The sequence below is a fragment of the Ambystoma mexicanum genome, chromosome 10 (assembly GCF_040938575.1).
Source record: "Ambystoma mexicanum isolate Mex_15411 chromosome 10, UKY_AmexF1_1, whole genome shotgun sequence".
Taxonomy (NCBI): domain Eukaryota; kingdom Metazoa; phylum Chordata; class Amphibia; order Caudata; family Ambystomatidae; genus Ambystoma; species Ambystoma mexicanum.
Window position 1 is genome coordinate 1,677,416,725 of NC_090932.1, and position 121,896 is coordinate 1,677,538,620.

The following is a 121,896-nucleotide window of genomic DNA, read 5'->3' on the forward strand; positions in this document are numbered from 1 at the left end:
AACACCGACTCCGCGCCCACTCCGCGGGGGAATCGAGTTTTCGTAGGCATGCAGGTACGTCCACAATTGAGAGGGACAGTGTAGACCGACTGCAGGGAAACAGCAATATATTATGCACTACAGCTGAACTAGTGCAGCGCTCATAGCAGTGGAAAAATCCTGCGTGACTGGGTAAAGTGCTTCACTGGATTTTTCTTGCTGGGACACAGGTGGTTAGGTTGACACACGATGCGTCAGAAAGTCCTAATAAAGATGTCAGGATTTTTTATGGTGCCATTGCTGCTGGATACTTTGCTGTCCAAGATGGGATGATTAAGCCAATTTGTGTTCCGGAAATCAAATAACAATCAACGATACATGTGCTTTGCAAAGGAGGAATATTTAGATATCTTTGCATGACTGTGCATGACTGTGAGTTTTTCACCACAATTTAGTTTTCCGGAGCCATTTTGAATTTTTGTTGACTTTTACTCTAGTCTGAATGTTCTGTGCCGCTACCAATGGGGAGTTGGGGTCATAACTCTGTTTCTGTTTTAGAACTAGATTTTTAATCATTATGACCCTAAAAATATGTCACGCTAAAATGTGCTTTTTTTCCCTAGAAGGCACCACAATTCTGATTTTTGCAATACTGGAACTATTGATCATCCTGACAAGTTATCTGCATTCAATTTGAGGGGGGGGATAGCAAATCCAGCACTTCCTCTACAGGGTATATAGCCATGTTGCATGGGGCTGTAGATGGTACACTTATCCCCTGATTTAGTAGGGCAACGATAGTGTCCCATATCCCCTCTTCTGCCTCTCTTGATAAAGGATACTGCTTTACCCGGGGCAACACAGTGCCTGGCTTGAGTGTTTTTCAAACTGGGGTTACTCCTTGTAAGAGCCCCATATCATGGGCATTTGTTGTCCAGAGCCATTCAGGGACCTGCTCCAAGTCTGTCTCAGTGAAGGGGACGGGGCTACAAGAGCCATCAAAGGACATTGCACTTTCCGATACTGCACCATAATATCACAAGGGATAGAAATCGCTAGCACGATCTCACCAACATCTGATCGATCCTAAAAAACAAATCTGTATCAGTCACTTCTCTAAGAGATATTGTAGGGTTAATACACAACACCATGTACCACTCGCACCCTTCGAGTCAGTTCCAATTACCACAATCCTCTTAGCTGACACCACCAGACACTGTAAGTCGAGGGACAGTATTGTCCCTGCCCCCAATTCAGGGGTTACCACAGGCTGTAAAATTAAGTCTGATGGCACTTGCCAACAAGCCTTGCCAATTTGGGACACTACCTCCAGAAGCATGCTTATGCCATAAGCAAACATGTATGGGTCCATGGGAATACCGTGAACCACTGCCGCTCCCTGCTCCTCTCAACTCACCCTGGGCACCGTCTCCTCTCCTACTTCCTTCTCCATGTGTGGTCTCCCCCATTCTCTCACCTTGGCTCTTTTAACATCTACCTCACTCAGTTGGCACTCATCTCCTCCTTCTCCCCCAACTTCCAGTGTCATGCTGACGACACACAACTCTTCCTCAAACTTCCTGCTGACCCTCTTGCACCTTCCATCATCCCTGACTCCCTTTCTGCCATCCAGGCCTGGCGCACTTCCAACGATCTCTAACTCAATGCCAGCAAAACAGAGATCCTTCACATTGGGACTCCTGCCCCCAACTTCTTGCCATCAAGCTGGCCTTCATCCATGGGCTCTCCACCTGCACCCTCGACTCCTGTCTCTCCTTCCTCCCTCACACTCAGGACATTGCCAAGAAGTCCCATTTTCAGTTCTTCCTTCTAAAAGGAATTCTATGTTTCCTCACCTTCCCCCAGAAGCTGAATGTTACCAGGGCCCTGCTTCTCTCTAGGCCTGACTATTGCAATAGCCTCCTTCTGAATCTTCCTTCTTTCACTCAGCGACTTCTCCAGCTAATCCCGAATGGGGCAGCAAGACTTATCCTTGGCCTCAAACCCAGGGACTGCATCTCTCCTGCCTTAAAAAGTCTTCACTGGCTCCTGGTTGCTTCACGGACTAAATTAAAATCCCTCTATCATCCACAAGGCTGTCTAGGGCCAGGGACCACAATATCTGCAACTCTCTCTTACTAAATATTCCCCCTTTAGAGCCCTGCGCTCCTCTGGCAACAACTCTATGAGCCTCATTATGAGTTGGACGGTAAAAACAGGTCCATTACCGGCATGCCGGTAAGAGCGGGTCCGTGCTCGTATGAACCCGCTAATAGCGGGTGATTATGAGTGCACAAGCACGCGCGAGCCCCCATGCCGGTAATGGTAATACTGGCATACTGCTAAAGGCCCTTCAACCCCCCTATACCGGCATCGCGGGACACGCCCATAGCGGTACCGCCTCATACCAACCCCTAAATACCGGCATGGTAATACTGGCATGGTGATACCGTGTTCGCAAAAAACTGACCCGGAAATTACGTCATCGCGCAGGAACAGGAAATGGGCCGGCGGCCATCTTTAAAAACACAATCCATTGCCATCCTCCCCAACCACCAGTTCTTTTGTGTTGTGCTGTGGCAGAATAGAAGCAGGATGTCCAAGGCTACCAGGAAGGCGACCCCCAGGAAGTGCAAACAGCGTTTTTCAGACGCTGAGCTAAGTATGCTCGCTGACACCCTGGCCCAGCATGCGGACACCATCAGGAGCACCGACATGAAGCATGCGGCCCAGACCAAAAAGAAGGAGGTGTGGCAGGAGGTCGCACAGAGGGTGTCGGCAGTGGGAACCACCCCAAGGAGTGTGCGCGACTGTCGGAAGCGGTGGGATGACCTCCGCCTCAGGGTGAGGAAGATCCTGTCGGAGAACAGGAGGGCCGCAATGGCGACAGGCGGAGGCCCACACTCCCCAGTGAAGTTGACGGCATTGGAGGAGACAGCCAGTACCTTTATAGATCCTGAATCAATAGAGGGAATTGGAGACTAGGAGGTGGGCGCCGCATCATCCACAGAAGAAGGTGAGTGACCCATCATATCCGTGTAGGCTAAACCATGATGTGGCACAAGTGACGCGGAAGTGAGACTAGCCAAGGCAATGCATGTCCCAGGCCCACACAACATATCCAGTCAAGAATGTGTGCCACACCCTGCTACACACGCATGCCGAGTGCCAATCCCAACACAAGTGCAACATGACCCAAGCGTGCCCATGGAACTCACCAGACATCCACCATACCAATGCCATGCCACCAGCCATGCATTGATTGCCCACATGCCCCCTCAGAACACCAACTGTCACACCCCTAAAATAATTTGATGCATGAATGTATGAACATATCGCAGCGCAATGGATTATCGCTGCCATGTGACACCATCACTGATGACCTGCATCTCTTCTATCCCCCAGGCACCGATGAGGAAGATGGCATGCAGGACAGGGGTGCAAGTTCATCCACTGCACGGCAAGGGACCAGGGCCGCCGCCACCACCCAGCCCAAGAAACTGCCCAGAGCAACAGGCAGTGTGCCACACTGGGCAGTAACCCTGCAGGAAACACCTGCACCCACTGTCCAGCAGCAGCCACCCACAACAGTGGGAGGCGTTTCTATTCATGCTTCGCCAACCACCGCGGACGTTGTGGATGCAGAGGTGGAGAATGAGGGTGACATCATGTCCGGTACTTCCACCCCAAGCCCCATTACCAGCATCCCTAACCCTACAGTGGCAGAGAGCATGTACGATCCCTGCCTCCACGACTCAGACCTTGATGAGTCAGACATATGCCTCTTTGAGGAGGAGTGTGCCCTGGACGGGGGCACCACACAAGTGCCATCCACCACCCTGCCTACCATCACCCTGGTCACTAGCACTCCTGCAGCCAACGACTCCTTCGAGGCTCGCCTGTCAAGGGTTGAGGCACAACAGGAGTCGATGCTTGAACTGATGCGGCAACCAATATCAGATGGAAATGACTCCATGAGGGCCATTGCCACAGCCATCGCAGCCAACACTGCTGCTGTTGAGGCATCCACAAGTGCCATGAGGGAGTGTCTGGAGGCACTTACGCAGGCCCTGCTTGCAAACCTGCCTCATATGCAGCGCCCACGCCTTGAGGCAGGCATTTGACTGACCATCGACACCTCCACTGCCACAACCCCTTCTACCTCGGCCCAATCGAGCCCTGTGCGGATGACGCGGAGGAGTCCATGGCACCCCCGGATCCCAAAAAACCAAAGAAATAGAGTGGGCAGACAATGACATTTGAAAAATGTACGTTGGTCAAGGGACCAGTGTTTGTTGTACATATGGGGACATTTGGGGGGTTTGTAGGGTGGGTGAGGGGAGTTTACTGGGGGTTGTGAGGGGATTATGTTCACATTATCACACGTCTGGAAAATACACCCGTTGTGTGCAAGAAAATCATTGGCTGGACATACTTCTTTTTGTGCATGTACATTTAATGTGTGATGTGTACAGTGGGGCACTTCTGACAAAACAAGTGTGCATGTCCACATGCAGCCAGTGGGTCACAGGCACATTAATTTCATGGTCCCTGCGATTCAAAAGTATTCGTCAATTAGTGCTTGGCGTACAGCATAGCCATCCCATGCATCACGTAATGGCAGGGGGGCTCCTTCGCCTCCGTCTCCATCCCCTTCATCCTCACCCGGCCCATGCATGTCAATGTCAGGTGGCAGTGGTACATTCCTTTGGACGCACATGTTGTGCAGCATGACACAGGCCATGGTGATCTTTGCCACCTTCTCAGGCCTATATAGGAGTGCCCCACCAGACCTGCTCAGGCAGCGGAACCGCACCTTCAACAGGCCAAAGGTCTGCTCATTCACAACACGGGTATGAGTGTGCACACAATTGTACTCCTCTTCATGGCTGTTCTGCGGATTCCGTACAGGGGTAATTAGCCACGGCCTCAAGGAATATCTTCCATCACCTGCAAGCAGATACAGATAGGTGTGTGTCACTCTGAACTGCCACCTTCAGGGAGCACAGTCATGGCAGCAGCTATTTGGTGTGGGCATGCACATGTCCCAGTACGTGTACAAAACAGTCACCTATATGCAATGTATACTGTAAAGAGGTGCGGTACACTGGATGGGGTTCAATAGATGATGCAGGGTGTAATCATGCATGCTCTGGCAGATGTGCAGTGGTAGTGCAACAATGTTTAGCCTCCAATTCATGTGTATTCTTTACTATGCATGGTCACACTAGCCGCATTGCCACAGTTGCCATCCTATTCAGTCATGCATTGCTTGCCATCACCATGGTGCCCTGGTTGTGCCACTTACTTGTAGTCATCCATATGCATTATTTGGGATATGTGGCCCAGTAATGTGTCATGTTCCATTTGGCTAGTTCAGGTGAGGTGTGTTTAGATCTGCATGCATTCTCCAATCACTGGCTATTGCCACCCAGGTGCACTATTGCCCCCCTTTCCCACCCTGGTGAACTATCCCCCCCTTTCCCACCCGGGTACAGTAGCCCCCCCCCTTCTGCATCCGCACACATCAGTACCCCACAGCATGGCCATGGGCCTGTTGTGCAACTCACCTAGCAGCCAGGCACGTGGTCCAGCATGCGTGAGAATGGTGGTTGTGAAATGCCATGCAGCTGGCCCACTGTGTGTTGGTAGGTGCCTGTGGCCAGGAAGTGTAGCACAGACACCACCTTAAGTAGTGGGGGGGAGGGTGGCAGTGCGTATTTCTATGTGGCTGGCAATGTCATTCTGTATCATGTCCACTATGGTGGTGGTGATGGTGTCACGGTCCAACCGGTACAGGGTGTGGATCTGCTCAGGGGTTAGGTTGAATGGGCTGGGTCTGGTGTGAGGGATTGTTGGCTGTGCTGGTGGTAATTGCTGGGCCTGTCTCACCCTCCTTCTCCTCCTGTGTCTCATCTGTGCTGCCTGTTGTTGCTGCTGTAGTTTTTGTTGTTGTTGCTGTAGTTATAGCAGTATAGGCATGTCCTCCAGCGCCATGATTGCAACTGCTAGTGGTAGCATTTTGGTGTAGGAAGGGGGGTGGTGTGTAAGTGTGCTCCTTTTGTTCTGGGCCACTCAACATTGCCTATACCTGTGGGGGGATTGTGGTGTGTGGGTGTGCTCAGTTTATACTGGCACAGCCTCCATTGACTCCACCTGTGGGGATTGTGTGCACCTGTGGCAGCTGCCTTGTATCCTGCTTGCTGTTTGTGGGTGGTCCGCGATTCCTGTATGGCCGGCATCGTGCAGCCTGTGATTACTGGCTTCGCGATGCCGGTATTTGCATGTATGCGTGAGTTGGAATTACCCCCTATTACCGGCATTGCTCTCTGAAGGTGCGCTTGTACGCGTCTATGCCGCTATTACCGGCACCGTTGTTTAGTGTGCCGATAATACCGGGTTTGCGGGTCGGAATGCGACAGGACGATAAACGATGCCGGTATTACCATACCGGCCTCGTTTTTGCCTTACCGGCATACCTCGTAATGAGGCCCAATGTGTGTAAAGCGTTTAGCTAAACAGGGGGCAGGAAGTCGTCTGTTTTCCTCAGCTAGCTCCCTTCTTGTGAACAGCCTCCCCCATCGTCTTTGTCTTGTGCAGGATTTTCTTAAATTCTGGAAGCTCTTCAAAACTTTCCTCTTTACCTCCTCCTCTCCACAACTCTCCTTGGATAATCTCACAGTTGCTTGTTTTGTGTGCAGGGCTCTTAGTCATCCTCAGGGCCCTGACCTCCCACACCAAATCACCCCCAGCTTCCGTCTATCCTCAGCACTTGCCTCAACTCACCCTCTTCCCTGGAGGTCTCACTTACCCTTAATTGCACTTCACCTGTTACTCACCCATGAGCACCACACCACCTATCCCATTCCCCCTCACTTCTGCACTTGCACATTCTGAACACTCACAAGGCATAGTAGGTTTGTCCTCCCCCCACCCACTATATTTAATATTTCTTTATGTATTTAATTGTATTGTTTAATTGTTTCACATCCCCTTGTCCCCTCCCTGTTGCCCTGTGGGCGTTTTGAAACAGCATTTACCTGTATAAGCACCTAACAAGCAAACAATAAATACATACATAAATAACTATGATAATCATTGCTCTTATGGCACACATGCCTGGGGTGGCACACACTACTCCTTGGTATGTGAAGGGGATGGTCATATACAACCTGCTTTACAGGTCTCGCCCAATAAATGTATTAGAGTTCTCTCAGAATACAACAGGGGTGCACGTATCAACTTTCCTCCTATTTTGATATCCACTTCTTTTGTGTAGGGAACCATGATGACAGCCCCAGAGAAGCCCTGTATGTCAAGTTTTTCACCCGATAGTGGGGATTTCCCTCACTAAACCATGATTTAATGGCACCTGTGTCAACCATGAAGATGAATCTCTTGTTACCTATCTCAGTGCCCACCAAGGGTTCCTCGTCAGGGTGGACTGTACTGGACTGGGCATGCAAGAGTTCTCTGTGGGCTGTCCTAGACATTGTATGTGTTGGTGCCAGGGAACGTAAAAGGGTTGTTCCCCACAACACGCACACCTTGGTAGAGTATGACAGTGCGTTGGGCACCACATCATTCATTGGCAGGTTACTTCCATACATGGTGTTCTGTAGGGGCATTAGTGGTTCTGTCATCTGGGGGTTCTGACCTTGCACACTTGGGGGTCGTGGTGGTAGATTAGTTGATGTATTTCATAGGTTATGGAGGTTGGCCTCAGGGTCTGTACCTGTGGTTGGGGCTGGGGCGGTAGGCAATAGTTGTTATACGGGTTGCCTCCCATCCCCCTGCCTGATCCTACACTCCCTTGCAAAGTGACCCCATTTCCCACAGCTCCAATATTGCAAGGGTCCCATACCTACTGCCCCAGGTCCCATGCCTCCAAATCCCCCTGTCCCCCTCTGAACCCACCCTCCCGCGTTGCTGACCTCTTTGCTGCCACTCTGGGTAGCGGTACTGAGGTCCACCTCCCCACTATCCTTGTCCTCCTCCTGGCCAAAACGCTGTTATTCTCACATCTGAAGGTTCCAAGGTCTGCTCTGCCACCTACATTTGAGCATTTTATGATCCTTCCCCTTCAACTGCTATTTTTGCTAGCTTTTTCTGTACTGGTTACGCTTCCTCAGCCTTCAGCCTTTGGGCTGTTTCCTTTTCTCTCTCCTTTATTCTTTTACTATGTTGTATGATTATGGTTTGAATCTCAGCCCACAATTTCGCTTCAGTGACCACTGTTTTGTGCCTTCTGAACTTCTTTGGGCAAACCCCTTTTGATAACGAAATAAAAAAAGAGGACCTGACCGGTCCCACTGAACCCTTGAATCTACACGACACATCTCCTGAACCTTAATATTTTGCACAAGTCTTCATCGTCCCTCATAGTATACTGCACGATAGACTGCAGGTCTGGTGTGTCAGGATACGCTTGCTGCAGTGCATCCCACACCTGTGCCCTGACATTGTTAAATGGCACGGCATTGTGTGTGTGTCGTCATCTAACTTTACTCCTGGATACCCTGCTTTAACCCGCACGCCTCCAGCCTGAACCCCACAATTGCAACAAGTAAATATTTTATGTACACCACGGACAAGGGGATCCCTGCAGTCTGCATTTCAAAGGCATAGAACCACTTTCCAGCCCTGGCAGTAAGGGGTGTCAGCAGATTAATCAAGTTATTCTTATCCATTTGCGCCTGGGTGTTCTGCCTAGGCCTTTATGCAACAACGACATCTGGGTACCTGTACTCCTCCAATCTTTTTGTCCACCACTTCCCTTTTACCTTGCCTCTGCTACCAAACCTATTCCTTAACCGTGGTCCCCACAAACTTTCCACTCATGGCGTTAACTCTAGCACCAGCTGCGCATCCCCCTCATCATCCTCCATCTCATCCACAGTATCCCATTTGTCTTCCCTCAGCTCTCGATCTGGGTACCTGTCTGACCTCACTGTCCCGTATCCCGTACTTTCGCTCGCCCATCCTCACATCCCTCCTTTTCAGTGTGCATGTCCTTTATGGCCGTACCATTTAAGCTAAACAAAATGTCTCCTGCTCTTCATTCATCCAACTCACTACCCTTCTTTCCTCCCCCTCCTGTGTCACCCACAATCAAGCCAATTCTACCCGCGTAGCCTCCAATGCCACTTCGAACTCCTTCTGAACTTTACAATCCTGGGGCAGGATAGCACTCAGTGTTCATCCGTAGTGAGGTGGGGCAGTAGCCGGGGTAGGCAAGTATGTCAGGTTTGTGTATCCCGTGGCTGTGTGAGTGGTGAGTAGATAAAGCCCTGTATTTGAGAGCACAGCTTTGTTCTCCAGTGTCGTCACAGGCATTGCATCTAGGCCTACCCCTTCAGGGTTCTGCGTTGCCCCTCCATCCGGGTCCTCCACATCCTCTATCATCTTCCACAGGTCTAATATCTCCTTTCTCTTTTGAAGTTGTTTACCTTTTAGCAGCTAAAAACCAGCTCATGTGCTCTAATATACCGCTATTGTGGGTGCCCTGCTCTGGCCAGGAGTGGTGCATCCCCCATTGTGTCTCTACCACCCATTGTTTATGGTTCTTCTCTATCTTGTCTTTGTACAAGGGAAGCATGTTATACATGTACTCCAATGGCGTCCCTCCTCCCATCTTCACAATGTGGGTGCTTAAAGCCCCAACATTTACAATTATTCCCTGCGCACACTTTTATCACCAAAGTCACTACCAGTCCATCGTCCCCACCTCCCCATCACTCCCTGTGAACACTTATGCCTCCCCCTAGCCATACGTGCACACACACACACACACAAACACACAAAAAACAAGCTACCAAAACCGGCCAACCTCTGGCCTCCACCTGTTGCACAAAAAATCGTAATACACAAAAATAACAAGCTAAAACAACAACCACTACTTCATCCAAGCCCACTAATCATATGGAGCTCATATTTTTCCTTTATCTCCTTATCACAAACAAATGGCGCCATCATCTTCCCTCACTCGGAAAGGCTTCGACACTCCTGTTTTCCTCTGTAAAATCCTCTTAAAATAACAATACAACTAAATCTCACCATACCACACTCCTCCTTCACTCATACACACTGCACTCCTCCATACACCATCTCCCTCATTATCCCTCGTAAGGGGTGTACTCGTGTCTGCGTGTTCACCCAAGCTCCTCCATCACAGAGTCCCAATAATGGCCTGTACTCACCCAGTAGCCGTGCCCTGCTCCAAAAAGCAGACGGGAATTCTGTGAAAATGGCTTCTGTACAACTCTGCGGGTTGCACGCTTGGGACTGGTTGCTACAGGTGGGCGCAGCCCCTTCAGAGAGGCGACCTGGGAGCCTCTATCATTGCCAGGGTTGCTGGGATCACGTTGGGGTTACCAAATGTGGGAAAGCTCATGCCAGAAAAAATACAACCCACTAGAGAAAAAGGCTCAAGGCACCGCTTGCAAGGATAACAATTATTTTATTCCTAAAAAATAGGCGTGCATCAGCAAAGAGCTCTACTGCTGCCAAATGTTCTGCCAAAATCTGCATGAGCAGCACTTTAAGATGGTACATCACATCATCAGTGACATCATTACATGCAGTAAAAACCTGTGCGGCTGGTTGGTGAGATCCTTTAAATAGGCTGCCTGCTCCATAGGGGATGCCAGGTCATTGGTCTCAGCCCCTTCTGCTCACCTTCTTCCACGTGGGTGATGCTGCAGGTGTCATTGGTTATGAGGTGGCAGCTAATTGGCAATTATGTGAAAAATAAACAATACATCTCTATCTATGTGGCAGTGCACCTGGTGCAAGCAGACAGGGGCCTCATGGAAAAGCTGAGGTCATACTAACTCACAAACCTTGCCCAATCCCAGACAGGCCGGCATCTGTCCAAGGTTTCCCACCCCCGTTCTGGGCTGTCATTTTATCCATGCCTGCACCTCAGAGCACAAATCATGTGACCCATGAGTGAAGGCAGAGAGTCCTGCTTTCTGGTCTTTCTTGATCAATTGGATGTCTAACAGGTTTATGATCAGTGGTCTGGGGATGACTGGTACTTTGGAATTCAGGGGTCATATGGCTAGGGAATTTGGGTGCCATAACTTAAGAGTTGGGACTGGTGGGGGTCAGAGGCCCGTGCCCTCCTTCTTGTCGGATTGTATTACACAAAGGTGCTCAACTGTCCCCCCGTGGCCTTGCTGGGCACAATCCTCCGAGAACACAAAGACTGGCAACTTTTAAGACAATGAAGGGTTCATGGATCTCTATAGCTCTGGCCTTTCTAATCACTGCCCGGGATATAGCCTATTCCTTTCTTCATGTTCGCAGCCTAGGCCTGTGATGACTAATGCACTGTATTTGTGTCTTGTGTTCCAATATGACTGCTAATATCTAAGATGGTGTTTGATCCCACAAGTGCACTACGTCTATGAAGCATGTAATAATATCATTGCGTAAAGGACTTTAAACCCTTCCCCCTCCCCCTGGTCTCTTATATTGCACTTCATGGCCTTTGCCTTATTCGATACCGCTTACTCGTTCTTCTAAGGTTTTAGAGAAGGCTAAGGTGTTGTCTAAGTAGAGCACTAAGGAGTGTAACAACAGGACAGCAAATACATGACCTACAAATCATTGGAAAATGGATGGTGCGTTCGCCAACCCGAAGGGCATTACATGATATTCGTAATGACCAAATGAGATGCGAAATGCTGTTTTCCTTTCATCGCCTTATTTGGATTATCACCAAGTGATATGCTCATCTGAGATCCAATTTGGAGAAGACAGTGGCTCCTTGAACGGCCTCAAAAATGTCTTGGATGAGGGGCAGAGGATATCAGTCTTTGAGGGGGATTTTATTTAGTCCCATGTAGTCAATACAAGGTCTCAATTCTTTACAGTCTTTCTTTAGGATAAAGAATAAGGAAGCTCCAGCCGCACTCTAGGACTCGGTTATGAGACCATGATGAAAATTAGTCTGTAAGTAGGTATGCAATGCCTCCTTTTCAGGTTCCGACAATGTATACATGCAGCCAAAAGTCACTTGTGTATTGTGTAACAATCATCACCCTATGAGGTGGTAACTCTTTGAATTCCTCGTTTGATAATACATCCATGAAGCTGTGATATCATGCTGGGAGGAGATGAAGATTCAATATGGTAGCGTTTGTTGATTCAGTTTCCGGTGTGTCAATGTGTCTATATAACCCCACTGATCCTGTGGAAGACAGGAGGAAAGACAACATTCTGACCCAGAAAGAGAGTTTCAGCAGTCCAACTGATGTATGGGCTGTGCTTTCTTATTCAAGGAAATCTAATATTAATGGGTAAATGACTGTTTTTATTAGATCCAATGTTACCTTCTCAGAATGAGAAGAAACAGACATGGTGAGATGAGAAGCCTGTTCTTTAATTGGTCCCAACATTAGAGGAGTCCCATCCACACCTTCCACAGGAACCTGTATTGTTTTCTTGACTCAGGGTATGTTGTTTTGTTTGGCACATTCAGCATCCATAAAGAGTCCTGCGGCTCCATCATCTATGAGAGTAAGGTTTTGTCAGAGAAACTTAGAGTACCTTGGGGAATGACCATTGCATGCGGGTTGTGTATACAGCCCAGGGAACCTTTCAGAACAGACACATCCATAGTTCCCGTCACGGATGGGTAGAAGCGTTTCCCGAACGCTTTGGAGGGGCAAGTGGGCAGTCTTTGAGGACATGATTCTTTGACCTGCAGTACATGCATAGCCCCAATGCTCTCCTCTGATTTCTCTCATCAGGCATCAGCGGTCCTCGAGCCATTCATAGTGGCATAGGTTTTGCTTCTTCAGTTAGTCTTGATGGCTTGGGAGGGTCGATTTGTGGTTTGTCAGAGGTGAGTCAATAGGTTTGGCTCTTTTTCCTTTGCAGCGTCCTCTCCTGTAGTCTGTAATCTAATTGAAGTGAAGATATGAGGACGAGGAATTCGGGAATCCTCGCCCTTTAGGTCCTCATTTAAGGCTCTACGTAATATTGTAAGAAGTGCATCCTCTGCCCAGGCTGTTTCTGAGGCTAATTGTTTAAATTGTGTTATATAGTTCAAGACGTCCATATTGCCTTGTCGTTAATATAACACGTTTTCTTGTGCCAAAGCGACCAATTCTCATTGTCCAAACATAGCCTGTAGGTTATTGAGAAATACAGGATGTGAATCCAATAATTGGTTATTGGTGGTCACAAGTGGTGTTGCCCAAGCAAGGGCGTTTCCTGATAAATTTGAAATCATGAAGCGCACCTTAGAGCGATCTGTGGGAAAGAACGTTGTTTTTTATGGTGAATTGAACCAGGCAAGTATCTATAAACTCTTTCAGTCTTTTAGGGTTCCCATCGTACTTTCCTGCTGCCAAAGGACTTGGAGGGAGTTCTGTTTGGGGTTGTGTAACCATCTGTCTGCGCAATGTATTTTCTGTCTTCAGGTTTTGTTCTTCCACATTTAAAGATTATACAGCTGCAACCAGCTGTTGCATTTGTTCATCCATTCTTAATCAAATGTGGGTGTCACTATCTATTAGCAGTGTCTGTTTACTCACAGCTTTGTTGCTTGTTGGGCTGGTAGTTCTTGCAGCGGTAAGTTGCAGCAGTGTTTGTAGTGTAAGATGATAGAAAGGAAGTCCCAAAAGGTATTCAGAGGCTGGTCAAAGCCAGTACTCCATGTACCAAGTGGGCGGCACACTCAGGAAACCAAACCTGAATCCGGTTGAAGTGGTTGCAGGACAGAAGAATGGAGGTTTCCAAGTTGCCGGTCTGGTGAGTGATCTTCTAGGGGCAAATAGAGAGTGTCTTTGTAATGCAGCTCCAAGGAAGTATAAAGGATGAAGGTTTATCCAATGTAGGTAAGTAGATCAGTGCCTGGAATTCGATTGAAGGTAAGTAGAGACAGTAGGTTTGTAGGCAGGGCAGGGGATGAGGAAGGGTTAAAGAAACGAAAGGTAGGAAGAAGTGCCAAAAAGAGAAAAAGACGGAGAAAGGAAAGAAAGAATGGAGTGGAGCAGGAGGAGTACAGTAAGAGGTGAAGGTGAAAGGTAAGTAAGCATGAGAAAGGAAGTAAAGAATGAAGCTGCGCGACGCAGAGAGAGAGAGCAGCTCTCTGACCGCTTCGAGCCGCAAGAGGGGAGACCAGAATAGAGAGAAGAGAATGGAGTGAAACTGTAGGCAATACAAGATCAGAGAAGAAAGTAGCTAGAAGAGCAGGCGAATAGATAAGGAGAGAAAGCCAGGTAGGCAAGCGGAACGGACAAGGGACAAGAAGGGGAAACAAAAGAAGGAGCACAGAAGGCGGTAACGGGGAGAGAGGAATGGAAGGGTTGCAAGGAATAACAAGGTAGCAAAACACTAGAAGCGTAGTAGCAACACTCCAGACTCACCTAGTTACGGGCATAGTTAGAATGAAGCCGGAAGGTGCTAGCGCACCATTTTGGAAAGGAACTACACTTTTGCAGTTTGCCAATGTGGATGGCGTCTAAGAGGCGCCATCTTGGAGTGCATTTGGAATGCTCTCTCTGGTATGTCCTCCATTTGTGCTATAAGGATCGGGATGTTTCCCTAACACACGCTGAGTGTCTGCCATATTTATTATAACAAAGCAGTAATACAGAAAGGTAAATAAAATGTCTTCCAACATAAATATTGCATGTGGTTTCTACTGATCTTCAACTCTTCAGGAAGTAGTTGGTAGCCATCTTCAAGTGGCAGCGTCAGTCGCTGAATGCTTATTTGTAAACGTAGTGGTGCTGTGGTGACAATGGCTCTTAATGCTGCCTCTGAAATGTTAAGTTAGATCTGCCATGCCATTGATAAAAGAAGATACAATGTTGCAATAATTAGAAGTGACCACCACAGTGAGCTGAGCCTGTTTCATGAAATGGCGGTTGTATACGAATTGTTCGTTTTACAACTGTTCAAATTACAATTGACCTTTTCACAATGGACCGAATTGTGAAGGTCAATTGTAGCATATATGTGGGGGGAAACCCCCCACAACCCCCCACCCAACGCCAAACCCCCCAAAACCCCTATATATATATATATATATATATATATATATATATATATATATATAGGGACGTTATGGTTAAGTTGCGCTACTAAAAACCTATGAAATTCAGTAAAAAAACTTTGTTAAAGGGACGTTATGGTTAAGGTGCGCTACTAAAAACCTATGAAATTCAGTGAAAAAATGTTGTTAAAGGGACGTTATGGTTCAAAGTAAAACCGAAAAACCCCTGAAATTCGGCAGTTATGGTAAGATAAGCAACCATAACTCGCGCCGCCACCGAACACTGCTAACACTAACACCCAGGACATCAAAGATGGCATCACAAATGTCATTGATGACATCACTGATGACATCACATGTCTGACTCCCCCTTTTTTCCTTTCCTGACATATCTAGGCCACATGATTTTCTTCAGTAACAGTCAGGAACTAAAAATTGTAAATTACTATATTTGTAGACTTATCCTTCAAGTATGTTCTTAGAATAATTCCCTTATGGTCCAGTCATATCATATGAAACATATACATAGGAGAATTCACAACCTTGAAAGACAGCAATCCTTTTTGTGCATTAAAATTATCAGTAGATTTATCAGCACTTTCTGATACTTTTGATGTTTTTTTATTACTGTACTTTCCCTTGTATATGCTCATATTTTTATATGTTGTACTCACACTATTTTCCTTAGTGTCCAGACACATCATGTGATATATATAGATAGGGTAAGTAACAGCTTTGAAACAGAGCAATCATTTCCCTGCATAAAGGTAATCAGTTAGGTTATGAACACTTTCTGCTACTATTGCTGTTTCTTTTTCCTACTTCAATTCCCTTGTATATATTCATATTTGTATGTGGTGTTGTCTCTTTGTGATTTGTGTATAATAATGCAATTATGTAGTAAGTGGGTTTTATTACCTACTTATCACAAGTTTCAATGTACGCAAAACTCTAATATGAAAACAGTTATCATTTCAATATTCAACATGGCAAGCTTATGAATATTGCACCTCCATCATGTATGCTGCACACAATGCCTATGTTTCTACATGAGTACCTTAGTATACTGGATTGAAGTTAATAATAGAATACTATTTATATCAATGCATAGCTTAATGCAATGATTAGCACTTGATATTTATTCCAATAATCTTTGACACTTTTTTTATTAACATTACACTAAGAATCCCTTGTACAGACTTTTCATGAAAGGTAAATGCAGATGTGATGTCATCAGTGATGTCATCAATGACATTTGTGATGTCATCTTTGATGTCCTGGGTGTTAGTGTTAGCAGTGCACGGTGGCGGCGCGAGTTATGGTTGCTTATCTTACCATAACTGCCGAATTTCAGGGGTTTTTCGGTTTTACTTTGAACCATAAAATCCCTTTAAAAACGTTTTTTCACTGATTTCATAGGTTTTTAGTAGCGCAACTTAACCATAACGTCCCTTTAACAAAGTTTTTTTACTGAATTTCATAGGTTTTTAGTAGCGCAACTTAACCATACGTCCCTTTAACAAAGTTTTTTTACTGATTTACTGAATTTCACAGTTTTTTAGTAGCACAACTTAACAATAATAACTTTGACTTTATGTACATATAATATGGAACATGCTGAACCCTTTCTACTGAATTTGACGGTCCGCAGACATGTTTGGACAACAGTACCACCACCTAAAAACTCTGGGGGGGTATGTGTAATAGTTATATTATAACATAGGAACATTTAACAAATTCACAAAGCAGCACACATACAAAGTATATGTAGTAATACTTAAAAAATGTTACCCATATATGTAACACACTAACCATTCATGTAAATACAATATGTTTTAAAATGGAATATAGCAAAAGAAGATAAAGTGGCTTCCATCATAATTACCTCACAGACGCTCCACAACCAACAGCAAGACCAGACGTATACACTACTGATTACATATCTCACCAGACATAGTAAGTGCACTTCTTTTTACTCATATATTTATAAACTTTCTATATTAGAAAAAAAAAAATATTACTTTTTTGTTTTCTCACAGAAATGTGTAGTACTCTCGACTGGCTAGAGGAGCATTTCCCACGAGAGGAAATGTTAGAAAATAGTCCACCTAATGGTACACACTTTACTATATAAACCAATTAATAAATATTATTTTGTATACATTTAACATATATATTTTTTTTATTACAGACCATACAAAAATTCCAAGCATCTCACAACAACAATCAGAGGATATCACTCTACAGCAGATTAATAAAAAAATGGACGACCTTATGCAAAACTTTATGGATTTGAAAAACTTTGTGGAAAATTATGTGAAACCCCCAACAGCACACCATTGTCCAACCTGCACTTGTCCCCCCTCACCCTATCCCACGCAGTTAACCCCAAACCCTGTCTATGGACCAAAGCGTTTCGATGAGATTTCCTTCCCTTCTTCACCTGATCCCAGTTATCTAGAATTCCCTAATTCTCCTGTTTTTGTTTCCGTTTCTGCCCCACCTTCCAAGTCATAATTGTATATATATGTGAAATAAAGTTACTTTTCTTATATTGTGTTGTAATTACTTTCAGTTCCTTGTGATAAAACCAATGTAGGTGTCCACGGACACCGCGGTTGTTCGGAAATGTTCGTAATGAAAAGAAAATGTAACTGTCCTGAGGACACTACATCTGTCCGTAATGTTCTCATGCAAGTTGAAAATGTTCTAAGAACACTCGTAGTGTCCTGAAATGTTCGTAAATAAACGAAAATGGAGGTGTCCTTAAGAACACTATGCCTATTTGTAGTGTTCGATAGCAAGCAGAAACTGTTCTAAGAACACTTGTGGTGTCCTGAATTGTTCGTAAATAAACGAAAATGAAGGTGTGCTTGAAACGCTATGTCTGTCCGTATTGTTAGCAAATAAATTAAACTGTGCTAAGAACAAACGGCTGTCCGTAACTGTTCGTTTTACATGTGACGCACTTTTAATTAGTTCAGGACCCGAACACTGTCCGTAGAACATCAACACGCATGCGCAAAACAATGTCCGTACATTGGGTGTCCTGCGGACGACCGCTACTTTAGCGAACATGCTCACAAAACAATCATGTGACCGCGCCCACGCTCATCTCGTGCTCTAAATGCGGACACTGTTCGTGTCCCCGACCAGTTTAAAAGTACATTTCCAAGTAATCCACAATATTTCTCATTAAAAAATCACCATACCACAAATCCCACATACTAATCCTAACTTTCCACATAGTTTTTGTGACTTTTTGAACCTTTTTTGATGTTCGATCTGTCTTGCAGACGGCGCGCATGTCCACGACCTGCGCACAAGCACCCCTATATAAGACCACGCCCTAGAGCGCATTCTCATTGTGTTTCTGACTATTCCAAAGAGCACACTGCATTTTGCTGCATACTTTGCAGATTTTGAGATTTCCATCTCCAAGCCTATGACATCCATGGCTCGACTATTACCACATGGTGCTACATCTGCCTCAGCACCACCCCCAACCCCACCCCCTCCACCACCACCATTTCCCCAAGGGCCTGAAAAGGGGAACAGGAGTGAGGATACAGAGGAGGAAGAAGAGGATGACGAGAATGAGGTAGAGGAAATCCCTACTACCCGCTGTCGGCGTGAATCTTGGGTGTGGCGGTTGTTTACCGTTCATGGAAACGGTCCTAAGTCTCATGCGAACCGTGTCACCTGTAATGAGTGCAAAATGGTACTCAGTCGCGGGAAGCATGGTTCGTATAGCTTTGGGACCACTACCATGAAGCGACACCTGCGCTCATTCCACACTGGGGCCATTCGCAAGGTTGTACCTTGCGAGAAGCGTAGTAGGTTGATTGCCTCTACTTCATCCTCCGTTTCTGATCCTGTCACCACAAGGAACACCTCTGTGGGACAGCGTCTTCCTCAAGCTGCCTCACAGGCCATACAGAATTCTGATGACCCTTACCTTTCGTGGGTCACAGTTGTATGTGTGTACTGTGACACAGTACTCTGCAGGGGGGAGCGACTTCGGAGTGCTTTTGAGGCGATCGTCTCAGAGCACCAGAAGACCTGCTCACTACCCAAATAAAACCCACTCTACATCTTCCTCTCTCAGCTCGCCCTTTCTTATCCCTTTGGTTGGTGTCCCCCCCTTTACCCTCCTTTCCCTACTCTCCTAGTGTGTTGTGTATAAAAAAGAACAAAAAAAATACAAAATAACAAAAATCAAAAAAAGAATAAGACTCTTTTCAGAGCCGCCTTTCACAGTTAAAAAATAGAAATGAAGATACATAAAGCATAGCCATTTCCATTTCGTGAAAGTCCGCGGACGGTCCGCGAACAGAAAAACAATTGCATTGCTACCCTATTGAAACCAATGCACTTTTCTCTAACAGGAAGTGGTGGCTCTGAAAAGAGCCTTTGGGAGGTGTTTGAACGTAAAACATTTTAACTACGTAAGACGTACTTCAAAACGAATGCTGTATTTCTAAAAAAAGGTTGCAATGCATTTTGTACATTTCTCAGAAAAATCTGATTGCCAGCATAAGTAAGATGGACTCCATCTTTAAGAAAAATGTATATACTACGAAACAAAATATTTTCATTGTTAAAAGAGGACATGCCAAAATCTCTTAGGAGGGCACAAACAGCCTTATTAACATTACGCCTTGCTTTCTCCATTTGTGGACCACATGAGAAAGAACGAAGCCACACTTGTCTCTGCGCAATCCGTGAAAAAATTATTTTAGAGTTTGGAAACATGTCCATTATCTTCTGAAGTCCTTCTTTCATTGCAAATTGCAAAGAAATTCCAGACACATGTCCTAAACCGTTACCTCCACAATGAATTACAATTATGTCTGTATGTTCCTCTATCTTCAAAGTTGCACAGAGAGGTAGCAAGTCCAACCACTTCATTCCACGCACTCCATGCCAGCGCACTTCCACATGTGGGAATCCAAGATCTATAGATACTCCACAGCTTTCTGCATGCACCTTCAACCAATGAATCCACGAGTCTCCCAAAATCCATACAATCTGTGTTTTGAAACACTCAGCCATAGCTATCTGTTCTTCTCTCTGCAAAAACAATATCTGAGAAAACCTCTCCTAGCACAACACACTCACTAAACTTTACTGACCAATCCCTTGCTTCTTCCAATCTCATTTCCATACCTCCCCCTCCCCAAATTACCCGGATGTAATATGCGGTGTCCTAGAACTACCGCCATGTCCGCGAACGTATTGTAACATGTACAGCCCTTCTACCATTTCGATTTCACTCTCTGTGCCATTCCCTCATTGGATGTAGCTAAGCAATCACATGACCATCCACCAATCAAATCCAATAACTCTACATGTAACTGCATCATCATAGAGCAGCACTACAAATGTACAGTGTATCTCTCGGAGTACAAGTCTCATACCATTGACAACCACGATCTACGAGAAATACTATACAAATCTCCAATATTACTACTTGCAGCTTGGTCCATATCCATATACATGAACAGAAAGTACAGGTATGCATATTTTCTACACAGTACATGAACACATTTTCTAACCGACTTTTACCTTCTATAATCTGAAAAATGAATGGACGATCATTGTTTCATTGTCCTAAAATGACCTGTCACTTACAAACCTTTATATCGTTTAATTTCTTCATACACACACACACACACATGCAAATACTATTAAACTAACATTTTTGAAATAAAATATATACACGACATATAATCACACAAAATAACATACACGCTCTATGATCAAATCTCAAACAATAATATTTGTACAAACACATAATTGGTTTTAATTTTTTTCGTTTATATAAGTACTTACGTGCAAAATAGGCTATGACACATAGCTCTCACCTCACACGCTTTTGGCGGGTGTCACCCGCCTTGTAAAGGACGGACTCACTCGCCAAGCCTCCTGCATGCCCATTCATTCCAATGGGCGTCTCACCCGCCAAAAACAAAATCAGGTGATTTCACCCGCCTTTGCGACACACATGGTTGAGAGCTATGATGACAATGACTCACTATTACGTGGAAAAGCTTAGTTACAAGAATAGTGGTATACGTTGGTAGATTATGAATTCCACAAACCATAGTAAAGATATTTTCTTTCCTACTCTTAGTCATATTATAGTTTTAATGGTTTTCAGGAAGGCGCTGAGCATTTCAATTTAAAAAAATCTATGTCTAAAATGAAAACAGTGCTATATAGCAACCAAATTACTAATTTCTTTCTTTTTACAATTGCAGTGAAGCCCATTCTCCTGAATAGAAGCAGCCGATTTTGATTTACAAAGAACAACTAAGAAGCAAACTACTCATTTTTGAAAAAAAAGTAAGTAGATTGTTACCATAATATTTGATAACTCACACGCACTGTACGGCGCATTCATGGTATTTCTGTGCCCAAAAATAGAGATTCCCCCCGTCTTAAACAGTGATCTCCTGTCAGAATGGCCCTCAAATTCCTATTTTTCGGCACACAAATTACCCAACTCAGCCGCTAGAATGTAGATGTTGTAGAACAAACAACTGTTTTAATTGTATAGCTTTACCTATATTATTTATTCTTCTCCACACCACCGGCTTACTTTTTTCTGTCATCTGAACCCCAGTTTAGTAACACATTAATTGAAGAATACCCATCCCTAGTAGTTCAACTTCCCAATTCACAATCACACACCATTACATACATCTTTATCATCTTACTCAAACAATCATGCACACAACACACATGCATTGCAGAATACCCCAACCCATACCTTCTGTATTTTTTTCAACAGACGCTAAAGAATGCCCACCAAGAAGCAACTCCGTAGAAAGAGACGCAGAAGTAGAGCAAATGAAAAGAAAAGTCTCCAACATAAACACCCATCTATAGCAGAATTTGTAAAAAACATTGAAACACAACAGCTAATACAGTCATGTTGTGAAACAGAAGAAGTTTCTAGTGCAAACACTTTGCCTCCTCTATCACAAAGTAAAACAACCCAAAAAACTATTAACAGAAGGAACAAGTTACTTACCTGTAACTGTTGTTCTCCAGCATGGGTCTGGCATGGATTCACATGCTCATGAATATTCCCCGTCGTCAGGCTGGGAATCCTCGGTAAAGAAAAAACCAGTATCAGTTTCGTTTCTGATCTGTCTTTCGTAGTAGTAACCAATCACTGGTGTCTGCGTCATACTGACCACAGCCAATGACTGCCCTCTACCTAAGCCCCGCCTCTGGCAGCCATCTTCAGATTTGGAAGCACGTGAAGTGGCAGTATGACCAAGTGAAGAGCCGCAGAGGGGGTAGGCGGGAGGGTTCGCATGTGAATCCATGCCAGACCCATGCTGGAGAACAACAGTTACAGATAAGTAACTTGTTCCTTCTCCAGCATGGGGTCTGGCATGGATTCACATGCTCATGAATAAAGAATACATAGCAGTACACACATGCACAACCACGGGAGGTGGCAAAGGCTCAACATTAAGCATTACATCAAACTCAACATTAAGCAATCTTACCTCCTCACCAGGCTCACCTCAGGCGAACAGGTTGCGCAGCACTGCTTGGCCGACCCTGGACTCCTCCCTAGAATCCCGATCGACGCAGTAGAATTTCGTGAAGGTGTGCGTCGACCTCCACGTAGCAGCCCTGCATATGTCCAGCAGGGGCACACCAGATAGGAACGCCGTGGTAGCTGCGATCGCTCTGGTGGAATGGGCTCTCGGACGGCCAGGCAGCGGTCGGTTTGCCAACCGATGACAGTACATGATACAGCCGGAGAGCCATCTGGAAATGGAAGCCTTCGAGAGAGCCTTCCCCTGATTGACAGGTCCAAAGTTCACAAAGAGTTGTGATGTCTTCTGAAAACACTTTGTGCGGTCCACGTAGAACTTCAGCGCTCTAGCCACATCAAGCGAGTGCAAAGTCCTCTCAGCCGGCGACGAAGGCGACGGGAAAAACACAGGCAACACCAAGGGTTTGTTGAGGTGGAAGTCCGACGGCACCTGGGGCATGAAGGAGGGGTGCGTCCTGAGCACCACCCTCGTGTCGTGAAAAGTCAAGTATGGTGGCTTGCAAGATAGGGCCTGGATCTCTCCCACTCGTCGTGCGGAGGTGATGGCCACAAGAAACGCTGTTTTCCACGACAGGAACTTCAACGGGGCCGAGTGCAGAGGTTCGAACGGAGGTCCCATGAGCTTGGTCAGCACCACGTTGAGCTCCCACGCCGGGGCCGGAGCCTTCATCGGCGGGAACGATATGAACAGTCCCTTCATGAACTCTTTCACCAGACGATGAGACCACAAGGACGTCCGCCCCGTGGTTCTGGTGTATCGGGAGATCGCAGCAAGATGAATCTTGATGGACGCGTGTGCCAGTCCAGCCTTGGCCAGCGTCAACAGGTACGGCAGTACTTGGGGAGCCGTAATCCTTAGAGGGTTAATCTTCTGTGCGTGGCACCAGACAGAGAACCTCTTCCATTTGTGTCCGTAGCATTTAAGAGTCGAGGACGCCCTGGCCTTTGCAAGAACCTCTCTGCAGTCGGCCGGTATGTCGTATCCTCCAAACTCTAGCGCTGCAGGAGCCAGGCCTGCAAGTTCAGCGACTTCGGGTCGTGGTGGAGGATGGCGCCTCCTTCCCTGGAGAGCAGATCCGCGTCCACTGGCAGCTTGATTGACGGGGACGCTGACAAGTCCAGAAGGTCCGGGAACCATATCTGCCTCGGCCACGCAGGTGCGACGAGGATCATCCTGCACCGTGACCTCTTGAGCTGGTTGATGAGCCGGATCAGCAGTGGCAGTGGAGGGAACGCGTGTAGGAACAGGCCTTCCCAGGGGAACGAGAAAGCATCGCTGATGCTCCTCGGCTGGGGAAACCTGCTGCCGAACCTCCGGCACTTGGAGTTCGTCGCCGTCGCGAACAGGTCGATCTGGGGTGTGCCCCACCGTCGGAAGAGGCGATCCACTAGATCCTGCCGTAGTTCCCACTCGTGGCACGAGCGCAGCTCCCTGCTGAGTGAGTCGGCGATGGTGTTTTTTATCCCTGCCAGATGAAACGGCACCAGAAACATCCTTTGGGTGACGGCCCAATGCCACAGGTCCTGCGCCTCCTTGGACAGTGCTGGGGACCTGGTTCCACCCTGTTTCCTGATGTAAAACATGGTGGTGGTGTTGTCGGTGAAGATCCTCACCACCTTGCCCTTGAGGGACAGAAGGAAGGATCTGAGGGCCCAAAACACTGCACGGAGCTCCAGGACGTTGATATGGAGGGACTTCTCCGTCGGGAGCCAAAGGCCTCTCGCGTGCAGATTTTCGGTGTGCGCTCCCCACCCTTCCAGGGAGGCATCCGTGGTCACTGTCTCCTGGTGGCCTGGGGTCTGGAAGTCCATGCCCGCCGTCAGATGCGCGCGGGTGCCCCACCAGCGGATCGCTCGTCGGAAACTCTCGTCGAGTGTGATCCTCTCCTCGAAGTCGCCCGTCGTTTGGATCCAGCGCGCGTCCAGGAACTCCTGCAACAGGCGCATCCGGAGCCTGCACATGGGAATGAGGTAGATGCAAGAAGACATCATTCCGAGGAGGGACTTGATGGACCTCACCTTGGCCGTGTCAGCAACCAACATCCGCTGTACCTTGCCCAGGATGACCCTGGTCCTTTCCTCCGACGGGGAGGCCAGAAGGGACACTGTGTCGAGCTTCGCTCCCAGAAACAGTGCGTCTTGCGCGGGTACCAGGTGGGACTTGGCGTAGTTCACGGAGAATCCCAGGTCTGTGAGAAGTTGGACGGTCCTTGCCGTGTGCTCCACGGCGAGCTCCCTCGTCTTGGCTCGGATGAGCCAGTCGTCCAGGTAGGGGTAGACGTGGATCCCCTCTCGGCGCAGCTGCGCCGCCACTGGTGCAAGGCACTTGGTGAATACCCTGGGAGCCAACCGTAGACCGAAGGGAAGGACTCTGAACTGATAGTGACGCCCTTGGACCACGAACCTGAGAAATTTTCGGTGCCCCTTTAGGATGGGTGAACTTGTTCAGCCGTCGTAGGTCTAGGATGGGGCGCCATCCTCCCGTCTTCTTCTTCACGAGGAAGTATCTTGAGTAAACTCCGCAGCCCCGAAGCCTCTTTGGGACGAGTTCGATGGCGCCCTTCCTGAGCATCGCCTTTACCTCACGGAGAAGCTGAGGGACGTGAAGCTCTTTCCTGGCCACAGGGGGGACGCGCGGGCACCTTCTTTGAAACTCGAGCGCGTGGCCCTGGGCTAGGGCGTCCAGCACCCAACGGTCGGTGGAGATGGACTCCCACACGGTGACGAAGCTCGCCAGCCGGCCTCCCACCGGGGTGCTTCGGTGGGGGCCCGACCCCACGGCCGGTTCAATCCTGCTTAGACAAGGCTTTGCCGCCTTGACCTCCTTGGCGACGATGGCGGGGTCCGCCTGACTTGCCTCGTCCCCTGTAAGCTTCCTGAGACGATGAACGGGCCGCTTGACGGTAGGTGGAAAATCCGCCGCCGGAACCTTTGGAGGCACCCTTGCCTCCGCCGCTCCGAAAGGGCGACCACCGTTGCTGAAGAACCCCGAGCGCCCCCGGCCCGTCTCCGTGTCCGCTTTAATGGCTTGAAGGGAATCGTCCACTGTTTTCCCAAACAGGTTGTTCCTATCGAACGGCATGTCCAGGACTCTGGTCTGTACGTCTTGACGGAAGTCAGTAGCCTTGAGCCATCCACGCCGCCTAAGGCACACGCCGTTGCCCAACATGGCGAAATCCAGTGTCGGCGATGTCCGTCGCAATCGTGATGGTGTGGTCCGACGCCACCTCACCTTCCTGCAAGATCTCCAGGGCATCCGCCCTCTTGTCGTCCGGTAGGAAGTCCAGCAGGGGAGCCAGTTTGTACCACAGCTCCCTGTCGTAGCGGGCTACGATAGCCAAGGCGTTAGCCGCCTTAATCGTCGTCGCTGCAGACGAGATGACCCTGCGCCCCATCGTGTCCAATTTCTTTCCCTCGCCGTCCGGCGGGGAAGTCGATGTGGAGGCCGCCCCCCACCCCGCTTTCTTCCTGGCCGCCGCGGAGACGACGGAGTCCGGGGTAGGCTGTGTCCGGAGGCACAAGGGGGCCGCGTCCGGGACCCGGTACTTCTTCTCGTACCGGTCTCTTCTAGCCGGCGTCGTGGATGGGTTCTTGAGGAGGGCTAGGCCCTCATCCCAAATATCGTCCAGTAGAGGTACCGCGAGGACCGTCTTCCTCTTGGCCTCGCGCCGCTGATAAAGGAAACCTTCCTTCTTCTTCTCCTCCGGGCAGAGCTGGAAGAGCTCGGATGCCCTGGCGATCATGGAGTGAAAAGATCCAATCTCGTCGGGCGGGGAAGCCCGGGTGGGAGGAGACGACGGCAGATCCTCGTCGTACACCTCGTCGTCCGTACCCGTCGCGGCCGTGTCAGTCCCCGTATCATCCCCTCGAGTCATGGACGGGGAGGAGGGCTGAACGGGGCGCGACGGCTGAAAAGGAGGTGGAGGGTGAATCCTTCTTTTCTTAGGAGGGGGGCTGCCCGAAGGGCCTGGTTCCGGGTCACCCGCCGGGAGAGGTTTCTCCGTCGGCAACGGTAGTCTCGTCCTTATCTCTGAGCATAAGGACTGTATAGCCAACAAAATGGCCGCCGAGTTGTCTTGCGGCACTGGCAGAGGGGAATCCGACGGGCGGTCAGGGGCCCCGTCGGTACCCTCGACGATGTCGTCGTCTCCTGCGTCGGGATCCCTCCCGACGGGCTGGACTTCTTCCACGCCAACGCCGTGGCTTAAGACCTCGATCAGTTCTTCCTCAGAGGTTGAGGCCGAATCCACGACGACCTCCTGCCCCCCCTTTTTCTTCTCCGTCGGAGGTTTCACAGGGGTCCTGTGGATGGGCATAAAAGAGGACTCCCTCCGCGGTGGCAGGGAGACTCTGAGCCCCGAGGTCGCCACCACTGGTGTAGCCTCCACAGGCTGAGCCAGGGCCGCCGCGACTGTCTCGATAGAGGCCTTGGCCGGATGGATTAAGGCTTTCACCACCTTAGGTGCGCTCACCGCCTTCTCCTTGAGGGGGGGGACACTGCCTCGCTCCCCCTCCGCCTTCGAGCTCGACCGGGGCCTCTCCAGGAGCTTCGCCGAGTGCTCGGCCTTCCTCTTACCCGACCCAGAGCGTTGGCTCGTGGTTGATGGTGCCGGGGAGGGTGCGCCCTGCCTGGCGCCCGTAGAGCCCGACCGGTCGGCGCTCCCGGTGCCAGCGGACTCGCGGTGCTTGGCATTATGTTGGACCCCCGTCGCCAGGGCGTCCTCAAAGGTCTTAGAAGACCGCTCGGATTTCTTCCTCTTCTTCTCGCCGGACGGGCTCTTCCCTTCCAGCCAGTTGGCGAGACGTTGATGGCGGTCCTTCATGGTCCGCTCCGACATGTTGCCGCAAAACGCACAGTCCTTCTCCACGTGCGTCTTGTCCTCATGTAGGCAGTAAAGACAAAAGAAGTGTTCGTCTTCCTTAAAGACATTCTGCAGCTGGCATCCAGGGCAGGCCCTGAACAGCTTTCCGGGCGTCGAGCTTCCCTTCTCCTGGGCCATGACCGAGATGGGCCTGAGAAACTTCTGGAGTCCTCCAAAAGCGTAGCTCGACGAATCTTCACCCTTGAGGGGCGTGGACGAATCCGAAACGGGTCCCCGTTGATCGGATGGCGAGTCGGTGGAGCTTGAGGCTCTTGTGACCGAAAAAAACAAAGTTTTTGAGAAAAAACGTGAAAAAATAGCATTAACGCTCGAGAGCAATAGCACGAGGATCCCAACACATGAACGTGCGGTAAAAATCTGAAGATGGCTGCCAGAGGCGGGGCTTAGGTAGAGGGCAGTCATTGGCTGTGGTCAGTATGACGCAGAGACCAGTGATTGGTTACTACTACGAAAGACAGATCAGAAACGAAACTGATACTGGTTTTTTCTTTACCGAGGATTCCCAGCCTGACGACGGGGAATATTCATGAGCATGTGAATCCATGCCAGACCCCATGCTGGAGAAAATCAACTATCACTACAAATAAAACGTCTTCTATAAATCTTGATATAGTACAAAGTAAGCATACCAAGAAAAGTATACTAGCCAAAATGTTCCGTCACAAAGTCCTTCAAAATCTGATAAAAACAGGAGAGAAACCAGGTTCAACACTTTAAACCTATCGTAGGAAAGTAATCTTAGAAGTGTTGATAGACAGTGCAATTCTTCTCAAAAGAAACGTATTTATTGTTGTGGTAAACACAATTAAACCACTAACAAAACTAATAACTAAATTTCAAAAAAGACTTCTCAATAAACGAAATGTGAACAGAAATAACTTCTTAAATATCTGTGGAGGTGAATGGAGTCACACTACAAGCACAGAACCATACTTTAATGAAGAAGCGTACAAACAAAAGCAAACAAATACAATTGCCATACATAGCAGTGGTCGAGGTTATGAAAAGGTTAATAATACCATAATGGAACAAGAAGTACTCCTTACAAAAATATGCCCTGAAAACTTAGATTTACCCCTCCATTCGACTGAATCAGAACATCTAATTTACACATGGCCATGCACGTCAATGTGTAGCATTCCCAAAAAAATGTTCAAATCTTTACTCCTATTCCTCAATCAATATGTGAAAAGCAAACACAAAATCAAAATTAAAAAACTGCAAAGTATGGATGCTTGTCCAGTACGCAAGCACACAGGACTGCAAGGACATTCATTGGCCTGCATATCAGGAGCTACTTGCAAAACAACCTTCCATGATATCAAAAGGATATCAACACATCATGCAAGTATAAGAAATCTAGTTTATAAACTGTATTATGCAAAAAGTCCTGCTTTAGCACTAGCCAATTTAAATAACATTCTTCTACATGGTACACCAAAAGACCTACTAGAAGAAATCGAGTATATACAGAAAAAATATTTTGGAAATAAAACCCACTTACAAGATGAATTAGCTGTCAACCAACTTCGTAACAAATCTGCATATGGCAACCTTTCACTAAACACATACAAAAAAGAAATATTAAAATTTCAAAGCACTTCAGATGAAGTACCAAACCACGTGTGTGTATGTTGCCGCAGAACGTGTTATAAAAGTAACACAAAAACTATAGACCTTTCATACAAAATAGAAGACAATGAAGATTCTAAATGGTTTGAATTAGCTCTCTACCTTATAGCAGAAAACAAATACAAAATAACTGACCCCATAATACTTTGCAGTTACTGCACTACCAAACTTGACAACAACCAAACTCCTTCACGTGCTATCACAAATAACTTGGAATTACATCCACTACCAAAACTCCTTCAACAACTTAATTTATATGAGTGCATCATAATTCAAACAGTTCATCCATTTCAAGCAATAATACGCCTTCAACCAAAAACTGCAAAATTACCTCCCTCTGAATTAGTGAAAGGTATTCGTGGAAAAGTAGTGTATTTACCATTAGATCTAAAAGAAAATGTGCACACTCTAGGAGTGCAACATACAATGCAACAATCTTTAATTATCTTGGTAAATGGAGTACCTACAAAAAACAAATAAAATTGGCAACAACTGGTAGATTTACATAAAGTTAGAGAAGCCCTGCAATATCTCAAAGAGAATAATGATTACTACAAAGAAATTAATATTGAAGAAAACGTGAAAGATACAACTGAAATAATTCAAGATACACAAGAAACTGGTCAATTTGAGCTCCTAGATCCTGCTACAATAGCAAACACTTTAGACCATTATACAATTCACCCATTGCACTCTAATGACACCATAGAAGATGCACTGGAAACGTACCAAATGCGTCAAACAAAAGGATCACCAATCAGCATATGGGAAAAAAGTATAGAAGCACGTGCTTTTCCTCAACTATTTCCTACTGGCAAAGGAGGAAGATACGATGATAGACCTGTTCAAATATCAGCATCAGAATATCGCTCATTACGAATGTATTCTGAAGATCTCAGATTTCGACAAAATGTGGAATACATATTCCACCTACTCTTTGAAAGTGAACTAGCAACTTCATGTTACGGAGTTGCACACATATTAAAATCAGGATCACACTTTCAAAATATGACAGCCACACAATTATTACAAAAAGTTCAACAAAAAGATGAGGTTTTACAGGTAAATCTTACAAATCTATTAGCAAATATGCAAGGTACTAAAGAGTACTGGTTTCGACGCCATGGAGATGTACGTTGTATGATCAGAAACCTTGGCCCACCCACTTGGTTTGTTACATTAAGTTGCGCAGAATATGCATGGGAAGATTTACATGCTTTCCTACGCATATCAAACGAAAACAAAACAAACATAGATATACTAACACCTGGAGAACTTTGTTCTCAGGATCCTGTTAATGTTTCTAGATATTTTCACCATCGCTTCATTGCTATCCTACATTTTATTTGTAATAAAACTGTTCCTCCCCTTGGAGAAGTGCAACACTTCTTTTGGAGAAAAGAATACCAAGCCAGAGGAGCGCCACATGTCCACATGCTTTTATGGATTAAAGATGCTCCTAAATTTGGTCAAGACAGTGATGCCACTGTTTTACAGTTTATTGAAAAATATGTCACTTGTGAAATTCCGTCAGAATCCACAAATAGTGATCTTCATGCAAAAATCTTACAATTCCAAAGACACAAATGTGGCAAATATTGTCGTCGCAAATACAAAAACAGAGGGAAATACTACACCAAATGCCGATTTGGTTTCCCTAGACCAGTTACAAATACAGGTCAAGTGAACAACCTCATGTCTTCAGTTAGACATTGGGCCTCATTACAACCTTGGCGGAGGACCATGGTGCTATTAGCACCATGGTCCATGCCGCTAAGGTTGCAATTCCGCCATGGTGGATGGCGGAATTACCACCCCATTCCAAGGTGAGTGGGGCGGCAATTCCCCATTCACCAATGGCCCCTTCCCCATTTCCATTTTTGTCCCATAGGGCATAATGGGAATGGGGAAAGGCGATAATTACGGCACCGTGAATTACGGTGCCGTAATTATCGCCAAGGTCCCTTTGCGGCATGTATTTTAACGCCTGCAAAAAGCAGGCGTTAAACACCCATCCTGCAAAGGGAACCTTGTAATCAGGCGTTAAGGGTCGTCGCCGTTTACGGCGCCGTAAACCCCTTAACGCCTGAGTCGGAATGAGGCCCATAGTGTTAAAGGTAAGTCACCTAAAAATACATATTGCATAAAAAGAAAAGAAGAAGAAAAATATATCAATGATTACAATGCAATCATTGCCCACTTGTGGAATGCAAACATAGATGTGCAGTACATTGCAGACAATTCTACTGCAGTTGCACAATGTCACAGCATACTTAACCAAATCAGAAAAGACAGAGCTCCAAGACCTCTGGAATGACCTGTCATCAGATAAAACAGTGTCTCAGAAATGATAAAGCTTGGGCATAAAAATGCTGTCCCATAGAGAATGTGGATCCTATGAAGCAGCTGATCGATTAACTGGTACTGCATTGTATGGTAAATCTGCAAATATAGTATGGCTAAGTCTTGGTCCAGCTAAATCTAGAAAAAGAGTTCTAAAATCATATGAAGATATAGAAACAATAGCCAAACATGATCCCAACAGCCAAGACATTTTAAAAAACAATTTATTGGACACATACTACCCAAACAGGAGTACCACTTTGGAAACCATGTGTCTATACCACATAGCCCAAAACTACACATACAAAAATAATATAAAACCTGATGAGCAAAACCGTAAATACAAAGTGACAAACTGTGATGGCAGCTTAGTAACTCACCAAACCAAATTTAATTAATCATATCAAATTGTCATTAAAGACTCCTCAACATAAAGAAATATATTACATGTCCCTGCTACAACTCTTCAAACCATGGAGAAAAGAAGAAGAAATACTAGATACCTATGACTCATATGAAGACGCTTTCAAAGCAAATGAAAGCACTATAACGGATGTAAACTTTGCACAGTACAAAACAATGTTGCACAATGAACAGCAACACGAAGAGGAACTCCAGGCCCAACTAGATAAGGACACTCCTGACAGTAGTCAACCTTCTGTCACAGGAAGCCAAGAACCACTGGGAGAACCACTAATAACAAATGAGGCAGAATTAGCTATGATAGAAGTAGAAAACACCATGTGTCACTATGAAGATAAAGAAGACTTAACTACACTACAATCAAAACTAAACAAAGAGCAACGTAGCATTTTTCAAGAAATAACAAAAGAAATTGCACATGGTGTGCAAAATGAAAACAAAGAATGCACCTGCCAAAATTACAAACCTATACTATTGTATGTCAGTGGTGAAGCTGGTTCTGGCAAAACATTCCTAATCAAAATCATCAGTAAGTTCCTTCAACAATTGACAAACAACAAACTGTCAGCTGTTGTCACGCGGCCCCCACAGGTTTAGCTGCCTACAACATAGGTGGTGTCACTTTACACCGATTACTACTCCTGCCAGTAGAACACCAAAACAAGTTAGATTATTACAAACTTTCTGCAGAAGCTGCAATGGAAGTATGCAGAGTATTGAAACAAATGAAAATGCTACTAATAGATGAAGTGAGCATGGTGTCCAACCTAATGTTATCTTTGATTCACCTCAGATTACAAGAAGTACACAAGACAAACTATGAAGAGCTCTTTGCAGGAAAACACATCATTGTTTTCGGAGATCTTCTTCAATTGACACCTGTAAAAGGTGAGCCTATTTTTAAAACAATAGGACACAAACTCTGCCGTAAAACTGTTGGCATCATTGGAAATGTCAACCTTTGGCAACATTTCCAATACGGAGAATTAACAGAAAACATGCGCCAATCTGCAGATCTCACTTATGGCAACATCTTAAAAAGTATCGGAGTTGGTATACTTTCTAGAGAAGCAGAAGCAATATTGAAAACCTGGCACATTCATTCACTTTATGGTGATAATGCATGTGCTACAGATGGTATGGAACAATTAGCCCACAAAAATGTCAATTGTATGGCCTTAATGCCAACTCTTGCAAGCTGTTTCAAATTCAATGAAATAATGTTAAGCAAAGAAATGCAACCAATTATTGAAATTAGCGCCACAGACAAACTAGATGTACATGGAATGACACTACCCATGTGTGACCAAGCCACAACAAGACTAAATAGTTTAGAAAAATCAATCTCACACAGCAGGCTTGGAAATGATATTAAAATTATCCTTAAATTGCAGAGTAATGCTTAAACGTAGCCTTGACGTGGACCAAGGACAAGTTAATGGAGCACTGGGTACAGTTGTTGGCTTTCAAACATACCCACGTAACAACAAAATTCAGTTTGTCAATATTCTCTTTGACAAACTTTCAGAAGTAAAAAGAATAGGACGCTCAACAGCTCGATTCCTTCTCTTCAAAGACATGTATGTACGCAGAGAACAATTTTCTCTAACTCTTGCATACGCAGTCACCATTCATAAATCACAAGGTCTTACTCTAGACAAAGCAATGATAGACATTGCTAACACAGTCTTTAAAGAAGGCATGAGCTACGTAGCACTGTCACGCCTATGTACAATTGACGGTCTATTTCTAATAAACTTTGATGCAAGTAAAGTAAACGCTGATATTCCTTGCATTTTAGAATACAATAGACTTCGTTCACTATACACCCCCCATCTACAAACATATCCTGTTCCACAAAAAGGAAAATGTTCTAAAAGAAAACTAAATCAAACAGAAATGCAACAGGATGTCACTGCAAATCTTTCAAAGAGACTAAAAGAAACTAAAACTTCATCAAGTACCAAAAGCAAAAAAGAACCAATTAGGGAAAGTAAACCAAGTACTTCGTCAAAGAAGGAAGACAAACTAAAAAAAAATCACTCAGATACAGAACTACCTGGTCCATTTAAACTTATAAATGAAATAGGTGTAAGTTGCTACGCAAATGTACCAATCAATATTCTATTTCAAATACCAGCAATTGTTGACAACATTTACTTACACTTTAGAGACCCATTGTGTATGCAAATGTTAGTACTTCATAGAAACGTAAAAAACAATCCTGACACCCCGTATACTGTTCATGGAGTAAGACAAGAATTGGACTACTGTGCTGGAATGGTGAAATTCACTATAAACTCACAGGAAGATCCACAAGAATTTCTAATGTACTTACTATTAGTACTGGAAAACAAAAACATACCTATAAATGAAATCTTCCAGATTTCATACATGTGGAAACATACATGCACTCTCTGCAACAATGTGACACAAGAACAAATCCCCAATGAGCGCTTTGTCTATATATCAATACCTAATTGTGAATCCGTTCCATTTCAGCAACTTGTGCAAAATGCAAACCACGGTAGATTATGTTCTACCTGCAATTCGGATAATTGCTCCACATTACTAATACAAACACATAGTAAATACGTAATAGTAATGCTTCTACGTTACAATTCAGATGGTACGAAAAACAACTGCAAGCTGATTGGATTCACACATGGTCAAATATCACTTGGTGGAAAAACCTTCACAACAATAGGTATAATCTACCACACAGGAGCCACAACCAACTCAGGGCACTACACTGCATATATGAAAAAAAATGTGGATGGTTTGAATGTAATGATAGTACCATTACCCTAAAGCAGAGATTACCAGCTAATCTTACAAATGCGTATTTAATGTTCTTAAAACCAAAATTTGATAACTGAACTGTACTTAAACCTTAAGTACACTTGTAGTAAAAAAATATAAACTGTCACACATAATATATCTAACTGCCCAAAGATTCTACAACAACTAATCAGATAAATTAATACCACTCAAATAGAGCAAAAAATAGACAGTTAGAATACGCCTACTGGTATCTAACTGGGCCAAAATTTTACAATATCTAAACAAATACCTAATATCTTACTGCTCACAAAAACTGGAACAATCCAATGCATAAAGCATTAGGCAGAAAGAACAAGTAAACGCGGAAAACAAATAAATAAACTGTAGCATAACAGAAAAAGGTTTTTTTTTTTAATCCAACATGGATTTTTTTTCTCCCACAGACCCAATGATTTTAGCAACAAACACAGAAACTTTGCAAATTGCACAGTACTCTGGTTTGTAATCTACTAAATATGAGGGTCAATAAAAAGAAGAAAATGTTGATTGTACAATGTAATAAGTCATTATAAAATACTAATACTAACATGCTATTTTCTTTTATTACAGAAATGAACAAGAAAAATATGGACTCCCGTTACTAAACCAAATAGTACGTATAACAAGATAAATACAACCATTGCAGCATATCACACCCATACAAGCTTATAACATTGTTCCTTATAAATTAGTTTTTGACCCAAAGTTAAAAGCCACTATGGGTGCGATATGCTGCGGTAGTTGTGGCCAGGGCATACACTCTTGGGTGCATGGCCAAATGGCCATGCTCCCAACATTCTATACCCTGGCCACAACCACTGCAGCATATCACACCCATAGATGCAAGCATTGCAACCATTTTTATGTCCGCGGACAGAGGGAAGGTCCTAGGACACATTCAACTTGCCAGAGGACAATACAAACAGCGTTCTCAGGACACCCCCATTTTCTTTATGTACGAACATTTCAGGACACCGCGATTGTTCTTAAAACATTTTCACCATGCCAACGAACAATACAGACAACGTCTCCAGGACACCCCCTGCAAACATTCCAAGACCCCATGAGTGTTCTTAGAACACTTTCAAGTTGACACTGAATCCATTCTGTTTATTTACGAACATTCCAGAACAGCCGTGTTGTCCGCAGACAAATCGAACACAACAAAAGCGTCTAGCACATAAATAAAATACAACTTTGAACCTATCTCATACTCCCCCATCCTCCTCAAAGACTTCTACACACCAACACACTCTACTAAACACACATTTTGAACAAACTTTCACCGCGCTGTCTGCGGACGTCCGCAAATGCAAGATGGCGGCCGCGACAGAAAATATGACGCGCATCACGCACCATGCCGCCCAATCAGCGAACACGTCGGATGTCCGCGGACATGACGCAAGCTGCTGGGCCAATCGGGGTGCTGTCCGCGGAGCGAACAGGGAAGTCCGTCCGCGAAGAGAACACAGATATCACAAAATTTTTTGCCTTACATTTTGGTCATTTTTAAAAAAAACTACTGGACGTATTTACACCAAATTTGCAAAAGCACGCTTTCAGGACCAGGCCACCGCTCCTGCCGCAAATTTGGTGTAAATCCGTCCAGTGGTTCGGGCTGTAGCCGTGCGCAAAGTTTTTTCCCATTCAGTCTATGGGAAAAAACAAAAGTTTTGGGACCCCCCCTATAAATTTTCCCCCCCTGGACGAATCCTCACCAAAATTTGCAAAATAATTCATAGTGGGCCATATACTTTTTTTGCAAAGTTTGGTGAGGATTCGTCCGGGGGAGCGAAGTTATAAGCCACCCAAAAAGTGCTCTTCCTATGGAAACACCAACTTAACCATAACTACATGGACGCTACTGCGTCCATCTAATATATATATATATATATATATATATATATAGTCAATTGTGAAAAGGTCAATTGTAATTCGAACAGTTGTAAACGAACAATTTGGGTAATACCGAAATGGCAGTACACATTTCTGATATGATTTCTTATGAGAATGTTGGCACGCGTTGGTGAAAAGCGTGGGTGCTGCCCTGCAAAGTAAAACAAACCTGCTGATAATACTGTGCTAATAGGATGGAGAAATAATCTGTTGTTACTGCCATCACCATCAAACCTAAACCCCACTTTAGACACTCTTGACAACTTTTTTAGTGCCCTGCTAAATAATAGAGAGTTTGCATTATTCACCCATCACCCTGATAAATTGAAAAATAAACTAAACTATTTACAAGGACAAGGGATATTGCTGATGAGCTCTCACCTAAGATAATGGCCCTCATTATATGTAAGATGGTAAATCGGATGGTAATTCCACCGGACGAAGCTACCGCTAACGCCATTGTGTCTGGCGGAATTACAGCTATATTGCAACAAACTGCACGCACTTCAAAACACTACAACAACAAAACAACAAAACAAACCACACATTGGCCCTCATTACAAGTTTGCCGGCAAACTACGGTTCTGCGGGCGGAAGCCGTTCCACCCGCCAGGTGAGTCCTGGCGGGCAGTATGCAACCCCCCCCGCAGAGTTTCACAGAAGCACCGAAACTGTTGCTCACAGTGCCGTTGCTTCCGTCCTCCCCATTCCGAAGGAGTCCTATGGGACTCCACGGTAATGGGGATCAACATAATTGCCGGTGCCAGATTTACTGGACCAGCTGGGCTGTAGTGCCCTGGTTATTCCGGCAAGTCCGGTGCCAGTAAATCACTATGGGTCCGGCGGCAGCCTGCCAGGGTTACCAGCAAGGCTACCGCCAGAATTGTAATGAGCCCCATTGTCTTGACCAACATCACATGGCAAATACCAACCGAAAAACACAGATACGCTCATTGAATGGAGTCACTGAACTGAAGCTGCCAACCTCACATCACAGTTCTCTTGCTCTTTTTTCCTGCTCAGTCCTACTAACTCACCCACCTCCCTCCTTGCTTTACAGATCCTCCAGAGTGCCAAGAGACGACGCAGGTGGCAACAGTGCACAGTATAAGAATCTTTAACATAACAACTTGGCAGGAGCGTGCGCACTCCACCAGTGGTAACGGTAATTCCGCCTGCCGTAAATGGATTCCTACCAGTAATTCCATTCAGAATCGACAGAATTACTGTTACCGCCAGAATATTCTGCGCTACTTCCAACGGCAGAATTATTGCCAGCAGAACGGGAAGCTCGCCGATGGCCATCTTGAAAAATCCACTCCACTCAAAATCGCCTTTAAGGGATTAGCATCCAACGCCAAAACACAACCCAAACATGTCTCAGTCAAAGGTGCATCAAAGAAACCCAAATTTCACTGAGCAGGAGCTCACTGTGCTGGCAGAGGAGGTGGGGGCCCATGCAGAGGAGCTGCATGGGCCACACCACTGCAAGACATCCTCCCAGTGCAAGAATGCCATTTGGACAGAAATAAGGGACAAGGTGGCAGTCGCGGGTAATGTCCCACAGGCCTGTGATGACATAAGGAAGCGCTGGAATGACCTAAAATCCAGGGTGCGGATGCTCGTCTCCAACTGTCGTAGGGACACAGGGGCCAAAGATGGAGGAACTGTGGCCCCACTGCAGCTCACACCGTGGGAGTAGAGGGCGAAGAGCATCGTCCACATGGAGGGCCTGGAGGGCCTGGGTACGGCGGAGGCGGGAGCCAGCAGCCAGGAAGACCCTGGTGAGTACATGAGTGAATCATGGGCCACATGCACAACTACAATGAAATGGCAACAGGCACATTTGCAGTCACCAAGTAGAGGTTCACCCAGCCAATGAAGAAGCAACACATAAAAACATCTCGGGACAGTACATCATTGGGCATGGTAGGTGTGAACCCCCTAAAAGGCACACCATTCACAAGGAGGTGGCCCTCATGTAGGACATACCCAAGAACCATGGGGCAGTAAGTATTTTATCTGCCTGACTCCCTCTGAGTTCTACAGGGCACCAGGCCCCCCCACCCAGTCCACTCCCCTCTTGCACTTAGCATGTGGACCCTCACCCCCTGCACCCATGCAATCCCTAGCACTTGCCCTCCTGGCCTCCCCATAGCACTCGCCTAGCCCCTGTGGCCCTCTCGCCCCCTTCCAGCACCCCTTTCACTTGCATTCTCTCCTCTTTAGCCTGCACTTCACTTCCCAAACTAGCATTTCGCACATAGCGGCAAGCCCACTCCCCCAACCCCCTCCCTTGCACTTCTTGTTACTGCACTTGCACGATCCGAATGTCACAAGGCCTAGTAGGACCGTCATTGTTATCTTTCTCCCTGGTTTCCCCCTTTTTTGTCTTGTGGCGCCTTGAAACAGCATTTGTTGTATAGGCGCCTTACACATATCCAATAAATAAAAAACATGATTTACCATCACAGCACTTGTATGTAGAGTCATTTGCTATGGGGGGGAGGGACATATGCATTGTCATGTCACACCATGCACTGTAAGGAAGGCATGGTATCAAACAGTAAGACAGACACAAGTTGGGCCATCCAAGCTTGGATGCTCAGGTAGATTTTGTTCAGTAATTTGGGATCTGTGTCGAAGTTCCCTATGATTGGGAGGAGTATTTTGGTGTCGTCAGCATAGTTAGTGTATGTGACGCCCAGTTTGTCAAGGAGGTCAAATAGAGGCTTGGTGAATGTGTTCTATTTGTTGAAGGAGTTGTTTGGCTGCTCAATTTGGGAGCTTGTCATTTCATTTCTAGAGCAGGACTTTTTGCAATGTATAATCTATGGACAAGGTTTTACATTACTGAAGTGTCAGTTGCATCCATTTTTATATGATGAAAGGTGCTTTTAAAAGCAGTTCCTGAAATGTAGGCTAATAAATATCCTTGTAATCCAGTGTGGATGTGCAATGGGCAGGAGTCCACGGTTTATAAAGTTTTTTTAATTCTACTTTTGTCTTTTAGTTTAACATACTGATTATGGAATTGTCGTGAACATTTGAAAGACCTTTGGCACTGTAAGGAAGGCATGGTATCAAACAGTGACGACGGACACAAGTGATCACAGTTCTAGGGTGTTTATTGACCTTCAATCGGGTTTGAAAAACACCTATTTAATCCTAAATCTCAAGCTACGATCATCAAATAATAATAACACAGTCCTAGTCGAGTCTGTCAAAATAAAAGGGCCTATACTAATAAACCTATTGCCAATCCTTACATCTAAATACAAATAATGTAATCCACATAGTGTGGGAAACAATGTTATGCAAAAGAAAAGTGTACAAGAAAAGATATGTCAGGATATTCAAGCCATCAGCTTCACTTACCCGCATTTTCAGCACGGGACTAGGCAGCACACTCCAGCTTAGCACAGTCTCAGGCTTCTCTAGCACGAGGATGCAGTTCAAATCTCAGTGTCCGGGCCTTCTGTGTCAAAGTCTCTTATTTCAGAGGGCCTGATGTGACAAACACACATTCAAAAGTTCCTTTCTCCTCAGGAGTCTCATGTACAACTTTCTTGGGTGATTTTCGATTCACCCCGGGCCCCCCTCTGCCGGGCGCAGACCCACTTTAACACAAAACCTTCAATTGGTCTCCCTCTGCCGGGTTCGGATCAAATCCATGTATTTTTCCAAACTTTCTCTACTTCATCGAAATCGAAGACTTTCGACTGTGCGCAGGATTTTACTTGACCCATTGCAGGACCACTTTGTAACGCTCACCTGAATCCCTCGGAGGCGCAGGTCTGGGCTGGGGGTTCTCGGAGTCTTCTAGGGTCACGCGCAGGCCTCGAATGCCACCCTGGAAAGGCCCTTTCCTCACTGAGATCTTGATCTGAAGGGTGAGGTGTCTGCAATTATGAGAGCAAGGGGTTAATATGGATATATAAGCCTGACTGGGTAAGCTGCCTCCCCTTCCTGGTACTCCCAAGTAGTTCGTAGGCTAAATGTGCTCACCTTATGTAGGTGAAAGCGGAGCTCTCCATCCTGCGTCTGTGCAGGGGCGCCGAAGCCAGTTACTTCACTGGTTAATTGTCCAGCCTCTTGGTTGCAGAGGATGAAGATTTGGAGCTAGGCCGTTGTTAGCAGCACGAACGGCGGTTGCTTGAATATGGAGGTCCGGAGAGCGATGGAATGGCGAAGGTATTGCAGGCAAGTAAGTAGAAAATGTCAATTCGAAGTTAAAAGCACTTCTTAATGTCTTTTTTCCTTTTTCAGGTCGCAGAAGCAGCTGGGTAGAAAAATGGATGTCGAGGAATGCACCGAGGAGTGAGAAAGATGAGCGCTGCCCAAAACACGTGCGTATAGATGGAGTTTTGTATTTCTTAATGTTTTGCAGATGCGAGTAGCAGCGTCGGCGTCGGCGGAGGCGAGAAGAATGCAGCGCAGGTAAGGAAAGTTTCACGGAGGTTTACTAACCAATGTCTTTGCTTCCACAGGGTGCCGGAAAAAATGCCGGAAAAAATGGAAAGCTGCAGCCCGTGGCTTGAGATGCACCGATGGACTGGGTAAGTGCTGCGCTGGTTTTTATCTCGTGCTAACCTGGTGTTCTTTTCCCTTTTCAGATGCTGCTGAAGACGAAGATGGTTTTTCGGAAGGTAAGATTGCGGATTTTTCTTCCCCAGATGCAGAAGTTGAAGATTCTCTGGAGCTGACATGGTGAGCGTCCTGCTGCTATTGCAGAATAACGTGAAGCACGTTGCTCTGATCGGGCGTGGTTTAAATAGCTTACTGGAGTGCTTAGGTGTCTCCTTCCACAGCAGCCTCGCCCAGGTAAGTCCCAGCTTCCAGAATAGTTCCAGTATCCAGTCCCAGGGAGTGGTGCTGGCCACACCCAGAGGTAAAGTAGTTCCAGCCATGGATGGATGAGGATTTCATCCTGCAGGTGAGTGAGCAGCATGGTCTGCAGCAGGTAGGTCCACCCAAGCACCATTCCTTACATCATGAGCCCGGCACGTCCTGTTCCGGGACTGAGTCCCCTTATGAGATTGGCGCCACTGGCGCCAGGACAAGGTCCATAAGGCCCCTGTGGGAGCCGATGGGTGCCTGGAAATGAAGTTGTGACCCAGCTTCCGAGGCAGTTGGGCTAAACCTGACTCCTTGGAGGCTGCGGTCATGACACACTTCGATTCACATTTATTCATTCTCTTTCAATTGCTCTCCCTCTGCTGGGCTCAGATCCAACTTTATCTACTTTATCACTTATCAGCTGGATACCTTACAGAAACCTTTGATTGAGCACCCAGGCGGTGCCGGACTACTCTGTCAAAGGTATTATAGCTTGCTTTAAAGTTCAATCAATTATTAGCAGTTCTACTCCACTTGCAACACTTATCACAAGCATTTTTTAACAATGCTTGTTCCAGCGCTCGCCATACAATGTTGCTGCTTGCAGCCTTGGCTTCAACACAGACCGGTCTTGTGGCGTTCTCCCTAATGCTGCGGCTGTGTTAATTTCATCGACGCTGCTTTGTTTTTGGTGCCAAGGACAGTACCACGGCAGATGGCACTTCTTCTCGCCTTGATTATTGACACAGGAGGGCCCCGAGTACGTACTTCACACAATGCAGGATTCGTCAGCCTTGTTTCCTGGTCTTAGGCTTTCTATTCCCGAGGTTTTGTGAAAGTAACAGTTCCTTATCGAAAAGGTCAAGGGAACTTCCCTCCTTGCGACCCCCTTCTGTTTTGCCGTCCTTCTTCTCTCGTTAAACTGCCATCTTGGAACTGCTGTTTCCTCGTGTGCTTTGCCTTGCTCTGAGTGTGCTCTCGTGCTCTGCATTTTATCCATGTGAGAAGTGTATCGGAGGTCAGGTGTGTGTGTGATGGTCAGTAATTGCCTGACCTTGCCTGACCATTGTATTGGGCCACGTCAGGTATACTGCTCAGGTGTTAGTCTGTTTTCTCTCATAGTGGGCTGTCTGTGAAAAAGTGTTTGTGTTGTAAAGGGACGTGGGGCTGAGTTCTTAAATATCCTACCTGGAAGGATGGGGTAAAGGTGTTACAAGGAAGGGGATACCGCGTCTCACCATTCGGTGTCCCACTACCACTCCCTGAAGAGCCCTCACCCAGGTGATCCTCCTGCACTGGTCCACTCCCAGGAACTGGATCCAAAACAATGGGCATGCCCTGGCCACCTGGATGACAGATCCCTGGGGACTAGTAGGTGAGACACCTTCACGTTTCTCACAGCACACAGCTCATGGGCAGCACTCGTCGCTTTCATAGCCTGTGATAGGCATGCTGGAATGCATGTTGGCTGTATTGGTCCTGTCTGTTGCTATCATGCATGTGCCCTGATGGGTGATCAGTTGCAACTGTGCAGGTTAGTGGTTTCTGCGTTCCTTCCATTAGGCTCACGTAAAGGGTTAATGAAGTACATGGCATTACCTTCTGCCAGTGTTGCATTGTCTTTGTGCAGTGTTGCAATGTCACATTTGATGTGTAGGGGTGTGTTCAATTGCATTGTGGTTCCTGCAGTCCTGTGTGTGTGTATTGCTTTCCTTTTGGGGCAATAGGCATTGCCGACATACTACTGCATTGCCCAGCATGTCCTGGTCCTGGTCCGGTGAGTTGGTATTGTGCTGGGGGAGAGGGCCGGTCCTGCAGGTACAGAGCCTTGACAGGGCATGCGTTGGTCAGTTGTGGTAATGTCCCCCCATTCACATTGCGTTTCACTGGGGCTGCGAGGTCAGTTTGTGTGATGGTACTTGTACTCACCCAGTACTCATGTCCGTTGCCCCCTGTGCTGCTCTATTTATGCAGGCAGTACAGGGTGTTGAACTGCTTGTCAGGAAAGGTCCTGGGTGAGGGTCTGACCCAGAGTATGGGCGCTTGCCTTGCATGGCGTCTCCTCCTAATCTCTGCGCCCTGTTCCCTGTGCCGCTGTTCCAGCCTGTGCAGCTCAATGTGGAGCAGGAGCGGCTGCATGTCCGAGTCCAGAACAGCTTGTGGCAACATGGTGTTGGAAAGTGTGTTTGGGAAAGGCGTGGGCCTTATGCACTCCTCCTGAGTGGACTGGATGCACCTGTGATTTGATTTCCATCACCTTTATGCATTTACCTCCACCTTTTAGGTAGAGGTAACTGCACCACATTTCCAGTTATTTTCAGTGGTAATTCTGCAGTGTTTCCACTTATAATACCGTGGAAATACCATTTCTGGTTCTGGTGATAAATCTCTGGTAATTCTGCTGGTAGTAATTCCGCCAGTGAAGTTACTGACAAGTGCATGATTCGGCAGAGTGGTAAAAGTGACGGTAATTCCGATACCGCCACTTTTTTCACTTGCCAACAAACTCATAATGAGGCCCATTTGTCTGGACTGTTTCCATGGTGTCCTGGTAAACGACAAAGAGTGTGCACTGTTTACCCTTCGTCCTGGTAAGTTGTAGCAACAGCACACCATTTACCAGGACAATGGGCACTGCTGACAAACGTCCTCCCACACCTTCTCCGAGCTACTTTAATGTCGCCCTGGCAGTGATGGTGACGCTAGTAGAACGTGTGCATTATTGAGCCACCGTTCTGGCAAATCGTACATATTTTGCACTATTCAGCCGTCATCCTGGCAAATAGGAGTAATTATGCACAATGTACACTTCACCCCGAACTATAGCAACATTTACCCTTTCTCCTTGCAAAGAGACTATCCTGGGGCTGCCTCCAGCACATCCTGGGGGCAGTGTTTCAGGCTCTGGGCTTGTGCATACTAGTAAATAACGGGTCTCTGAGGAAGCAGTCCCGCCTCTGAGCGTGTCCTGGGGTGCAGTGTTTCATGCTCTGCGCGTGTGTACATTAGATTGCATACTGGCACTCTGAGGCTGCGGTGCCTCCTCCCAGGCTCTGGGTCTGTGCATTACAGTAAATAACGGGGCTCAGAGGACGTGGCGTCGTGCGGTGAATGCGGAACAGTCTCTTCTTGCAAGCATGCTTGAATCCCATGCATTGATGGAATGACCACAGGCAATGTGCCAGCTGCTTGGCAAGGGCCTCCTTGAAGAACGGTATGCGGGTCACCCATCCCAGGTGGCCTTGATGTCTTTACAGGTCTTATTCTTTTGTGCCACTCTGCCACTGTTGATTCAATTTCCCATTTCCCTCCATCCCAGATGTTAACCTGCTCTGACTGTCACGGTGTGTTTCTGCACATATATCATTGTGATACATTGATATGAAACTAATTTAGCAATAATAATATCATGCGGTAGACAGTTTTTATTTCATTAATCCTCAAATGTGTTCCTTCATTGAAGTGTTAGAGCACGTGCTTAGAGTGGGGTAGGCTGAAGATGAGGGTCCCTAATGCCTAGGAAGCAGTAGAGAGGATGCTCAGGGCTATAGGGCTATTGGAGCGTGAAAGAGGCGAGGGAATGGAAGTCTCACCCAGGCATGATGTGGCAGGGCATCCGTACAGAACGTCGGAAAAATGACGAATGGAGAAATGATCGCCTTTTTTTTGCGAATATAGGGGTGGGTTGGGGTACGGGAAACAGTTGAGGTGGGGGTGAGGGCGCGGGTTGTTAGGGAGAATTCTCCAGAATGGCTAATTTCCCTCACCTACTGAGCTTTGCTGGACTCTTTGACATTGACTCTTTTTAAATTTACAGACCCGGTACAAACTATCTTACATAGAGTTTTGGAAAGGGTTAATAAGTATCCCTTTTTGTCTGTTTCAAGTGGAACATTATTTCGTTCCCCTTTCTTTAGGATTTGGCTGGTGGCAGTGGCATCTACCCTATTTTTCCCACTGCGGTCTATTTTAAAAGCCTTGGTACTGTTTTAGTTAAGTTAGTAGCCTTGAACTTAAACCCGCTGGTCCCCATTTACTTTTATTTGGTTCCGGCTGGGTTTATTCGCCATTTCTTTTTGTAAAGGTCTTTCTCGTGTTTTTCTCTGCGCGCCAAACCAGGTTTGGTTCCTTTGCGCGCCCTCCTTAGGCACCTGAATGTCTGAGGGGGACAAAATGTGAGGGAGGGGTTTGAGACTCCCTGCACAGGGTCTCCTTGGAGACCCATGTCACACTCTGTATGATTGGCTGTGGTGACTGTCCCGGCGGGACAGCCACCCTGCTGTGTGATTGACAGCCAGGCTGTGTGAATGGGGGAAAACTGCATAAAAAACAGGTCTCTGGGACTGAGAAGGCAGAGTCGCCACTGGATCGAGAGAACCAAAGAGAAGCTGACAGAAGAGGACCTCTACCACGACTGAACCTCCCGGTGAAGCCCTGCTGCGGGTCCGAATCTCCAAACTTTTACGACAGGGAAGATCTGCAAGGAATCTTCTCCCATTGAGCTGGTGGGGCCAACCAGTTTGCCAAACTACAAGCCAGGCCTCCCTCCTCTGGTCGAATTTGCTGTGCACAGCAACAGTGAATCGGATAGCCAGGAGGACTGGACCCTGCTTGGGTTTTAAGGAGCGCACCTTTTATTCGTTGCTTTGCTCTGCTGCTGGTTTCTTCCCTGGTCATTGCAGGACGCTCCAGTCTTCCTACTTCTTGTCAGTCCGACAGTCGCTTCAGGAGCCGTGAGCCTGTAGGACCTGCCAGGAAGTCCGCCTCAGCTACAGCCTTCTTCTTCATTTAAGGTACTGTTCAAACCCCGTTGTTCGTTCCGTCCGACCGCGGTGAAAGTGTTTGAAATCTTTTGCCAATCCGAGGGCTTGTCCTTCTCTATTCTTTAAAGTAACTTTTTGTCTGAGCAACTTCCTTCTGAACTCTTGGCAAAGACTTAACTGTGAACTACCCTGAACTGAGTGATCCTCTGCAGAGACTTTGGTCCATTGACTTTGGCCGCCCAGGCCTCTTGATTGGATTTCCTCACTGTAGTTACTTTTTCTAGATTACCCTGCTTACTTACTTGTTGGTGCTGCTCAACCTTTGTCTAACCTTGTCTTTCCCTCCCTTTTAAATTTCTGGGGTGCCATTTTGCTCACACTTCATTTTGAGCTTAACTTGTCCAGAATCTATTGGGTTAGGGTGTAGTATATTAAGAGTGTGATTTGTCTACTGCTTTACTTTGGTGAATTGTTTTACAACTGATGTGTAAATACATGTATATTCTTTTACTCAGAAACCTTGAGTCAGTGTTTGCTTGAACCATAGTCATTGCTGTCCTTTGTGCAACTTCTGATACTGCTCACTTTACTCTTGAGATAGGTCTGGCTGCTCAGCCATCGCTACCACTTTACTGTGTAGTACAGGCTTGTATCAAAGGTGAATTTGTACTGTCACTTGTAGTCTTAATTGTGTGTGGTGTTCCCAAAGGGTACGGCATAGGATTCTGCCTAACACTGGTGTACAGCGGTGAGGATCAAGTATAGTGATTATACTTAGAGTGCTGCTATTACCTTGGGTCAACTAACCACAAGGCTAAACATCACTAAAAAGCAATATTAATCATGTCTGATATGGAAAGCTACAGTCAGGAGACGCTCCTTAGTTACACTGTGGATTATCTGAAAAATCTGTCTAGAGATAGGAATCTCTCTGTGAAAGGCAAAAAGTCAGAGTTGATTGAAAGGTTGTTAGAGAAACAAAGGGCCTCATTCCGAGTTGGGCGCAAAGGGATTACCGGCACTGGTAAGGACACCAGTGCCGGTAATCCCTTTGCACCCTATTCCGAGGTCCCTTAGCGGGTCCCTCCTTTAATGCCTCGTCTGACCAGGCGTTGTGGACGGGACCCGTTAAGGGACTTCGGAGCTAATAACGGTACCGTAATTTGCGGTACCATTATTAGCTACTTCCCCATTCCCATTGAGCCCTATGGGGGCTCAAATGGCAATGGTTTGGTGAATGGGGACTTACCAGTCCCGCCAAGGTCGGACTGGACTGGTAGCGCCATGACTACCACCATACTCAGAATGAGGCCTAAAGTCTGGAGGGTGGGTCTGAAATACCTGACCCTCCAGCAAATGTGGAAAATGATGAGGGTGATAATGTGTCAGTTATTGATGAGGCAGATGTGTCTCACAATGTAGGCCTCACTGCTCCTCTACCTGCTCAACAGCCTCAACCTTTGTCCACTGGGACCCCTACAGGGCATACACTCAGTCCTGAATTCATTGCTGTAGAAAAGATTAGGCTTGAATTGGAATTTAAACGGTTAAATGCTCAAACTGAACAAAAGCATCAAGAACTTAAGCTCAGAGAAATAGAGATGAACCCTGCCTTAGAAATGAAAAAGTTGTCTTTGGAAAATGCTTCTCTCCCAGAGTCTTCTAGGTCTTCCAGTCCTAAGAGAATCCGGATGCCTAAAGAAATTGTTGGTCTGTATGAAGCTAAGCTTAATATTTTGGATTGGTTGGCAATGTTTGAATATATCCATGGGATTCAAGACATTTCAGGGAATCAGTTGCTTCCTTGGCTCTTCTCTAGGCTCCCCACTGTTGCATCTGATGTGATGGAGTTGGGGGAAGTGGATAGGATGGATTATGAGTGCGTGAAGCTAGCCTTAATTGCTAGATTTGGGAAGACCCCTTCCCAGTACCTTAAGAGGTTTAGGACCCTCAAAAAGCATGATGGTACCCATTGGGCTACCTGGGTATGTGAATGTTTGAAGAACAGATGGTTGGGTTAAGGGTTACAGAGTAAACACTTATGAAGGAATGAGAAATCTTGTTATGTTGGAGTCAATTTATGATGCCTGCTCTCCTGAGCTCAGACAGCACTTGGCTGATTCAAAGGAGATAGATCCCAAGAAGTTAGCTAAGGCTGCTGACTTGTGGGTTGCCAACAGGGCTACTCACAAGGATTCTGGGGCAACTCAGAAGAAGGATGAGGGAAAGCAGCCAAAGAAAGATAAAAGAGAATTCAAATACCCCCAATCCAAAAGAGGGCCCCAAACAAAACAATAAGGGTAAGCCACAAGGGAAACCAAATCAGGCTAGTGTACCATCTGGACCCAAACCAGATGGAGGTCATCAAAACGTTTGGGAAATGTTATGTTTGTGGGTCAACTGACCTTGTGAAAGGGGATCCCAGATGTAAGGGTAAACCTTCAGGGGTCCACACTGTCTCCTTACTCTTCTCCCGAGAGGAAGAAGTACCTATGGCAAGTGGAAACTTTCACCTACTGGCTGATGAACCCATGAGAGTCTCAGATAGTGTTTTAGTGTCCCTAGGTTTGTGGGAACAACAGCATTTAGATGTCTATAATTCCATCCCAGATAATACTAAAGAGTATTATAAAGATAGTGTTCTTGTGAAGGGCCAGGAGACTCCTGCCATCAGAGACACTGGAGCCATCATAACTGTGGTTGATGAATCATTTTTCAAGGTGGAGGATGTTGCTAAGGCACCCAAACGCCTAACCAAGTTAGCTGGAGGCCCTGTGCAAATGCTTCCCCAGTTACCAGCTCTCATCCAGTGTAATGATATGACTGTCAAGATACCTGTTAGTGTACAGAGTGAAGTGCCTGGTAGAGTCCTGTTGGGTAATGAACTGAAAACTCTTGGAGTTGTGTTAGTACCCCCAGGCCTCCCAGTAAAAGGAAACAGAAGCTCACTAGGCCTGCAAGGGAAAGGACCTTGAGCGGCTCTCCAGAGGAGTTGGTAGAGGAAACTATCACTCCCAGTCCACAGGAGTTGCTCACTGCTATTTCTGGAAAGTAAGAGGCAAAGAGGAAACCCAAGATCTCAAATAAAAAGACAGATAGTGTCCCTGTGCTACCAACTAGGACATCCCCAAGATTGTCCAAAGTCACACCTGTGATTCCTCTACCTGCTGAGGCAGAGTGTGAGGAGCAATCCTCTGTGGTTGATCCAGTTTATGAAGAGTCAGATCTGGAAGAAGACATTGTTTTAGTTGGAGATCTCAACCCTGTTGACCATCCTGAGCTGCAGTCTTTACTGGCAGAAGGTGGGCCCAATAGGGCAGACTTCAGCAGAGGACAAAGAGAGTGTCCTATTCTTGAAGGTCTTCACCTACAGGCAGCTTCTCAGCTTGATGGGCAAGAGCTTGGGAAGCATAGGTTACACTGGGAAGATGGCCTCTTCTACAGTGAACCAACTGAGTCTATCCCTGGGTACTGCAAAAAACGTGTAGCGCCCCTAGCAAACAGACTCCAGTTCCTACAGTTGGCCCATGAGATACCTCTGGCTGGTCATTTGAGTTTCAAAAAGACAAAGGAAAGGCTCTCCTTATACTTCTACTGGCCTAAGATGGGTTCTGAAGTTGACAAATTCTGTAGGAGCTGCCACACTTGCCAAACCTCTGGCAAGAGTGGAGCCAAGAATGTGGCACCCCTGGTGCCTCTCCCACTGGTGGGAGTTCTTTTTGAGAGGATGGACATCAACATTGTTGGTCCCCTTGACCCTCCCACATCATCAGGGAGCAGGTTTATCCTGTTTGTAGTAGACCATGCTACTAGGTACCCTGAAGCAATACCTATGAGACTGTTACGGCTCAGGCTGTGGCTAAGGCTCTACTTGGTATTTTTACCAGAGTAGGGTTTCCTAAGGAAGTGATATCCGACAGGGGATCCAATTTTATGTCCCACTACATGCAAGCCATTTGGAAAAACTGTGGTATCACAAGTTCTCTACAGCCTACCATCCACAGACAAATGGACTGGTAGAGAGGTTTAATCATACTATGAAGAGCATGGTAGGTGCTTTAGAGGAACCCCTTAAAAGAAAGTGGGACCTTCTATGCCTTCTCTTTGCTTATAGAGAAGTCCCTAAGGAGGGAGTTGGTTACAGTCCCTTTGAACTTCTCTATGGCCATCCAGTCAGAGGTCCATGGGCCCTGATTAAGGAGGGGTTGGAGAGTGCTCCTTCCCCCAAGCCAGTCAGAGTGACTGACTATGTGATAGGTCTCCGGAGGAGAATGTCACACATGATGGCAGAAGCTAGTGATAACTTAAAAGCAGGTCAGTCTCTGGTCAAACATTTGCATGATCAGAAGGCCAGCATGGTTGAGTTTACTCAAGACCAGCTTGTACTAGGTATGGTGCCAACAAGGCAGAGGGCCTTGCAGGACAAATGGATAGGACCCTTCAAGGTTGTGGGCAAACTTGGAGAGGTGAACTATTTGGTGGATTTAGGCAGACCTAAGGAGGCTCCCAGAGTCTTTCACACCAACCGTTTGAAGGCATATGTCTTGAGACCAGAAGTGGGAGCTTTGCTTCTAGCTTGAGCTCAAGAGGAGGAAGAGAGTGAACCTCTACCTAACCTTCTCAGAGGCCATCCTTTAGATGAGAACGTTGAAGGAGTTAATCTCTCTTCCAATCTGACATCTGAACAGCAGGATGAGTGCAAGTTTCTGTTGAATCAGTTTGCCTCCTTGCTTTCACTTTCACCAGGCTTGACCTCTTGGGGCCAGCATGATATTCTCACTGGGGATTGTTTAGCTGTGAAAAACAGAGGTTACAGAATGTCAGAACATGTGAGATCCCACATAAAGGAAGAGGTCAACAAGATGCTTGATCTAAGCGTTATAGAGCCCTCTACAAGTCCAAGGTCTAGTCCAGTTGTTCTAGTACCAAAGGCAGGATCCAAGGAGTTGAGGTTTTGTCTGGACTATAGATCTCTAAATGCAGTCACTAAGACTGATGCCCATCCTTTGCCAAGGACAGATGATGAACTGGTGGATAAACTTGGTGCAGCCAAGTACCTCAGTACATTAGACCTAACGTCAGGCTATTGGCAAATAGCCCTGACAGACCATGCCAAGGAGAAAACTGCATTTTCAACCCCAGCAGGCCTCTACCAGTTTAAGGTTATGCCTTTTGGGTTAAAGAATGCACCTGCTACATTCCAAAGGATGGTCAATGAAGTTCTGAATGGGATGAAGGACTTCTGCATGGCATACTTGGATGACATTGCAGTGTTCATCCCTACTTGGAAAGAACATGTTGATCACTTAGGATATGCTTTGCAGGCTCTTGAGCAGGCCCATCTGACCATAAAGGCAGGCAAATGTCAAATTGGTCAGATTAAAGTGGTCTACCTTGGTCATGAGGTAGGAGGAGGTGAAATATGGCCATTGTCTAGCAAAGTACAAGCTGTACTAAACTGGGCCACCCCTACTACTCAAACCCAAGTGAGAGCCTTCCTAGGTCTCACTAGGTACTACAGGAATTTAATTGAGAACTGTGGGTCCATAGCTTCTCCTTTGACTGTAATCTCCTCTCCAAAATTCCCTAAAAAGGTTAGATGGAATGAGGAGTGCACTCAAAGCCTTTGAAAACCTGAAGAAAGCCCTTTTTCAAGCTCCAGTCCTAAGAGCTCCTGATTACCACCAACCCTTCACTGTGCAGATGCATCCAATACAGGTATAGGTGCAGTCCTTAGTCAACTGGATGAGAAAGGTAGGGAGCACCCCATTTGCTTCATCAGTAGGAAACTGAAGGAACCAGAAACAAGGTGGGCAACCATAGAGCGTGAGTGTTTTGCCATTGTGTGGTCTCTGAAGAGGTTTAGACCATACTTGTATGGATCTACTTTTGTGATTCAGACAGACCACCAACCCTTGAGATGGTTAATGCAGATCAAAGGGGAAAACCCACAACCTCTAAGATGGTCAATCTGCCTGGAATGGTTTGCTTTCACAATTGAACACAGGTCAGGATGTCACCACCAAAATGCTGATGGTCTCTCTAGGATGCTTATAACTGACTAGAGTGAAGAGATTCATCCAGGAGTGGATTAAATCCTCCTGTGCCTTAGTCTGGGGGGGGGGGAAGAGTGTTAGGGAGGATTCTCCAGAATGACTAATTTCCCTTACCTACTGAGTCCCTCAGCAGCTTTGCTGGATTTCTAGGATGTATTTTTTGCACCTGGTAAGAGTGTGAGCCTTTTTTCCCACTCTTACATGTGTATTGCTGTATGTGTTTAACATTTTTATGTGTTCATGGACTGTGGAGCCTCACCTACTCCACAGGCATCATCTTTTTACTGTGTGCCACACAGCACCTTTAGTTCAGTGACACAGGGTTGTCTTTTTAGACTTCCCAACCCAGACTCCATTTTCTGGGACTGATTACTGTCTCCCAGAACATGTAAAGTTGCCATTGACTTTATTAGTCTTTTTAAATTCACAGACCCAGTACAAACTATCTTACATAGAGTTCTGGAAAGGGTTAATAGTTATCCCTTTTTGTCTGTTTCTCGTGGAACACTATTTCGTACCCCTTTCTTTAAGATTTGGCTGGTGGCAGTGGTATCTACCCTATTTTTCGTACCGCGGTCGGTCTATTTAAATAGCCTTGGTACTGTTTTAGGCTAAGTTAGTAGCCTCGAACTTAAACCCGCTGGACCCCATTTACTTTTATTTGGTTCTGGCTGGGTTTATTCGAAATTTCTTTTTGTAAAGGTCTTTCTCATGTTTTACTCTGCACGCTAAACCAGGTTTGGTTCCTTTGTTCGCCGTCCTTTGGCGGGCTTCTGCACAGAAGCCCTCCTTAGGCGCCTGAATGTTTGAGGGGGACAGGATGTGAGGGAGGGGTTTGAGACTCCCTGCACAGGGTCTCCTTGAAGACCCATGTCGCACTCCATATGATTGGCTGTGGTGACTGTCCCGCCGGGACAGCCACCCTGCTGTGTGATTGACAGCCAGGCTGTGTGAATGGGGGAAAACTGCATAAAAAGCAGGTCTCTGGGACTAAGAAGGCAGAGTCGCCACTGGATCGAGAGAACCGAAGAGAAGCTGACAGAAGAGGACCTCTACCACGACTGAACCTCCCGGTGAAGCCCTGCTGCGGGTCCGAATCTCCAAACTTCGACGACAGGGAAGATCTGCAAGGAATCTTCTACTCTTGAGCTGGTGGGGCCAACCAGTTTGCCAAACTACAAGCCAGGCCTCCCTCCTCTGGTTGAATTTGCTGTGCACAGCTACAGTGAACCGGATAGCCAGGAGGACCGGACTCTGCTTGGGTTTTAAGGAGCGCACCTTTCATTCGTTGCTTTGCCCTGCTGCTGGTTTCTTCCCTGGGCAGTGCAGGAGCCTCCAGTCTTCCTACTTCGTGTCAGTCCGACAGTCGCTTCCGGAACCGTGAGCCTGCAGGACCTGCCAGGAACGTCCGCCTCAGCTACAGCCTTCTTCTTCATTTAAGGTACTTTTCAAACCCGCAGTGAAAGTGTTTAAAACCTTTCGCCAATCCAAGGGCTTGTCCTCCTCTATTCTTTAAAGTAACTTTTTCTAGATTGCCCTGCTTACTTACTTGTTGGTACTGCTGAACTTTTGACTAACCTTGTCTTTCCCTCCCTTTTAAATTGCTGGAGTGCCATTTTGCTCACACTTCATTTTGAGCTTAACTTGTCCAGAATCTATTGGGTTAGGGATTAGTATATTAAGAGTGCGATTTTTCTTTGCTGAATTGTTTTACAACTGATGTGTAAATAAATGTATATTCTTTTACTCAGAAACCTTGAGTCAGTGTTTGTTTGAACCATAGTAATTACTGTCCTTTGTGTAACTATTGGTACTGCTCACTTTACTCTTGAGATAAGTCTGGCTGCTCAGCCATCGCTACAACTTTACTGTGCCGCACAGGCTTGTATCAAAGGTGAATTTTTACTGTCTCTTGTAGTCTTAACTGTGTGTGGTGTGCCCAAAGGGTACTTCATATGATTCTGCCTAACAGGGGTCACCTCCTGCAATTTAACAACAAAAATGTGCGATATTTTCTCCAGTCGAAATTCCAACGTACATCCTGTGGCAGAGCTTGCCCAGCTCTCCTTGGTGAGTGCCCAGTGTGAACACGTCTCAAAGGGCAGCTTGGAAGGCAACCTTTTCTTAGGGCGTTTGAGCTTCTATTCTAAACTGGCAGCTTGACTAGAAACAGTGAGAAGGGCTGAGGAGGAACATGTGCCTATTGGTGGTTAGAGCCTGCATTCTACATTTTCTAATTGTCTAAAGAGAAGAAAATATGCTCTAATATTTCTTATAAAAGCCAATATTTCTTGCCATGTTTCATTTTCTTTATTTTTATTACCCTGGCTCCATATCTAAGGAAACACCCATTGAGAGACTTCTGATGTAAAGTTCTGAGTCTGAAGTTGAACTTGCTCCCTACAACGGAGGTGTTGGCGATTACGAGGAATATTCAGAAGGGCATGAGAGTATTTGTAATATGGTGGAATGATATAATTTGTGATGTCATCGTTGATGTTCTGGGTGTTAGTCTTAGCAGTGCACGGTGGTGGCACGAGTAATAGTTGCTTAGCTGACCGCCATTTCTGGGGGTTTTGGTTTTACTTGCAACCATAACGTCCCTTTTACAACGTCTTTTACTGAATTTCATAGGGTTTTGTAAGTGCAACTTAACCATTACATCTCTTTAAAAAAAAATGTTCACTTAAAAAAATATATATACATACATATACATAATGAAAAAACTTTGCTAAAAGAGATGTTATGGTTACAATGTAAAATCGAAAAAACCCAAGTAATTTGCCAGTTATGGTAAACTATGTTACCATGACTTGTGTCACCACCATGCACTGTTAAGACTAACACCAACGTCATCAAAGATGACATCACATATCCAGGGTGGTTGTTTTTGTTCAGTGACAGTGAGCATTTTCAGCAGATGACCGGGTGTGGTCATGCTGCATTTGGAAACATACACACACTCTAAAGGTGCTCTTATGTACACCATAATCGTGTGCTCTGTTGTTCATTTACTTTCTTTACGGTTTGGTCTGAGCTCATGGCGCACATATATGGGACAATAAGCAGGCCCCAGACAGATCATGGGCCTCGTTATAGGTTTGCCGGTCCGGGAACGATGGGGACCCGGTACCGTAGTTCCCGGACTGGCAAACTACGAGTTGTGCTCGCGGTTGCCTTTCTGCCCACCAGGTCGGACCTGGCGGGCAGAAAGGCACCCGCGAACACAGCATGTCGGATGCACCGGCACTGTTATAAACGGTGCTGTGCATCCGACCTCCCCATTCCCATTCAGCCCTATGGGGCCGATTGGGGAGCATCTTTTTTCCGGCTCCCACAAATGGACAATTACCTGGTCCGACAGGGCCGTGATGACCCGGTAATTGCCCATTCGCGGGCGCCGTAAAAAAAATGACACCGGCGTCAACCATGCCTGTATTACAGGCACGGCTAACTCCAATGTCATAACGAGGCCCCACATATTTTTTGTACATGATGATAAACTCAAATCAAAGTGTTTTTGTCTGGTCATGGTGTTTGTTTCTCTGTCTATGCCTTACATGTATATGCATACATGCTTTCCATGCATATTGTTTGTACTGACAGATGTGTGTAGCAATTTTTGTTTTGTGCTCTTAACTTCAAGTTTAACATTGTCAAGATTCTGATACAATTTCAACCTATGATTCTACTGACCAATATTATCAGATTAAAAATACTTTATTTGTAGGGTTTATAGTGCAGCCTTTGTGTAGGTATTATTACATTACTTGATTAACAATAAAACTTCAATACAATGTTTACATTTCAATAAGTACATTTTGAAATGCATGCAGTAGTTCATGATACACCTCTCAGTCACACTTCATATGTTTCTATGATGTGATATGATATTTTATTTGTATCGTGCTTCACACTTGTACACAAGTTTTTCAGAGCGCGACAAGGCCAGAGAAGGGCGCAAGGGGTGCAACAACAATCTTACTAGGCCCAGTGACATATAGAACGCGCAAGGGAAAGGGGAAAAGTGAGTAGAAGGCAGAAAGTGGAAAGTGCGGAGCAGAGGCGAACAGATAAATAATAATAAATAGAATAGATAGATAATAGAGGCAATAAACAGTGCTAGTGCAGCCAGCAGGTGGCAAGTGCTGTGTTTACGGCAGCAGACTGGGTAAGTCTGATAAGTGCAGAAAAAGAAGAAAATGGGGGTTAGGGGGGGACTGAGTGGGTACAGATACAGTCCCCATTGCAGGAGGTGGCCAGGAGGCAGTCTAGGAGGGTGGCAGGGTGAGCAGGTACCTGGGCCCAGGGAACAGAGGGTGGCCAGGTGCACAGTGCCAAGAGATAGCAGATCAGCAAGGGAAAGAGAGGGCGAAGGCAGAAGCGAAGAGCAAGGTCTTGAGGTGCTTCCGGAACCGGAGATGGTTCTCCTCAAGTTTTAGATTGGCAGGGAGGCTGTTCCAGAGGGAGGTCCCACCCGAAGACAGATCTACCCTCAGCTCGTTTCTTTGAAAAACGACTGACCCTGAGGGAGTTAGAAGTAGAGGAGCGAAGAGCTCATGAGGGGAGGTGTTTGCAGAGAGATAGCTGAAGGTATTTTGCAATTCTAGCAACTCTATAAACAGAATCCCTTCTAGGGACTTTCTATCAGAATTGTTTCATATGTGATGTCATCAGTGATGTCATCTTTGATGTTGGTGTTAGTCTTAGTAGTGCAAGTTATGGTTTCATAGCTTACCATAACTGTCAAATTTCTTGGGTTTTTCGATTTTACCTTGTCACCATAACGTCTCTTTAACAATGTTTTTTCACTGAATTTCATAGGTTTTTACCAATGCACCCTATTTTCCTGCAACTTCCTCATTTGTCCTTTCAAACCCTACATCTAGAAACCATTCTACGCTGCCATGCATTAAATCCACAATATGTCCACAGACGTACCTGTACCTGGGTTGCATCAATGCCCTTGCTTCAGCTAACACCATTGAGGCCCTAGGCTTTACAGAATGTATCCTGAGCCTTACCCACAACATAGGCCAAATCCTAGATTGCCTAGCTGAACAAAACTGTAACATCGCAATCGTCTCAAATATGCAATGCCCCTTGGTCAGATCACATCATCATCTCATGTAGCATCCCTATTGAGATTCAACCTCACTCCACACCTGCCCTTGTTAAATGCTCTCACTGGCGTTCAAGTCACTTCCAGTGATCCATCCACAATGGCGGATACCTACAATCTCTACCTAACGTGCGCTATTGACACCATTGCTCCTTTGGGGATACACAAAGTTAAACCACTGGTCCATCTCAATTTGTGGTTCAGTCCATCCGTATACTAAGAAACGGGCAGCTGAAATCTCATGGAAGAATAATCCGACAGCATCTAACAAGCAATCTTACTGCTTTAACTAAAGACTACAAACTAGCCATACTTGATGCAAAAAGTTCCACGTTTAATGCCTGAATTGACAAGGCTAACTCATCCACCGGAGAGCTTTTTGCTATACTACGGGAATAAGAATCCCCAGTTCCTCCAGCAACTGCTCTGAAGACAACACCTGGTGCACAAGCATATGATCTACCTTACTTGACAAATGATCTTCCCTCCAAAAAAAGATCTTGATAAAATAAACAGATCATACTAGTTGCCTTGCCAGATTTTAAACCCCATTCCTCCCAACATAATATTCACCTTTTCGACTTCAAACCTGTCCGAGAATCTGAGGTAATCAAAATCATCAAAGGCCTCAAACCCTCCAGATGCCGAGAAGACATTTGCCCTGCCCCAGTTATCAAAGATTGTGCGGAAGCCCTTGCACCTTTCATTTCCTCACACATCAACTCTTCATTGTCCTCAAGTTCATTTCCAGCGAACCTAGAAGATGCTTGGGTCCTAGTATTATCAATAATAAGCTATGTTAGATCCTAAAATTCCTACTAACTACTGCCCTATCACAACCGTTCCATTCCTCCTTAAAATTCTGGACCGAGCAGCATACTTACAGATTCAGACACACCTGGAATCCAACAACCTCTTGGGCTTGCACCAATCAGGGTTCCCTCCAGGACATGGCACTGAATCAGCACTCCTTGACTTAAAGACTCAATTGGACGAGTTTAAAGATGCTGCTAAAAAGGCTCTCTTCCTACTGCTGGACCTTTCAGCTGCTTTCGATCTGGTTGACCGTCAAATCCTTTGCGATCATCTCTCCTCAGCAGCCACTTCTCCATGGAGGCACCTACTTGGATCTCATCCTTCCTTTCTAACAGAACAATGAGAGTATTCTCACGCTATGCTTCCGCCCAGCCAGCCCTAGTCACATGTGGCGTCCCTCAAGTGTCCTGCATCTCACCCACTCTTTACAAAGTATTCACGAAGCCACTCTTTAAACTTCGTGACTCTCAGGGTATCTCCTACACTAACTACGCAGACGGTATCCAGATCCTTTTACCCATCACAGGTGACTACACTACTGACACTAACACCTTAGGCGCAGTCTATCATACCATCACTCACATTGCTGTTACAATGATATGACTGAGCTGCTCCTGGTCTTCTCGCAATCCAAGTCAAAGAAATTAACAGACTAAAAATCCTTCTTTATTGACGGCATCACTATCCCAGTCGCTCAGGAAGTCAAAACCCTTGGGTCTACTTGGACTCCAATTTGTCTCTAACCAAGCAAATAAATGCAATTGCTTCTTCAGCAGCATACACTATTGTAGAGGAGGAGCCAAGTACCCCCACCTCAACCGCCCCGCCCATATTACCTATAGATTGGAAGCCAGAGTATGTGACATACACGGAGCAGTTGACACAACAAAGGGCAGAGTATGAAAACCGTGCAGTACCTTTGAGAATACCGATACCTAGGAGAATACTAGAAGCAAGATTCCCCTTGAGGAAACCATACCTGCACACGAGGAAATATGATGGTCGTTTAAATGAGATTCCTGAAGAAGCAGAGCAAATGAACGGTACAGGAGAATGGTGACGTCATGCGGAGCTGAACTGATGTGCCTAAGAGATGCAGAGCCCAGAGAATGCAGATATTCTATAAGGCATTGTGATGTGGAAGCAGTAGCGGCCGCCCTGGATCACGGGAGAAAGGAGAGGGTTGCGGAAGAGATCAGCCGGGTGCCAATGCTCGCCCTTTAAGGGAAAGGAAAACAGGAAAAAGACTACAGATCCCAGGATACCCCACGGAATACAGCAGCAGAGAGGGGGCCCACCGATGGGAAAAGAAAGGAAACTAAGGAAAGGGAAAACCGGGGTTCCTTATCGTATCAGACCCACCAGAACAGACACGAAGTACAGGGTTAACCCACAGCGGGCGGAGCAGGGAGGAGGTGGGGAATCAGGGTCAGGTGTGATAAAACCGTTGCTGGAAACACCCGAGGCTGATTATGGGGGAGAAGCGGGGCAAGGGTTAAAAACAACTCCAAGAGACTCAGACAGGGTCTTCTCTTGCAGGAACAGCAAATGGTGATGGGTGCCGCACCCGATTGGAGTGAGACCAGCGGAGAGTACGAGTGGGCTTACTAGGAAGAAACGGAAAACCCACAGATTGACGCCGTACCAGGTCTGAGGCTCAAGACAGCATTCCATAGAAGAAAAGCGGCAACCGGAGGAAAAGTATTACGAGGTGTGAATTGTTGACAATTGCTATTTTATTTTATTTCGTTGGCTCGGCAGGCAAGCAGGTTGAGGGGTGAAAGCCTATACGCGCCGGGGAGATATAAGAGACCGTTTGGGACTTGTAAAAGCATTACCGCTGAATTGCACGTAAAGCAAGTCGCAGCACCAATGCCGGTGAGGTGAAAGCAACCGTCATCAGTTTGTCTGAATTCAATAACCTGTGAAGTGTTAGTTGTGAAAATAAACAACTTTGAAAGAAAAACCTCGTTTGTCTCCGGCTGACTACTTAACAGTGGCGGCAGCGGTGGGATTTAAGACGAACGCAACTCCCCATCAGCATGGAAGCCGTGCTAAAAGCACTGGCTGAAGGCCAAGAGCAGCTGCAACAGTTAGTGCAAGTACAAGGGTATCAAGCGCAAGCAGATCGACAGGCCCTACAACAGGCTCTGCAAGTGTAAACAGCAGCTCAGGAACAGGGCAGAGAAGCATTGAGGATTCTGGGTGAATCCGTGGTGACACAACAAGCACATCCGGCCATTCCACCTACCGTACTTCAAAAATACCAGGCGGGGGTTGACCCCAGTTATTTCTTTGTAAACTTTGAAAGAATAGCCTGAGCAGCACAATGGCCACCGGACCGATGGGCTTTCTTTTTGGCGCCCCTGCAGCACAAGAAAACACAAGGAAACATTTTCTTCCCACTTAGTGAGTGAACATTATCTTCTCTTTTATTGTAAACATTTACTATAGAAATTTTTATAAATGTATCATACTTTTTGGATAACTAAAAGTGGCCATTCTGTTTTTACATACGAATGGCAAGCACACTTGAGTGGCTGGAGCAGTACTTCGCCAAAGATAATATCGCTGGTGAAGAATGTATTAGTGGTAAATACAGTCATACATATTACAATGCACTGAAATAATGCAAGTTAAACATATATTTTTCAAATATAACTTTCTCATATATCTTATACTTCACAAAGTACAACTAGAAGAAATCCAGTAGAAAATTCACGAGGAACCTATTGTACATAACAACCAAGAAGAAGAAGCTCTTCAAAATCAAATGACCAAATGATGTACACAAATGACTGCACTAACAAGTCAAGTAACAGAACCATCCAAATATGTCAAGAATCATGTGATACGCAATATTGATCTTCTCTGCCCCACGTGTCCCTGAACAATGCCCCAATCCTTCCCGGAGCATTTTTATAATAATCATCATGATGACATTTCTATCCCCAATTCACCCAATCATAATAACTTACCACCTCCAAATTCCCACATTTTTGTTTTGCGCTCTGATTCCCCATCTCTTTCTTAAAGTATGTCAATGTAAATTTTGTGTGCGTGTGTGCGTGTATATATATATGCCAGATATATATATATATATATATAACATGGCCACGCTAGTGGCCATGTAGTTATGGTTAAATTGGTGTTTCCATAGGAAGAGCACTTTTTGGGCGGTTTATAACTTCGCTCCCCCTGGACGAATCCTCACCAAACTTTGCAGAAAAGGTATATGGCCCACTCTGAATTTATCTGCAAAGTTTGGTGAGGATTCGTCCATGGGGCGCAAAGTTATAGGGGAGTCCCAAAACTTTTTTTTCTTCCCATAGACTGAATGGGAAAACATTTTTGCTCGCGCCTACAGCCCAAACCACTGGACGGATTTTCACCAAATTTGGACCAGGAACAGCGGCTTGGTCCCGAAAGCGTGCTTTTCTAAATTTGGTGAAAATCCGTCCAGTAGTTTTTTTTTAAAATGACCAAAAATTAGGTAAAAAATTAGTGATATCTGTGTTCGGTCCGCGGACACACTTCCCTGTTCGCTCCGCGGACAGTGTCCTGATTGGCCGAGTGGCTTACGTCATGTCCGCGGACATATGGCGTGTTCGCTGATTGGGCGGTGTTAAGCATGAAGCGTGTCAGATTTTCGGTAGCGCCCGCCATCTTGGATTCGCGGACGTCCGCGGACAGCGCGGTGAAAGTTTGTTCGAAATCTGTATTTAGTAGAGTGTGTTGTTGTGTGGGAGTGCTTGGGGAGGATGGGAGGTTTTGAGATAGGTTAAATGGTGTGCTTTTTTATGTGGTGGACGTTCTTTTTGTGTTCGATTTGTCTGCGGACATCGCGGGTGTTCTGAAATGTTCTAAATAAACTGAATGGGTGGTGTTCTGAGAACTCAATGTGTCCGTTTTGTTCTCAAGTAAGCTGAAACTGTTCCAAGAACACTCGCGGTGTCCTGAAATGTTCGCAAATAAACAAAATGGGGGTGTTCTGAGGACGCTGTCCGTATTGTTCTGTGGCAAGCTGAATGTGTTCTAAGAACTCTCGCGATGTCCTGAAATGTTCGTAGAGGGTGTCCTGAAGACGCTGTCCGTATTGTTCTCTGGCAAGTTGAAAGTGTTCTAAGAACTCCCGCGGTGTCCTGAAATGTTCAGAAATAAACAAATTGGGGGTGTTTGTATTGTTCATTGTCAAGTTGAAAGTGTTCTAAGAACTCTCGCGGTGTCTGGAATGTTCACAAATAAACAAAATGGGGGTGTGTTTTAAGAACTCACACGGTGTCCTCAAATGTTCGTAGGGGTGCCCTGAACACGCTGTCCGTATTGTTCTGTGGCAAGCTGAATGTGTTCTAAGAACTCTTGCGGTGTCCTGGAATGTTCGCAAATAAACAAAAAGGGGGTGTTCTGAGAACGCTGTCCGTATTGTTCGTTGTCAAGTTGAAAGTGTTCTAAGAACTCTCACGGTGTCCTGAAATGTTCGTAGGGGGTGTCTTGAAGATGCTGTCCGTATTGTTCTGTGGCAAGCTGAATGTGTTCTAAGAACTCTTGCGGTGTCCTGGAATGTTCGCAAATAAACAAAATGGGGGTGTTCTGAGAACGCTGTCCGTATTGTTCGTTGTCAAGTTGAAAGTGTTCTAAGAACTCTCACGGTGTCCTGAAATGTTCGTAGGGGGTGTCTTGAAGATGCTGTCCGTATTGTTCTGTGGCAAGCTGAATGTGTTCTAAGAACTCTCGCGGTGTCCTGAAATGTTCGCAAATATACAAAATTTTGGTGTTCTGAGGACGCTGTCTGTATTGTTCGTTGTCAAATTTAAAGTGTTCTAAGAACTCTCGCAGTGTTCTGAAATGTTCGTAGAGGGTGTCCTGAAGACGCTGTTCGTATTGTTCGCTGGTAAATTGAAAGTGTTCTAAGAACACTGGTAATGTCCGCGGACATTAAAAGTTTCCATAGGCCATAGTTGAAATGTTTGAGTGTATGGGTGTGATGTGCTGCCGTGGTTGTGGCCAGGGCATAGAGTGTTGGGTGCATGACCAGATGGTCATGCACCCAACACTCTATGCCCTGGCCACAACCACCACAGCATATCACAGTTATAGTTGCTTATAACGTTGGGTCAAAAACAAATTTATAAGGAACAAAGTTATAAGATATTATGGGTGTGATATGCTGCAATGGTTGTGGTTATGGCATAGAGTGTATAATATACTTACTGTTTGGTTTAGTAACTGGAGTACATGTATTACTTGTTGATTTCTGTGATAAAAGAAAATAGCATGTTAGTATTAGTATTTTGTAATGACTTATTACATTGTATAATCAAAATGTTTTTTTTTTTTGGACCCTCATATTTACTAGATTACAAACCAGAGTACTGTGCAATTTGCTCAGCTTCTGTGTTTGTTGTTAAAATCATTGGGCCATTGGGAGAAAAATAAAATCCATATTGGATTAAAAAAAAAACTTTTTCTGTTATGCTACAGTTTATTTGTTTGTTTTCAGTGTTCACTTGTTGCTTCTGGCTAATGGTTTATACATTGGGTTGTTGCATTTTTTGGATATTATAAAATGTTGGAGCAGTTAGATACCAGTAGGCGTATTCTAACTGTTATTTTTTGCTCTAATTTAGTGGCATTTATTTATCTGATTAGTTGTTGTAGAATCTTTGGGCAGTTATATAGCTTTTGGAATATTGTAACAGTTTATATTTTTTTACTACAAGTTTAGTTAAGGATTAAGAACAATTTATTTATCAAATTTTGGTTTTAAGAACATTAAATAAGTGTTTGTAAGATTTGCTGGTAATCTCTGCTTGAGAGTAATGGTACTATCATTACATTCAAACCATCCACATTTCTTTTTTATATATGCAGTGTAGTGACCTGCATTGGTTGTGGCTCCTGCGTGGTAGATTATACCTATTGTTGTGAATGTTTTTTTGCCAAGTGATATTTGACAATGTGTGAATCCAGTCAGCTTGCAGTTGTTTTGGTACCATCTGCATTGTAATGTAGAAACATTAGTATTACATATTTACTATGTGTTTGTATTACTAATGTGGAGCGAATATCTGAATTGCAGGTAGAACATAATCTACCATAGTTTGCATTTTGTACAAGTTGCTGAAATGGAATGGATTCACAATTAGGTATTGATATATATACGAAGCGTTCATTGGGGATTTCTTCTTGTGTCACATTGTTGCAGAGAGTTCATGTATGTTTCCACATGTATGAAATCTGAAAGATTTAATTTATAGGTATGTTTTTGTTTTCTAGTTCTTGTAGTAAGTACATTAGAAATTCTTGTGGATCTTCCTGTGAGTTTATAGTGAATTTAACCATTCCAGCACAGTAGTCCAATTCTTGTCTTATTCCATAAACACTATGTGTTATCAGGATTGTTTGCTGCATTTCTGTGAAGTACTAACATTTGCAAACACAATTGGTCTGTACTGTGTAAGTAAATGTTGTCAATAATTGGTGGTAATTGAAATATAATATTCATTGCTACATTTGTGTAGCAACTTACACCAACTATATTTGAGAGTTTAAATGGACCAGATAGTCCTGTATCTGACTGCTTTTTTTGGAGTTTGACGTCCTTCTTTGAAGAAGTACCTGGTTTATTTTCCCTAATTGATTCTTTTTTGCTTGTGGTATTTGATGAAGTATTAGTTTCTTTTATTCTCTTTGGAGGATTTGCATTGACATCCTGTTGCATTTCTGTTTGATTTATTTTTCTTTTATAATGTTTTACTTTTTGTGGAACAGAATATGTGTTTAGATGGGGGGTGTATAGTGAGCGAAGTCTATTGTATTCTAGAATGGAAGGAATATCAGCGTTTACTTTACTTGCATCAAAGTTGATTAGAATTAGTCCGTCAAGTGTACGTAAGCGTGATAGTTCTACGTAGCTCATGCCTTCTTTAAAGACTGTGTTACCAATATCTGTCATTGCTTTGTCTAGGGTAAGACCTTGTGATTTATGAATTGTGACTGTGCATGCAAGAGTTAGAGAAAATTGTTCTCTGCGTACATACATGTCTTTGAAGAGAAGGAATCGAGCTGTTGAGCGTCCTATCCTTTTTTTGTTGTGCCAGGAGAGAGTTTCTCAGATACTCCTTTTGTTGAGAGAACAACAGATAGCTATGGCTGTGTGTTTCAGAAAACAGATTGTTTGGATTTTGGGAGATTCATGGATACATTGGTTGAAGGTGCATGCAGAAAGCTGTGGAGTAGCTGTAGATCTTGGATTTCCACATGTGGAAGTACACTGGCATGGAGTATGTGGAATTAAGTGGTTGGACTCGCTACCTCTTTGTGCTACTTTGGAGACAGAGCAACATCCAGACATAATTGCAATTCATTGTGGAGGGAATAGTTTAGGACATGTGTCTGGAATTTCTTTGCAATTTTCTATGAAGGAAGGACTTGGGAAGGTCATGGACATGTTTCCTAATTCTCAAGTAATATTTTACGGATTGCACAGAGACAAATGTGGCTTCGTCCTTCTTCATTTGGTCCACGAATGGAAAAAGCAAGGCGCAATGTTAATAAGGCTGTTTGTGCGTTTCTAAGAGATTTTGGCATGTCCTATTCTCATAATGAAAATATTATGTTTCGTAGTACATACATTTTTTGCAGAGATGGAGTCCATTTTACTTATGCTGGCAATCAGATTTTTTTGACAAATATACAAAATGCATTACAACCTTTTTTTAGATTTGCAGCATCTATTTTGAAGTAGGTGTTAAGTATTTATAATTTTTGACATACAAACACCTCCCAAAGGCTCTTTTAAGAGCCACCACCTTCCTACCAGAGAAAATTGCAATGGTTATGATAGGGTACCAACCCAATTTTTTTGATGTCCGTGAACTGTCCGCGGACTTCTCAAAAATACAAAAGGCCCTGCTTCATTTATTTTCGCTTCTATTTTTTAACTGTGAAAGGCGGCTCTGAAAAGAGCCTTATTTTTGTTTTTTTGATTTTTGTAATTTTATATTTTTTTTTGTTTTTTAGACACAACACACTAGGAGAGGAGGGGAAAGGAGGGTAAAGGGGGGCGGGGGGCACCAGCCACAGGGATAAGAAAGGGCGAGCTGAGAGAGGAAGATGTAGAGTGGGTTTTATTTGGGTAGTGAGCAGGTCTTCTCGTGCTCTGAGACGATAGTCTCAAAAGCATTCCGAAGTCGCTCCCCCCTGCAGAGTACTGTGTCACAGTACATACATACAACTGTGACCCTCGAAAGGTAAGGGTCATCAGAATTCTTTATGGCCTGTGACGCAGCTTGAGGAAGACGCTGTCCCACAGAGGTGGTCCTTGTGGTGATAGGATCAGAAACAGAGGATGAAGTAGAGGAAATCAACCTACTACGTTCTTCGCAAGGTACAACCTTGCGAATAGCCCCAGAGTGAAATGACCTCAGGTGTTGCTTCATGGTCGTGGTCGTGGTCCCAAAGCTGTACGAACCGTATTTCCCGCGACTGAGTATCATTTTGCACTCATTGCAGATAACACAGTTCGCACAAGCCTTAGGACCATTCCCATAAATGGAAAATAACCGGCACACCCAAGACTCGCGTCTAGTACGGGTAGTAGGGATTTCCTCTACCTCATTCTCGTCATCCTCTTCTTCCTCCTCTGCATCCTCACTCCTGTTCCCCTCTTCAGGCCCTTGGTAAGGTGGTGGTGGTGGAGGGGATGAGGGTGGTGCTGAAGCAGGTGCAGCACCAGGTGGCAGTTCTGCAGCCAGGGATGCCATCTCGATGCTGTAATCAGCAAGTTGCACGAGAAATAGCTGTGCTCTGAAGAATAGCCAGAAACGCAATGAGAATAAGCTCTAGGGCATGGTCTTTTACAGGGGTGCTTTTACGCGGTTTGCGGACATGCGCGCTGTCCGCGGACAGATCGAACACAAAAAAGGGTTCAAAAAGTTTCAAAAGATATGTAGAAACTCAGGATTACTATGTGGGACTTGTGCCATGATGAGTTTTTATGGAAAAATATTGTGGATTACTCAAAAATGTACTTTTAATTTGTTCGGGGCCATGAACAGTGTCCGCATTCAGAACACGCGATCAGCATGGGCGCGGTCACATGATCGCTTCGCGAACATGTTCGTGAAAGAAGTGGCTGTCCGCAGGACACCAAATGCACAGACATTGGTTTGCACATGCGTGTTGATGTTCTATGGACAGTGTTCGGGTCCTGAATTAATTAAAAGTGCGTCACACATCAAACAAACATTTCTGGACATCGCGTGTGTTCTAGAACAGTTTAAACTTGCTAGCGAACACTATGGACAGATATAGTGTTCTTTAGGACACCTCCATTTTTGTTTAATTACGAACATTTCAAGACACCAATTGGGTTCTTAGAACAGTTTCAACTTGCTAGCGAACAGTACGGACAGGTATAGTGTTCTTTAGGACACTTCCATTTTCGTTTGATTACGAACTTTTCAGGACATCAATTGTGTTCTTCGAACAGTTTAACTTGCTAGCGAACATTACGGACATGTATAGTGTTCTTTAGGACACCTCCACTTTTGTTTAATTATGAACATTTCAGGACACCAATTGGGTTCTTATAACAGTTTCAACTTGCTAGCGACCAGTACGGACATGTATAGTGTTCTTCAGGACACCTCCACTTTTGTTTATTTACGAACATTTCAGAACACCTGTGCTGTCCGCTGACATCTACATTGTTTTAAAAAAAATAAAAAATGGGAACTAATTACAACACAATATACAAATTTAACTTTATTTCACGTATATTAATAATTTATGACAGAGACGGTGAGGCAGAAACAGAAACAAAAACAGGAGAATTAGGGGTTTCAACATGATTGGAATCAGGTGAAGAAGGGATGGAAGTCTCATCAAAGCGTTTTGGATTATGGAGAGGGTTTGGGGATAATTGACTGGGATATGGTGAGGGGGGACAAGTAGATGTGGGACAATGCTATGAGGTTTTTGTTTTTAAAATGATCCTCAACAAAAGTTTTCAAATTATTAAAATTGCTCAATAATAAATCAATTTTTTCTTTTAAGCTGTCAAGCGTGTTTTCCATAACATTTCCTTCAGATATATTTTCTATTTTGGTATGCTCTGTACAAAAACAAATATATATGTTAAATATATATAAAATAAAAGTGTGTACCATTAGCTTCACTATTTTCTGACATTTCGTCATGTGTGAAGTGCTCCTCTAGCCATTCCAGAGTACTAGACATTTCTGTGAAAAAAAAAAAATATATATAATAATTTTTTTTATCTAATACAGAAAGTTTATAAAGATATGAGTAAAATGATGTACACTTACTATTTCAGGTAAGATATGTACTGAGTACTCTGTAGGTCTAGTCTTGGCCTTAGTTGTGGAGTGTCTGTGAGGTAATTATGTTGGAAGCCAATTTATCTTCTCTTGGTATATTCCATTTTAGAACATATTGGCCCTCATTACAACCTCGGCGCTATTAGCACCATGGTTGGTGCCGGTGTTGTAACGAGTCCGCCATGGTGGAATGGGGAAATACCGCCCCATTCCAAGGTTGGCAGGGCGGTATTTCCCCATGGCCCTTCCCCATTCCCATTTTCGCCCCATAGGGCTCAATGGGACTGGTGAAGGCGCAAATTGCGGTACCGTAATTAGCACTGAGGTCCCCTTGCGGCACCCTACTTTAACGGCTGGTAAAACCAGCCGTTAAGGTCGGGTTCTGCAAAGAGACCTCGTAATCAGGCGTTAAGGGTTTAACGGCGCCAACAACTTTTATTTACGGCACCGTTAAACCCTTAATGCCAGGGTCGTAATGACCCCCATTGTATTTAAATGAATGGTTAGTGTGGTACATATATGGGTTACATTTCTTATGTATTACTACATATAATATGTATGTGTACTACTTTGTGAATTTTTTAAATGTTATCATGTTGTAATATAACAATTAAACATACCCCCCCCCAGACTTATTAGGTAGTGGTACTGTTGTCCGAACATGTCCGCGGACATCAAAAAAGTTTGCGGACATCACATTCAGTAGAAGTGGTTAAGCATGTTCCATATTACATGTACATAAAGTCAAAGTTAGTATTGTTAAGCTTTGCTACTAAAAACCTATGAAATTCAGTGAAAAAACTTTGTTAAAGGGACATTATGGTTAAGTTGTGCTACTAAAAACCTATGAAATTCAGTGAAAAAACTTTGTTAAAGGGACGTTATGGTTAAGTTGCGCTATTAAAAACCTATGAAATTCAGTGAAAAAACTTTGTTAAAGGGACGTTAGGGTTAAGTTGCGCTACTAAAAACCTATGAAATTCAGTGAAAAAATGTTGTTAAAGGGACGTTATGGTTCCAAGTAAAACCGAAAAACCCTTGAAATTCGCCAGTTATGGTAAGCTAAGCAACCATAACTCGGGCCACCACCGTGCACTGCTAAGCCTAACACCCAGGACATCAAAGATGACAACACAAATGTCATTGATGACATCACTGATGACATCACATGTGCATTTACCTTTCATGAAAAGTCTGTACAAGGGATTCTTAGTGTAATGTTAATAAAAAAAGTGTCAAGGATTATTGGAATAAATATCAAGTGCTAATCAGTGCATTAAGCTATGCATTGATATAAATAGCATTCTATTATTAACTTCAATCCAGTATACTAAGGTACTCATGTAGAAACATAGGCATTGTGTGCAGCATACATGATGAAGATGTAATATTCATAAACCTGCCATGTTGAATAGTGAAATTATCACTGTTTCCATATTAGAGTTTTGTGTACCATAACGTCCCTTTAACAAAAAATGTTCACTGAATATATATATATATATATGTTTAAAAAAAGGGTGGCCCTGAAAGCTGACCACATGGTATTGGATAAAAACCTGTTGCTTAACTCTAGCAGAATTTGACAAACAAACTAAAACCAGGGCAATTGGTTGCGCTAAAACCCCAGTGTATTTAATTAAATCACCAGTGCATGTTTACATATATAATGTCAGTACATACAAATATACATGGACTTACTGAGGATGTAGATAGTACAGGAGTATGCACTCCAAGTTCACCATGCGTTCCGTCCCCAAACTGGGACTTAGTCAGGTGCAATCAGTTTCAAAAGGTTGGGCTTGCTTTAATATAGCCACATGGGATTGTTTATCTTGTTAGTCTCTATTGCTAAACAACGATCATGTGATCATGGAAATATGGTCTTCCACACTGTTAAAGTGGCGGCCATTCTGGAATAGCTATGTTCTATACAAATACATTGTAAATCTGTATTTAAACCCATATGCTTGCGTTTAAATAACACGCGGCTCAAGTATACTCAATCCCAATGTAAATTTCATAATTATTTTGCCCAAAGATAAGTGAAATACAAAATGACTATAGTCATAAATTCAGTATTGCGGGTGCTGGTGATCTGCAACGAGAAAGCACTCGTAGTTTAACTTTGTTCAATTATGCTGTGCTAACGGGAACTGCAGTTCCCAAGAGCACTTGCAGCCTTTATTTAGAAACGTCAGGCGCGTCAGCGCCGGTGCTTCAGAGTCAAGCCGGTCTGCACCAGTCCTCGCCGTTGTCGGCGTGAGGCCTAGATACTCTGCTCATTTTATCCTGACGCGGCTGCACATCGCTAAAGAAGAGATGGGGTACTTAAAGAATGTCAAACTTGTAACAGAAATCGAAAGGTTAACACGCTTGAGCAAGGTATAGCAATATGTGCAATCTGTACAAACAGAATGGTGTGACTTATTATCTGTAAACAGCTCTACACAAATAGAAAAATGTTCAACTGAACAATTACTGATATTGACTGAGGGGGAACAAGCAGCTCAGATGGAGAATAAAGAAGTGGGATTTAAATGTTCTGCGGATTTAATAATTACCAAAGTTAAACCGTAAAAGGAAGCAAGGAGGGTGGAGGTACAGGCAAATGATACTAAAGGAGAGAAGACAAAAAAAGGGGTAATTAGCAGCCCAGAGATACAATTGAGTCTGCTCAATACTAGATCGTTAAATAAACATGCACACTGCATACATGACTACATTATTGAGGAAAACCTCGATATTCTTCGCATTACAGAAACATGGCTACAGGAGCCATGTGGTCCCACTATTGACCTAGCAGTCCCTGATGGATTTACAATTTACTGCAAAAACAGAGAGCAAGGGCTTAGAGGTGGGGGTCGCAATTATTGCAAGAGATAACATAAATTTCTTTCCATCACCCATTGTATGTCAAGGATGCGAAATCCTTCTCCTCAAACACACCCGAAAATAGCTGCATTAAGATTATTGTAGTATATAGACCTCTGTCATTAATATCTGACTTCAATGATGAAATCATCGAATTGGTAAATAACCTTAAGGGCCCTCACACAGGATATTAATAGATTGATAGGAAATATCAATGATAAAAAAAAGCCTTGATGCTCGAGAAAGGTTTAAATGCCATTGACTGCACAGTTGTCAACAAAGAACCCACCTTGTGAAAGGCAATCAATTGGATTGGGTGGTAACCTGCAATTTAGACATCACACTACGAGATACTTTACCCTGCCTACTGTCAGACCACTACAAAGTGGAACTGGTAATGACAACGGAAAAACTAATGCCTAAAAGGAAAAACAAACATAAAAGGAGATCCACTAGAATTATTTTTTTTTAATTACACCAGAATTGCTTGAGCAATGTGTAAGTAACATTATGTCAAATACGTGAGAGAGCGACTCTTGTGATAATTTAGTACACACTTATAACACACATATACAAGAGTTGGTTGATCAGAACGCACCTATGAGAGACAAACTTGTAAGGGCCAATATAAACTATAAGAAATGGTTTACCCCAGAGACAATTAGGTTAAAAAGAGACAAGAGAAGATTGGAGAGCAGGTGAATAAAACAACCTTTAGAAGCTAATACGATGAAATGGAAGGAGCTAGTGAAACAGTACAAAGTAAACATCAAGGAATCAAAGAAAAACTACTTTGACGATCAATTATCATCAGCTTCTAACTCTACTAACAAATTGTTTCAGATCTTGAAGTCAATAGAAAAGCCAAAAGTCCTGTACCCCCGTTTCAACCATCTCAAAAAGACTGCGAAGTGGTGCAGGAATCTTTTAGTAACAAAATTCAGAAGGCCAGAGAGACGATAAGTGCGACCCAGGTGAGTCTGCCTGACCAACAAAACGTAACATAAATTCACCAATCGCAGAAAGAGACAAATACATTTATTTTCAGCCCTATCAGCACAGAAGACATGAAAACACTTCTATCTAGTATGACACAGAAATCCTGCACAGAGAACATTTTGCCAACTAAATTGATCCTCGAAAATAAGGAAATTTTTTGCCCGTTTCCCACAAGAATGGTGAATGTATCCTTTAGAGACAATAAGATCACAGAGATTAGCAAAACGGTTACGGTCACACCTTTGGTAAAAAGAACAGGTTTGGACCAGAAGGACCCAGGCAATCTCCGCCCGATAACAAATTGCAACTTTCAATTGAAAGTCATGGATAAGGTGGCAGCACTGCAGTTATAATCATTTGTAGAAAATAAAGACCTCCTTCATAAACAACAATCAGGGTTCGGAAGTTCTCACAGTACTGCAACGGCGCTGTTAGACCTCCAATCATACATGCTCAGTATCCTGGACAAGGGTTAAGTGGGCAAGTTGATGTTGTTGGATCTAACAACTGCTTTCGATCTGCTGGACCATCTACAGCTCCAATGGGCCTTAGAGCATTCAGGTAACTGTTCTAAAGAAGCCATCGGCTGGGTGATATTGTTCTTATCGTATCGTAGACCTATAATCCACTTGGAGGGAACACTTTCTGACTCAATTCCCATCAATTGTGGGGTACCACAGAGGGCTATTGTATCCCCACTGTTGTTCAATCTGTACCTGAGGTGTCTCTGCACAATGCTAGAGGAATTCAGGGCTTATTTTACCAACTTTGCGGATGACACTCAGCTGGTGGTAGAACTGAGTGGGTGTTACGACACCGATAGCAGCAGGGTGACACACTTGTATAACGTCATAGAGGCCTGGATGAAAGACAATTGGATGTGTCTGAATGGGTGCAAAACCAGACTGATGATCTTTGGGTCATATCAGGCACGGGCTATGGTACAGGAGGAATACACATCTTTTAAAATAAAAAACTCCCTCATCTACATATCGGAAAAAGTTAAAACATTGGGGATTTATTTGGAGGCATCATCTGGCACAGACGCGCACGTTAATAACCTAAATCGAAATTGCCAGTACTATCTGAGGTTGTTAAGATATATCAGACTGTATTTGAGCGGAAAGAACAGCTCTACCATCGCAAGGGCCACCATTCTCTCCATGCTGGATTACGGGAATGGACTCCAGCTAGGAGCCTGTAAAGGCTGCATAAGTAGGTGCCAAACTATTCAGAACAATGCTGTAAGAATTGTTAGACAGAAGGGATCATATGACAGCCGACAGGAAAGTCTTGCACTTGCTAGCACTAGAAGACAGGATCACATTTAAAACGATGACCCTGGTACATCAATGTCTATATGGACAGGCACCTGCCTATCTGAGGGAATGGATTGTTCCTTATACCCCGAGTCGTTCCTTAAGATCAGGGGCACATGGACAAATTGCATGCATTACAGCTAAAAAAGCGAACGGATTAGGAAGATCCTTCCCTGTGAGAGCAGCCCAGACCTGGAACGGCCTGCCGAGTAAACTCCGACTAGAGGAGAACTACATGATTTTCAGAATAAATGTAAAAAAACACTATTTTGAAATAAACCTAGTTATGACACGTACTGTCTAATTGTATTTTATGTGTCTAAATGCACGCGCCCTGAGGCCTGCAGGCTGTTTGACGCGATATAAATAAATAAAATAAATAATGTAATAATAAACATATTTAATAGGTAGTGAACCTCCGGGACTAGTAGAGGCTACTACAATGAGGTTGCAGCCTCAAAGTGAATGAGGGGAGAGTGGGAAATGGTAGGTGTGTTGGGTGGGGGGAGAAAGGAAAGAGAACAGAAGTTTAAGAATAAGCAGCAGTCATGTTGCCCAAACATGAGTTATGTAACTCATGTTGTTACTCTTTCCCATAGAAGTAAAAACATAATTCCAGATGTATGGAACATGCTTGCCTATATTTATAGTAGCGGTTGTGTCCCCATGTCATTCTCTGACAAACCAGTTTATCCATTGTTCTGGTCGGCAGATTAGGGAAAATGGGAGGTACAAAAGCACATTCACAGATTTATTTCCTTTTGTGAATGTAAAGAGTGTAGGAAATTTAATCCACCTAAGCGCTAGTTATCAAGGAATATACAAGCTAACTCCTTGATTATACACTGTAACTTAACAGTGACCTAAACAGTCATGGCAAAGGACTTGGAGGCGAAACGGGTGGCTGCAGCCTCCGTGCTCTTTATAGGGGAACCAATGGCATCTGGACCAGCTGGATTAAAAGTACAACAGAAAATGGATAGACTGGAGACATTAAAGAAACGAGAAATTACCAAATGGTATTGATCACATATTTGGAGATGAAATGAGGTTTAAGAATATTAACTATAACAACGAATGAAGAAATTGACCAGGAATTAATTCAAGAATGGACAGACCATACAAACATTTGTTCATTAGCCAAATTTGGCAAATTTGATCAATGTGGCCATATTGATCAAATTTGCCAAATCAGGATAGGAGCAAACTCATTGTGGAAATAGAAAAATTGGAAGCTCAACTTTATAATTCACCTGAAGGTGATGACTGCACAAGAAAAATCAACAGGATGGAAGAAAATACTGAGAGATATATGAAGGAGAAATCAGATTAAGGTAACAACAGAAATTCCACCGGGGGAAAAAAGGATTATGAAAAGGGACGTATCTACACATTTGCAAGAAGATTTGACCAACCAATTAAAGAACAGTTACTAAAAACTAAAAGTGGCATTGATAAATTAGATATTAGAGATACACAAGACTCAGCTCCCTCCTCATCATAAATAGAAATTTCGGACCCAGATACCAGAACCGCCAAACTGAATTGTTTAGACGAGTTCCGGGTCTTACGTCTGGACACTATGGCAGAAATAAAACCAAGAGGACGCCCACCCCTAAGAGGGAGAGGAGGCAAAACAAGCCAACGAGGAGGGGGGGGAGCAAACCCATGAACAACATTGGGACAAAGTATGGCAACACGTTCGAACAGAGGACAGAAGAACACATCAAAAGGACAAGGGAGCAAGAATTAGAGGTCAAGATCTTCAATGTGTCAGATAGGCACCTTACCCCTATGGAGCTACACACGCTGAAATTAGGTCTCTCCTTGTACCCAGATCAAACATTTGACTTTGTCCAAACAAGAATTGACTTGTCCATATTTCTCCAGAAGTTAAAATTTAAAAAGTTTTTTCTACATAAAGAGAAAGAAAATAGAGAAACCTTGGAAATATTGAAACCTAATCCTCTAACTGTGAAGGACTTGAAAGCATTAATCTCTCTTGAATCATTGTGAGAACCTACGTTTACTGAACTGGAAGAGTTAGAAAATAAAGAACTACTCAACAGGTTTCTCATAGAAACAGACCTTCCACTGGAAAGTGGTCTTAAACTGAAATCAACTTTTTGTCCAAATATTAATGTGACTAAAATTGTTGTATTTGAAGCTGTGGTGATGAAAGATCTTAACAAACTGAAAACTAAACAGAAAATCCTGTCAACAATTTGTCACTGGAACAAATGGAGATATTAGACAATCTGCTCAATGATGAAAGCATCATTATTAGACAGGCAGACAAAGGAGGAGGATTGGTAATATGGGGTAGAGAACTTTACATACAAGAAGCAATGCAACAATTGGAGGACAATGAATGTTATGAAGTCTGCGAAATGGAACTATTTGAACAAACCAAAATTGAATGTGATGAAATCTTGAGGAATTTGAACTATCTGAATATTATTGACTGGGAAGAAATGATGTTTCTGAAAAATCACCATCCGACAACTCCCATTCTATACTTTGCCCCAAAAATACATAAACATTTTTTATCAGTCCTCCTGGATGGCCTATAGTCTTGTCGATGGGGTCTCTTTTGCAGAATACTTCCAAATATATTGACAGCTTCCTTCAACCTTTTGTCAAAGATCTAAAGCTCCTATATCAGAGATACTGGAGACATATTGGACAAAACAAAAGATCTGTTATGGGCCGATGATTGTATTCTGGTGTCTTTAGATGTTACATCGTTACACCAGCATCAAACATCATAATGGACTCAATGCATGTAAATACTTCTTGAACACCAAATCTATTATCTATAAACATCATAATGAAATGATTTTGACTATGCAAAAATTCTGTCTTGAGCATAACATCTTTCTTTTTGAAGACCACATCTATAGGCAAAAATGTGGCAGAGCGATGGGATCGGCATGGCACCAACCTATGCTAATCTATATATGGGTTGGTGGGAAATGACAATTGCATGGGCTGTACAGTATGACAACTATACAGCACAGATCATTTGCTGATATTGATTAATTGATGATCTCTTTATTGTTTGGAAGGGGTCAATTGACTCTTTGGATCAATATATTGAACTTAAGAATAACAATGATCTGAATTTAGATCTAACTAACGAAAAATAAAGAAGATCATATTTCTAGATGTAACAATGTTCCCTGACAATGGGCTCCTACAGAGCAAATTATTCAGAAAACCCACTGCCTCCAATTCAGTGCTACATGCAACCTGTCACCAGCCCAAAAAAATCTGATCAAAAGCATACCCTATGGGGAATTGATAAGAGTGAAACAAAACTGTTCAGACAGGATGACTTTAAAAAAGAATCAATTAAGATCAAGGCCCGATTTAAAGCACAAGGCTATAATGACAAACACATAAGAAGTTCTTTGAAAAGAACTAACAAATTGTAAAGAAACAAACTATTGACCAACAAGAAGAAAGATGAGGATAAAAACAAAATGGAAACAAAATTCATTACATCCTTTTCAGACAGAGCAAGAGATGTGAGAAATGTCCTTGACAAACATTGCCCTATATTACAATCAGACAAGGATCTGAAAAAATATGTAGGAGGACATCCACAAATGACATTTTGCAAAGCCGAATACCTGAAAGGTCTTATAGAACCCAGTGACTCCTACAAAGCCAAGAAAGATACCTGGTTGGGGGTTAGAAGTTTAAGTATGGCAAACCGAAACAACATAGATGGTATATCAAGCATCAAATCATATGCACAACGAGATTTGTAGTTTATGGCATCAGATGTCCTTGTGACATGTTAGATAAAGGGGAGTAGAGTCAGCGGCTACCCAGGCCAAAGGCGTGACAGTGGGTCACAATACTCCTTGCAGGAGAGCTAGGAGCATTGTCAATGTTAAGTTATTATGAATGTAAACAATACATGGAATAGTTTGTCACTAATTATTTATTACTAACCCACCGATATGCAGACTATAAATGTACTTCAGTATGGATATATTATGTGCCACGGCACATAAAGAATTCTGTAAATATGTCTTCTTGTCAAAATAAATCTTCCTGTTTTTTGTACCTTACGGTGATCTCGTTTTCAAGCTAGTATTCTCCTAGCTCTCCTGCAAGGAGTATTGTGACCCCCTGTCACGCCTTTGGCCTGGGTAGCCGCTGACTCTACTCCCCTTTATCTCTGTACCTCTCAACCCTCTAGAGTCAGGCCCCCAACAAAAAAGAGGGTTCCCCCCATTTTTTCTTCCTTTCCTTGTGACATGTTATACATAGGCGCTACAATTTGTCCGCTCAAATGAAGAATTGTACAACATGTTTGATTAAAAACAAAGATGCAAACTACCCTCTGGCTGTGCATTTTGAGGAGAAGCAGAACAGTAATCCTAACCTTCTGAAATTCATTGGTATTGCTCATATTCCCGAACATAGAAGAAAGGGAAGTACAGAAAGATATCTTAGGCAACTAGAATCTAAATGAATCATCGGAGTCGGAACTTTGAAACCAGCAGGACATAATGCAGATGAAGAAATGACAGTACATCTGCTAGAGAACTAAACAAATGTTAAACCATTGCTTGTATTATATTCAAATCCATCTGTTAGAGCCGAACTGAGAATCCTGAACAATTCTGTATCAATACACAGTCTGCAATTCACCCACTGGGGCATTATTCCATATCTGAATTATGTTTTTACATCTATGGGAAAGAGTAACAACATGAGTTACATAACTCATATTTGGGCAACATGACTTCTGCTTATTCTTAAAATTCTGTTCTCGTTTCGTTCTCCCACCCCACACACCTACACTTTTCCACTCTCCCCTCATTCTCTTTGAGGCTGCAACATCATTTAGTAGCCTCTACTAGTCCAGGAGCTTTACTACCTATTAAATATGTGTATTAACACATTATTTATGACCATATTAATTTTTGAATTTCACATATCTATAGGTGAAATAATTATGAAATCTACAATGGGATTGAGTAGACTTGAGCCATGTGTTATTTAAACGCAAGCATACGGGTTTAAATACATATTTACAATGTATTTTATAGAACATAGCTTTTCCCGAAATGGCCGCCACTTTAACAGCGTGGAAGACCATATTTCCATGATCACATGATCATGGTTTAACAATAGAGACTAACAAGATAGACAATCCCATGTGGCTATAAAAAAGCAAGCCCACACTTTTGAAACTGATTGCACCTGACGAAGTCCCAGTTTGGGGACGGAACGCATGGTGAACTTGGAGTGCATACTCCTGTATTATCTACATCCTCAGTAAGTCCATGGGCCTCATTACACGGATGGCGGTAGGGATTTACCGGTACCGGTAAAATACCGGTACCGGTAAATCCTTACCGCCTTACTACGAGGTCCCTTTGCGGGTTGGGGGATTTAACGCCTGCTTTCTGCAGGTGTTAAAATCCAACCTGCTAAGGGACCTCGGAGCTAATTACGGCACCGCAAAATTGCGGTGCCGTAATTAGCGCCTTCCCCAATCCCATAGAGCCCTATAGGGCAGAAATGGGAATGGGGAAGGGCAATGGTGGAAGGGGGATTTACCGCCCCTCCAACCTTGGAATGGGGCGGTAAATCCGCTTTCCGCCAAGGCAGTGCCGGTATTTTACCGGCATGAGCCATGGCGCTAATAGCGCCATGGCTCACCGCCTACCGTGTAATGAGGCCCCATGTCTGTTTGTATGTAGTGATATTATATATGTAAACATGCACTGGTGATTTAATTAAATACACAAGTGTTTTAGCGCAACTGAGTGCCCTAGTTTTTGTTTGTCAAATTCTGCTGGTGTCTTTGTGACAAAGAAACGCTGACTAGAGTTAAGCAACATGTTTTTTTCCAACATATATTTGAAATCCCTTTCAGTGGCGCTCAGTCTGCTTAAGCGGGTGCTTGTAAAGGTCATGGGAGACCAAATATTATGCAAACATTGCTGGGTAGAAAGAAGAAAGTGACTAAATAAATTACACCAACTCTTCCACACAGCCAAAAGTTACAAGCACTCAATCCCAGAAATAGTGCTAAAATAAAACATTTATTTAAGATTGCCATGGAGAGTTGAATTAGATGAATTCAGTTATAGCCCACTTGGGCGGGACAGTCAGTATATGTATTCACTAACAAAAACATTGTTAAAGGGACGTTATGGTTAAGTTGCACTAGCAAAAACCTATGAAATTCAATGGAATAACGTTCTTACAGGGATATTATGGTTATAGGTAAAACCGAGAAAAAAAAAAACGAAATTCGACAGTTATGCTAAGCTAAGCAACCATAACTCCTGCCAGCAGTGTGCACTGCAAGGACTAACACCCATGACATCAAAGATGCCATCACAAATCTCATTCATGACATCACATGTGCCTGCAGTTTTCATAGAAAGCCTCCACAAGGGATTGTTATTGTAATGGTGGCAGAAAACGATCAAAGGTTATTGGAAGAACTATCATGAGATAAGTAGGTCATGGAGGAATGCATTGCTATACACACCATTGTATTACACACTTTGCTGTACAAGAAGCAACTCATGTGCAAACGTGGCCATTGTCTGCACCATGCCTCATGCAAGTGTAACCTTCAAAATCTTCCCATGTTACATAGTCAAATCATGAATGTATTTGTTTTAGAGTTTCGGGTACTGTAAAACATGTAAGAAGTAGCTACCATTGACTTTATAACTACATAACGTGTTAAATGTCGCATTAATTTGAGTTATCTGCTGCTTGCCTTTCCATTACCCGTGAAACAGACACATTGTGTCTGCACTTAGCAGTGTCACGGAAAGTATCAAGAGGTTGCCTGCGGGTTGTACAGTTGAAGAAAACATGTAAGTGCAGGTGGGACAGTTTGTAGTAAGTCTTCAAAATGGCACCTTTGTCACGCACATACTAGTGCATGCAAAGGCAAGTAAGGAAAACAGCAGAATAGGCAGAGCGCAAAGAATCTTAGTGGTGGTTAGAAAAGCACTGTAGCTGCATGGGTCGCACAGAATAAATGGCTTCCTGCTCCCTGTAATAAAGCTCTGTTTCGCATTGTTGTAAACATTCTTGTAATCCACAATCTATGCATCTCGTGAATGCTACCCCTAACACTAATGGCGTAGCATAAAGTGTTTGTGCTGCATGTGACGACAAATGAAATGAAAGCACAAGGTACCAGTGGGCAGGCTACCGCCCTTCCAGCAATTACTTAGGGTGCTTTCATGTACAGCATTTGCCACATCTGCTACGGGCAACAAAAGGGGCACTCCTGTAGGGCAGCGGGGCTGTAAAACAACCTTTCCAAACCATATGCCGCGCTACAGACCCTTAGGGCATTGTACTGTGCATGTACTGCAACGTGCTACTGTAGAGAGGGAAGGTACTTGGAAGTGCGTGACAAGGGTCCTTACGGGAGCATTACAATGACTGGTGCCTAGGTAGGTGAGGGCCACCCAATAATTCCGTCTCTTGGCACGACCCCTATAGTATGCATGCAGGTGCATGCAGGTGCTACCCCTTCTTTACGGACCTTTCCTGCCGTTCCTTCTGTGGCATGTGTGAGAAGACCATAATAAATGGAAATGAGCTGGGAAAGTAAAAAAAGGAAATGAAGCTAGCACCTTTTGCAAATCAACAATGGAATTGCCAATGAACGCACGCAGGGCGGGAGACCAGGCAGTGTGCTAAACACTGTAGTGAAATCCCGTTAGAAAGGTGATCTATGTACAAAGAGGTTGCTTTACGTGTTGCAGAGAGTTTTCAAAAGTGTCAGTGCGCAACACTTACTACAAAACATTTTCACTACTTTCAAGAAGGGCACCAAGCCAATTTGGATAGGGTGTGCTGAAATCGTGATGGCAGGCATAGTAAGATGAATGTTATAGCTGGGGGAAAGTATTCCTGCTGTGAAACGTCATAATCCCATGGATGAAGTATGCCAGTTGTACATTTCGATCAAAGGCACACATACATTTCTTTGCAATGTACCGCGTTGTCTGCATTTACGGGCCAAATAGAAAATGGCGCTGCCACATCAGTGGCTGCATAATGCGATAGAAACCTATGCAAGAGATCGGAAACAAAGGCATGCACTGGGCAAGTGCCTCCTTGATCGCAAATGGCACTGAAACTTGTGTAACATGCTGTGCAGTTTTCCCTGCAGAATGAACAACAATATCGGCATGATTGCATGTCACCAAAGTGTCACACAGAGAAACCAAAATCAGTACTCCATAGCACTACACATGCACATGATACATTGCAAAATGACCAGCCACTGCACAGTGTTTTCCATTCACTTTTAGTCAACCTATGTTGGAATCCCCTAAAACCTGCACACTGTGCCTCGTGAAACGCACAGCCATAACTGCACCCTTTGCATTTCTGTCGACAAATACACCGTGTAGCACAGTCTGTCCGTACACACCACACCCACAAACTTTATTGCCCAATCCCGTAGCCTCTGCATGCCCATTTCTATGGCTGTCATCTGCAAAAGGGGTGTATGTAACACGTGCCACCCTGCAACTATTGCGACATTCACAGACTTTTTGTGCTGTGCGTGCGCGGGAGTGGGGGCATAACTTTCAACCAGGGGAGCGGACGTCGTTAGTTGGGGTGGCTCTTAAAAGAGCCTTTGTGGTCTTTGTTTTTTTTTAAAGGTGTTTCCCAACAAACACCTTTTTTTGCGGTTTTCATAGGTAAATTTGTGTTTTCAACAAATAGGGTCTTCAGTGCAGTGTGTAGATTGCGAAACAAAATTTAATTGCCACTGGTCAACAAAGTCATGCCATTTGCCTTGAAAAGGTGTATGTTTCCCGAACCAATGTTCATTCTCACAGGAGAACATCCCAGCAGCACTCAAGAAGTCACACATGCTTCTGTTGATGGTACCCCTTCCGTCCTCTGGCTGGAGACAGGAATCATTGGAATACTTCCACACTATTCTCGGGGGTATACATGAGAAAAGCACCTTGGCAGTAGGAAGAATACGCTGCACTGCTTTCATCATAATCTCCAGTTGACGGTACACACAGGAACAAAGCATGTAACCCAAAAAGAAGGCTCCAAAGTGCATGATCACAATATGTGCAGTTGCCGAAGAGGCCATGCATTGACATTCTATAAGCAGTCCGCCAAAACAACATGGTTTGACACTGCACCACAAAGCATCCACTCCCTCCAAACCAAAATTGCCAGAAAAGCCTTATTGGAGGGCATACATGCACAGATATTCCACAAAGGCATCACCCACGATGGAAACTGTGCATCTTGCCATGTTTGCCAGCCGCAGTACATAAAGTAATGGAAAAAGTTAATACCGCCCTTTCTTGTGACGCATACCATGAGCACCTGATTGGCCAAAGGCCATAGTCCAATTCCCATTGGCCAGCATGGTAGGAAGCGCAGAATGTGGCACGTGCCTTTCCCCAAGTACCACTAGGGCCGCACCCCTCCAAAGCTGGAGCAGTCATTCCCTTCGCACTATCTTCTCTGCTGCACTATCTCATTGCCTTACTCGTAAGTAGGCACACATGCATCCACCAATCGCATAGAAGCCACCACCATCCAACACTGTCACTCCTGTACACCACTTCAAATGTACCGTTACACATTTACAATACAAGTGTTGTGGCATTCCAAAGCAGGTCCACTACAACGTTCAGCGCAAGTATGCATGATTTCACCACCCACATACAGCGACACGGCCACCCAGGATGTGGCATGTGTAATCCAGAAACTATCGCACAATCGGCAACCTTTTCATGATAGTGAGGGGGGGGGAGGTGGCAGGGTAACCAATATGAAGCTGGGTAGGGGATTGGGGCTTCCATCGTCGATGTATAAAAGTGTTTCATATTTTTATTTACGTGCGTGCAAGCAACTTTTTTTGTTTTTTCTCTTTATATGCGTTTGTTTGCCTCTCCTCACATTTTTACCACATTCTAGTCAATGCTTCTTGCACAGTGTAAAAGAAAACGGCATTGCCAATGGCGCGCAAATAAATGCCTCTTCTACAGAACCACTGCATATTTTGCGACCTCATGATCTCATAGTGGGTGGAGAATATGCCAGCCCTCTGCATACATTCACGCATAATTCTGTTAATAACACGCCTTCCGACCTCTGGCTGGCAACAAATTTACACCGTCATAAGCCCATAGCCCTCTTGGTAGTATGCTTCAGAAAATGACATTGGCAGTAGGAAAAATCTGCATCACTGCGTTCAGCAACCTCTTCAGGTGACGGATTAAATGTCCACACGACATGTAACCCAAATGTACACTTCCATAGTGCACGACGACAAAGGCAACTTTCGTGGCGGAGGCCACATATTTGCAAAGGCGAACCATCCTGCCAAAACTGCAGTCACCCTGATAGCCCCAGAAAGCGTCCACTCCTTCCAACCTGAAATTACCAGCAACGCCTCTTTGCACACAACACCTGTGCAGATGGCGCACAAAAGTATCACCGACAATAAGCACTGTGCGTCTCTCCATCTCAACCAACCTCACGACACAGTATTGGGATGAATTGGTACCGCCCCTTCCTATCAACCACACCCTAAACACCTAATTGGCTATTGGCCACAAGTTAATTTCCATGTCCACCATGCTCATAATGGCAGAATATGGCACGTGCGCTTTCCCATCTGCAATGAGGGCCACGGCCCAGTAACCCACACACAATACTTCTTCCCTTTGCACAGGCAATTTTGCAGCACTCCCCCATTGGGTGTTGTCAAATGTTCAAATACGCATGCAGCAATCACATACAAAACCTCTTCATTGCACACTATCATTTCTGTACACTTCTCCATATTTACAGTTACTAACTCTTATTACACATTCCGTTTGATTCCAAAGCTCCTCCACTTGAAACTTCTGCTAAAAAATGCACAATTGCAGCATCCTGAAAGATCCTGAGGCACACCCAGCACAATTTTCACCATGCACACAACATTGCAGCCATTTCCACAACCACCACAACACTATGGATCCATGCATGTGACCAGTCGGTACCTAACATTATGCACAAACGTAACATACGTAGCGCCACTTCTACCCAACTCCCCCACACCATAAAACACCCATTCACCAAAAAGATGTCCCAATTAGCAGAATCTACAAACATACCACAGCCTGCACCACCCCTACCCACTGGCATTCACAAATTATTGTGTAACTGGCAACCTGTGCACAACAGCTGCACAACATTGGGCCTTCTTCAATAAATCTGCACATAGCACTGTAACCAAGCACATATAAACTGCACGTCAACCATACCCTCTTCCATTCTCACATTACATAAACACTGCACGCGGTGTCCACACTACAAAACTTCTCACTGCAACATCTCCTACCACATACCAAATACTGCAGCATGTTCCAACTATCACCACAACCATGGAACACCCAATACACGCTTTGCAACTCACTTGTGCTGCTCTAGCATGTCTACAATGTGCTCCACACCCATTCACCAAACATTTTCACCCTGTCCCTAATGCACTGTCAAACCTGCATTGCTGCAGCGAGTGTGCTCCTTGCACACATTTCCCGCACCTTAATGCAACCATTCATATCAGCATTTCACCAGGTAGCACTATGCACATACGCACCATTGGCACCAGCACTCCTACCCAACCTCCACACCGCAATTCATGTGCACAGCGTTAAATGCAACAGTTACCATAATGTACACACATTACACTGTCTCTGGCCCCCCTACACCCTTTCATTCACATACTAATGTCTTACACAGTTCCACTCAGAAAGTATTGTGTCACTGTCAACCTGACCACAAAATGCTCACAACATTACTCATACGCCAAGCAATCTACACCCAGCACACTATCCAAGCACATATAAGCGGCCCTACAACCATACCCTCTACCATACTATCAAAATGCAAACACTGCACCCAGTGTCCACACTGCATGACTTTTCACTGCAGCATCTCCAACCACACATCAAAAACATTACCACGTTCTAACAGTCACCTAACCTGCAAACCAAACATACACGCATGGCAGCTCTCTTTTGCTGCTCTATTGCATCTGAAATATGCTCCACACCCATTCTGTGCAAGTCACGGATGCAGACTCAACAATGCATTACTGCTGTGGTTGTGCGCAAGCCCTAGGCTCTTGAGTCCATGCCCTACAAATGCAAAGTCAGACATGCATTCCTACAGTGGATGAGCTGAAAGCATACACCCACCGCAATGTAATACCACTATACATGTCACCAACTACGACAATCCACATACACAGCACTGCCACCAGCACTCCTACCCAACCTGTGCTCCGCCATAGAGCTGTACAGGAAAAATGGTTACACTTACCAGAATGCAGAGTCAACAATGCATTACTGCAGTGGTTGTGCTCAAGCCCTAGGCTCTTCAGTGCATGTCCTACGAATACAAAGTCAGACATGCATTCCTACAGTGGGTGAGCTGAAGGCCTAGGCTCTTGAGTACATGGGCTACGGCCTTTGCCCATGCACCCGTTAGTCTAGGCCTTGCACAAACCCACTGCAATGTAATACCACCATACATGTCATCATTTCACATACACAGCACTTGCACCAGCACTCCTACCCAACTTGCGCTCCGCCATAGACCTGTACAGGAAAAATTGCTACACTTACCAGAATGCAGAGTCAACAATGCATTACTGTGGTGGTTGTGCTCAAGCCCTAGGCTCTTGAGTGCAGGGCCTTCAAATGCAAAGTCAGACATCCATTGCTACAGTGGGTGAGCTGAAGGCCTAGGCTCTTGAGTGCATGGGCTACGGCCTTCGCCCATGCACCAAATAGTCTAGGCCTTGAAAACACCCGCCGCAATGTAATACCACCATACATCTCACCATGTCACCAACTACGAAAATCCACATACACAGCACTGCCACCAGCACTCCTACCCAACCTGCGCACCGTCATGGAGCTATGCAGGAAAACATTGCTACACTTACCAGAATGTACAAACAAAACACTGTCTCCTGCACCCCTGTGTACTTTCATTCACATAGCACGGACATACCCACTTCCATTCACAAAGTATTGTGTCAATGCCAACCAACCCACAACCTGTTCCCAACATTGCCCCTACTACACCCAATCTGCACACACCACACTATGCAAACACCCATTGCTGCAGTGGGTGAGCTGAAGCCCTAGTCTCTTCATAGCAGGGCTACCGGCCTTTGGTCATGCACCCAATAGTGTAATCCTTCAACAAACCCACCGCAACTTCATGCACCCATGCATGCCACCATGTGCCCAACTATGGCTATCCATCCGCATAACACAGGCACCCGCGCTCCCACCCACTCTATGCCATGTGCAGTTTACTTCCCTTCTGAAATTCACCTGCCACCACTCACCACGGAAAGAGGTTGCGGCAAACAGGTCACCAATGTAGAAACAAAACACTTGTCTCCTGCATCCCTGTACACTTTCATTCACATACTACGTACGTACCCACTTCCATTCACAAAGTATTGTGTCACGGCCAACCTACCCACATACTGTTCCCACCATTGCCCCTATTCCAACCAATCTGCCCACACTACACTATGCAAGCAACCCCCTCTACCGGATACAGATTCACACATGCATTACTGCGGTAGGTGAGCTGAAGCCCTAGTCTCTTCAGAGCAGGGCCTCCGGCCTTTGGCCATGCACCCAATAGTCTAATCCTTCAACGTACCCACCGCAACTTCATGCACCCATGCATGCCACCATGTCCCCAACTACTGCTATCTATCCGCATGGCACAGGCACCCGAGTTCCCACCCACCCTATTTCATGTGCAATTCACTCCCCTTCTGAAATTGACCTTCCACCACTCAACACAGAAAGAGGTCACTGCAAACAGGTCGAGACAGAAGCTATCGGGCCGTTACGACAGCTGCCTCAAATCACCACAAAAAGTTGTTGGCTGTCTAGGTACCTGTGAATTGGTGCAATAGTCACTAATACTGCAGCCATGCCACCGTCGTCTTCCACCTATTTACATATGTCACGTTAACCACTTCTCACTCCACCACCCTTTCCCTCTGTTCTTGCGACCAACACATGGCGTACAGTATATTTTGCAGACCCTTCCGTCGGCGCACTGTCCTCCATGACACCATGGCAGCGTTTCTCAAAAATTGTTGACGCAGAGCACACCTCCAGCAAACCAACGGCTGTGTCCAAAGTTCTCCGTCAGCAGGCCATACCGCAAGCCAATGACACTTCAGTACGCTGAGCGAACAGGGAAATGGGTCCGCAGAGCGGACCCAGATATATCTAATTTTTTAGAGAGGTACATTTCAGTCATTTGCAACAAAAGTACTGATCGGATTCCCACCAAACACACAAAAGCACGCTTTCTGACCTAAGCCCCTGCGTCTGCTGCAAATTTGGTGCAAATCCGTCCAGCCGTTCAGGCTGTAGCCATGCACAAAGTTTTTCTGCATTCAGTGGCCCCCTATAACTTTTCTCCCCCTGCACAACACCTCACCAAAGTAGGCAAACAAATTCAGAGCGGACCATATACTGCAAGGTTTGGTGAGGATTCGTCCAGCGGGAGCGAAGTTATAAGCCACTGAAAAAGTGCTCTTCCTATGAGTTTAGCAACTTAACCATAACTACACGGCCGCTGCGGTAGTTTTTCATCTGCTTCTCACTGAGAGTGAGGTCCTGTTTCCACCCTTCTGTCTATCTGTTCTCCTGCACATGTGTAGTTTGTGCCTGGCTGCTGACCATTCCATTAGGTCGGTGCACTTGCTGTGCATTACTGCACCTCCAGGGGAATTACTGAACCTGAAAAATCGAAATTGGAAAAAAAGAGAAGAAAAAGAAAAAAACTAAATTTGCATGAAATTGTGAAAAGGACTGTTTTATTTGGCAATTCCATCGTGCTGCCCTTTTTTGAGCTTTTTAATACCTGGAGCTGCCTTGCTATTTTGAAAGCACACGTTTTTTCCCACTATTGCCTGCTTATATGACTGTTTTTGGCCCTTCCAAGATGGCTGCCGTGGTTTTCTTTGTTGTGTAGGCAGGCTGTGCTGAACCACCTCTCCCTGTGCTGCACTCCCATTGGTTGCTGAGTGTTTTCTTCCATCCAATCAGGGACCAGCAGTCTTCAGCTGGCCCTCTCACAAAGGCCCACTTCTAAGGCCCCTGTCTGCTCCTTGTCTGCTCCTTGTCTGCTTCCAGATTGCTAATTGGGGTCCTCCCTGCACCTTAACCACAATGATGCTGCCACCTCACTCCTCTAAGAAACCCGGACTGCCTTGACTTTGCCTCCTCCAGAACTATGGGTTAGTTCCCTCCTTATGGACTCACTCCTACCGCCTTTGACTATCAGTGTTCTTTCTGTTTGTTACTCCCATGTTGTCATCCTGATGCGCAGTGCTTCCTAAAACCCTTTTGAAAATATCCGATTCCAAGACTGAAAAGTCAAAGCTTGCTGTTTTTGCTTTGTTCTAAAAAGTCAAATCTTGCTGTTTTTGCTTTGTGCTTAAAAGTCAAATCTTGCTGTTTTTGCTTTGTTCTAAAACTTCAAATCTTGCTGCCCATTGCGAAATTCTCTGTATTTTGCTTGTATACTGTTTTTTCTCTGTAACTTGCCAGTGACCTCACCACCCTCTTTTGTCCCACACCTACCTGCCTTAGCCCCCCAGTATCTCCATCCTCTCCTCGTTTCGATCTCAATGGCGCTTTCTGTTTCTCCTATCTTTTCCAACTGCTTCTCCATTGACTATCCTTCCCTTTACTAAGTCTGGTAGGAAGAAGTTCAAAAAGGATATCTTGGCCTCTAACCCTGGTCTTCCTATAGCTGACACCTACTCCAATGCTTCCGCCAGACAGGCCGTCTTTGTCGTGCCAGATCTATGGACTCCTCATATGGTCTTTGTGCTCTGCCCTATCTCCTCTCCCATTAATGGTGGCACTCGCTGGGAAGTTCTCATGCCTTCCTTCGACTCCTCTAAAGTCATCATTAATGTCTACCTAAATGGCACTGTCATGGTCCAAGGCCCTCAGGCCAATCTCCTCCTCTTTGACAGGCGCTTTCCTCGCCTCATCAATTTTCTTTCATCTCCTGCTGTCCCCTCCTCTCCCCCCTTGGCTACCTTGCCCTCTCTCTCCTCCTCCTCCTCCTCATCTGCCACTCCTAAGGCTCTTTCTCCTCTGCAGGGCATACCTCTGATCTGTACCCTTCCCCGGAAGGTCTTTAAGGTTGGTAACCTTCTTCATATTGCCACTCTCAACTCTTGCCCTGCTGTCAAACACTCCTCAGACATCTGCCACCTCCTTGAAGAAATAGACCTTGATGTCCTTGGTCTTACTGAGACATGGTTCACGGCCAGCTCCGTCACGAGCTTTAACACTCTCCTCCCTGATGGCTCCAAGATCCTCTCAACATCCAGATCCTCCCGACCCGTTGGGGGGTAGCCCTGATCTTTCCTGAGTGGATTCCTGCCTCTATCATTCCCACTCAGACCCACTCCTCTTTTGAATGCCTTGTTTGTAGGCTTTCTCTCTTGCCTACCCATTCTCTTACTGTGGTTACCATCTACCGGACTCCTGGTCAAATCACCTCATTTCTCTCTGAGTGGGCAGACCTCTCCTCCTCCCTCCTGGCCCCTACCACTGAACTCCTCCTCAGTGATCTCAATATACATTTAGACTCTCCTTGCTCCTCCTCTGTACTCTTCCGTGACCTCTGCAACTCCCTCTCCCTGTCCATCCTCCCCTCTGGCCCGACTCACTCTGCAGGGCACACACTCGATGTCTTGATCTCCTCTGACCTCCCCTCTCTATCCCTCTGACCACTCCTCTCTCCTGGAGCGATCACTCCCTCCACTCCTCTCATCTCTCCCTCTCTTCGAAGCGAGTGTCAGTTGAGGCTTTTGCCGCCACTTTCTCTCCCCCCCTCCACCTTTGGCTGTCTCACATCCTGACACAGCCCTGTCTCTGCTCTACTCTTCAATTTCTGATACGCTTGATGCTGTTGCCCCTGTCATGAGGATCCGTTTGAAGTCCAAAGCCAAGTGCAATTCCTGGTACGACTCTGACCTAGCGACACTTAAACGTAAGTGTAGGGCGGCTGAGAGGAAATGGAGGACTTCCTGTTCTGACAAACTGGCCTGTCGCCTGCTACAAAGGCAATACCGACTCTCTGTCCTCACCAAGAAGAGAGTCCACATTCTAGCATGTGTCTCTGCGGCATCTAAGAACTCGGCCAAACTCTTTAAAATCTGCAAGGAGCTGGCCAACCCTGCTGCAGTCTCTACCCCTCCTGTTGTCTCCCAGGCTCTTTGCAATTCCCTTGCCTCTCACTTCATTTAAGAAACCCAGGTCATCCTGTCCACCGTCTCCACCCACACCCATCCTTTCCCCTCTCCATCTGCACTTGCTGACCCTCCTTTAGCCACCCCCCACCATCCTTCTCGTCCTTTCCTCTTTTCTCCCCTAACAAGGTTGCTAGACAAGTCCGATCTATGAAAGCCTCGTCAAAACAGGTTCATCCCAGTTCCTCTAAAACCATCAAGGACCACATTGACACCCTCGCTCCGGCCCTTGCTGATTTTTGCAACCACTCCTTTGCCACAGGATCCTTCCCCTCCCCTCTGAAGCACTCCTTTGTGCATCCTCTTCTCAAGAAACCCACAGCTGATCCTTCTTGTCCAGCTAACTATCGCCCAATTTCCATTACTCCCTTTCTGGGCAAACTCCTGGAAAAGTTGGCCATCTCTCAGCTTAACCTTCAATTCTGTTGGCTGTCTCCATGACCATCAGTCTGGCTTCAGAGCTGCCAGAAGCACGGAAACTGCTCTCCTGAACATCCATGAAGATCTGCTCTCCAACCTTGACTCTAACATTCCTTCTGTCCTCATCCTCCTCGATCTCTCTTTTGCCTTGGACACGGTCAACCATACCATCCTGCTCAACCGTCTCCGGGAAAACCTGGGTATCACTGCTCTGGCCTGGCTGACCTCTTTCCTCTCAGATCGACCCTCCCAGGTCCAACTTGGGTCCTTCCTTTCATCTCTCTTCCTCTCTACCTGTGGTGTTCCCCAGGGGTCTAACCTCTCGCCCTGGCTTTTCAACCAATACCTGGCAACTCTCGCCCACTGCATTGCAATTTTCTGCTCAAATTTCCAGTGCTAGGCTGACAACACTCAACTCATTTTCAGGCTCTGCCACCTCCTCTCCCTCTCTCATCTCTGATTGCCTAACTGCCATTCAAGATTGGTGTGCTGCCAATGATCTTTGTCTGAATGCCAGCAAAACGGAGATCCTCCTCATCGGCACACCTTCACCATCCTTTCCCCTCACTCTCTGGCCGGCCTCCCTTGGCCCTCATCCTACCCCCACCTGCGAGTCTAAGAACCTCAGGGTCATCTTTGACTGCACCCTTTCCTTCTCTGCCCACATCTCTGTGGTTTCTAAAAAGTCACATTTCCTACTGCACATCCTCAAAGGTACTCTGCCTTTCATCTCCTTCCCCCAGAAGCTCAGTGTCTCCAGAGCTCTGGTTCTCTCTAGGCTGGACTATTGTAACAGCCTCTTTCTAAATCTACCTGCCTCTACTCCCCGACCTCTGCAACTAATCCAGAACAGGACTGCAAGACTTTTCCTTGGCCTCAAGCCCTGGGATCGTATCTCTCCAGCTCTGAAATCTCTCTATTGGCTCCCAGTGGATGCAAGGATTACATTCAAAACCCTCTGCATTGTCCACAAGGCTTTCTGGGGCCTGGTTCCAAAATACCTTCAGCTATCCCTCCGCAAATACCTCCCCTTTCGAGCTCTTCGCTCCTCTACCTCCAACTTCCTCAGGGTCAGTCGTTTTTCAAAGAAACGAGCTTGGGGTAGATCTCTGTCTTCGGCTGGGGCCTCCCTCTGGAACAGCCTCCCTGCCACTCTAAAACTTGAGGAGAACCATCTCCGGTTCCGGAAGCACCTCAAGACCTTCCTCTTTTCTTCTGCCTTTGCTCCCCCTCTCCACTGCTGATCTGTTCTCTCTTGGCACCGTGCACCTGGCCTCCCTCTGTCCTCCGGGCCCAGGTACCTGCCCAGGTACCTGCTCACCCTGCCACCCTCCTGCACTGGCTCCGGGCCACCCCTTGCACCGGGGTCTGTATCTGTATCCATACAGCCGCCCCTTTTTCTTACTGCACTTATCAGACCTACCCTGTCTGCTGCCTTAACCCTAGCACTTGCAACTTGCTGGCTGCACTACCACTGTTTGTTGCCTTTATTTATTTATTGTTATTTATCTGTTTCTCCTCTGCTTCGCACTTTCCACTTCTCCCCCTTCCATGCACTTTTCCCCCTCCCCCTCTCCCATCCACTTGCGCATTCTTAATGTCACTGGGCCTAGTAAGATCGCTGTTTTGTTCTGCCCTGTTCCCCTCCCTTCCTTGTCACGCTCTAAAACACTTGTGTATGAGCGTGATAGAAATAAAATATCAATATAAATATATATATCCAGCACTGAATGGAAGGGGTGCACTCTGGTTCCCCACACAATTCACCTCCACAGCTACTGATGTTCTGCTCCAATGGGTTTCTGTGCTCATCACGTCATCAGGTAGGCCGTCTCACTTGCAGCAAAGAACCAGTGCAGGTGTAATCAATCAAGGCTGATTCTGCTGCAAGGAATTATGGTAGCTGTAGTCATTAGGTTTGCAGGGAACCTGCTCACTCCCAAACACCAACAGTGGGGGAGGGAGAGGAGGTGCCCACGTGTGGCACTCCAAAGCCAGGCATATATTCACCTTGGTGCAGCACCCTAAAGGACCCTGGAGCTTCCACCCTCCAGAGTACCTTAAACATAACCAGCACTGAATGGAAGGGGTGCACTCTGGCCCCCTGCACAATTCACCTCCACAGCTACTGATGTTCTCCTCCGACCGGTTTCTGTGCTTATCACGTCATCAGGTAGGCCGTCTCACTTACAGCAAAGAGCCAGTACAGGTGTAATCAATCAATGTTGATTCTGCTGCAAGGAATTACGGTATCTGTAGTCATTGGGAGTGAGCAGGTTCCCTGCAACCTTAAACACCCACAGTGATGGAAGGAGGGGAGTAGTCCACAGTGTGGCACTCCAAAGACAGGCATATATCACCTTGGTGCAGCACCATAATTCTGCATCTATTATTTGCACAGATTTCTCATTGGGCCTTATTACAAGTATACTGGTCCAGAAATAGTGGTGCCGGTAAATCCGTACCGGCACCTTTTTCCGGACCGGCGTAGTCCGAGTTGCGATGCCAGTATCACAGGCATCAAAAGTGACCCACCGCATCCGTTATCACCATTGCCGATATCTGCGGAGACACGCAGCAGCTGTGCCTGAGATACCGGCATGACTTAAGTAAGTGAACATCCTGAGCTGCATGGACACACAATCACCGGCAAGGTCATGCCGTTAACAACGGGAAAATGATGCCGTAAACACCGGCACCACGGACCAGGCTTTAATTGGATTCTGGTGTGTAGAAACATGGCACAGGTGCACCAAATCAGCACAGGTGGTCCCAATGGGCTGTGCCACTGCACAAAAGGACCACTCCCAGACCCCACACCACTTGAAAAACCACAATTCTAGCAGTAGCTGTAGCAGTACAGGACCTGGAGGCCATGTCTGCAGAGCTATTAATTGAAGGGGCAGTGAGGCAGAGGATGCAGCTGAGGCGCATGAGTAGAAGGTGGGCCATCATGACCCAGCAAATACCCTAAGTGCTGCAGGTTGTACCCCACAGGCAGCCACCAATCCCTCACCCCTGGTCAGATTCACACCCTGTACCGGCTAGACAGGGACACCATCACCACTATAGTGAACCTGATACATGATGACCTGGTGAGCCTCATTTATATCCGTACTGTCATCCCCCCCTTGCTGAAGGTAGTGTCTGTGCTACACTTTCTTGCCACAGGCACATTTCAGCACACGCTTGGGCAGCTGCATGTTATCTCCCAACCCTGTTTCTCCCGTATGCTCTTCCAGGTGCTTGATGCACTCCTGTGTCACGTACTGAACCACATGAGCTTACCCCAGACTGCTTACGAGATGAATGCCACAAAAATAGCATTCCATGCCCTTGCAGCATACCTAATGTTATTGGTGTGGTGGGCTGCATACATGTGGAGCTGGTGGCCAGGCATGCTGTGGAGGTAGTGTACTGCAACAGGAAGCTGTACCATTCACTCAACGTACAGATGGTGTGTGATGCCCGACACCTCATCACCCATTGCTGTGCAAGATTTCCTGGCTCAACACATGACTCCATGGTGCTGGGGAACTCCATGCTGCCTCGGTACATGGCACGACACGCTGGACATCGTACATGGCTGCTCGTTGAGTCCAACTACAAGGCCATGTGCTGTGTTGAATTGGGCGGGTGGCAGTAACCAGCATAGCATACCTGGCAGCTGGGCGAGTCTAACTACAAGGCCATGTGCAGTTTTGAATCATGTCCCAGTATGACACCCATGACCAGTGGATATGCACACTGCGTGCATAAAACCATCATTACTCCTACTGCAATTTTTAAAATCTATTAGCAAACTTCTGTGAAGGTGCACAGAGGCCGCACAGGGCGTAAAATGGGGAAGGTAGATGAAGAATAATAGCAAGGCGAAATTGTACTCACGATCGTCAGACCAGTAAACCGCAAACATTGAAGTGCACAGGACCCTACTCAGCCTTGTGAGTGCATGAAAAGTGCAAGTGTGTAGGTGCAAGGCAAGGCGCCACACAGTAGTACCATGCCAGAGTGGAAGGCCTTGACAGCCGTGCCACCATGTATGATAAATATACAGTGCATACATAACTACATCTATTCCGTACCACAACATCCTAATAACTACATGTACATGTACCAGAATGCACCACACCATTGTGACTACAACAACAAGCAAAAGCGCAGTCAAGCAAACACACAATTTATGATGCACAGCCACAGGATGCATAGGCAACCATCCCCAAAACCTCTTCTAGCTGCGCGCACACACACACACACACACACACACACACACACACACACGTGACTGGTACCGTTAGCTTATTAGTACCGGATGCATGTCTTCCTTACGGATACTGTACAAATCAATGCATTCAAACACGATATAGATAATTTGTCATGAAGACTGCATACCCTTCTTACCACTAAATCACACCTGCACATCTTGGTAATGCTAAGGGCACCATGCTACATGGACATATAGTACATTTCCTTTTGTGACTCATAACTGACATACATCAAATCCATGTGTGTCACTTGCACGAGAAGTGATGTAGCTCATGTAGTGTATGAATGGTTCATGTGATTGCAACTGCACAACACACCCCCCACATGCATACTGACCAAGTGCCCTATCTGGTGCACGAAAGATAAGGAATGGGAGCTAAACTCAAATGTGCTTGTGCATGTCATTTGTCTCAAATGTACACTATACAGCCTGTGCCAACATGATATAACCAGCAAATTGACATGTACACTTTCTGTTGCTCCTGTGCAGGTGATGCTGGGTATCCCCTGAAGCCATGGTTATTGACCCCCGTCAGGCAACCACACAACTTCCACGTACAACCGTGCCCATGGCTGTACTCGCTGCCCCATTGAGCAGACCTTTGGCCTGTTGAAGGCCAGGATCCACTGCCTCAGCAGACCTGGTGGGGCCCTGACGTACAGCCCTGAAAAGGTTGGAAAGATTGTGCTTGCATGTGCCATGTGTGATGCTGGAAATGCATCGGAGGGACAGTGCCTCTGTATCCTTGTCCTTTATTGATTTTTATCGTGTGTTCTGTCATGTTTTCCACACAGGAGTTCATGTGGGACTCCTGGCGGTGCAGCTCTCTCTTTTGGTTTGATGCACAGACCCTTGGGATACCCTTATGGCACCCATGGGTGGGAGTACGACCCTATACTCCTAGTGTATGTTTTTGGGCTCCTGTGTGTGGCCCACAAGCAGGGTATGGGCTGGTAGCAGCTCTGTGCTGAATTGACAGGTGCCCTGCACATCCTCCATTTTGGGATGCCCACGCCCTGTCATTGGAATCAGTAGATTCGTGATGGAGACAAGATGGCCCCCGTGGCCTCTTGCCTTCCATCGCCTGTTAACTTGGTTTTCCCAAAGTCCCGGGAAGCCCTGACTCTGTCCTTTCCCCCTGACTGGCTGTTGGGTGAAGTTCCATATATGGTGTTGTGGGGAAGTCCAGGCCAGACTGGCTGGAGCCTTCCCAATGACTGTATGTTGTGGGTACGCCTGTGGGGTGGGACCTGGGTGAATGGAGTGCGTGACGAATAAGCATTTCTTGTTGTGGATGTCTAGTATCTGGTGTGTGACACAAAGACTGAGACAGCCCTGCCGGAAACTGGTATGAATGCAGTGTGGCGTGTAGAATGGCTGGGTACCTGCCCCAATACACATTACTTTTTGTGAGTGTCTGGTGAGAAGTGAAAGGCCTGAATGCACTGTGCGCCTGATTGGCTGCCTGAATGCCCGTCTGAGTGATTGGTTGCTTGAGTGTGACCCAGCAGAATTAATCGGAGATCAACTAGTATATCTGGGGGCCTCTCACTGCTAGAAATCGTTCAGAAGCTGGAGTTGAAACTGACATTGAAACTGATGGTTATCTTGAAGCCCTGCTGGTAGAGAAGAATTGTTGTTGCTCTACCTAGTCGATCTGAAAGCTGTCGAGTCTCCAAGAACTGATACAAGAGAGGACCGGGTAAGGAGACCTCTTCCCGAGCTGCAAGGGACCATCATCCACCGCTAACCTTCGCTGAAGCTCCCTGGAAGTCAGACCCTCGAAAAGGCTGCCGGGGACTGCTGAGGAGAGCGAAGATAAGCACTGGACAGCCATCCACCGTCGACGACTGCCGTCGCTGACCGGAGTCACCATGCTCCCTTTGCCTAAGAACATTTGATCCAAGGACTCCCTTGCTCATTACTGTTGACAGCTTTCGTCCTGCCGGAGAAAGTCAAGGCCGTCGACTGAGGAGATCCGCTGGTGGGTTTCCCGCCACCCAAAGACCTCAGAGACACTGACGAAGCTACTGAAGCCAGCCGTGGTCACGTCCTGTCTGTCGACGCCAGATGCCAATGGCTTGACGCCCTTACTGGGCCAAAGTTCTTCATCCACTCTTTGCGGCAATGAGCACTCATCACTGAGGTACACCGCACACCTCTCCTTCACAGGACGTTCACAAGCTTTCGTCAACGAGCACAGCGAAGATCGAACCTGCTCCCTCAATGACCGCTGTTCACCTTTTTCTTCATCTCGGAAGTTCAACGACCCGTCGCTCCTTCCTGAAAGGAAGCACACTCAAGAAGGGCCCGTTGATTCCCCGAGGAAGAACTCTACAACACAAGGTACATTTGGGTTGCAGAACTATATAAGAAGATAAGACTCTAATAGACACTACATGGACTGGGCTTGTAGTGCATCTTCATTTACAGGTTGCCCAGGTGGGGGGGATTCTCATACAGAACTGTGCCTGATGGTAGGGGCTCAGTATTCTGCCTATTGTCTAAACAAATTGTCTTCCGCCAAAATCTGTGGTTGTTATCGTTTTGCTGTGTTGATTCGTATGCTATTTGAAATGACTGGGTACAGCTGATGCATTTTAATGGAATCCGAGTAATAGTGGTACCACCTAGAACTGTATATATTTACCATTTTAGAATTGTCGGAGCACAAAGTGTATTATCGTGATTGTGTATATAACCTTGAACCTTATTTATATAAAGAGCTGTGTTTTCACTAACACAGTATGTGGACATTCCTTTGTGGGTGCTTGGGGACTACACTGTACTTAAGAACCAGCCTGCATCACCTCCTGAGAAGCTAGGCCTTGATTGCTCGTCCATTGCTACCAGCAATAGAGAATCTTGGCTGGGGTCCTCTGTGCCTCTCCTCTGCCGTATAGAGAGCCGGAGTGCAGACACCCCCCACCGGTGCGGTTCTTTACACCATGTTGCACAGCATGTGCATCAGGCGCAACATCTCCATGCCCCCCGACATGGACATGCTGCCACCAGAGGATGATGAGGAGGCTATTGGTCAACCCCGCAATGGCAGGGATGGACGTGCCACACGAGGGGAACTTACAGATCACTACCTTTGAGCAGCTGTTACACACACACGACACAGGACATTCAGCACGCTGGGCACTGTACACGAACAAATGCACTCACATGAAAGATTAATGTCCAGTCATGATTTCACCGAATATATTGTGATTAGAAATATTTCCAATAGAAAAAGGCCTTAACTACCTCTACCACCCCACCCAACTATCCCTCCCCACAACCCCACACCAACTATTTCTCCCCACAAACACCCAATCTGTCCTATTTACATTCCCTTTTAGGCTGAGGGGTGCGCCCTTCTGCAGGGCGAGTCAGCCGCTGCGATCTACGCCTTGGGCTGCTTGCTAGAGAACTTCCAGGAGTGGTGCTTGTGGATGGTGCCGGTGGCAAGGGCATGTGCTGTTGCTCCGTGATTGCATGTACCAACACCGATATGGACTCCACCAGGGATGACATTACCCCATTCCCCTCCCTCACGTGCCACACGGAAAATGGCTGCTCTGGCTCTGCCCTGCACTCATGCGGCCCTCCTGGAGGTGGCCTGAAGTGTCTCACGCATGGGCTGCGCCTCATGCAGGTGTTGTTGCACCATTAGGCCATTGAATCCTGTCATGCCTCCATCCTAGAGAGGCACCCCTCTTTATCCCCAACATTGCGTAGGGGTGTTGGTTGGGGGCTCATTGGGCCCACGGGACTGAATCCGTCCTCCTCTGCATAGCTGTGGTCGCTAGATAGGTTTTCAACTCTACCGTCATCCACAATGTTGCCGGGTAGACCCTCTTGCTTAGGGGGTGCAAGTTCCTCCTGCTAGGCTGGTGGTTGTGCTACAGGTTCCTCCTGCTGTGCTGGTGATTGTGCCACAGGTTCCTCCTGCTGGGGTGGTGGATGTGCCACAGGTGCTGCCTGGTCGGGTGGTGGCTGGGTGGCAGGAGTAGTTGCCTGCTCCCATCTGCTAGTGGATGCATTTGATTCCTGGGTGGAGGTGGTGGTTGTCCGGTGGCGGTGTGGCCTGGCGTTCCTGGATGTGGTTGGCTGTTCCGCCTCATTGTCAGATGATGTGCCTGTGTGGATCCGAAAGGCACGGTATCAATGATGGGTGTGGATTCAGCAGACAGACATAGGTGCTAGTACTTTACGATGTATGTGCATTGTCATGGACATGGTGGTGGCCATGACATGGTGCATACATGCATGTGTCAGGGATGCTGTGTGGATGCATGTGTGGTATGCGGACATAGTGTGTGCAGTGGCTGTTGCCTGGGGTACTGTGGTATTTCCGGTTTGGGTGTGCCACACAAGCTGCGTGACATGGTGTTGTGTCTGTGACACGGATGTGTTACATATGTGACTGCTGCCTGTGGCAGTTGCTGCGTTGATGATGATTTAGCGGGATGGGACATGGTGGATGGGGCAAGTGGGCCACATGTATGATGTGTGCATCTCGTCATTTGCTGGTGGTGGTGGTGCTCGACACTGACGTGACTTTGGGCATGTGATAGCACAGCAGTGACAACAGCAGTTGTGCAGCGTCAGGGGGATGTGTGTCTGAGTGCCTGCAGGTGCATTTTGTGAGGGAGATACAGGGGACCTGTGTGAGTGGTGCATGGATGTGGGTTGCGGCCAAGTTTTATGTGAATGTGTGCAATCAGGTTGAAGGTGGGTGGACTGCCAGCAGGGCTGTTCTAGTGTTGGGTGCAGCATACTTGGCATGTTGGCCTACTCATTTGCATAGAAGGTACTAGGTGCGTGATCTGACATTGGGCTTACAGGGATTCACCAGCCTCATTAGATGAAGCACCTGCGGCCTTTGCATTTCCAAATCCCACAATAGCCTCCAGGTGCAGGATGCTGCTACATGTTTCTTCCCGGGCCTGGAGTTTGTTGGGTGATGCAGGTCCGCCGCCTGTGGCCGTGCTCTGGGCACGTTGTGCGGACAGGAGGTTCCGCACCCAAAGACCTAGATTGTCCCACCTCTTGTGGCAGTCCCTGACAGTTCTGGGGGTTGTCTCGACCGCAGACACCTTGCGGGCCACCTCCTCCCAGATGGCCTTTTTAATTAATTGGGTTTGCCAGCGTAGATCACTGCTGAAGACTTTGTCAGCGTTCTCCACTAGCATGTCCGCAAGCATGTTGAGTTCAGCCTCGCTGAAACGGGGCATGCGCCTCTGTGCAGCTGGTTGCCTTGAGCACATGTCTGGGGTCCTTTATCAATGCTTTGGATAGGGCTCTGACTCCTGTGCAGTGAGGATTGCAATGGATTGTGTTTTTATAATGGCCGCCAGTACATTTCCTGTTCCGGCGATCACGTTATTTCCGGTCACGGTAATACCGGTACCGGTACCAATGGTGCTGGTAGGTCCGGGAGCGCAGAGCTGGAATCAGTGTCAGCGGCAGCGAGGCTGCAGGTATGGGGGGTTTTGAGGCCGTTTAGTGGTGTTACCGGCATTCCGGTGCTACCGTTTCCAGCATGTTGGAATGCGTGTGCACGCTGACTCGGAATCAACCATTGATTCCGGCAGCTGTGCCACATGGACATGGTAGCACCGGCATGCCGGTAATTCCTATTTTCTACCAGCTAACTTGTAATGAGGCCCATTGTCTCTTTTCTTTGCCCACAGCCTTGTTCTACATAAACAACTGTTTGTTATTTTACATATGTCTGGTGCAGCCAATATGCTCTAGGACGGTTGTTGCCAGTGGTTATCCCTATGCCTACTGGGACAAAGAAGAGTAGACTCTTCTCATGTGACTCTTTATCGTAATTCACCTTATTTTGTTTTTCTTACTGTGTTCATTATTTTATATTTACTCGTCGGGTGTTGCAAAAGGCTTAAGCTGTTTTTTCCTAACGTCAAAAGGCCCTGTTTCCCTTCCCTCCTCATGCCTTACTTCTGTTATGTTATGTTAAAGGATATTTATACCGCACACTATCACCACCAGAGTGGTCCCCTGGTGCTCTGGCAGATCTGAAAAGCAAGATGGTAGGGTAAGTTAGTAGGACTGAGCGGGGAAAAAGCGCAAGAGAGCTGTGATGTGCTGTTGGCAGCTTCAGTTCAGTTTACACTATTCGCTGAGCGTAGGTGTGATTTATCGGTCGGTATTTGTCATGTGCTGTTGGGTGAGGCTATGTGTGGTTTGTTTCATTGTTGGGTTGTAGTGAAGTGTGTGCAGTTTGTTGTGCAATCTAGGTATGGTTGTTGTATGTTTTAGAATATGAGAGATGTAAGCAGAGGGATGAGATTTTTAGTGGGTTGGCTAGTGGTGGCGCTCCATCGTACCACCTCCAGTTTGGCCACCTGTGGTATGCGTCCCTGACGGTGTCACGTATTTTGGTGCTCGGGGGGGGGGGGGTCCCCCTTCTATATTATGTGCAGGATTGTGGGTTGTCTGCAGGTCTGTTTAGTGGTGATGTCTCCTCCACCCCCTGCTCCACCCTATGTCCCAAATAATGGATTTCTACACCACTTTGGCCTCTAGCATAACCTGGTGTGCAGCTGACATCGCCTTCCTGGGCCCCTTAAGGGTGGGGGTGCCTCTTCCATGTGCCCTTTAGGTACGTGGTCTTTCTGGTTTGTCTGTTAGGTCACCACTCATTCCCCTTCAACTCTTATGTCCTCTGTGGTTCAACCTAGGGCACTCTCATCTCTCTCGTTAGCCTCTGTTAAGGCCCCCCATGGGAACCCGGGTCTTCCTCCCACTCGGAAGTCTCTCCACCTCACTGCACTTGTCGTGGTATGCTTTAGTCCTCCGTCTTGCGATATGCGTGTTCCTTCGAGGGGTGTGGGTGTTGCTCATTCATTTTTGTCTGAGTTGGAAGCCAAGTTTTAGATGGCCCTTCATGGTTCGTATTTCTCTTGGGGGTCGAGGGGGTATTCCAAATGTTTGCGTCTAGGCAAGAGAATGCTGATCCACCAGGTTTTTTCCTTGTGTATGGTTTAGGTTTCAGGCATATGTCGTTGCTAGATCTGAGTGTTCTGGTCGGCTGGTAAATGGTGATTTTCTTTTGTAGGAATACTGCTCCTTGGCCGTAAAATGCTCTGTGCGTTATACGCATTGTTTTGAATGTAATTTGTTTTTTGGCTGGCAGCCAGTGTAGCACCTTTAGCTCAGGAGTGATGTGGTCTCGTCGTAAGAGTTTTACGAGGAGTCTGGCCGCTGCGTTCTGCATATGTTGCAGTTTCTTCAGTAGATAATCCAGCATTCTGAGGTATAGGCTGTTGGCGTAGTCTATCTTGGACATGATGAGGGACATGATGGCTGCTCAATGCCACGGAACCGATCCCCTCTGTGTTGCTGGCATCAAGTATTGCAGTCTTCGCCAACTCTGCTTCGCTTTTCGACCTCTTGCCAAGTTCCCAATTGCGGCACGGCTCTCTGGGCTTCACTCTCCCTTTCGGGACGATTTGCCCTCTTCATTTCATGATACTGTGCTGCGGTCTGCTGGTATGCATTAACCGCTGTGGAGTGCAGTCTCTCTGGCCACGGGTCCCTTGTCCACTCCCATGCGCTGGCTGCACCCGGCTGTTGTCTTTCCAAGATCCCTCGGGGTTGCTGTTCACTCGGTCCAATTATCTTACTTGTGCCACATGCACCTGGTAACCTGGACTTGCAGTCTTGGGGCAAGCGGTTCCCCAGTCCCAGTGTTTACTTTTAGGTTCAGCTGGGAAACCCACTTCATAGGTTGAACAAAGATGTTCCCTGTACTGCGGGAGCCAACACTCCGGGCTCTTTGGAAGACAGCAGCGACTCCACTGCTCAAAGCTCTGGTTTCTGTCGGCTCTGGGACTTTTGCAGTGGTTTCCTGCTGTTGTTCTTAAATTTGGGGTGTTTTGGTCCACTCTCTTTTTCCTCCCTCCAATTTTCTTCTTTCCGTCATCCACGTTTCCAATTACTATCCACTTCACTCTTTCTTCTACCACCACGTTTCCTGCTACTGCTTCTACTGCTTCCACAACAAACAAACCGTAGTCTTTCTTCTCTGTTATTGGTTACCTTACCTTTTGAGACACAAAAAGGGACTAGAATGTGGTTTCTGGTCCTGTGATCGTCTTTCCTCTACATGTGGTTTCCTTCTCTCAGTCCATTCGTATGTAGTATTGCTTGATCTTGTATGTGAGTCTTGAGGGTGGTCAAAGTGGCTTTCATTGGTGTCAGAGACGCTAGTGCAATTTCTTTTTGGGGGAAATTGGGGACGTACCCCATGGGTTCGTCGCACTAGGATATACTTGTTTACAAATTTTGAAGGTGTTAATGGTCCCACAATATCCATCCCTATTTGAGAGAAGGGGACATCTATGATTGGGAGAGGCTGCAAGGGTGCTGGAGGAGGGTTATGTGGAGCTATCTTTTGACACATGGAGCATGTCATGACAAAGTTTTTAATGTCCGTTGTGGTGAATCTGACAGCCTTGTCACTGATTCCATGGAGGGAAGCTTCTCCTGCTTGACCAGTCAAAGGCATACGCCACCTGACTTTGACATTGGAGGTGGCCATCTGTGGGAGGACAATGCAGGGGAGGACAAACACCAGGGAGGAAGAGAGATATTGATTAAAAACAACCCTTCAGATAAATTGCTTAGTAACAGCCATGCACCTTTGCAACACTGAAATATGGATTATTGTAGTATGGAGGGTGAATTCCCACATTTTTCTAACCAACAACACTGTTTGCCTAGACCCCCTTTCTAGCACTGAAATGAGGAAGAGGGGAAGAGGGATAGAGTAATGTGGATGACCAGTTGCGGTAAACCAATGCTGCGCTCTAGTCGTTGATGAAGGCAAAATAAGACCGGGACATTAAAAATTGATACAGGTAAACAGCAAGGGAGAGAGAAGCAGAGAAAGAAGCAGAGAGAGAAGCAGGCAGAGAAACATCAAGACTGGCAGACGCTGCAGCTGCGGCTAACTTGTTCTGATGCTATTCGGAAGGCTGGGATGGAGCGGACTACAGCGCGCTGTACAGAGAAGAGACAGGGCATAGAGAAAAGCGAAACCGGGAGAGGTTTGCCGCATCCCTGTCAACGGCAGCTAGAGCTGTCATATGCTGTTGGAGGGAAGTCTGAAGCAGAACGGCCCACAGAACTCCTTATTAGCCAGCGGACCGAAAGCTGTGGGTGAGACGTGAGGAACGCTGATGCAGCTACAGAAGAACCGTAAGGCCGGGTAGAGAGAACGGGTTGCCGGGGTGCTTCACGGTGAATGCAGCGTACGATAAACAGTGCGAGAGAGCCCAAGTGACTGGAAGTGAGAACAGCTTACAAATATTGTTAGTAAAGACATATAGTTGATACAAATATTAATATTGGAAGGACAGTGAAATTGATACAAACATTATTAAGAGCCAAGACAAGATGACAAGAGAAGTAAAGCTGATGCGGGCATTGTTAAGAAAGGGTCGGTGACCCAGTGTATGAAAGTATGGTTTTCTGGGTACAACAGAGTGAATGAAAGGCCCAAAAGCCCTGGTGGGATAGTGAACCAGGCAATGTGGAAAAGCCATGACAGAATAATGAACCAGGCAATGTGCGAGTCTGGGATCCGCACCCAAGTAAGAAAGTTGTAACACCCTGGCGGGCGAGTAAACCAGGGGTAAGAAGAAGAGTAAGAGAACCAGGGGATTGAAACCCCAATCTGAAATTATTGAACATTGAAAAGGGAGGACCCATAATATAAAGCGAAGTTATAGAGTTGCAGTACCCTGGCAGAAGAGTACACAAGGGAAGGGAAAAGACTGAGAAAGTCCAAGGGTCAATACCCCTCTATGAAGTTGTGAAAACAGTAATAAAAGAGTTGTATGTGGGTAAAGGAAAAGGCATACCTCCTTATACAAGCCATTCAAGAGAACTATATATATATTCAAGAGAATTATTTACTTTCAAGGCAATTGTATATTTTAATGGTAATTCAAGCATTACCCCCTTCGAATAAAACTTTAATAAAGTAACAATTGAGTCACTAGAAGTGGGTAGGTAAAGGAAAAGGATTGAGAGCAATCAAATGGCTAAGAGCACTCCCCTTTGAAATGGAGTTAGATAACGACAAAACGGGACATGATAATTCTTTTAAAAGGAGGATGAGAACCACAGAGTGAGAGATCCCCAAAGAATGGAGTAATTGAAGATGAGGCAAAGGAGATCAGAATGTCTATCTTCAGAGTGAGAGAAACTGGAAACCTGTCCAAAGGTGGAGTTGTCCCCATTCTCCCTTTTTTTGGAACTGTGAAATAAAACAGTAGACAAGAAGAAGGACTTAGGGAGGGAGTGGTCTCCTTCTGAAAACAATGAAGACCCAGATACCGCAGGGTGTGGCGCGCTATATAAATAATAAACAAACAATGGAATATTACAGACTTTTACCGTCTGGACGTTTCTGGAAGACCAAAGGAAATCGAGGGGAGGGGAAGACACCTTTCCTATTGGAACTCTTTTTTGTTTTTCTACACCTTAGACCTTTATGCTGGTAACTTTGGGAAAGTTACAAGTATTTTGTTACAGAAAACCCTATGTACACATTATATTCAGTTTAGCGTCTAAAGGTCAGTTTAGGGATTTTGGACACAAGATGGAGGACGTTTTATGGTTTAACATACTGACACAGACCTTCCTTGGTTTTGTTGAGGCTGGGAAACCCCACTTAGAATTAGGGACAGATAAGATTTCTCCAACCCGTTTTCTTTTATGCCAAATAAAAGTCTGTAACCCACATTTGAAAATCCACTGTGTCCGAGTAGTACTCTTGATCCCCTACACATGTATATCCTTGGCCAATAGAACCAGCTCACTACTTGTCCCCGAGTTTCAGCAGTTTCGAAATGTCCAGGAGTGAAGTGGGTGTGGGTAATTTCAACACCACCCTGCGGTGGCTTCTGGGGACTATTTGGGATCGAGGGGTACCCTCATTGGTGGCATCTCCTCTGTATAACAATCCCTTTTTAAAGAAAATAAATGGACCATCTTTCCTTCTGCCTTCTTCCTCAGGGATGACTCTGAGGAAGATTTCAGCCAGCAAAGCATCATTACGTTGTGTGAACGGTACATCTGGGATTAACTCAGTGTCCCACTCCTCAACTCTCCTTTTGGGTAGCTCTCAGTCTGGGTCTGGATCTCGGTCAGCTTCCCCAAAGCCTTTAGCCCCACTCTCTGTGTAATCTAGCTCTGGTACTTCTAGGAGTTTGGGCAACAGTGCACTCTCCAGAAGTCCCTGAGCAATCTTCTCCTTGGCTTTTATATGACAAGCATGTTTACGTTGTTCTGGAGCAGGATTTTAATATCTCCTCTATAGTCTGGGTCCAACACCCCAGCCATTACATCTAGCCCATGTTTCCAAACAAACCCTGATTTGGAAACTAATAGGATGTATGCGCCCTTGGATGCTGTCAAGGCTAGATCATTGGGAAGGCCTTGTCTCTTTCCAGGCTGTATGGTTATGTCATAGCTGATGGAGAGATCAACCCCAATAGACTGTGTAGTGCCCATATATGGTTTAGAGGCTTGGTCCCATAATTTGGTGAATCTTAGGGTCCTCCCAGTTTGTATCAACTAGGCCACATCCCATTCCTGACATCATATGTAAGGGTGCAGAAAGAGGAGACTGGCGCACAGGTGGCATGGTTATTGGCATAAACTTGTATTATACCAGAAATAAAGAGAAAACCACCTCTCCCTAACTCTAAGAGGAGTTTCCCTACCTCAACTAAAAATACTAAGGATTCAGTGAGGGTGTCCGTGTAAATCAAGGGTCCACCATCTAATGTCAAAACCCTACTTCTGTCCCTTAAACTTCTTACTAAACCGATGAAGTAGTGGATCTTCTGGGTCCAGAATAATGGCTCCTTTCCTCTGGAAAATGGTTCACAGTACCAATCCCTTTGATGGGATCTTTACCTGATGGAATGACTCCCTTCCCCAGGTCGCAATCCATTTCCAAGGCACAAAACAATGTTCCAGATTGCAAAGCAGTAACATTCTGAGTTCAAATTCAAAAGGTAAAGTTCCAGCTCAAACATCAACATTCCCTATTGCCCATAACTGTTTCTTATTTATTGGGTTTCTGGAGAATCCCTCCCTTCTCCAGGTATCTCGTTCTCAGTGTTTTCACAATGCCAGGGGAATGACTCCCTTCCCCTGGCTTTGACCAAATTGGTTCATTAACTTGGCAAGTATGGTTCTGGTAGTCATGGCTGGCTGGGATTCTGACCCTTTTATCTTATTCTTCTATCTTCTTGTTAATACTGCGATGAGGAAGATGTCATTGGCCTTCCTCTCGGCTTCCCACTATTCAGGAAGGGGCTCCCAGCTGATCCTTTCGGGCTTTCTCTGCCACCTCGGCTTCGCCACCAGCCACAGCATGAATTTGGCGGCTCTCTGCAGCCCCTCTGTACCTGCCACCGCCGTCTGGGGTCCCAAAGACTTCCCAGCAATCCGCATATCTTTTTTGCATGGTCCGTGAGGATGCCAGTTTCTCCGCTGCGTCTGCCAACAGCTGTGGGGTCCCTCTAGCTTCCATGGACTTCTGTTGTCCTGCAGCTGCTCTGCTGCAGTCTTTGAATTCTTCCCGGTTGTGTGGCTTTTCTCCTCCACACCTCCCAAGCTTCAGGAACACCTGGAGCTTCAGTCAGGCAGCTTGCCGTGCTGTCCTTCCTATTTTGACTGGATCCCTTTTCTGCGTCCTGACCTGCTTCCTCTTCTCATGCCGTACAGTGTTCACACTTGTGCTTCCTCCCGGGAGGGCTCAACTCTTTGGTACGTACTTTGTCTGGTTTTATCTTGAATCTAGCAGAACAATTAGTATGTGTATGTTCGTTCTCTTGAGGACTCTGCATTGCTCTTCATGTTCTCCCCGTCCCAGTACCTCCCAAAGAAATCTTTCTAAAGTCATCCCTACTCTTCCTCGTCCTAGTTAATCCTGGATTATTAATGCTACAGAAACAAATGAAAGTGTAGGCAACAGAGGGTTGAGTAAAGGAATAGGAGGCTGTGTAGGAAGTGGGTGGAGGTGATGGAGGGTTGGCATACCGCATTTCTCTTGGATGGTCACCCTTGTCCTTTGAGGGGGAGTTTCTCCCCATGAGATCCTCCTGCTGAATGACACCCCCAGGGGGACTATCGGGGAGCGGCCGCACCTCCCTGACCTCATGGGAAGGGGCTCCTCAGAAGAAAGGAACGACATCGAAGGAGTCCTCACAAAACTCTAGAGATTGTTCCAATGAATGGGTGGCAATTGTGATGGTTACCCAGATCCAAGAATAGTTCTTAAATAGACGGGTGACAGCTGTCATACTTGCATACTGCATACCAGAGCCTAACCTCCACTGCAAAGACAGTCTAATTCCCCACCTGGAGTTGGACAGGTTTTGCAGCAGAGAATAGTGCTGTATCCAAAGCAAGGCTCTGGAGAGTGTACAATCTCTGTGCTTAGTGTAAGAGAAACCACTACCCCTGAGCACCTGGCACGATTACTATTGGATTGTAATATTGTCGTAAGTCTGGGAACCAATGCATATTACACTTGTATGTATTAAAACATGATATGTTCTCACTAAACCAACACGTATTTACACTTGCAATATAGTGTATTTTGAACTCTGTGAGAAACCTGAGGGTATTCTCACTCCTTCTGCCTCTGGATCCTCTACGCAGGTGGTCAGGGAAAGGCCATTGTTTTTGGATCCTGACCCTGGGGGTGGAGAAGGGAGGGAGGATCACCTGGGTGGAGGGTCCTTGAGGATTGGGAGTGGGATGCCCCTAGGCGAGACATGGTATCCCCCTTTTCCTAGTAATAATCAACCTAACCCTCCCCCAACCTTTATAGGCTGTTACAAGCCAATTCCCCTCATGATTCCACATATAACACCTGACAGTACTGAGACGAAGAAGAGGCAACTGAGAGTAATGCAGAATAACCCCTAGGTACTTAGACCAGGAAGCAGCATCCCAAACACTGGTAAGGTCAGGCATGTCTACCTAATTATAGTCAGGCAGCTTTAATTAACCTGACACACCTGCAGCCTGTTAGAGGGCTGCAGGTGTATAAAATGAATGACCAACGAGGAGAAAGAGGGCCTGCAAAGAAAACCAACAAAGAGAGCCATGAAGGAGAAGCAGGTAGACCAGCAGGGGACCTGCTATTTGAGGGACAGCCAAGATGGAACTGGATGTCAAACCAGGACGCCGGCAGGCCCAGGTCTCAAAGAACGCTGTCAGCGTTTACAAGAAGCAGCAAGGCAAGCAGGGATCTTCTTGGCAGTGTCCCCCTTCCCAGTGGAAACCGCAGCAGAAGCCGTCGGGAGCAGGAGCAGGTCGCTGGTAAGTGTCAGAGGGACACACAATAACCAGGGAGCTCTGAACAGGACCGCAGACAAGTGCCTGTCCACCTATTGAATGTCGAACTACATGAAATCTTATCATTGTAAGAAACCAAGGTATACTGAATACCTCTATATGAGATTTAGACTTTTGATCATCACATTACAGGGAAACTTCCCCATTCAATTAAATAAATACATTGAATTGCGAACTTTAAAACACCTTTACCTTGAGACAATGCAAGTGTGCCTTCCAACTTGAATTTGATTAAGAAATATAAGAATACTTTTTAACTCTTAATTGAAACTCAAATCATAGTAAAGCCGTGTTGCTCAGTGACTTACATCTAACCTTACAATAGACTGCAATAAAGACTAAAGAAAGCATGAGCAATGAACTTTAATGAATGAATGCAGTGTGGCAAGACAACTACTTGGCAAAGGGTGTAGGATACATGGTGGCAGGGCCACGAGACGATTCAGGAAAAGACAAAGGATATAAGATTGCTGTGTTGGTCTCCTGGTTGTTAGGGTGCAGAGTCAAGTAAGGCTGACTTGGAGGACAGGCATAAGTGCCAAATAACTTGTATGTTGGGCTGAGAAGTCCAGGGACCCTGGTTGCGCGACCAGTGATGGGTGGACTGTGTGGTCTGAGAACTGTGCCTAAACTAGAGGACCCTGAATGGTGAAAGCTAAGGACACCCCGAAACACGCCCAACAGGAGTCCAGGGATCCTGGTTGTGTGACCTGTGATGGGTGGTCCGTGTGGTCTGACAACTCCGCCTAGACCAGAGAATCCTAATTGGTGAGATCTAAAGACATCACGACACAATCTCACCAAAATCACTGCAACACTTTTCAACTACACTTGTCTTGAAACAGAATCCTGAGAGCCTTTTGTTCCGATTGTACTATTTAAAACATGGGGAAGGGAACCCCAAGGATTGGTATTGGTCTATATTGCACACAAATGAAGAAGGTAACCTTTGAAACTTTTCTTCCATGGACCTTTCTTATGCTTGGGGAAGGGGAGCTGAGAGAAAGCTGTGAGCTGGAAGAGGCTCAGAACTTTGAGTTAAACACTGTTTCGTTTGAAGTTTGACATCTATAAACATTGGTTTAATAGTTTCTAGAATTGCTTTCCTAGTTTCATTCCGGTAGGGAAAATCCACATTAGCATAGGGCAAGTTATGCTTTCAACCATCCTGACATTTCAGTTAAATAAACCGCTTTTGTTTAAACTTGAAGTCTGTTGTCTGTGTTGTGCTTCATGATGCCTTCACAACTTCTAAATAGAAACACGTTACGAACGCTCTCATAATCTGGTTGAGCAGTTCTGTATATTTTTTCACATGTAGAGCTAATATTTGCACTTCCTAATATTAGCCCATTCACTCCTACAATTGTAAGGCAACCTATAACCAATCAGCAATGTATGTGTAGCCGTTGTTGAACAGTAAAACTTAAAATTATACTTAATGTAATGCTGCCAGGATTGTCGAGCCGAAGGGACGGGTGAGGTTGTACCTACCAACCCATGTGAAACTGATTAAATGAAAACGGTTAAGAATTTCTGTCAAAGGTCCTTGGCTTCAAATGGCAGTTAACTAAGAAAAACCTAAAGTCAACTTAAAGGCAGGGATTTAAAAAATACAGGTACATATTTTTAAATCCCCTGCAATGATTCCACTTATCCTAGGGGAAGCAGAGGCTGGCGTTATGTACTGTGGGGAGGCTCAGGATCACCATGCAGTAGTTTAGAATAATAAACTCCTATTCTTTAATGGGCACCATTGTATGTACCTCATTATACTTTGGCTATCCCCTGGCAAGGCATGTGGCTGTCTTTAGACATGACATCATATCATCTCATCTCGGCAGCCACTGAAATATGGCCTTGAGAGAGCTGATTTTCAAAAGCTGTCCTTGCTTCTTATGCCCCTCATAATGGTCATTTAAGGAATACATTCAGTTGCATAGCCAAATAAAGGATTGCATCTATGGATTCCCGTAGCAAAGGAGGTGCATTTTCTTTTCTACCCTCCCCCCACACTCCATTATCAATATCTTTGCAGAGATGTGTGAACATGTTTTCTGCATGACACTCCTGTACTTCAAACCCTAGTGCAAACCCAGCGGGACTCATTAGTCCACTCCGGGTGCCAATTTTAGCGACGGTCTGGGGGATTCTGTTTTCTTTTTCGCCAGTCTATTCTCTACAACTATCCGTGTCACCTTGGGGTGCTAGTCTGGGCTGCACTCATCTCCACTTCTCCAAAGCTGTAACTGAAGTGCAGTTCTAAAGGGGGCAACATCATGTGTCTCAAGTGTTTTTTCACACCAGTGGATGTATTCCTTTAGTATGGTTTAGACATACAGTTTAACAAAAACCTGATTCTTTGCTCTATTCTTTTCAATAGGAATGATTTTGTCTGACTGAGCCAGGAGCGGCTCTTGCACTTTGTGAATTCATAACCAATTCCAAACCAAGGAGTACATGTAGCTTAATTTGGAGTATGTGTATGTGTGTGTATGTGTATATATTTTTATAAAGCGCCGGTAGCCCGAGGGCATCAGGGCGCTTGAACATTACAACATAGAACAGAAGAAAGCAGGCAAAATATGTTACATCATGCTGTACAGGTACAATTAATAGCACAATCACATTCTTGGTATGGAAGAAAGAGCAAGATATGCAAGTCCCCCAGGACAAAAGATGCATTGCATGTATCTTTATTACAACAATAGGGTTCCATTCCCATTCATACTTAAATGACCACACACATGTATATACCCCCACACACAACTACACCCCCACAGACACACACTCTCACACATACACACACTTACATATATGCTTGCAAGCTTTCTCTCTATCCCCTTCTTTCAAGATAGGGAGTCAGTGGTGATGGGACTAAGGGAACAAGGTTAGGGTATGAGGTGTAAGGAAGGCATGGTATCAAACACTAAGACAGACACAAGTGATCACAAATCAAGGGTGTTTATTGAACTTTCAAACGGGTTGGTAAAACGCCTATCTATTCCTAAATCTAAAGATGGGAGCAAGCTACGACCATCAAATAATAATAATGCAGTCCCAGTAGAGTCTTGTCAAAATAAAAGGGCCTATACTAACAAACTTATTGCCAATCCTTACTTGCCTCTCCTTGCCCACGTTTTCAGCACAGGACAAGGCGGAACACTCGAGCTTATCACACACTGTGGCTTAACTGGCACATGGATTCAGTTCAAAACCTCAGCATCAGAGCCTTCTGTGCCAAAGTCTCTTTGCCATTCAAAGTCTCTTATTTTAGAGGGCCTGATGTGACAAACAAACATCAAAGTTCCTTTCTTCTCAGGATTTCATATGCACAATTTCTCAGGTGATTTACTGTTCACCCCGGGTCCCCCTACGCTGGGCTCAGACCCACTTCTGTCAGGATTTTCACATGCACAATGTTTCAGGTGATTTTCTGTTCACCCCCAGCCCTCCTCTGCCGGGCTCAGACCCACTTTAACACAATGTTCTTAATTGATCTCCCGCAATCGGGCTTGGATCATTTTATCTAATTTTCCAATATTTCCTTTTATTTTCTAGATCAAAAATCAAAGAATTGATTTTGCTAAGGTTTTGCTATAACCGCCGCAGGACCACTTTGATTCAGAAAATCTTTCTCTTATTCTTTACTTTCACTTCCGCCACCTCTCGGCTGGATACCTTACAGAGACCTTCGATTGAGCACGCACGCTGTGCCGGACCACTCCGTCAATGATATTGTATCTTTTCAAATTTCAAACATTCATTTGCAGTTCAACTTTACTCTTTCATCACACACATTTTAACAATGATGGTTCCAGAGCTCGGTATACAATGTTGCTGCTTGCAACATTGACTTTAACACAGACTGGTCTTGTATCAGTCTCCCCAACTCACCGGCTGTGTTGAAGTCTGTCGCTACTTTTTTCTTGAACCAAGGATGGAACCATGGCGGCTGGTGCTTCTCCCCGACTCGATTAGTCATGTAGGAGGAGTGCAGGTACCTGCGACACACAATGCAGGTTTTTTCAGACTTGTCTCCAGGCCTTAAGCTGTCCAATCTCTGGATCTCTTGATCATAACGTTTTCTTTGCAGAAAGGCCAAGGGAATTTCCCTCCTTGCAAACCACTCGTAGTTCACTGTCTTTCGGCCCTCATGCAGTTTCCGTCTCAAAACTGCCGTTTCCTCGTCTGCTTTGCCTCGCTCAGAGTGTGCTTTCGTGCTCCGCCTTTTATGGTGTCCGGACATTTCATCGACAAAATTCGACCATTTGGTTTTCGACGAAATTGGCTCGACTATTTGTCCAGTCGACCAATTTTTTTTATGAAATGTCTGGTAACCGCCTTTTATCCGTTTGGGGAAGCTTAATGGAAGTCAGATGTGAGTGTCGGTAAGTCATTGCCTTACCTTGCCTGACCAATTGTATTGGGACACATCAGGTATACTGCTCCTGTGTTAAGTCTGTTTTCTCACACAGCGGGTTGCCCGTATAAATGTGTTCATGTAGGAAAGAAGGGGGGTTAGAGTTCCTACGTATCCTTCCTAGTAGGATGTGGTAAAGGTATTACAGGGAAGGGGATATCGCATCTTGCCATCCGGTGTCCCGCTCCCACTCCCCGAAGACCCCTCACCCAGGTGATCCTCCCGCACTAGTCCACCCCCAGGAATTGGATCCAAAAGCGATGGCTGTGTCCTGGCCACATGGAGAAAGACATTAAACCGAAGTGGATTACAAGGAGGGAAGTTCCCTTGACATTTTCGACAAGGAACTGTTACTTTCATGGAGCCTCAAGAATAGAAAGCGTAAGACCAGGAAACCAGGCTGAAGAATCCTGTATTGTGTGTCGGAGGTACCAGGAGCCCGCGCGCATCGATAATCAAGGTGAGGAGAATCGCCCGCTGCCCTGGTACTGTCCTTGGCTCCAACAACAAAGCAGTGTTAGTGATAACAACACAGCCAGTGAGTTGGGGAGAACGATACAAGAACAGTCTGTGTTGAAGCAACATAGTTTGGTGAGCGGTCGAACGGACATTATATGACACGCGTGTGATAACCAAAGCGAGTAAAGTTGAACTGCAGATGAATGATTGAACTTTGAAACCAAGATATCCGATACCTATGACAGAGTGCTCCGGCACTGTGTGCATGCTCAATCGAAGGTCTCTGTAAGGTGTCAAGCTGAGAGTTGACAAAAGTGAAAGAGTGGCAAAGGATTGTGAATCAAAGTGGTCTTGCAACGGGTCAAGACAAATCCTGTGCACAATCGAAAATCTTCGATGTTGATACAGTAAAGAAAGTTGATGACAAAGTAGAGGAAGTTGGTCCAAGCCCGATGGAGGGAGAGCAATTGAAAGCTTTGTGTTAAAGCAAGTTTGTGTTACAATAGATAAATTGGTCCGAGCCCGGCAGAGGGAGACTGATTGAAGAATGTGTGTTAGAACGGATCTTAGCCCGGCATGGAGGGAGACGGGGGGAACCGCAAATCACCAGAGATATTGGATATGTAGAAATCCTAAGAAAATTGTGTATATGTGAAAATCCAAACTCTGTGTTAAAATGGATCTGAGCCCGGCGGAGCGGGATGCAAGGTGAACAGTAAATCACCTGCGAAAAGTGTGCGTAGGAGAATCCTAGAAGGAAGGGAACTTTATTATTTGTTTGTTGCATCAGGCCCTCTGAAAGAAGAGACTTTGAACAACAAGGAGGCTGTGGCACAGAAAGCCATGATGTTTAAGATTTGAACTGCACCCTTGTTCCGTGCTGAAAACTTGGGGAAGGGAAACCAGTGGCTTGAATATCCTGAGATATAATTTCTTGAACACTTTTCTTTTGCATAACATTGTTTCCGACACTATATGTATTTAGAGGTAAGGATTGGCAATAGGTTTATTAGTATAGGCCCTTTTTATTTTGACAAGACACCAGTAGGACTGTGTTATTATTATTTGATTGTCGTAGCTTGCTCCCATCTTTAGATTTAAGATTAGATAGGCGTTTTCCAAACCCAATTGAAGTTCAATAAACACCCTTGAACTGTGGTCACTTGTGTCTGTCTTACTGTTGATACCATGCCTTCCTTACAACATACAAACATTTCATAAGTACTGGGCGCTTGGTCGGGTCTTGAGTGAATATATAAACATTTCATAAGTACTGGATGGGTGGTCCAGTCTTGAGTGAAAATTTAAACATTTCATAAGTCACACGTCCGGTCTTGAGGGTTGTCCTGACTTTAAGATTCATACATTCTTTTTGCATCATGGTGGGTTGGCCCACAAATGCTAATGTTGTTCCATAGAGTTTCCTAGTTCTCTCGTTGGAGTGTAAGTGCTATAATTAGGAATATGAGTAATCCAGCATAATGTACTCTGTTAAAAAAAAAATGTTATTATATTTGCTACTGGTATTCATAATCTTTTTCCATAGATTACCCCTCTAAAATATTATCCTGATTCCCTGCATCCTTTTGAAACATCGTACCATTTAAATGGATATAGCCAATATATGTTGTTTCTGTGTGCCGTTTAACATATAGAAAGATAATCTTTCATTTTGATTTCACAGGGGACTGAAATGAATAGGAAATGCAAGATGGCCAATTGGGAAAATGATCTGAAAATGTAACACCATGAAAAGATTAACTTGAAGCCATTGAACATATGCCAGAGCTCCCAGATCTAAACAAGGTCTTGGTGCCCGTGTGCTCAGGAACGGTATGTGTAGAAATCTATTGAAGTAGTTTCTTTTATCACTTACATCACATTATCCCTCACCAAAGGACAGTGTTATCATTGGAATTAAATGCTTCTTGAAAATTAATAAAAGAAACTGTGAAACAATTAATCATAGGAAAACATTCAGCCTAGAGGGACATTGTGTTATTTGAAAGATAATGAAAATGGAAAAAAAAACAATGTACAAACTGGATTGGCAAACAGAATTAGTTCGTTTTGTTTCTATGACATGTCTGTTACAACCTGCCTAACTTGGATAGTCATTCAATTAGTATGATACCTGCTACAACCAGGGAACCCATGCGGCCATTGTTGATGTAAATGCAAACTGGACATTTCAAGAAAGTTACAGCACAACATTTCCACAGAGGTGACACAATCTGAACTCCAGAGATCATCTCCCATAGGAAATATGGAAGTATAATAATGTACATCTTGAGAAATTGCTATTGAGTACAATCTAAATCTCTTTGGAATCAGACTAGCCCCTGTCATGAAGCATTTGGTCAACAAAACTCGGCCTGTAAATGCTAACTGCCCAAAAAGATCTTATCAATGCTCTGAATGTGAGAAAACATTTATTCAGAAAATACACCTTACAGTTCATTTGAGAACACATACAGGAGTAAAGCGCTTTCAATGCTCTGAATGTGCAACTAGCTTCAGTAGAAAAAGCACTTTGATTGCACATGAAAGAAAACACACTGGAGAAAAACCTTATCAGTGCTCTGAATGTGCAACTAGCTTCAGAGAGAAAAGATACCTGGTGTTACATGAAAGGACACACACTGGAGAAAAGCCTTATCAGTGCTCTGAATGTCAAACATGCTTCCGTCACAAAAGCAGTCTGGTTATACATGAGAAAAAACACACTGGAGAAAAACCTCATCAGTGCTCTGAATGTAAAACTAGCTTCTGTGAGAAAAGAAGCCTGCTTAGACATGAAAGGAAGCACACTGGAGAAAAACCTTTTCAGTGCTCTGAATGTGAAACTAGCTTCAGTAGAAAAAGCACTTTGACTGCACATGAAAGGAAGCACACTGGAGAAAAGCCTTATCAGTGCTTTGAATGTCACAAAAGCTTTAGTCAGATGGGCCATCTGGCTCAACATATGAGGCTACATACTGGAAAAAGACCTTATCAGTGCTCTGTATGTCAAAGAAACTTCAGTCAGAAAGGCAATTTGGATATACATATGAGGCGACACACTGGAGAAAAACCTTATCAGTGCTCTGAGTGCCCAAAAAGCTTCAGTCAAAAATGGGGCCTGGTTCTACATGAGAGGCTACACACTGGAGAAAAACCTTATCGGTGCTCAGAATGTCAAACAAGCTTCAGTTTCAAAAGTAGTCTGAGACAACATGTGAGAAAACACACTGGAGAAAAACCTTATCAGTGCTCTGAATGTGAAAAGAAATACAGTCATAAAGTCAATCTGGTTGAACATATGAAGCAACACACTGGAGAGAAACCTTATCAGTGCTCCGAGTGCCGAAGAAGCTTCAGTAATAAAGGCAGTCTGGTTAGCCATGAGAGAGCTCACACTGGAGAAAAACCTTATGAGTGCTCTGAATGTGAATCTAGCTTCAGTAATAAAGACAGTCTGGTACTGCATGAGAGAAAACACACTGGAGAAAAACCTTATCCGTGCTCTGAATGCCAAACAAGTTTCAGTAACAAACGCAGTCTGATCCTACATGAGAGAAAGCACACTGGAGAGAAACCTTATCAGTGCTCTGAATGTGAAAGTAGCTTCAATTCCAAACTCAGTCTGGTTCAGCATGAGAGAATACACACTGGAGAAAAACCTTTTCAGTGCTCTGAATGTGCTGCTAGCTTCAGGGAGAAAAGACACCTGGCTTCACATCAAAGAAAACACACTGGCGAAAAACCTTATCAGTGCTCCGAATGTCAAATAACCTTCAGTCACAAAAGCAGCCTGGTTCTACATGAGAGAAAACACACCGGAGAAAAACCTTACCATTGCGCAAAATGTCCGAAAAGCTTCAGTCACAAAGGCAGTCTGAGTCTACATGAGAGAAAACACACTGGTGAAAAACCTTACCATTGCTCAAAATGTCAGAAAAGCTTCAGTCATAAATGCCATTTGGCGGTGCATGAGAGGAACCACACTGGCGAGAAACCTTATCAGTGCGGAAGATGTCAGAAAAGCTTCAGTCAGAAAGGCAATCTGGCTATACATGAGAGAACACACACTGGAGAAAAACCGCATCAGTGCTCAAAATGCCAGAAAAGTTTCAGTCAGAAAGTGCATCTGATGGCACATGAGAGAACACACACTGGAGAAAAACCGCATCAGTGCTCAAAATGCCAGAAATGTTTCAGTCAGAAGGTTCATATGACTACACATGAGAAAAAATACTGTGGAGTAGGAAAGGTTAAGTCACAAAAATAACATACTATAAATAAACCTGCACATGGTTTTCTGCAATTCTTTATGGGTTCTGTTCACAAAGCAGTTTATTACTTTGAGATAATGTAAAACTATCTAAAAAATACCCCACTCAACTGATATGAGGCAAAATCATAAGCACCTGGCTATTGCTAGAGAGGTGTCAGTCGTAGTAATTACCCTGCATTGCACAAGGAAAAAAATAAGGTGTGTGGACATACCACATGAATGAAATGTGGAACAAAGCAACAGGAAAAAAGAGTTGTAGGTGTAAGATAATTAATAAATACATGAATACACGTAGTCAGGACCACTTACTCTGTTTATAAAGGAGGTGACGTGAACTAATTTAAGACAGCTTTTCATATTTCATAGGTCCTGTAGCCATGAAAGGTGTTCTTTACACAGACACAACACTTTAACATAATAATTAATTATGCATAAAAGTATGCACAAGTGTTCTTAGGTCCTGCAGATCAGCCAATGACCAGGAAAGGGTGCGTTTCCTGCACCGGCAGATCAGCCAACCACATAGCTGTCAGCTAGCAGCCTGATGGCTTCACACCATTAGGTGTTATCTGATAGCAGCCTTTTAACTTCACACAGTTAAGTGTTATCTGATAAGGATTCAAGTACAGAAAATTGACAGACGTGAACAGAAGCATCTTTCACATTAGCAAAGTCAAGGCCCATAGGGAACAATGGAAAACACTGAGCAACAATTAAGAAAGATATCCCTTGATAACAGACAGCCGGCTAAAATAGGCCATAGAAGCATACGATGCTGTGATGTTGCAGAACTTCACAGATGCCATAGAGTACAGTGAAGGCATTTACTAATGGGTCCAGAGATCCCACTTTGAGATGCAAAAAGAAATCTAACGTAGTTTCACATAGGAGTTCTACCTCGAATGAACAAAGTGACATGCTAGCTCTCTCACTGTTCCAAACAGCGGATATGACAATCCCACATGTGCAGAGCCGCCATGTTACTTGATACATATATAGCCCAGCATAAGTAGGGAAAGAGAGAGATGGAGGGAGCCCAGCAGACTTGATAGTACATTTCAAGCCGGAGGGGCTGGGAAGGAGTGCAGAGCAGCAGCATACAAGCGAGACAGCCAGTCCCAGCTAAGCAAAACTCATCAACCCCATAAGGAGCTGTTTAATTTGAAGCACACTCAGCTCTAAATGTGAGTGACAGGTGGATGCTTGCTGGGTGCATAGAGACTGTTGGCGTATAGTGTAGCGTAGCTTAATAAGAGATAAAGGTTACCCATGCGTTTAAACTAAACCACCACTTGTTATATTACTTGCACATTCAAATATGCTCTTTGCCCACATAGCAATCTTGTTTATAGGTGTGATGTTCTGTTATATCTGCTTTTGCTTTAGCTTGTTTAATGTGAATAAGAACCTTCAGAAGATAGGGGGTCATATTAAATGCATTAACATGATAACTCCTGTGTCAAGTGTATACTTCACACCAAATGCGTCAGAGTGGTATCTCTGAGTCTAAGAACTTTACAATTCATGACTGTATATGTTTAATCATGTTAATGAGCACATGAACCTAGGCATACCTGTCTCTTAGCGCTGGTTCTGTTTTCACAGCCTCAAACGGGCCTCAAACAAGGTGGAGACAAGAGGCTTGTGGTCACGCCTAATCATTGGCAACCAAGACAGAGGCAAAGTACACTCTACAGTGGGAAGCTCCCTTTGGCACAATGCTAATCGTACGAGGAGTACATGCAACAATTCTCAATGATTAAAGCTGATTATTAAGCTAAGATGCCCAAAATAGAGGTTCACTGTCATCCTTTCATGTATTAACAACATATCTAACTGGCTACATCGACCCAGAGAGAATTAATGGAGGAGATGAGCATTGCAGAGCTCAGGCCCTTCGGAAAATTGAACTTAACTTGTGCAAGCACTTTCCTAATTCCCACCAATGAAAAGACACTTGTGAATAACAACTTGTGTAAAAGTGTACCCACCACAACTGTCATCCCTGGCCTAGATAAGTTGGCTGCAACAGTGCTATCTCTTAACAATCAACCAAAAGCCTAGGCAATGTTTTAGCCAATTATAAATGGTGGAGGTCCCATGACAGAAGCCAGTAGTAAAATCCAAAGACTCAAGAACCGTAAGCCTGGAAACTATGCACAGAAAATGATCGGCGTGAACACTGCAATGTCTGCTTTTCAAGATCATTTTAATGCTCATCAATGGATCTCCTATAAGCATGAATCGGCCTCTTCTGGAGACTAGAAAAGATGAATTGCTGCCCTTGTTGCCAGAAAACCTCCAATCAGAATAATTACTGCTAGAAAAAAAACTATTTGGTTACCTCTTAGGAGAACAATGGATGAATGGCTTCTATTGAAATTAAATACACCAAGTCTGCAATTGTAGGCCTACCAACATACCTGCCAACATCAATAGATCCAGATATTTAAAATGTGTTCTACTCCAACTTCTGTCTTCCAAATAAAAATAAAATAAATAAATAAGCAGTGTTTCAGGTGTTTCCTCTTCTGTTGTAATCGCGGAAGCATAGCGAGGAAGCTATTATGTCAGATTGTGT

The 121,896-nt window shown here is 45.2% G+C and overlaps 1 protein-coding gene across 1 annotated transcript; it reads left to right on the top strand.

Moving 5' to 3' along the window:
• The first annotated feature begins 44,417 nt into the window (after positions 1-44,417).
• On the top strand, positions 44,418-121,660 carry LOC138492736 (zinc finger protein 268-like). The gene is made up of 2 exons (XM_069620112.1): positions 44,418-44,627; positions 116,724-121,660. The coding sequence occupies exon 2, from the start codon at positions 117,387-117,389 to the stop codon at positions 119,307-119,309; it is 1,923 nt and encodes a 640-aa protein (XP_069476213.1). The 5' UTR covers positions 44,418-44,627; positions 116,724-117,386; the 3' UTR covers positions 119,310-121,660.
• Positions 121,661-121,896: the final 236 nt, after the last annotated feature.

What these genes read in the sequence shown, in the direction of transcription:
- LOC138492736 (XM_069620112.1), top strand. Translation starts at nt 117,387, where the DNA reads ATGAAGCATTTGGTCAACAAAACTCGGCCTGTAAATGCTAACTGCCCA.